At 38.7% G+C, this 121896-nt stretch overlaps 1 protein-coding gene across 2 annotated transcripts; it reads right to left on the bottom strand.

The window, feature by feature from the left end:
- Nucleotides 1–519: 519 nt before the first annotated feature.
- On the bottom strand, nucleotides 520–108382 carry PGR (progesterone receptor). 2 transcript variants are annotated; one of them, XM_055547580.1, is made up of 8 exons: nucleotides 106674–108382; nucleotides 105339–105490; nucleotides 52444–52560; nucleotides 23372–23677; nucleotides 13503–13647; nucleotides 11816–11946; nucleotides 4391–4548; nucleotides 520–1631 (listed from the first exon to the last, which is right to left on the bottom strand). In XM_055547580.1, exons 1-8 carry the CDS (start codon nucleotides 108239–108241, stop codon nucleotides 1476–1478), a joined length of 2733 nt encoding a protein of 910 aa, XP_055403555.1. In that variant the 5' UTR covers nucleotides 108242–108382; the 3' UTR covers nucleotides 520–1475. The 2 variants fall into 2 exon arrangements, with proteins under 2 accessions (XP_055403555.1, XP_055403556.1); XM_055547581.1 differs by lacking the exon at nucleotides 106674–108382 and adding an exon at nucleotides 106268–106486.
- Nucleotides 108383–121896: the final 13514 nt, after the last annotated feature.

The following is a 121896-nucleotide window of genomic DNA, read 5'->3' as shown; positions in this document are numbered from 1 at the left end:
TTTAAAGAAATTTCAAAAAAGAATTAGGTCTACTAGTTTCTCTGAACTGTTAAAAATTATATATATGCCTAAAATTGGTACAAATTATTTTATTTAGAAGAAAAAATGATTGGTTTTTGTTTTTACCAGTGTTTCTTCCTGTTTTATATGTGTGTGTGTGTATTAAAAAAAAAATAGGTCTATTTAAAAAAACAGTGACACCTATTTTTTTTTTTTACATAGACCTGTTTAAAATAGTGACATCTAGGTGTCCAGTGATACCTCAGAAAAAAACTCGTGTGTCTCCTAAGGGATATTTTCAGCTCATATAACAATGTGAATTGTGTGTTTTCTAGCTATTGGTTATATTATTTTAAGCCAGTATTTAATGTTTCCTAAAATATCTCTTAGACTGTATCAGAGACACTGAAAACATTTTAACTGTGATTTGTCCACTATGCCCACTCAGTAGAGAGAGTAATACTTATCTCTTTTTTCCCCTCCCTTCTTCCCCCCCTCCCCCACCTACCCTCTATCCCTTTCTTCTTTGATGTGAAAAGTGAATAACAAGCTCTGACCAAAAGGAACATTCTACAGGAAAGTTATTATTACAGGAAAGTTATTATTAAAGATGAGGAAATATAATAGAGACTTGGTAAGGATAAGTGACTGTCCACATGCCCTAGATGTAGCTGGTGGAGTTAGACCACAGACTTTCTGGCTTCCTATTTCAATTCAGAATGCCTTGTTAAAGGACAATTCCCCCCGCAAAAGGCTAGTAGAAAACTGCAAAACTCGTGATATACTTGTCATAACACTATGGCTCTCCTTCCTTAATAACCTCCTTAGAGATCTGTGTTTCAGATCTGGGAAACAGTCTTAACATATAAGCTGGTTTTCTTAGTTTGAGGAGCATCAATCTATTTCAAGAATTTTAAACTCTTTTTCTATATATATTTTTGCATTAAAAACCCTTTGGAAAATATGGTTAAGGTTATAAATTACCTTCTCACAAAAAAGTATATACACTCATATAGCTACAATTTTGCATACCAATTTGTTTCATTTTTGTAAATATAATCGGGGAGACAAAAGGAGCTATATAGAAAGAACATAGAACAGCTTTTTGTTTTTACGTGTAAGATTCTTCTTTTCTCTAAAGTAGCTTTGTTATATGTGAAAGATAAAAATATCACCTGAATGATATGAAATGATACGGATAAGATTAACATTAACAATCACTTTAGTACTATTTCAACCTTGCAAACTCTTAAGGAAAATATGGGTTCACAAAAACACTAAAAATCTGAATTATGCTTTATAAAGGAAAACAATTAAACCTCACAACTTTTCTTTGAAATTTACCCAGTATGACACGTTATAAATGTAAGGCTTTGAGAAAAACAGTAAAAACTCGTGACCTCATAATCATGACCCCCCCCCCAAAAAAAACAGACATAGCACAAAATTTAATGTTTTAAAGATAAAAATGGCATTCACTTTTTATGAAAGAGAAGAGGTTTCACCATCCCTGCCAAGATCTTGGGTAATTGTGCAGCAATAACCTCAGACATCATTTCTGGAAATTCAACACTCAGTGCCCGGGACTGGATAAATGTATTCAAGCAGTACAGATGAAGTTGTTTGACAAGCTGTTGGTTTAACAAATGGATAAGAAACATGTAAGGAAAATAATAAATTTCTAAACTATGTAAACATCAAAGCTTATTTTTCTAATAATAGAAATGCTCAGATGTTGTTTTTTACCAAAATGAAAAAACTCCCTCCATTTCCAGAATAATATATAAAATATTACATACATATGATGAAACATTCTAATATATAGAAAGATTTAAAGAAATGAAAGTATTCTGTAATCCTATTGGATAAGCAGTGTGAACATTTGGTATATTTCAAGTTTTTCTGTTTACACATACTCAAGTATGTGCGTAATATATATATATGCATAATAATAATGTATATATGCATATATATTTCCATAAATGAAATTACTTTATAGTCTATTTCTTAATCCAGCTTTTCCCACATAACAATAGGCAAACTCTTCTATGTCAATACAAACAACCCAACCTGATTCATGTTAATCTAACTTTTTTTTGGCCACACCATACTGCATGCGGGATCTTAGTTCCCCAACCAGGGATCAATCCCACACCCTCTGCACTGGCAGCAGAGTCTTAACCACTGTGCTGCCAGGAAAGCATCATTTTAATTTAATTTTAATTCTGTCAAAATAATATTTTGCACATATTTTTGAAAGTCAGATAGTACTGCAAGACCTACAGGAGCAAAAACACAGATGCAACCACTTTGAATTACTTTAGTTTGGGTCATTTGATATTTACCTCTGTATTTCTAATAAATTATATTTCCCAAAGTTTACATTATTAAGATCCTATTAAATAAGGATTTAGCTTTCTTGTATTATACACCCACCTCCTCAACTACACATACTTTCTCTTCTTCCTATTCTCTATATAGATATATCTCAATGTTTGAATCAATATCTAGCATTTATATTATAAAAATTTTTATTGTTTCTTGCTGGATTACATTTCCTTTCCTATATGAGTTACTTTAATTTTGCTAGTGCTAATCACCTCATGTTTGTCTGCTTTTTTTGTTTGTTTTTTCTATATTTATCACAAAGCCATAGTCAAATTCTCTGACAGAATTGTAAAAACTTACTTCAGTATGTTCATACAATTAGTAATATCTCAAATCTAACTTTTTTTTTTCCTTGGTGCTAGTACCCTGAAACCCTGTGCATTAATTACTGTGCTGGGACACCCCTTTGCGTCTCTCCTGGGTTGAATCTCATACTCCTTTGGCTTACGCCAGGGTTCTGTTGTAAGAAATCCTGCAGATGCCCTTGAGAAAGGCTGTATTTGAGGTAAGGTCTAGGAGACCTTGAAAGTCTGAAAATACTTTCATGATGCCATCATATTTGTTTGATGGTTTGGCTGGTACAAAATTTTTGAAGATTTTTCTTTCCTTCAAAATTCTCCATTATTTTCTGGGTTCCAGTATTTTTGTTGAGAAGTTCTACAACATTCCGAATCCTGATGATTTGATGTGACTTGCTTCTTTTTTCACCGGTATATTTTAGGATACCCTCTTTATTCTGGGTATGCTGAAATTTTACAATAGTGTGCCTTGGTTCAATTGGATTGAGTCTGTATACTGGGCTCTTGTGCTCAGAAAATTCATATCCTTCAGTTCTAGCAACCTTTCTTTTAAGATTACTTATGCAATTTCCTCTCCTTGATTTTTTCCACTCTTTCTTTTGGAGATTACTACGAACTAGAAAATGAAGCCCTGTGGATTAATCCCCTAAATTTGCTATCTCTCTATGTTTTCATATCTTTTTCTTTTTTGTTACTTGTATCTGAGTTTTCCTGAGATTTATATTTTCTGAGTTTTATATTTATATTGAATTTTTAATTTATGCCCTCCTTTAATTATCCAAAAGTATTTTCTCACTAAATGTTCTTTTTAAAATGTTTTCTAGTCTTTTTTCATGGATGCAACATCATTCTTACTTCTGTGAGTATTTTAATTTTTGATGCTTTCTTCTGTTATCTGCACTGGAGCTTTTTCCTTCAAGTTACATTTTTTTTTTCTGTTTATTTTGTTCTCTGCCTTACATTTGAGAGACTTTATCTAAATGGCTAATAATTCTTGGCTGTTCACATTTAGTAGTGAGGCTTCATATTTGATCTAGTGAGCAGAGAGCTTTTTATGCCTTGATTATTATTTTAGTGTTTCTGAACACAGTAATGATAAAAGTTTGTATGCAATACATCTTGATTAACCCTATATATTTATCCAGTTTGGTGTTAGGCATTTCTAAGGTGCTTTTTTTTCCTTCTTGCATAAGCAGTGAGGCATACGTATCTTAAATACTTGCCTAATTATTTAAGGTAAACCCTAAAAAGTGGGAATTTGAAAGTATGCAACCTTTAACTATTGCCACACACTGCTAGATTGTCCATTAGCATTGTTGCTGACTTATAACTCCATCCAAAATGGTATGAGAGTCTTATTCTCCACGTCCATATCTTTGCTTTTCCAGTTTACATAAAATATTTTCTAACTTAAGACAAAAACATTTTGGAGCATTTTCAGGAATATGTACCACAATTCCTATCAACCATTACATTACTCTCAAATTTCACAAATACTAGTAAAAGGATATTTCAGTGATCTATACTGAAAATGAAAAAAGCACAATATAAATTGTGAGCAGTAGGATGCAAGTACTGTTCTAAAGTGTAAATACAAACATAAATTTGACGAACACACATGAAGTAAAACTTGCACTTCACACTAAAGTAATAGATAGAATTCAGAAAATAATCACTGATATTCTAAAAACCAAAATACTTACATCATGCAAGTTATCAAGAAGTTTTGTAAGCTGATAGAAACGCTGTGAGCTAGGGACCACTCCTTTTTGCCTCAAACCAATTGCCTTGATGAGCTCTCTAATGTAACTTGATCTCATCTCTTCAAACTGGTTTTGACTTCTTAGTCCTTCTAAAGGAACTGTAAGAAGATAATTATAAATGGCAGTTATGTTTAAAAAGATGACACTAGCACTTTATAATATAACTTTCTGAACTGTACAGTGGTCTCTTGTGATACGCAACTCTAGAAACAAATATCTAAATAGAAAAGAGTGCTACTAACAATTTTAGGACATGTAAAACTCTAGTTCTTTTGAAGAATATGGTAACAACAACTAGGTAAGTTAAAGAACATCTCAGCTTATTTTAGAGCCATATTAATGGATTATGCATCTGACTTAGCATCTGCTCAAAAGAGCATCTGACATTATTGTACATTCCTGCCTCAAATATTAAGTTTAAGTTTACTACTACACGTATGCTGCATCTTTTTTATTTTTTGTCTCCTGACTATTGATACAAGAGAAAGTCAGTGATGTTTGAATTTTCTCTTATATTCAGCCACTTGGCTATACTCTATTTTATTTATGTATTCATTTATTAATATTGTTAAATCTAACAGTTTGTGTTGGATTATCTTTTTTTTTTTTTTGGTATACGACAATACCATACTCAGATAATATCCTTATTTTCTCCTTTCCAACAGCTGTAGCTGTCATTTCTCCTTCATGGTTCAATACATTGGTTAAGTCTTCCAGCACAATATTAAATAATAACAGTAATGGTAAATACTTAAATTTTGTTGCTGATTTTATTGCTAAATGCCTCTCATTTCCATTATGATGTTAACTGGTAATTCACACTTCTACCTCAGAAACCTTTAATTCATACATCCAAATCTTAGGCACAACATCCTATTATAGCCCATTCTCTTGTTTCCACTATATAGTCAATAAACCTACAGCCTTTCTCCTAAGTCTTTCCGGTTCTTCTGTTGTGACTTGTCTGAGATGTCCTGGTTGGTTTCTTTAGCAACTCTATTACCAGAACTCCCAGCTCCCTTATTTCCTTTTACTTCGGTCGCAACTGTCCCACAAACAAATCTTCAACCATAAGTGAAGTTTCTGCAACTATATCCAGATTACTGAAAGAAAAATCACATAATCTATGGATTTATGCATTTAGATATTTATGATCTTCACCTTTAGCAATATTTCTAGAGAGAAGTGTACTTCATTTGAGCAAAGTCAACTCTATGTCTCCAGCAAAGGTAGATAAATAAAGCTTTTAAAAAACCTCTTTCTTTATTCCCTGTATCCCAACAGACCTTGACTTCTACTTCCCTTGGAAAAAGAAGGCCAGAGATAATAAGCCAATAGAAACTAAGAGTTAACTCTGGTTTAGAGTCTTCAAGAGCTCAGATCCTCAGTATAAAAGGGACTTATGTAATTTGGGCAATAGAACACTTTTGTGCCAACTGAAATCTTAACTGTATGTATATCATGTTGAAGCCTGTCTTGACTTGCTTGACTGAAAACTTAACTGTATGTATATCATGTTGAAGCCTGTCTTGACATCAATGACTTTCTCTTGTATCAATAGTCAGGAGACAAAAAACAAAAAAGATGCAGCATATGTATCGTTGTAAACTTAAACTAAATATTTGAGACAGGAATGTACAATAATGTCAGATGCTCTTCTGAGCAGATGCTAAGTCAGATGCATAATCCATTAATATGGCTCTAAAATAAGCTGAGATGTTCTTTAACTTACCTAGTAAACTTAACTGTATGTGTATCATAACATATAGTGTTATAACATATAGTATCATAACCTATTCCCTTTACTTCATATAGCAACTATTTTAAACACCCATAACTCTTTTTAACAATCCCAACCAATTTTCACATCTCCCTCACTCTTCACCATGACTATAAAATTATTTTTTCTTCTGATTACTGAAGTATTGTTTTCTCATTGGGCTTTAAAGAGCTGGAAAACTAGTAACCCAAAGCCTTCGACACTATCCATCTACCTGTTGAGGACCAGACTTGAAGCAATTATCCTTACTTCAGGAAAATCAGGCCTAATCTCATCCTGCCTCATCCTATTAGTATCAACCACTAACAACATGCTCCCAGGATATGATAATCTAGTCACTAGGCTCTCATCCTATGCTCCTAGGATATCTCTGAAAATTATTCTCCTTTCCACTCTCTTCCTTAGATTTCAGATCTATGATGAACCAGCTATAAAAAAGTTATTTCTATTTTATTTGAGCTCTTTATATTAATTCATTGTTTTCTTAATTATTACACTCAGCATTACATGACTGGAGAATTTTCTCTGAGATTCTTATTGATTCCATATGTGGGTTTTCAGCATTTCTTGTAAATATATTAGTGGCAAGTGGGAGAGAGTGAGTCAAGGGCAGTTAGCAATATGCTTGCTATTTTAGGTGAGAATACTTTAAAAAACACTTATTTTTGGTTTAGTTATTTAAAAATAGCATGTATCAATTAGAAAAATTTTGAAAAATACTGAAAATACAAAGAAAATTATAAGTCACCTGAGATCCTACAATTCAACAATTTGGGATATTTAATAATATTATATTGAGAATATTTACGTAATTAAATCATTCAAAATTCTTCACATATGAATGTTTTACTTCTCACATAAAATTTAATATCACAGAAATGTGTAGTAAATGCAAGTTATTTAATTATCATTCAACACTTGCATCATGCAACATCATGCAATATTTTACTAATATAAACAATACTTGCACTCATCTCACACGCTAGTAAAATAATGCTCAAAATTCTCCAAGACAGGCTTCAACAGTACGTGAACTGTGAACTTCCAGATGTTTGAGCTGGATTTAGAAAATGCAGAGAAACCAGAGATCAAATTGCCAACCTCTGCTGGATCATCAAAAAAGCAAGCGAGTTCCAGAAAAACATCTACTTCTGCTTTATGGACTATGCCAAAGCCTTTGACTATGTGGACCACAAGAAACTGGAAAATTCTTGAAGAGATGGGAATACCAGACCACCTGACCTGCCTCTTGAGAAACTGTATGCAGGTCAGGAAGCAACAGTTAGAACTGGACATGGAACAACAGACTGGTTCCATGAAAAGGAGTACGTCAAGGCTATATATTGTCACCCTGTTTATTTAACTTATATGCAGAGTACATCATGAGAAACGCTAGGCTGGAGGAAGCATAAGTTGGAATCAAGATTTCCAGGAGAAATATCAATAACCTCAGATATGCTGATGAAACCACTGTTATGGCAGAAAGCGAAGAAGAACTAAAGAGCCTTCTGAGAAAAGTGAAAGAGGAGAATGAAAAAGTTGGCTTAAAGCTCAACATTCAGGAAACAAAGATCATGGCATTTGGTCCCATCACTTTATGGCAAATAGATGGGGAAACAGTGGAAACAATGACAAACTTTATTTTGGGGAGCTCCAAAATCACTGCAGATGGTGACTGCAACCATGAAATTAAAAGACGCTTGCCCCTTGGAAGACAAGCTATGACCAACCTAGACAGCATATTAAAAAGCAGAGACATTATTTTGCCAACAAAGGTCCATCTAGTCAAAGCTATGGTTTTTCCAGTAGTCATGTATGGATGTGAGAATTGGACTATAAAGAAAGCTGAGTGCTGAAGAATTGATGCTTTTGAACTGTGGTGTTGGAGAAGACTCTTGAGAGTCCCTTGGACTGCAAGGAGATCCAACCAGTCCATCCTAAAGGAAATCAGTCCTGAATATTCATTGGAAGGACTGATGCTGAAGATGAAACTCCAATATTTTGGCCACTTGATGCGAAGACCTGACTCACTGAAAAAGACCCTCATGCTGGGAAAGATTGAAGGCAGGAGGAGAGGAGGACGACAGAGGATGAGATGGTTGGATGGCATCACTGACTCAATGGACATGAGTTTGAACAAGCTCTGGGAGATGGTGAAGGACAGGGAAGCCTGGCGTGCTGCAGTCCATGGGGTAGCAAAGAGCCGGACATGACTGGGTGACTCAACAACAACAAAGGATAGCTTTTAAATTTCTCCATGGTCTCTTTTTCCTCTAAATTATTTTTCTATTTTGTCTTTATGTTTGATATCAAAAACCTTCCTCAGATGCCCTTGTTGTTTATTTATATTCAAGCGTGGAAACTAAAAAGCTGATTGCTAGTTCTGTTTGAATAGTAGCTATTATTGACTGTAAGCTTTAGTGGAGGGCATTCTGGCTGAGCTATTTCAAAGAGAAAGCCTTGCTATTGGCATATTTAGTTCTTTTTTTTTCTAGCTTAATAAATTCTTTATAAAAGAATCTTTCATTTTCCTATCTGGAGAATATAAACCTGGATAACAGTGTTCTGATAACAGGACTGGTGATTTTGGAGGGTGTTGTCTCAACATTTGGTGTATAATCTTAATCTGTTTACACTATCCCCCTTCACCCTCATCAGTGCCTGCAATCCACCAACCCAACTGCCTTCTGTTACATCCTCTTCAGGGAATAAACCTACAATCTCTGCCTTAGTTGCAGAACAACTGCAACATTGGTGGATATTTAGAAACACATTTCCAAGAGAACTTGGTGTTTTTAATTCTACTTTCACTCTCATAAAAAAAAAAGATCACGGTTGTCACTAACTGCAAAACATGTTAGAGGTTCAGTGATACAAATCAAGGTACTTGCTTTTTGACTTTTATTACTTCTGGCTTAGAAACCACTTTCTCATTCAGTCACATCTGACTCTTTGAGACCACGTGAACTGTGGCCTGCCAGGCTCCTCTGTCCATGGGTTCTGCCAGGCAAGAATACTGGAGCGGGTTGCCATTTCCTCCTCCAGAGGATCTTCTTGACCCAAAGACAGAACCTTGCATCTTCTGTGTCTCCTGGCAGGCAGGTTCTTTACCACTGAACCACCCGGGAAGCCCTCCACTTTCTCAGGTACACTAAATTAGTTTCTGCTTGCTGGCTTGTGGGATTTTATTGCTACTGATATTGCTTTCATTTTATTTACTTTATTTTATTTTTAAAGAAATCCCTTGACTAATAGTTTTATGTAGTTTAAAAGGAACAATGATTAAAGTGTGTATTCAACCTGCCATATTTTCCTGGATATCTGTATTTTAATTTTTAATGGCAAATGGGTGGTTTAAATTCTTATCAAGTCATTGAGCTTTTCTTTGGCCAACTTTTCTATTGCATATATTTTTTAAAAGTATTCTTTGAGATTTCTCATTTTTATTCCTTTTAGCTTATTTTTTACAAGCTAAAGTGTTTACAACTATGAGCCACTTATTTTAGGATACAATTTGAGCTAAATATTCAAACTAAGTTTTCCTCAAACATAAAGCTTCTTTTCTCAACAATATTTATTTGTTCCATACTCAAAGACTTCTAGTGTTTCCATTATAGAATATAAAGTTCTAGTATATATAGTCTGATTTGACTAAGAATTCAGAGTATGTATTTTCCACATTATTAATTATTCTAACTTTCTAATTCTCTCCCTATCCCCATATTTTTGTAATACTTACCTATTTTTTAAGATTTAAAGATGAATTTCAATAGCTGTGCCAAGTGTCTCCTCAAAATCCCATTAAAATTTGTGTAGATTTTATTACACAAATTATTACATATAATACTAAATAATTTATATATGTTTATATACATAGTACTATTCACTAAGTACATGATTTTCCCTTTTCTTAAAGTTGCAAATGGCTGAAAACCTTGCCTTCCATGGTATGTGAGTGGAAGTCATGTGTATCTCCCTTCCTTTCCTTACAACTGTCTTCCCTTAGCACTGCTCTAGTGATTATGGAGGCAGGTGTCAAGGTGCTGCCTCCATCTGCCTGAACAGCTGAGTGATAACAATGAGTCTCCCTGTAGATCTGCAGTGAAAATATAGTCAGAAGAATAAGTACTTAAAATTCTTGAAAGCTACTGAGGTTTAGGGCTTGTTTGGTTCCCTGCATAATGTAGCCTACCCATAAAGACAGTATTATGTTAATGCTATCAACTAATTTGGGAGACCTAGGACCATCTATGATATATCTACTATTGAATTCATTACGACCAAGAAAGGAATTGACAGGCGTTAACTGCTGTATTATTAAAGTTCTTTCAGTTGATTGTTGGCCAGTCCCATATCAATTCCGTTGTCTACTTTGTGCTTTTTTTAATCAAATTATGCTTGAAGGTCTGTGTTCCCAATAGAGTTTCCAAGGGTTGGGTAAAGGGCTATGGTTCCCTAGATCCTGTATTAATCTGTGTCTGGGCACAGACTTCATGAGGTAAACTGCCTTCTTAAGAGTTCAGCTTTTCTGCCTTTCCTCTTGATATGCTCCCCTGGCCCTACCATGTAAGATTCATGCCTCTAGAAGGAAATCCTTGCAGAAATCTTTTCTGATAAAGACTGCTGTCTCACTTTCTACCCTCAGTTCTTAGCTCTCTGTGGTTTCCTTTCAAATCACAATGACTGAAGGAGGAACCAATTCAAACAGTCAAGGTTGAGTCTACCCGTGTGTGGGAAGGGCACAGGAAAGGGTAAAAGGTGGAAGCAATTTAAAAAGTGTTCCACTCAGACCCTGGGAGATCCATGGAGGCAGGGGGGCACATGTTCTTTGTGTGTGAGAACGAATGAATGGACGTCTGCCCACTCTCGTGGTGACCAGCGCTATTTCTTCTGGGTACACAGCTAAGCGGCGTTCCCAAGCTCTCCCACAATTAGGGTGGACCATAGAACGTGGGTGGAAGATAGTTCCAGATCTAGTCTTCAAACCTTCTCTTACTCAGTGCTCATCTTCTAGTCAGATAAAATGGAAGACTCCAAGCTGATACAAAGGGTAGAGCCTCTGGATGAAAGGAGCCTGGGTTTTCTTGGCCAACCCACTGGACTGACTGTGAGTGGTCCATAAACTGTTATTATATTATGCTACTGATTCTTGCAGTTATGTGTTATAACTGTTAGATTATCCTGACATAAAGTGAACAGTTACAAATAAAACTGTGTGTTTTATAGAGTAAATCCTTTGTAGGATGGGGGTGAAGGGAAGCACAGTCTGTGTTTATGCAGTATTAATTAGTTTATAATAGTTAATTGGATGAATAAGAAAAAGTTATTTAATCATGTTTTACCCAAAAAAAGAATAGAAACTGGCTTACTTGATGGGCTATTTTAGTATTAGGTGATAGATAAAATCTGAGAAATATGAGGTAACTTTATTATAGTCTATAGATGCTTCTCTTTTGCAGTTTCCAACTCATTAAGATTCATAACTCATCTATAATCATACAATAGTACTGTTGTTTGAGATTTCCTTAATGAATTAAAAATTAAAAAAGTAAATCTCTTGCATTCAGTTACTTATACTCACTCACTTGTATTAAGAAGTAGCAATACTTTCATACAGAGGAACTCTTCTTGGGTGACTTGAAGCTTCACAAACTCCTGTGGGATCTGCCACATGGTTAGGCATAATGAATAGAATGATGACTCCTTCATCCGCTGTCTTGCACCACACACAACACACAAAAGAAAAACCAACAGTGGAAAAAAAAATAAACACACACGGTCTTAGCTAGTTTAAGTAATTTATGAACGGTTATGAGTTTTATTTATTACCTGATTTATTGAACATGGCTTTTTATAAACAAACTCAATATTTGGAATTTTAAACGTCTTCTAAATTTACTCACACTAATGGATTTTGAGGTTAAAAATTTTTGAAGTTGGAAGTTTATTTTAAATACACATTAACTAAGATTAATGTTGCTATTCACTTTTACTATCACATGTTAAAAACCTAACCCAAGAAAGGAGAGCAAAGTTGTAGCAGTTAAAAATGTGGTGCTGAGAAACACTCAGAAAATATTTATTTACTGATTTTTTTTCCTTGTGGATAAAATATGTAAAATTTTGTGTGCAATCCAATGGGAGAGTGAATTCACAGAAATTGAATAGTGTAGAATACTTCGGTGCATTCAGTTTAGAATATTCGTGTACAATGGCTACACTGTGAATGATTTTAGAGGAAATATATGGTGATATAGAAAAGAGAACACTAGCGGCATTAAATAACTGACAAGACAAACATGAATTCTGAAATACTGAGGGCATTTACTTAAGGTATTTTCTCAGCCATGTACTGTTTTGTAGTATCTGCACTGGTCAAAGAAGTGATCAGGAATGGTGGGAAAAACAAGACAAAACTAGATTTGACTCAGGACAGATAAAATTAATCCCAACCATCACTTGGATTCTTTGGCAAAGTACGAAGTCTCCTTTGCCTTAGTTTTCTGAACCCTTTAGGGTGCTGATTCCTTACAAATTTCAAGGGGCTGTGGGATAAAATAGAATAACATATATGAAAGTTACCTGCAATCTCTAAAGTTTAGTAAAGTTTGGTAAGTTTAGTAAGTTTAGTGAAGTTTAGTATAACTTATCATTTTATATAATTCTGAGTCAACAGACTCAATTAGGACAGTACAAATACTTTCAAGAAAAGATTCTTATTCAGTTTAAAGTTATATGTAGAAAGTTAATTATAGTAATTCCAATATAATCAAGCAAATTGGATTCGATTTTATTATCTTTCAATGTTTTAAATAAATTACCAGTCTAATTTGTCTTCTAGGAAGACAAATAATATTTTTACTTTTTGACAGTAAGTCAATACTTTTAAGCAAAATTATTCCTTGTTTACTTCATTATCTTCATTACTGTCAATGTAAAAATTTTAACTTGATAAACTAAACATTTATTTGGTCTTTAAGAAGACCAAATGTATTTCTTGATACATTTCTGAAGTTTAAGAAATTTTTATTTGTGACAACTACTATATATTGAAATAAAAGAGAAAGCTCTAAACAGCAAATCACGGATAATACATTTTTACTAATATTGTCAGTTCCAGTTATATTTTGAGGTAGTTCCAAGAAACATTTCAGGAAATTTTTATTATTTAGGACACTGGGTGTATGATCATCTACTGAAATGTAGTTTTCAAGATTATCCTACATATACACTTTTGATAATAATAACAACAAAAGTCAAGTTACTACTTACTCATTTAGTATTAGATCAGGCGCAAAATATAGCATCTGTCCACTGACATGCTTATAAGATCTCCATCCTAGTCCAAATACCATTAAACTCATCCAAGAATACTGGATGAGAGTTATTTGGTCATCAATATGTAAGTTACGAAAACCTACAAAACAAATTTAAAAATAGAATGATCCCTGTGTCAACAATCACTATGTCAAAACCTGAAAAATAAACATTTGAAAACAGATGTAAGTAGGCTATGCTCCAATACCTTGGCCACCTGATACAAAGAGCTGACTCACTGGAAAAGACCCTGATGCTGGGAAAGATTGAGAGCAGGAGGAGAAGAGGGTGACAGAGGATGAGATGGTTGGATGGCATCATCGACTCAATGGACACGAGTCTGAGCAAAACTCTGGGAGATAGTGAAGGACAGGGAAGCATGGTGTGCTACAGTCCATGGGGTTGCAACGGGTTGGACACGACTTAGCAGTGGAACAACAAAACAAGGGTAATGTTTTCAGTCAAAATATTTATATACAAAAAAAAATCAGGAAATAATAATAATAAAGTTAGAAAAAATTAAAGAGGATAAGAGATTGGAATTCATTAAAATTAGTCATTGTGATTTAGTATTTCTGGGAACTCGCTAATTAAATCAAACGTATCATTTATTCATGTAACATTTATATATGGAGAGTCAATTATGGACCAGGCACTGTGTTAAAATGCTGCATTACAAAGATGAGTAAGACAAAACCCTTGCCCTAAAAAGAATCTTAAAAGATAGAGAAGGTAAGAAGGAATCCACCAGGCAGTAGAGAGAATAGGAAAACTGCCCCAGACAGAGATAATGCCTGAGCAGAAGAAAGTCAGACTGCTGAGGAATCTCAACTCTTTGGGATTTAAACATAAATTGATTTATTTTGTAAAACCCCTGTTTTGTTTTGCTACCTCTAATTTTTCTTTAACAACTCTTAATTAAAATTTGAGTGGATTCCACAGGTTTCTGATCACTTTTGCTTTCTGAAACTTAATCCAGTTTCATTTTAAACTCCCCTATGGCTTAAAGTCTGTATGTATATGGGTGTGTGTGTGGGTGTGTGTGTGTGGTGTGAGTGTCCTGGTCTTTCACACCTTCACAACCTCTCCCTTTTAGATCTTTCTCTGGTTTTGGTGGCAGAGGAAGAATGGCAGGAAAAGGGCAAATGCATCGTGACTTAAGATAGTCAGCTTTTTTTCCCAGCTCTTTCCAATTCTCTTTTTGCCTGCTTGGGGAAAGATAACCAGTTTAGCACTGATAACGTAAAGAAGGGTAAGGCAAAGAGGTGTTTGGAGGCGTGGGCTGGTGTTGGATCATAGGTGGTCTTGCATGCCTATGAAGCAGCAAGGGGAGTAATATAGCATGATTTACACTATGCAGGGCTCACTGGCAGCCATGTGGAGGATGTGTTCAAGGGAAAAGGTCTGAAGTTAGGGAGAGAAATTGGGAGCTATTGCCAAAGGCCAGGAGAGAGATGATAAAAGCTCGAAATAAGTCAACAGGTAGGAGTAGAGAAGATAGAACACATAGGAGAAAGTTTTAAAGAGTAAAATTAAAGAAATTGGCAACTGAATATATACAGATTGGAAAAAGAGGAAGTCAAATAGATGTTTCAGTTTTTACTTGAATGGTGCATGATGATGATAACAGCATTACTGAGACAAAATAAAGGAGAAAAAACAGGCGAGAGAGAAAATAAGAAAGCTTTGGACCTATTTGAGGGACCAATGGAAGATCTGTTTCCATAGGAATTAGAGGTATGGGGACATATGGAGCAAAAGATATAAAACTCTAAATTAAATTGTACTTGAGTACTTGAAACAGTAAAAGTGGGTGAAATATTTCATTAAAGGTATAAAGAAAACAAACATTTTGGTAGGATCATCAACCATGTTCTATAAAACCTTTTAAATAACATCTATTCCTTCTAAGACTCTGCTGAAGTCCACTTACAAAGGACCTATTTCAAGAGTCAAACTAAATTCTTTAGATCTCAAGTGTAAAAGAACTTTATTTCCTGATTTGGTTAATTATCTCAAAGTAAACAGAAAAGGCTATCTTTCCTTCATGTACTTCCTGCTATTCCCATCTTCATATGAATAGCAGGAAGACTACTCTTTTCTTCCTGGAAATTCTTAATCTCAGAGAGACTGAAAACAACCTTAGCACATATTCATAATCAGCGGTACCACAGCAGGTATTTGCCCCTTTAGAGGCAGCGGGACTTCCCTCCCACTCCCCCTCTCTTTTTCCCTCTATGCGAATAGCTTCCCATCGTTTGCAGTTTGGTCAACCAAACTACAAAAGCAAGTACCCTACATTCCCACAAGGAAGCTGGCTAAGGTCTCTGGTTCCCTGGGTTTGAGATCTAGGTTTGATCTGTAGAATACCTACTATCTGGACTTTGAAGCAAAAAATAGTAAAACAAAGATCAAGATATGGGTAGGCTTTACTTATGATGGTGGTGGTGCCTAACGACGGTGGGATCCAATGGGGTCATTTGTGATGCTTGTCTTGGCCCTCCAGAGAGGCCTTGGTTTCTGTCTCCTCTTCAGACTTGTCCTTCTATTCAGTGAAGCCCTGACGTCTTTTCAGAAAATTATGCTTTTCTTTTTTGTTTGGTTTTTGATAGCAGGATGTTTTTGGTTTTTAAAACTTAGTAGAGTTGGTGTTTATTGCTTACTTCCTGACTGACTCAGGTACAGAAAGACTCTCTAAAAATAACTAGCCAAGAAAAACTTGGCATGCAATTTTCATAATTCTCTCTTTATTTTCATGTCATCTTGAAGTTCATGTTTATATATTACCTGTTTTTTTTTAATTATGAGTCACTCAATACATCTAGTACAGAAATGCCACTTGTAAACTACATACTTTATAGGCTTTAAAAAATGGGTAATTACTTCTTCCATTAAGTTTAGGATCATTTGATAAGAGATAAATAATAAAGTTTCCTAATTCCTGAAAAGCAAGAGTCCCTCAAGGGAGGCACATATAGACTTGGCTTATTTTGGGTATGTTATAATATAAAAGGCAAATCTTGGTGAAATAAAATATAAACTTACCAATATTTATAGCAGAAAGTATATTCTTTCTATATAACAGAATGAAAAAAAATCAGAAAAATAGCTTTATTTACTCCCCCTTTGAGTGAGTTTATCTGAGATAAGTGTACAATGTTAAATTGACTTTAACATGCTTAGTACAGAAGTGCAATTTTTTGAAGCCATTAACTGTAATATCATTCATTACTTTATACTGAAACAAAGACGGGAACACTGAGATCAAATTCCCATTGATGATAATGATCAGGTAAACTCAGTACTTTTGAGATGAGGATCAAAATGAAAACCTCCACACAGAGAAGTGATGGATGACCTGTAATTGTGTTCAACAAGTAGTAAAGAAAAATGCTCTTTCCTTTTAAGTGACTTGACCTGATAATTTCTGTCACAAACTGTCCAAGCCTTAATGCCTAAAACAAATTGGAAAGAAAGTGTACGGTAACACCTGGCCTACATGACCTTCTAGGTTTTCCTGGCTTAATCCCAAAGATTTGATAAAATATACCGGTTGTGCTCCTGTAACGGAGAAGGCAATGGCACCCCACTCCAGTACTCTTGCCTGGAAAATCCCATGGATGGAGGAGCCTGGTGGGCTGCAGTCCATGGGGTCGCTAAGAGTCGGACACGACTGAGCGACTTCCCTTTCACTTTTCACTTTCATGCATTGGAGAAGGAAATGGCAACCCACTCCAGTGTTCTTGCCTGGAGAATCCCAGGGACGGGGGAGCCAGGTAGGCTGCCATCTATGGGGTCGCACAGAGTCAGACACGACTGAAGCGACTTAGCAGCAGCAGCAGCAGCAGTGCTCCTGTAAAAACTGTCATGTACTGAAACAGTTAATCTATAACAAGGGAAGAGCATCGACTGTCTCAGCACCTTCCCACACAAGCACAAAGAAGCCTCAGCACAGCAAGTGTAATCACCACCATATGTTTGATGAACTTATGCATAAATGTGAACTTGAGTGTAAAGATTTAAGGCAGCATAGTTCTCAAAAAGCTAAGGGGCCTTTGACTCAATCTGGGGAGGCTTGGGGAAATCTTCCTAGGGCAAGCTGATTAGCATCCTGAAGACTAGTTAGGGACTAACTAAGGGAAAATGTGGGAGAAGCGAAGGGCCACCAGGTAGGGAAAACAAAGTGGATGAAGAAAGGCTGGAAATTGAGCAAAGAGTTTTGTGGGAACCAAGCCTCAGAGGTGCTTGGAGTGGGAGAGTGAGGGAGAATGTAAATTCAGCAGCCAGAAGGACCTGAAATAGTAAGGCTAAGAAGTTTGATGTTGTTCTGGAAAGGGATGGGAATAATATAACAGATGATAATTGCTTTTGAAAAGATGATCCTAGTGGCAGAATTGAGGACTATCTGCGGGCAGTGTGAAACTGTGATAATAGTATCAGTCGGGGGCTGTGACTGAAACCTAGGGGAAAATGATAAGGACTTAAAATAGCTCAAGGTAGTAGCAGTGTAAACAGCATGTATAATGAATCATACATATAATAAGCAGAGTTGACAGAGGTGAAGGAGAAAAGTGAGCAAAGGATTATAACCAAGATTCTGTCTGCAGTGCCATTTCAAGATACAGAGAAAGGTCTTAGGCTTATGGAGTAGAAGGTCATGCTGGCTTGGAAGCTCATGTAGGTAGAAATGTGTAATAAGCACAATAAATATATGGTCCAATACTTTTGTAGAGGATCTAGGTTGTCCCCATGTAAGTAGGAATCATGAGAATATAATGGGAGCTGAAGACAAGGCCGTAAGTGAGCAAATCCAGCCCTGCAGACTGAGAAACTACTGGAATAGAAGATGAAAGCAGAAAATGCCAAATTCATGGGAGAACAAGTCCACAAAGGAAACAGATGTGTAAATCGAGAGAAACATATCTGCCTGGAAGGGAATGAATGCTACAGGAAGAGTTTCAGCAAGACACGGCTCATCCGTCATGGCTTCAGAGGTACATGAAACATGGTAAGGGCTGAAAGTACTCATTTGATTTGACAAAAGATTTTGGTGACATTGACAATAGTAGTTTCAGTGGAATAGAATATTAGAAAATCATTTTTTAGTGTCTTCATAAAAATACTATCAAACCCTGACTTTACACCAAGAGGGCTAATCTTATTTCTTTTCCATCACTTTTTTTTGGGAGAAGTAGTTTAATTTATTCATTTGATTTGGGGAGAGAGACAAAAATATTTTGTCATGCATGCAATGGCTATTACTGACTCAAAAGATATTTTGGCATGCTTCAAAGGCAAAAAAAAAAAAACAGGCAAAGGACTATTCTAGTCTTCTGATACTGATGAATGCAAGTAGTCTGGCTGAAAAGTAAAATATGTTTACAAATGTCAAAGCATTGGCCTGAATATTTTTTTCCAGCAAATAAATAGAAGAATCAAGGCAAAATTTATGCAAAGGAAATATTTCTCCTGAACCTCTCTCTCACATCAATTCTGCTACGATGTATTCTGCTATAATACACAGAATAAAGAATAAGGATGAAGTTGGACTGGGAATGAGTACTTAAACATTTAATATCCAAAGTCTACCCTGACTCAGCCCACAATGTACACCTCTAAATTTACTTTCTGTGATTCTCTCCAATATAATTTTCTCAGTGATTTCTTAATTCTTGGATGAGGAAACCCCCAGAACGCCAGTGGTGTTTGAGAAACCATATGCAAGTTGTATTCTCTCAATCAGCAGCTATTAAGAATTTTAACTACTATACTGTGGGAGGAAGGTATGATAACATTTTTATGTTACTAAGGGAACTTCACTCTTCTAGAACCATTCTTATGCTGGTCTAATTCATTATTCACCAAACACACCTCATGATTCCCTTATTTTACACCATCAGCCACACTATTCCTTCTATCCAGAATGCTTTCTCTTCTTAACACTATTTATCAAAGTTTCACTTCTCCTTCATGGTGTACTTTAACTGATACCTTGTCTCTGAATCCTTCTCTTGTCCCTAAAGACAAAAATGTTCTTCTGTCTCCATTTTTTAAAATCTGTACCTTATGTTACTTTCACATACTACTACAGTTGATCTTTGAATAACACAGATTTGAACATGGGTCCACTCACCCAAGATTTTTTTCAATGCTATAGTACTACATGATCCATGGTTGGTTGAATCTGTGGGTACAGAACTGGTCTAATTTATTACTCACCAAACATACCTCTTGATTTCCTCATTTTACAGTATTAACCACACTATTCTTTCTATTCAGAATGCTTTCTCTTACCTATATGTGGATTCTGGGCTGCTTGGACAGTCAGTGCCCCTAACTCCCTCGCTGTACTAGGGTCAATTGTATAGCTGTTTGAGGATTCCCTGGTGGCTCAGATAGTAAAGAACCTTCCTGCAATGCAGGAAACCTGGGTTCAATCCCTGGGTCAGGAAGATCCCTTGGATAAGGGACTGCTACCCACCCGAGTATTCTTGCCTGGAGAATTCCATGGACAGAGGAGACTTGTGGGCTATAGCCCATGGGGTCGCAAAGAGTCAGACACGACTGATCGACACTTTTTTGAGTATCTTTCATTACACTGTTTTGAATGTTCCTTAACAGAGGGAATACATCTTGCTCATTTTTTAAATTTTGCAAATATTATGCTACTTCAAGTTTCAAAAAGGAAAACATTACCCACTGAAGTTGGAGCTAAGTGTCGATGTAAAATCATTCATATATAGATACAACATGTCAGAGACAATGTAACCTCAGAGATCACTTGTAAATGTACTGTCATGAGGCATATTTTGTGAGTCTCCATTAAATAGAAAAAGAAAGGTATTTCTGAAATAGTATGGTAAAGATGTCAGATATGCTGTGATCACTGTGACCCGTCAAAGACAAAGGAGAGCACATACAAAGATGCAACGGGAGTCCCTGAGCAGGCAGCACAAGTCCTCTCGGGGGCTTGCAGCCACGCGCCCTGTGGCTCTCATGCGTGCTGACACCTTGGTGATGATCATCAGCCTGCATCTGATCTTTTTCTCTCCCAGAGAAGTGTTTAAAATTATCTTTTTATTCTTTGCAAAGTTAAAGGGCATTGGTTTCTTTGGATAAACATATATACCCAAGGAATTTTAGGTCTGAACAAACACTTATTATATACGGTGTTTTCACTTCAAATCCCTACAGGTCTACTATTCAAACGAGCCTAACCAGACAACGCAGGATATTATGAATAAGTGCTGTCCTGTTTAGTTTAGGGCCATGATTCCTTTCCCCAGAGCTTTGGGGCAGATTTCTCTTCTCTGATGCCTCAGAAGGCCTGAAATCGTATCTTAAGCTAACTCCCAAAATACACTTACTGTTTGTGAAAGAACTGCCTGATCTACCTACATGTTTTCCGAGCAATATCTTTTTTTTTTCCCACTTTAAATAAGTAAACTATCAATAAGCTTCATTTAACTAAGTCTATCTTTCACAGACCAATAACCCTGTGAGTGGATAGATAAAAGAAGTTTCCCTTATGGACAAAACTGATGACCAGGAGCGAGGATGCGCTGCACGACAATGCAGTGCCATCACGAGCCCAGCCTGCTGGCTCCTCTACCACCACCGAGTAAGGGTTGCGTCTTGCACAAAGGAAACGTGCAATAGACATTTCTTGAGTGACTCGCGTGAACAAAGTTGGAGGCTTTTGAGCAGCTAGGAGTTGTGAGAGCAAATTGTTATACTCGTGTCCTTCTGAGTCCTCCCACAGAGGTCAGTATGGTCACTCTGCTTCACTGACTGCTTTCATCATTCATTCAAGTTACTCTCAGCATTCAGACCATGAAAATATGGTTTGAAAGACCATGGGCCGCTCAGTACTTTGATAATTTTAATGCTTCCCTTATTATACAGTTAATGAAAACAACATGTGTAATACTGGTGATGCCATCATTCTTCTTTACTTATACACAAATTACATTTTGCAACATTAAAAAAGTCGCCACCAAATGCAATGTGAAAATTTTCTCTCACTCTTTTGGAGGGTGTGTGGGGATCAAAAATCTAGACAGATAGTTGTATTTCAACTTAGGGGACTCAATTAGTTTTTTTCCAAAATGAATAAATTATCTTTGTAATTATAATTGGTTGTTTTCTAACTTTGCCAAATGATAATAGAGTCTTTTTTTAACAGTAGAGAATCTACAAAATGAAAACCAGAGAAATATGAGCTATGTCAAAAAAAAACAAAGAAAGAACCTTTCCAAATAATAGAAAAACATAAATGTTTAAACACATAAACACTCGTATTTTAAAACCGAAAAAGTTTGCCAATGTTATTGTAATATTTTAATAAAAACCTATTAAGTTTGATAAGCACTTTACAGTAAACTTTAAAAAAAATTCAGAACTTTTCTAATAAAAAATTACCTGTCCAAAGCCTTTCAACAGGAATGAAGCTAATAAGAATCTGGGCATTTTGATTTTTGATGTTACTTTATCTTCACTAGAATAGTGAGTTTAATTAACTTTCTCAACATGTATTTTTTTAAAGAGTCAACAAATAGGAATCTATTTTTCTTTCTGTCTCATGTAAACTTGACTTTTCAGTAACAATTCATCTATTATATTTCAAACCTTTCAGGTAGAATAACTGAGAAACAGTATTAAGGCAAATTGGGAAATGAATTCTTTTTATAAAAAAAGGCTATTAAATTTACTTGGAGACTAAAATGTATAATATGTTTAATTCTTGATCAGATATTGGAAAAATAAGTTAGTCTAAAGGAGTATAAGGTTACTATCGGTGTGAAGAGAAAATAACTTTAAAAAAGGTTTTATTTCTAATTATGGGATTAATGCCTCCACAAGTAACTGTGTACATGCGTGTGAAATTGCTTCAGTCATGTCTGACTCTTTGTGACTCTAAGGACCGTAGCTTGTCCAGCTCTTCTGTCCACGGGATTATCCAGGCAATAAACTGGAGTGGGTTGCCATACCCTCCTCCAGGGGATCTTCCCAACCCAGGGATCAAAGCAGTGTCTCTTATATCTCCTGCTTGGCAGGCAGGTTCTTTACCACTAGCACCATTTGACAAGTAATTACTACCCATGTATTATTCTCTTAGCTCTGCAGTCCAAGGTTTAACAGGTGAGAATTACATCCCTGTAATTCTTTCAGTCTCTTGGCTTCCAAGGAACTGTGCTGAGAGAGCAGAAGTAACTAATAAAGTGACTAAAATCCTTTCATGATGACATAATTCAAATTCTCACTGTCTGGGTATAAATTCACAAAAATAGTGACTGGAGGTTTCTCTGTGTCCAAATTATTTGTTTTAGGTTTAGCAATTTTATTTCTTAATTGACTTTAGATACTCTGCTACGCTCTGAATACTGTTTTGACTTGTTATATGAATAGATACATTCAGTCTTATTTTCAACCACATGAACTTGGTTAAATTTGGATTTGGAATGAACTAGACATTTCTGAGAAGATGGTCAATTTGTCTTTCTGTGAACTATAATACTATCTAGTAGATAATACAGAGTTATGCTATTCCTTAACTGCTTCATATATGTAATTCTTGATTCATCAACAAGACTCAAAATGTTATCTATGTCTTTTTTATTTCCATAGCACACAGTAGGGTCCTAGACAAACAGTATATAATATAGGGGCCTAGATAAATATTTTGAACTGCTGAAACACACCCGACAACCCCCTGTTTATACTCCATTTAATTTATTGCATGGCCTGTTTTATTTAGCCACCCACTAGTATGAAGCCATAGTAAACATTTTTATTACATGCTATTATATACAAATTATTATTACCTGGCAGTGACTTAGACCACTTGACCACTGAAAGAAGCTGTCTCTCGCCAAGCTGATTCAGACTTGTCAGCAGAGAGCTGGAGGTATCAGGTTTGCTGTTGTCATGTCCTGCATAGACCACATCTGGTTCAATGCTCATGAGCAAGTTGATCAGTGGGGGGATCAACTGCAAGTCTTGACTTGGTGAAAAAGTGATTCTCTGGCTTAGGGCTTGGCTTTCGTTTGGAATACCCACCGGCTGTGGGAGGGCAACAGCATCTAGTGTTCTCATAACTCTAACTTTATTGAACTTTTTAAACTTTCGGCCTACAGAGAAGAAAAAAAAAAAAGAAGAAGAAGAAGAAAGGAAGATCATGTAAATACACAGAAACTATTCCAGCAGAAAATTATTTCTAATGTCTTAAAATTACAGCATTATAGCGTTATAGGTTTTGGTTATCAGTCTAATACAATGAGACCTAGTAAATAAAAAGGTTAGGTCTCAGACATGGATTAAAGAATTAATTATAGCAGCATTCACTAGATAGGCTTGGGTAATTACACCAGTATCCAAGGCAAGGTTATGGAGCTTTGCAGTAAAAAAAAAAAAAAAAAAAAAACATGTAGAAAAGACAAATGGCTCTTAGTAGAGACTAAGCTCAGTTTTGGGGGCTTCCCAGGTGGCGCTAGTGGTTAAGACTCCATTTGCCAATACAGGAAACATAAGAGATGCAATCCCTGGGTCTGGAAAATCCCCTGGAGGAGGGTACGGCAACCCACTCCAGTATCCTTGCCTGGAGAATGTCATGGACAGAAGAGCCTGGTGGGGTACAGTCCACAGGGTTGCAAAGAGTCGGACACGACTGAAGTGAATTTAGCACATACGCACGCAAGTTCAGTGTTGGTCAGTATTGTGATAGGAGTATTAGAATAGTTATTACTATTCTGACCAAATTGTCCCAAAATTATTGCTGCTGCTGCTGCTGCTAAGTCACTTCAGTCGTGTCCGACTCTGTGTGACCCCATAGACGTCAGCCCACCAGGCTCTCCTGCCCCTGGGATTCTCCAGGCAAGAACACTGGAGTGGGTTGCCATTTCCTTCTCCAATGCATGAAGGTGAAAAGGTGAATTATTGCTAAAAACTACATTAATTAAAATACAACCTTTAGTAGATGTTGAATCTTATTTTGAATTTTATTCTTTTAAGAATCTGTTAAAGGATATGCATATACACATGCAAACCCCACAAAATCTTGTACACAATTTCAGTGAGTTCACGATCAGTTGAAGTTCCCTGAAATCAATACATGGAGTAGTATGAGATCTAAGGACCCAAAATAAAGAACCTCATTTCTAAATTAAGTGGGGAGAGAGTCAACATCTTGTGCTGGTCAGACCACATTTGTATTTCTAGACCATTTGTAGAATTTCTATTTCTAGAATTCTTTCCACTGCTGAATTGTGATGTGTTAGGAAGAAAAACAGGCTGACAGGAAGATGAGTAGAAAATCCGCCACGTGAGGAGTGGTTGAAGGGGACCAAGATATACAACTGGGCCACTGCTAGTTCCCAGAGGCCCTGGAGTGATCAGAGGGCAGGCCGGACTCCAGCCCCTGCAGACTCTATGCCAGGCATGGGCTGCTTAATGGTATCAAGTGTCTGTGGTGTTCTGCCTGGAAAAAAAAAAAGGCTAAGGGAGGCTTGATAATGCTTTGCAATCATCTAAGCAGAGGTTGCAGTCGGCTGTCTTCAAACACCTGTTCTGGCTCACAGACGTGTTTTCTTTGGCTCACACAATTCTTCCCAGAGTTATGAAAACATTTCTGAATTAGCTGGGTGGCAACAATCTGTTAAAGCCACGCTGCAGCTGCTGCTTTGGACGGGGCACAGACAGCCCGCAAACTGGTGGTAGGCCTTTGGTCAGGTTTCTTAAACTGGATCACTCTGCCCACTTAAATGACCTGCCTGGACTCGGCAAGCACTTGCCCTGGTGATTTCTCAGCTCAGGTATTGTTATTAAGAAAAAGGATTTTATTTATTCTATGGAGTCCCCCCAAACTATGTTAAAACCTGCAGGGGACAGATAAGCAAATGCCAGTCAAAATGCAGAAAGGATCCAGACGTGTGTAAAGAGATGAAGCAGGTTTCTTTGCGAAGGAATGAGTTCTTTGAGGGGAAGGAATTAATGTTTGTGGAGTATCTGCTTTATATATGTACCATGTTGCCTCACAGTAAGTGGGAATTATTAATTCCATTTATAAATTAGGAAGAAGAAGAGTAGAGAAGATGGCATGCCCAATATTAGAGTGATAGAACTTGGATGATGTGGACTCTGAGTTCAAACTCTTTCTCACACAATCTCCCTGGGTTTTCAGGCAAGGACTTCATGGTCATCTGGGGGGATTCTGAAAAAGAAGTTTAGGTGAGAGATGCTAGAAAAAAGCACAAAGGTTTGATTCCTTCCAATCCTAAAATATTGTGATCAACAGAAAATAAGACTTACACCCTTACCAGACTCTTCTCTCCCCAACAACTCCAACATGGTTTTCTTTTTAATTTGCATTAACCGCCTTTCTCTTTTTTTATTTAAAAAATTAATTAATTTTAATTGGAGGATAATTACTTTATAATATTGTGATGGCTTTTGGCATACATTGACATGAAACAGCCACAGGTGCACATGTGTCCCCCATCCTGAACCCCCTCCGACCTCCTTCCCCACCCCATCCCTCTGGGTTGTCCCAGAGCACCAGCTTAGAGTGCCCTGCTTCATGCATCAAACTTGCACTGGTCATCTGTTTTACACATGGTAATATACATGCTTCAGTGCTATTCTCTCAATCATCCCACCCTCACCTTCTCCCACATAGTCCAAAAATCTGTTCTTCACATCTGTGTCTCTTTGCTGCCTCGCATATAGGATCATCATTACCATCTTTCTAAATTCCATATATATGGGTTAATATACTGTATTGGTGTTGCACTCTATAACTTACTTCACTCTGTATAACAGGCTCCAGTTTCATCCACCTCATTAGAACTTTTCACAGCTGAGTTCAATTCTGGTTTTATCAGGATTTGATTACACTATGGAACTATATAATTTTACTGAAAACCAAAGCAAATATTTTACACTTTGATTAGTGTAACAAGTCTTATTCACAAAATAAATTCCAAGACAATTTCCTAACATGTTGATTATACAAAGTGCAATTTGAATTAATATAGAAATGTTCACATTTCTGTTTGTGATCCAGTCTTTTCATGAATCCCAATGAAAAAGAATGGGGGACATGCAATAAAAGCAAAATTGAAAGGTGAACTAACATTAAACTAGATTATTTACATATCTATCTTATATAATTTAACTTGATGCTCAACCATTTGAAATAAACACTAGCATTTCCATTTTTTAAGATGAGGAATAGGTTTACAGAGGCTAAGTAATTGGCTAAGTTTATAGAGATAATAAATGCCAGAGCAGAGATATTAATCAAGGGTTAATTTCTTTTAGTCTTTCTTTTACTTACTCATAAAACATTTATTGAGTGGTTTTATGTGCTAGGCATCATTTAAGGTTCTGAAACTGCAGCACTGAATAATCAAAGTATCTGCTTTCATGGGGCTTATATTCTGAGGGGAAGATGGAGAGGACCTGTAAACAAATAAAGAGCAAGATAATACCAAACAATAGCGTGCACTATGAGTGAAATGGGTAACGGTAATAGAAAATAACCTGATGGAACAGGACAGAATTAAAAATGGTCAGGGAAAGACTACAGTCTTTCTACCAGACCACACTGCTGCCCCTTCTTATACCCTTTATTTCTCTAAATCTGTAGGCTAATGACTCAGAGCAGATCAAACAGTATATGTTAAAGGAGAACTTTGCGCACCAGGAGAATTAACAAGAATTGAATAAATGTACAGTATTATTAAAAGATGCTTTCCTGAAGCACTCAGTTCAGTTCAGCTCAGTCACTCAGTCGTGTCTGACTCTTTGCAACCCCATGGACTGCAACACACTAGGCCTCCTTGTCCATCACCAACTCCCAGAGCTTGCTCAAACTCATGTCCATCAAGTCAGTGATGCCATCCAACCATTTCATCCTCTGTCATCCCCTTCTGCTCCTGCCTTCAATCTTTCCCAGCAACAGGGTCTTTCCCAATGAGTCAGTTCTTTGCATCAGCTGGCCAAAGTACTGGAGCTTCAGCTTTATCATCAGTGCTTCCAATGACTATTCACGACTGATTTCCTTTAGGATTGACTGGTTGGATCTCCTTGCAGTCCAAGGGACTCTCAAGAGTCTCCTCCAACACCACAGTTCAAAAGCATCAATTCTTTGGTGCTCAGCTATCTTTAAAGTCCAACTCTCACATCCATACATGACTACTAGAAAAACCATAGCTTTGACTAGATGGACCTTTGTTGGTAAAGTAATGTTTATGCTTTTTAATATGCTGTCTAGGTTGGTCATAGCTTTTCTTTCAAGAAGCAAGTGCCTTTTAATTTAATGGCTGCGGTCATCATCTGCAGTGATTTTGGAGCCTAAAAATATAAAGTCTGTCATTGTTTCCCTTGTTTCCCCCATGTATTTGCCATGAAGTGATGGGACCAGATGACATGATCTTAGTTTTCTCACTGTTGAGTTTTAAGTCCACTTTTCCACTCTCCTTTTTCACTTTCATCAAGAGGCTTCTTTAGTTCTTCTTCATTTTCTGCCATAAGGGTGGTATCATCTGCATATTTGAGATTACTGATATTTCTCTTGGCAATCTTGATTCCAGCTTGTTTCATCCTGCCCAGCATTTTGCATGATGTACTCTGCATAGAAGTTAAATAAGCAGGGTGACAATATACAGCCTTGACAGACTCCTTTCCCAATCTGGAACCAGTCTGCTGTTCCATGTCCAGCTCTAACTGTTGCTTCTTGACCTGCATACAGATTTCTCAGGAGGCAGGTCAGGTGGCATGGTATTCCCATCTCTTTAAGAATTTTCCACAGTTTGTTGTGATCCGTGCAGTCAAAGGCTTTGGCGTAGTCAATAAAGTAGAAGTAGATGTTTTTCTGGAACTCTCTTGCGTTTTTTTTGATCCAACAGATGTTGGCAATTTGATCTCTGGTTCCTCTGGCTTTTCTTTAAGCACTTTTCCTGAAGCTCTACATTGTTACAATCTTGCCACCTCTATACTCCACCCCCTACAAGACATGTTTCTTCTTCCCAAAACACATCTTGCCTCTGCTAAGTTGCTTCAGTCGTGTCCGACTCTGTGCGACCCCATAGACGGCAGCCCACTAGGCTCCTCTGTCCCTGGGATTCTCCAGGCAAGAATACTGGAGTGGGTTGCCATTTCCAAGAGATGTAATAACTCATCTATCTACAGCTCATGAACATGTGGCATGTGGGAAAAATGGACCTTGGGTTGGCCATATCTGTGTATGAATCCTATCATTTAAGAGCATTATATGGGGGGTAGATTATTTTATTTATCCAAGTATCAGTTTATTCAGCTTTTAAATAGGGAATTTATCTCTCAATACTGTCATCAGTCTAGATAAGATAATGTGTAAGGTATGTGGTCAAGTGCCTGGCATATAGCAGACACTCACTAACATTAGCTCTGACTTTTGAAACATGATTAGAAAGAATTGAGAGGAAGTGAAACTATAACTTTGTTTGTTTGAATTTTCTGATATTAAAACATGTTCCTAATCACGTATATTCCTCTCCCTCCAAAACCCAAGGAAACAAACAAACAACACAGGCTTCTATGGGCATATATGTTTAAGCAATGCTGTGTTAATAAAGTTAAAGTGATATCCTTACCTTACTTAGTCCTGTATCTGAGAACCTTCAATACATTGTTTGGATTATGGATCTCTAAGAGAAAAATGTTAATGTACCATGTTTTCCAAGTCTATCTGGCCTTTTTACTTGATGAAAGATCTGTTAGTATCTCAGGGAATTAACAGTTTGGAAAACACTACTTCAGAATATTTTTCTCTATGAGGTTTGCACTTGAAATCAAGCCTATAGCTCATATGGTAAAGAATCAGCTTGCAAACGTGGGAGACCTGGGTTCAATCCCTGGATTGGGAAGATCCTCTGGAGAAGGGAATGGCTACCCACTCCAGTATTCTTGCCTGGAGAATCCCATGGACAGAGGAGCCTGGTGTGCTACAGTCCATGGAGTCACTAAGAGTCAGATATGACTGAGTGACTAACACTTTTACTTTTTCACTATGAGTTGGACCTCATTAGTTCCATTGTCCAGCATCCAGTCTCTGACTTTTCTCTTAGCAAGTTAAATAAAACAATCAGCTGTTATGAAAAATGCAGTTAACCTTAACTCCTCTTGACATTATATAAAATGTGAACTGTAAAAACACAGGTACATCTGTACCAAACTTTTAAATTGCCTTTGTTTCAGCATAGAGCAAAATATAGAAGGGAATGGTGTTCTTTATTTCTGCCACAAATGGCAATTTTAAGCTAAGGTCCAGAGCCCCACAGAGGACATTAGATTAAAATTTGGATAGATATTTAAATTTAGATATACAATTATTGTAACCACATACAGAGTTGTAGAGACAAATCAGAGTCCCCAAGGGAAGATAATGTTAAGAGAAGAAAAGGGTTAAAGAGAAAGTCCCCTTATTCTTTACAGTGATCTTCAAAGAAGAGATCGCCTCTTTGTCAGCTTTGTATATTCACTCAGTGTCTGGTACTGCCTCAATAAACCTCTGCTGAATGGACGAAAGAATATATGATTATGTCTTTCTGTAGTTCTTCTCCATTGCTCTATCTGCTTCCTTCTGAGTACACAGCCGCCACCTCCACCAGGCCCCATGAGGACAAGGGCCAGGTCTCCTGCAGTTACCAACGCAGACCTGAAGTCTTCCAAACCGCCTACCGCACAGTGGGCCACCAGGGAATGTTTCCTGAGCTACTGAAGTTATTATTTTGGCTTAACATAGAGCTTGAAAAAGGAATATCCCAGCCAGAATACAAAGAAGAGAATGGGAACAGCAATGTGATTTTTTTTCTGATTTGCTGAATTTCATATAAGGTGGTCTTTCAAAGAAGTGATTCCTAACCTTCATGTACAAAAATCACTGTTAATATAATGAACAAATCTATATAATTTCATATGACTATTATTGACTGAGAAAAAAGATAATGGTAAAAATACCCAGAATTCAGTAAAAATACAGAATAACTCTGTATGCTGCTGCTAAGTCGCTTCAGTCGTGTCCAACTCTGTGCGACCCCACAGACGGAAGCCCACCAGGCTCCCCCGCCCCTGGGATTCTCCAGGCAAGAACACTGGAGTGGGTTGCCATTTCCTTCTCCAATGCATGAAAGTGAAAAGTGAAAAGGAAGTCGCTCAGTCGTGTCAGACTCTTAGCAACCCCATGGACTACAGCCTACCAGGCTTCTCCATCCATGGGATTTTCCAGGCAAGAGTACTGGAGTGGGGTGCCATTGCCTTCTCTGTAACTCTGTATAATCTGTAACATTATTTATGTACTTCTGAAAAACAACAGTACCTGGGGGTTTGGTAACCTAAGTAGAGACTAGGTGTGTGAGCCCAGTAGCCACCTTCGACTCACCCCCCGGCATCTATCTTCAGGAGTTTTCAATGTTTTGCTGGAAGGAGGGAAGATGGGCTCAGATGCTAAGGGATGGGCGTGGAGGTGTTAGAAATAATGTGGAGAGAAAGACTTGATAGCTATCCCTCATTCCACCTAATGGACATCATTTTGAGGATGGAAGCAGAAGCAGAGCAGCCAATTTTTTGAGGCTTAGGGAAAGAGGAGATCCATCTGGAGAGTGTTTTCTTTGTAATCAGTGTGCACTACTGGTAGCCCGATACTCTGCCTCCTTCCTGTTGCAATGCATGGACTGCCTGTGCCCCTATCACTTCAGCACTAAATCTTAGTTTTCTTCATCTACTCAAGGACTTTTCTCTGCAACTGTCTGCCCTTGTGCCTGCATCCTCTAATCCTCTCATGCACAATCCATCCACTGAAGTGAGATTACTCTCTCTCCTCCCATTCTCCCTGGAACCCATTCCAGTCAGATTTTTCTCCCTACTCCAATAGAACTGCTCTTGGCAAGCACACCAGTGATTTCCACCAGTCAAAAAACAATGGTCACTGCTCACTACTTATCTTAATCAAGCCATCAATGGGTGCTCGGCACAGTTGATCATTTCCTTCTACTTGTAACACTCTAGTTTCTTGGCTTCCACATACCTCTTGTGGCCACTCCTTTAGTCTCTCTGGCTTGTTTTTTACATCTTCCCAACTTCTAAATCGTGGAGTTCCAAACTCAGTCCTCAGACTTCTCCTACACAGCTATACTCTCTTTATACGTGTCTGCATCTACTCATATCTTTATGCCATGTATTTATGGAACAGTTGCAAATGTATAACTCCTGCTTCAACTTTCTCAGGGAATTCGAGACTCAACTATCTTACTTACTATTCAGCATTTTTGCTTGTAAAACTAATAACACCCTCCCCAAGACTTAATGTTTTTAAAGCAAACTTTGATACACCTGTCCCCGAATTGAAGCTTCCATTTTTCAATTCCATTTACATTCTTGCTCTGGAAAAACTCTGGTGTCATCCTTGCTACCTCACTTCTTCTCTCACTTCATATCCAATTCATCAGTAGATCCTGGTGCATTACTATGAAATAATAATCCGAATCCAATCATTTCTCCCCATTTCCACTTCTTCCACCATCGTTTAAGCCACCGTCATCAGAGCTATACTACTGCAACATGTGCTGGCTGATTTCCCAGCTTTCATCCTTGTACCTCCACAGTCTATTCTCTACTCAGCTGAATGGGCCTTTCAAAACTTCAATCATGTACACACTGCTATAATTAAAATAAAATGGTTTTCCATGGGGGGAGAAAAAAAACTTCATACGGATTATTTCACTCCTTGCTCAATACGCTCAGTGACTACTCATCCTACTTAGAATGAAATCCAAATTCTTTATCAAACTCTACAAAGCCCAATATCATTCTGCAAAGAGAGGGTCTCTTACAGTGTCCCCAGCTCCATCCACCTGATGCCCATGTTCTTGGAACTCGCTGAGTTCTGAGAAACTTGCTTCTGTTCCTGCCTCAGGCCTTTATTCTATTTCCCTTACCTGAAATGGTCTTTCACCTAAATATATACAAGATTCACTTCTCATTTCATTTAGATTTATGCCCAACTACCACTTGACCAAAATTCCTTGGTGGCTCAGTGGTAAAGAATCCATTTACCAATGCAAGAGATGCAGGTTCGATACCGGATTCAAAAGTGCCCCTGGAGAAGCAAATGGCAACCCACTCTAGTTTTCTTGGCTGGGAAATCTCATGGACAGAGGAGCCTGGAGCACTACAGTCCATGGGGTTGCAAAGAGTAGACATGACTCAGTGACTAAACAACAACCAGAACCACTTTATCAGATAGGCTATTCTTTCTCATTCTATAATTAGATATTTGTAACATATATATCTACAGTATGCAAAAGTGTCAGTAGCTCAGTCACATCTGACTCTTTGCAACCCCATGGATTGCTCCTCTGTCCATGGAATTCTCCAGGCAAGAATACTGGAGTGGGTTGCCATTTCCTTCTCCAGGCAGTATACAAAGAACCCCTTAAATCAGAGAGAAAGCCATAAACAGACATTTTCCAGAGGAAGAAAAAATAAAAACAGGGAACAAAAATACAATTGATCTCATTAGTAACTACAGCAATGCAAATTACAGTCACCATGAAATACAACCTATCCAGCATGGCGAAGACACAAAAATAAGAACTTTCATACAGAGCTGATATGGGATGTGAATTGGTATAACTATTTTGAAAACAGTTTGGCACTATCTAATAAAACCAAGATGAACATATATTATAATCAGGTGCATACCTTACCTATAGAAACTTGCATATGAGCACTAGAAGACTCAAGAATGTTCACAGCTGCACTGTATGCAATAGCCTTCAAAGTTAAAACACACATAAGAATATATTGTTAAGGGACACATAGATAATCAGAAAGCCTACAGAATTATAAAACAGAACGAAAAACCTAAAATTCAAGCTTGAAGTTTCCTGGAAAAACTGAAAGGACCAGGAGGAAATATACAATCAGTTTCAAGAGCATTGGTAATAAACTTTCCTAAGCCAGATGAATTCATATGTGGATTTTCATTACATTGTTTCATATAGGTCATATGCATTATATGCATGTTGTTGTATATCAATAATATATTTTATAGTAAAATTATGACATTCAAACAGCATGCAAAGAAAGGATAAAGTCAGTTCAGTTCAGTTCAGTCGTTAAGTCATGTCCGACTCTTTGTGACCCCATGGACTGCAGCATGCCAGGCTTGCTTGTCGATCACCAACTCCCGGAGCTTGCTCAAACTCATATCCATCAAGTCAGTGAGGCCATCCAACCCTCTCATCTTCTGTCATCCCCTTCTCCTCCCACCTTCAATCTTTCCCAGCATCAGGGTCTTTTCAAATGAGTGGGCTCTTCACATCAGGTGGCTAACGTATTGGAGTTTCAGCTTTAGCATCAGTCCTTCCAAGGAATGTTCAGGACTGATTTTCTTTAGGATGGACTGGTTGGATCTCCCTGCAGTCCAAGGGATTCTCAAGAGTCTTCTCCAACACCACAGTTCAAAAGCATTGATTCTTCGGTGCTCAGCTTTCTTTATAGTCCTACTCTCACATCCATATATGACCACTGGAAAAACCATAGCCTTGACTAGACAGACCTTTGTTGGCAAAGTAATATCTCTGCTTTTTAATATGCTAAGTTGGTCATAACTTTCCTTCCAAGGAGCAACCATCTTTTAATTTCATGGTTGCAGTCACCATCTGCAGTGATTTTGGAGCCCAAGAAAATAAAGTCTGGCACTGTTTCCATTGTTTCCTCATCTATTTGCCATGAAGTGATGGGACCAGATGCCATGATCTTAGTTTTCTGAATGTTGAGTTAAGGATACAATACTGTAAAATTATTCTTGAAGTATACATAACTGAATCTGAATAGATGCTATTACCAGGAGTAGGAATTTATAAGTTAAGTATTAAGAAAGGTTCTTGAGAGAGAAAAGATATATAAGAGTGGGGGAGGAGAAGGAACAAAAGATTATGAACTTGTCTAGTATATGTTAATAAAACAATTGGTTAAATGATCAGTCACAGTTGCTGTTTAATTGTTATATAATAACAGAGGAATATAGATTTCATTATATTTCATTATATTCATTCATTCATCATATATTCATTAGATTTCATTATAGACATCAGGATGGGATGTAAGCATTAGCAAAATGGTAAAGCAGAGTAAAACTTACAATTTAACAAGGAGGATTGAATAGGGAAAATAAAATGAAGAGAAATGTGACCAAGCCAGCAAAGTTTTCATAAGAAATGCAAAAAAATATAGAAAAATAAGCTGAAAATTAAAAGATGAGAAAAGATGCACCAGGAAAATACAAAACATGGCAAGTAGAAGTAACAATATTAATAATGAAAAACTTAACTTCTACATAAAAGGACTATAGAAAACTGAAAGGACTACTAATAATCTATCAACGCATTGAGATAGTTAAGTTACATGGCTAGAAAGAACATTTATAAAGATCACTAGATTTATTGCTTTCAATAATTGCCACTTGAAAAATAGAAAATATTCTATCACAAGGGTTGAAGTTTACAAAATACTCTAGAATATATTGAAGAAAAGCATAGGACCTGTATTAAAATTGTAAAATTGTGTCATAGGACACACAAAAAAATGTGAATTAATGAAAAGACATCTGTACCCGAATTGGAAACCTTAAAGTATCAATATGTCCAAATTAGTACATACATTTTATACTGCTTTAATCAAAATCTAATAATTTGTAGAATTAGGAATGATGGTTTTACTGTTCACTTAGAAGAATAAATCAGTAGTCATGTACGGCTATGAGACCTGGACCATAAAGAAGGGTGAATACTGAAGAATTGGTGCTTTCAAACTGTGGTGCTGGAGAAGACTCTTGAGAGTCTCTTGGACTGCAAGGAGATCCAACCAGTACATCCTAAGGGAAATCAGCCCTGAGTATTTGGAAGGACTAATGCTGAAGCTGAAGCTCCAATATTTTGGCTACCTGATGGGGTTGCAAAGAGTCAGACTCAACTGAGTGAATGAACAATAACAACTAGAAGAATAAATGTGTGTGATAGTAGACAAGAGAATTTCATTAAAAGAGCAACTGTGATTGTAATATATGCCATGCTATATATTAAAATTTACAATAATACTATCATAACCAAAACTATTAAATTATTAATAGTTTCATGGAATAGACATATAGATCATCAGAATAGAATGCAGAACCCAGGAACACTTAGGAAATTCATGCAGTACACCTTAATATGTTAGAAGTAGTGAGTGAGAGGACCTCCACTTGGGCACAGGACGACTACAGGGAAAGCAGAGAACATAAGTCCTTTAGTCCATTTTCATAACAGAATGGCAACAGATAACTGAATCAGGACTATGTGGTCATATCAATTACTTAACCCCATGACTTAGTCTTCTAAATCTGAGGGGCAAACCAGACAAGAGGTAGAGAGAGAAGCAACGGAAAACTGAGAATTACTTTTGGAGTTACTGGTCATATTTGATTGAGCAGAAGCAAATGAACAGTAACCTTTTATGCCTTCAAACCTGCTTCCCTGTTTTTTTTTTTCTTAATATTTATCATCTTCTATCAGGATATAATATTTTATCTTATGTGATTATTTTGATAATCATCTCTGCCTCAACTAAAACATAAGCTCCTTACTGAAAGCATAGCACTTGCATATAGTACTACACAATCATTTTACTGAACAAATTAACAGCTGCACAGCAACAAACCAATTTGCTTCCACAAGGGCTTGAACAATAATCTGGCTTCCTGCCATATTACTTCCACTTCTTGAATAATAGGAAGAAATCTAAGTGGAATTTCCCTTTAGTAAAAGATACAATCTAGGCAGAAAATGTAGTATATTTTATAGTAGAATGTTTGGGTTCACATATGCCTGCAAACCAGCTGTTGACAATCTTTCTAAAATAGCTGCATTTATGTCCCTAAATACTGTTTCTCTCTTTCCATATCAAACCAGACAGTTGAGACTTCATATCTTATAGCTCAAATTATAAATGGATAGTCAAACAAGGAAGGAAAACAAGGAGAACCAGCTAGCAATTACTAAGTCCAATAGCAGGTCAAGTTAGAATTATGTAGACTTAAATGTGAAGTAAATAGCAAGCATATTTGGAATTTAAGCAAAAATATTTTCAGAAATGATAAAAAGGGAATGTAAAATCAAAAATCAGATGATTACAAAGTAGAGTAAGAATTGTTGTAGGAAATGGCCTTATGCAATCCTTTCACTGTATTTCAAAGATAAAGTGGCATCTAAGTTTCATGAAATCAAAGAGTAGAAACAAAAACATTAAATAAAAGATGAAATTAATTACAAAAAAGAGTGAGATAAAATGGGAGATGACAGAGAAAAAGCTTTAAAAAATAAAGAAAAATTAATTTATAAAAACAATTTCTACACATTAACAACAAACTATCAGAAATAGAAATTAAGGAAACAATCTCATTTTGTGGCATCTATTTGTAAATGATATGATGGATATGGGGTTAATATCCAATGTATACAAACAGCTCCAACTCAACATTTTAAAAAGGATAAACAAGCAAACAACTCCATTAAAAAATGGGCGTGTCTGACTCTTTGCAACCCCATGGACTATACAGTCCATGGAGTTCTTTAGGCCAGAATACTGGAGTGGGTAGTCTTTCCCTTCTCCAGGGGATCTTTCCAACCCAGAGATCAAACCCAGGTCTCCCGCATTGCAGGAGGATTCTTTACCAGTTGAGCCACAATGGAAGCCCAAAAATGGAGAAAAGAAATAAACAGACATATTTCCAAAGAGGAAATGTAGATGTTCAACAGGCAATGGCACCCCACTCCAGTACCCTTGCCTGGAAAATCCCATGGATGGAGGAGCCTGGTGGGCTGCAATCCATGGGGTTGCTAAGAGTCAGACGTGACTGAGAGACTTCACTTTCACTTTTCACTTTTATGCATTGGAGAAGGAAATGGCAACCCACTCCAGTGTTCTTGCCTGGAGAATCTCAGGGATGGGGGAGCCTGGTGGGCTGCCGTCTATGGGGTCACACAGAGTTGGACACGATTGAAGCGACTTAGCAGCGGCAACAGGCATATAAGAAGATGCTCAGCATCATTAATCATTGTAGAAATGCAACTCAAAACCACAGTGAGGTATTATCTTAAACCTGTCAAAATGGCGATCGTCAAAAAAAAAAAAAAACAAAAAACCCCACAAATAAATGTTGGCAAGGATATGGAGAAAATGGAATACTCAGACACTGTTGGTGGGGATGTAAACTGGTGCAGTCACTGTGGAAAATAGCGTGAAGTTGTTTCAACAACTAAAAATAGAACTATCAAATAACCCAGCAATTCTACTCTTGAGTATATATATCTGAAAAAACCCAAATACACTAATTCAAGAAGTTACATGTACCCAATGTTCATAGCAGAATTATTTACAATTGCTAAGATATGTGTCCATCAACAGATGAATGGATAAAGAAGACGTAGTACATATATATAATGGAATACTGCTGCTGCTGCTGCTAAGTCGCTTCAGTCGTGTCCGACTCTGTGCGACCCCATAGACGGCAGCCCACCAGGCCCTGCCATCCCTGGGATTCTCCAGGCAAGAACACTGGAGTGGGTTGCCATTTCCTCCTCCAATGCATGAAAGTGAAAAGTGAAAGTGAAGCCGCTCAGTCGTGTCTGACTCTTAACGACCCCATGGTCTGCAGCCTACCAGGCTCCTCCGTCCATGGGATTTTCCAGGCAAGAGTACTGGAGTGGGGTGCCATTGTACCCAGCCATAAAAAATAAACAAATATTGACATTTGCAGCAACATGGATGGACTTGGAGGGTATTATGCTAAGTGAAATAAGTCAGAGAGAGAAAGACAAACACTGGATGATATCACTTAAGTGTGAAATCTAAAAAGTACAACAAACCAGTGAAAACAACAAAAAAGAAACTTAATCCCAGATATGAAGAATAAACTAGTGGTTACTAGTGGGAAGAGAGAAGGCAAAAGGAGAAACATAGGGTAGGAGATTAAGTGGTACAAATTAGTATGTATAAAATAAACTATGAGGATACATTACAAAGGCTACATTGCAAAACAGGGGTAGTATAGCCAATTTCATAATAACTATAAATGGAATATAATCTTTAAAAATTGTGAATCATTACACTGTACACCAGTAACTGACGTAGTATTGTACATTAACTATACTTAGATAAAAAATAAATTAAAAATATAAATAAAATCATTGTAAATTTTAAAACCTGTCATAAGAATAAGAAAGGAGAACTGCCAGTGTAAAAACTAAACCACAGACATGAAGATTTTGAGAAAAATTGTCAAATGAAGTTTCAAAGGATTAAAATATTAATAGAGAAAAGAAGGTAGATATAAAAGACATATAAATAGGAAATCAACATATAGATTATTCTTGGGGATCATGAAAAAGAGAAAGAAAACATGAAACAGAAAAAAAGATTCAAAGGTAATATTAAGAGAATACTTTGCTAATATCTAAGAAAACTCGAATTTTCAGACCCAGAGGAGCTTACTTTGTTTTAAGAAAATTAATAGATTAAGCTAGAGCAAAATCTTGATGAAATTACTGAAAATCGAGGATTAAGAAACACACAGTCAGGAAAAATAAGCAGATGATCAATAAAGAAAAATAAATTAGAATATCAGATTTATTTTCAGTTAAATTAGAAGCCTATGGACAATGGCATTGTATGCCCAGGAATGGGATTGCTGGAGCCCATAAGTAGGTCTATTTTTAGTTTTTATTTTTCCTTTAAAAAAAAAACCTCCATATTGTTTTACACAGTGATTACACCAATTTACATCCCCACCAACAGTGAATGAGGGTTCCCTTACCTTCACACTCTCTCCAGCATTTATTTTTGTAGACTTTTTGATGATGGTCTTCTGACCAATGTGAGGTGGTACCTCTTTGTGGCTTTGACTGCATTTCTCTAATAATTAGTGATGTTGAGCATCTTTTTATGTGCCTGTTGGCCATTGGTGGAGAAGTATCTATTTAGGTCTTCTGTGCACTTTTTGATTGGATTTTTTAATATTGAGTTATATAAACTGCTTGTATATTTTGGATATTAAGCCCTTGTCAGAAGACAAAAACTCTAATTTGAAAAAAATGCAAATGTTCATAGCAGTATTATTTACAATATCCAAGACATGGATGCAACCTTAATGTCCTTCAACAGATGAATGTATAAAGAAGATGTGATACACACACACACACACACACACACACACACGCACACTTTCACACAGTGGAATACTACTCAGTCATAAAAAGAATGAAATATTATCATTTGTAGCAACATGGATGGACCTAGGGAATATTATACTAAGTGAGGTAAGTCAGAGGAAGACAAATATATGATAGATATCACTTATACGTGGAATCTAAAAAATAATATAATCAATCTAAATATACAATAGACACAAATTATAGACACAGAAAACAAACTTATGGTTATAAAAAGGAGGGAGGGATAAATTAGGAGTATGAGATTAACAGACACAAACAACTGTACCTAAAATAAATAAGTAACAAGGATTTACTGTATAGCACAGGGAACTATATTCAATATGTTATAATAACCTATAATGGAAAATACTCTAAAAAATATGCTATGTCACCTGAAACGAACATAATACTCTAAATCAACTACACTTCAATAAAAAAGACAATGGCATTATATACAGATTTCACAGGAAGGGCCACATACACATTTCCCATGCTTTAATAGAATCTTAGTGAAGATTTGGAAGGCCATGGGAAGTGGTACACGCAGTAGGCATCTCACTTTCACCTTCCCTTTTCACCTCACTTCTCCTGTGTCCTTCTCTTCATCCTAAACCACACAAATTCTCCTCGTTGCCTTTGATGGATAAAATTAGCAAATATCTTTCATAACCCAGCATGCTCCTGGGGTCACAGGAAGAATCAATATGAATAGGACATTCTCCTCTAAAAGAAAAAAATCAAAACTCCCAAATCTTCAACTAAAGAATATTTTCAATCATTTAGAAAAATTTTTTGCCATGTAAAATATATATCATTCCTTTCAGCTCATGTTCCCATGGGAAACAAGGCTTGAAAACATAAGTATATACAATGACTATTTAATAACTATTATGTTAAGTAAATACCTCTATTAGCTATGACTGTGTAAATTAATTTCAATTCCAAGATATCTGCATTGATTTTTCAAAGGTTCCTACAATGAAATAATGAAAAACTAAAAGAAATAATAGCTTTTGCATTAAAGTTAAACCCTTAGTCTGCCAGTGATAGAGTTTGCACTAAATGATGTTAAGAATAAAGGCTGTTTTAAGCTACCACTCAGAAATCTTTGCAAGCCAGCCATTGTGCTGTATGCTTTAGATGCATCATTTCATTTACCTTCATAGTAACTCTCACTATGTGGTCACAATAGAAATAAAAATAGAGATGTGTAAAGCAGTGTAGGTGCCTGAGGTCCAGCAGCTGTTAGCGGAGAAATTGAAATCAAACCCTTCTGTTCTGATGCTATACTCTAACTTCTACCTGCAAGGTATGGGGAACACAGAGGCAAAAAGTAAATGTGAAAAGTGGTCCTTTGCTGGTGAAATCCCTATTGTAACTGGAAGAAGAAAATGAAAATTCTCTCTGAGAGAAACTCCTTCAATTAAGGTCACACAGAATTTTACAAAAAATTAAAACTCATTGAGAAACCATATCCATAATCAAGGATATATTTTTAACCACCACACCAGAAGAGCACAACTATATGATGAGCTATGGGGCTCTGAAATTACTGAATACAAATATTTGCAATAGATATTTTATAATTATTAAAGATATATGATAAGTAATGAAAACACCAGAAATGGAAATGCTAGTTAAAAAGAAATAGGTAAATTTATAAATGAACCATGTAGAATGTTTAAAAAAAAATACCACTAAAATGAAAGAATGGTGAACTGGAAGCCAGAACTGATGAAATTACACAGAATATAGCACAGAAAGACAACGAAACAGGAAAAGTGAGATATGGAAGACACATGCACTAACTTAATATATGTCTAAGAGGTAGTCTGGAGGGAGAAAGTGGCAATGAAAAGGAAGGAAATATTTGAAGAATACTGGGATGGTTTCAACGCTTCTGGTAGTTATAGAAGACATAAATTCCCAGATTTAGAAGTTACAATGATTTCCAGTAGAACAAATAAAACTAAATTTATTTTTTTTTAATTTTATTTTATTTTTAAACTTTACAAAATTGTATTAGTTTTGCCAAATATCAAAATGAATCCGCCACAGGTATACATGTGTTCCCCATCCTGAACCCTCCTCCCTCCTCCCTCCCCATACCATCCCTCTGGGTCGTCCCTAAAACTAGTTATGTTAGAGTGAAATTGGAGAACCAAGTATAAAAAGTATTGTCTACAAATTCAGAGAAATTATTACCTCACAGAAACAACTATTAGATACATGGGAGAATTCTCAGAAAAAATTATACAAGCAAAGAGAGCAGACTACGCTTGCCTGGAAAATCCCATGGATGGAGGAGCCTGGTAGGCTGCAGTCCATGGGGTCGCGAAGAGTCAGACATGACTGAGCGACTTCACTTTCACTTTTCACTTTCATGCATTGGAGAAGGAAATGGCAACCCACTCCAGTGTTCTTGCCTGGAGAATCCCAGGGATGGGGAAGCCTGGTGGGCTGCTGTCTATGGGGTCGCACAGAGTCAGACATGACTGAAGTGACTTAGCAGCAGCAGCAACATTAGTTAGGGGTGATATGGATACTCACTTAGTTATGTCTGACTTTTTGTGTCTCTGTCGAGTGTAGCCTGCCAGGCTCCTCTGTCCATGGAATTCTCTAGGCAAGAATACTGGAGCGGGTTGCATTTCCTTTCCATTAGTAAGGAGTAGAGGGAAAAAAAATTCAACCCTCAGTTTTATAACCAGCAAAATTATTAATTAAAAGTGCAACAGAGATATTTTCTGAAATGTAGTGAATGAGTATCACAAATTCTTACAGAAGGAACTTATAAAGTTTATTTCAAAAATAAACTGGATGACTTTGTGCATTAGAAAAAAAATCAAGCAAATAGGTAAATATGTAAGTAATCTACCAGACTGAATAAAATAATACTGAGTATTATTTCTAGATCATGTTTGAAAATGAGTGCTGTTTACTTTGCTGGGCCTTTCTTTCTTATATTTGTCTTACTTCTGGCAAAAATATTTTATATTGAATGGAGATATAAAATCTCACAAGGTAATGCTGGACCTGCTAAGTAGAAGTAAGTGAAGAATATTATGTAGGATACTGAAATGGAAATTTTATGACAGCCAGAATGCTTTCTGAGAATCAAATGGGGAAATAGAGGGTAAAGATTAGTAGACAAGTAATGGTGCAAATCCTTTGACATTATGAGGATTATAATAAGCATCACTGTTGTTGTTGTTCAGCCACTAAGTTGTATCTGACTCTTTGGGACCCCATGAACTGCAGCACACTAGGCTTCCCTGTTCACTATCTCCCAAAGTTTGCTCTAACTCATGTCCATTGAATTGGTGATGCCATCCAACCATCTTATCCTCTGTTGCCACCTTCTCCTTCTGCCCTCAATCTTTCCCAACATTAGGGTCTTTCCCAATGCATTGGCTCTTTGCATCAGGCGGCCAAAGTATTGGAGTTTCAGCTTCAGCGTCTGTCCCTCCAGTGAATATTCAGGGTTGATTTCCTTTAGGATGGACTGTTTTGATCTCCTTGCAGTCCGAGGGACTCTCAAGAGTCTTCTCCAACACTACAGTTCAAAAGCATCAATTCTTTGGCACTCAGCCTTCTTTATGGTCGAACTCTCACATCCATACTTGATGCTGTAGTTTGGGTGAATTCACCAGCAACTACCCCTACAGTAGATTATGTCTAGATATATGCAGTTACTTTGGATTAGCAAAAGGATGATGTTTCTGGGATCAGTTCACTGGGACTATGCTCTCACAATCCCTTGCAGCACTGACTTAGCTTGTTTTTCCTCCTTCAGGATCTAATTCTACTTCCCATATCAAAATACTTCAAAAATGCTAGAGAATAGGAAGTATAAGATTTAAATAGGTACTTGCCAAACAAGTATATTAGAGTTGAGTTTTTAAAAGAGTAAATGTCTCCATCTTTCAAACAAGCCAGACTGCAAATAGAAGGGAATCCTTGTACCCTTCAACCCTAAGTTTTTACTGTGTCTAGAGAATAGGAGATACTGATAGACACAGCTGAACTGTCCAGGCTGGCAGCCACAAAAGCAGCCCTTCCAAACTCCCATAAAACTTGAAGCAAAGAAGTGAGAATGAATACTCTAAGGAATATCCTTACCAAGTGTGTATGGGATGAAGTTTAGGGTGAACAATAAGGCGGCGACCAAAATACATTATTTAGCTACAGGCTTCAATACGCCAACGTGGGGAAGCAGTGTGAGTACTGTCTCTGCAGGGGTTGGTGATGCAAAGACTAGGGTTTGGGTGGAAAAGGAGGTGCTCATCAGAGGAAGACCACGAGAGTTCTAAAGAGGTAGGTGGCAGGCATCACCCACAGCAACTCCTGCATTAGAGAGGATAGATTTCATTTTTTAAATAGTAATCAAAAGCATAGAGGAGGCATCTGAACTTCCAGAAAAGGTACTTTTCAGCATCCCAAAGTCAAGAATTTTGGAATTCTTCAGAAAAGAAATTGAGGCTCTGTTGTCTTCAAGTGTAGAAGGAGGAAAAAAGAGAACACTTCACCACACAATCTTGCAGCCCAGAAAGTTGCAGCTCTTTGCCAAGAGAATGAAGCCAATCTAGGTGTAGGAGGAGGTAAGAGAGAAACTGCTTTCAAACATAACCTTTTAAAATTTGAGGATAAGCCTCTCTACCAACAAAACAAAACAAAAACAAACCTATAAAAATAGTCTCCAGCTTTTAAAAATCAGCAATATAACCATGCATTTAATCATTCTTTTATGTAGAAGGCTACTTATTTTTGAAAGAGCTAAGTATGTTTATAATAGTTTAACATTTTTACAATAAATACAAAATACAGAGCTATATTCATTTCAGAGAAAAAATTTATGAGTTGTTACACAAAATATTTTCTAAAGGAAATAAGTTAGAAGTAGAACACTTAAACTAGAAGATATATTACCGTCCTTCAGAGTATAACTATCTTTCCTACTCAGTACTGTACAGCAATGAACAAAATGCAAAAGTTCACTGTGACCTAGTGAAGGTAAGGGAAGTGAGTCATTAAAAACAAGAATCATATGCAACTTAGAGGCCAAGTAACTCAAACATAATTCTCATAACCAGACCATAGCTGCTGAAGCAAACCTGCAAATCTACGTCATGACATGAAAGAAACACTAATATTTCTGACCTTTGATACTCTATCATAAGATTTTGCTAACTCTTTTAAATATTTTCATGTTCTCTCTTTTTCACTGAGGCAAAATTGATATATTCGTTTTAGATGTATCACAGAATGATTTATTATTTGTGTATATTGCAAAATGATCACAACAATAAAGTCTAGTTAACATCCATCTCATACATAGCTACTAATCATTTTATTCTTGTGATAAGAATTTTAAAACCTACCCACTTAGCATCTTTAAAATATACAATACAGTATACCATACAATATCGAGTATTAGCCTTAGTCACCAAGTTGTACATGACATTGTTGGTTAGTTGCTGAGTTGTATCCAACTCTTTTGTGACCCCAAGAACTGTAGCTCACTAGTGTCTTCTGTCCATGAGATTTCCCAGGCAAGGATATTTGAGGGGGTTGCCATTTACTTCTCCAGGGGATCTTCCTGACCCGGGGACTGAACCGGCATCTCATGCATTGGAAGGTGGATTCTTTACCACCAAGCCACAAGGAAAGCCCTGACTTATTAATTTCATAACTGATCTGTACCTTTTGGTCATTTTCACTCATTTCACCAACCCCCATTGCCTGCCTCTGGGAACCAACAATTTGTCCTCTATCTCTGAGCTCATTTTTTATGGTCCACATATAAGTGAGATAATACAGTATTTATCTTTCTCTGATTTATTTCACTTAGAATAATGCCCTTAAGGTCCAACCAATCCATGTTGCCAAAAATGACATTTTTTATTGCTGAATAATATTTCACTGTGTGTGTATACATACATACAAATATATACATATATATAAAAAATATACCTCATATTTTCTTTATCTACTCACCCATCAATAGACACTTGGGTTGTTTCCATGTCATAGCTATTGTCAATAATGTTGCATTGAAAAGGTTAAGTTCTAAATGGGAGAAAATACTTGCAAATCATATATCTAATTGGAAAATAGGTAAAGGATCTAAATAGGCATTGTTCCAAAGAAGACACAGAGATGGCCAAGAACAGGTGCTCAATATCACTAATATCAGGGTAGTGCAAATTAAAACCACACTGAGACATTACCTCACACCTGTCACGATGCCTATTATCAAAAAGACAAGAAATAACAAGTTTTGATGAGGATGTGGAGAAAAGGGAACTCTCATGCACTGTTGGTGGGAATTTAAATTGGAAAAACAGCATGGAAGTTTTCAAATAAAAACTAAAAGTAGTGGTGCACTGGGATGACCCAGAGGGATGGAATGGGGAGGGAGGAGGGAGGAGGGTTCAGGATGGGGAACACATGTATACCTGTGGCGGATTCATTTTGATATTTGGCAAAACTAATACAATTATGTAAAGTTTAAAAATAAAATAAAATTAAAAAAAAAACAAAACTAAAAGTAGAACTACCATATAATCCAGTAATGTCATTTCTAGGTATGTATCTGAAGGAAAAAAAAAAAAAACTAACTAGAAAATACATGTTCATTGCAGCATTGTTTACAATAGTCAATGTTCTCTTCTGTTTCATCTATTGTTATTCAAATGACTCTATATTAGCATCTGGTCCCATCACTTCATGGCAAATAGATGGGGAAACAATGAAAACAATGTCAGACTTTATTTTCTTGGGCTCCAAAATCACTACAGATGGTGACTGCAGCCATGAAATTAAAAGATGCTTGCTCCTTGGAAGAAAAGCTGTGACATAGACGGTGTTTTAAAAAGCAGAGACATCACTTTTCTGACAAATGTCTGTCTTGTCAAGGCTATGGTTTTTCCAGTAGTCATGTACTAGAACTGGATAATAAAAAAGGCTGAGAGCTGAAGAATTGATGCTTTTGAACTGTGGTGTTGGAGAAGACCCTTGAGAGTCCCTTGGACTGCAAGGAGATCCAACCAGTCCATCCTAAAAGAAATCAGTCCTGAATATTCATTGGAAGGACTGATGCTGAGGCTGAAACTCCAACACTTTGGCCACCTGATGAGAAGAGCTGACTCGTTTGAAAAGACCCTGATGCTGGGAAAGATTGAAGGTGGGAGGAGAAGGGGATGACAGAGGATGAGATGGTTGGATGGCATCACTGACTCAATGGACATGAGTTTGAGCAAGCTCAGGGAGACGGTGAAGGACAGAGAAGCCTGGCGTGCTGCAGTCCATGGGGTCACAAAGAGCTGGACATGACTAAGCGACTGAACAACAATTACATTAGGAATGTAAAACCTCAGAAAAGTGACAAACATGAAGAGAAAAGAAGAAAAGAAGGAAGGATGCATGGAAAGAAGGGAGGGGGAGAACACAGGCTCTATCTTCAGTAATGTCGAGGCAATTATTACTTCAGTGAAACTCTTCTAATTATTGAAGAATTGAACTTTGAGCAATTCTCATCATCATGAAAAAGAAGTTCTCATTCTCAAAAGACCACAAGTACATCCTCCCTTACTCCAAAATTTTAACACAGGGCTAGCAATTAGAATCTGATCCAGTGAATTTACTACCTTCTTCCTGGTTTCCAGCAGTTAGATTACTGACTCCCAGACCCTTGCCAATGACTCTCCCAGGAAGAACAACATCAGGACAGACATAAAAGAGTGTGCTGCCAGCTTCTTTCTAATAAACCTCTGTGAAGAGCCACTTATGAAATAATTAAATGGTATTTCCCAGTTTGTGATGATGACCACAGGATTTAAAGATTATTTGATGGGAAAAAAAGAGGCAAAGAATTTTGATATATAACTAAGACCGGGGGGCTAGAACTCATGTTTTTAAGTGTTAGATACCATTGTGAATAAACCTTTTAAGATCAGACTTTTAAAAGTACAATTCAGAGGGCCAAGAAAAGCCAATAATTTGGAAAAAGTGTAATTTAGGGAGACTTATTCTACCAGATATTGAAACACAGTTTGAGAGCTATACCACTTCAGAGTGTGTGGTAGTGGTTCAGGTATAAATAATGCAACAGATCAGAGAAACCAGGAAGAGAAGTAAATACATATGGAAATTTGATATACATCAGATATAGCACTACAAGTTCCAGTGGAATTTGTAACTGGAATACTAGAAAAATATTTATATTTTAGTAAGGGAATAAAAAGAAATAAGAATCATTAATATATAATTTGATAGTAGTACATATGTATAATTTACTTGTGAATAGATCTGAGGCAGTGTGGAGGCTCAGAACATGTTTACTTCTATAGAACTGCAGCATCAAAAACTACTGAAAACCATTTATCAGTAAATGTGCTCTGGCAACTGGTTATCCATATAGAAAATAAAGTTTCATTCCTGTCTCCCTACATAAAAAAAAAATACTTGTAGGGAAGTTAAGGGCTTGAATATAAAAATAAACTTTTAAGAGTTTAGATGATTTTCAGTAAATTATCTATACAATTTCAGGGCTAAGAAACATAAAGGGAGAATACTGACACATGTGATCATATAAAAATTAGAAAAAAGATATTATAAACAAGGTAAAAAGTCAAGACATAAATTGTATGTAGCTAATAAAGAATTAGGAGAGTACAGAGGTAAGTTGTATCAATCAGTAACAAAAAAGACAATACTGTTGAAAAATGGCCAATAACTATGGATAGCTAAATCACAGAACAGGAAGTACAAGCGGCCAATAAATATAGCAATATTTGCTCTCACCATAATCTAGGACACACAAATTAAAACAAAATTAGATATCAATTTTAGGACCATCAAATGAGAAGAGTTTAAAAGGCTGAAAATACAGGTAAGGATACATAACATCATAACCACAAGAGCTCTCAAACATCGGCAGAAGCAAAGACGCTGGAGGGTAATTTGGTGATTAGGTAACAGTAAGTTTACAGGTACACAATATCTCAGTGAACCAGAAATTGATTAGCCTTCTAGATATACAGCCTAGAGGACTTCTCAGTCGGTACACACAAAGTCACAGGTACAAGGATGTTTGTTGCTGCTGACCCTGCTCTGATGCTGCTTTACGCTCTGTCCCTAGACTCGAACCCTCCCCCTGCATCCTGGTTCCGAGTCTTCTCTGAAGTTCTCTTCTCCTCATCACTCTGTTTCTTACTGAGCATCTATTTTGTCGCTGGTTGGAACCCCCAAATCTCTCTTCTGAACAAACTCAAGTTTCTCAGTGGCTAGGTGTCTCATCATTTTTACACTGGTGTATCTTAAATCACTTTTCCATTATAACAGTTAAGACCAGTAAAATAAATTCAGTCATGGAATGGAAGACTGCTTAAGGGCTAGCACCTTTCCTCAAAATGAAAAACACTACATGAAACCACATCCCTCTTGCGTCCTCCAAACACTCTTTCTTGTGTTCCAGTAATGGCTACATTGGACCTTATATTCAAGAATGCATGCAAGTACGTTGTGTGCGAAGTCAAGTCCAACTCTCTGCAGCCCCATGGACTGTAGCCTGCCAGGCTCCTCTGTCCATGTGACCTTTCAGGCAAGAATACCAGAGTGATATTTCATCGTAGTTTCGATTTGCATTTCTCTAATAATGAGTTGAGGTTTGACAGAAAACAGCAAAATTCTGTAAAGCAATTACCCTTCAATAAAATATGAATTAAAAAAAAAAAAAAAGACTACCCGAGTGGGTTGCCATTTCCTTCTCCAGGGGATCTTCCTGACTCATGGATCAAACCAGTATCTCGTATGTCTTCTGCATTGGCAGGCAGATTCTGGCTTTAAAATAATCATCACAGATATTTAGTGAGCACTTCTTAAACAAGTACTTTGCTGCTGAAACACTAAAATGAAATTCCTGTTTGTAAACAACTCAAACTTGGATTAGGAGAAATCGTTGATTGGGATACAAGTAAATAGTTATAAAACAAGGAAGGAAGTACAAAGAAGAATGTAAATACAAGAAACTGTGGGAGGAGAGAGAGAAAGTGAATTTCCAGTCCCTTGTGTGGGCTGGGATGAGCGGGAACTGCTGGGTCTCATCATTCCTAATTGGGTCAGTCTCCCCTTGGAAGGGCAGGAATGCAGAAGTAAGTATCGGTAGTGCAAGGTCCAATCCAGGCTGACTCAAGGACGCTCAGCCTCCCCAGACATGAAAAGCACTACATTTAACTGTCCCCACCCCTATCTCTCAGTGACTAGGGAGACGGGAAGATTTCACAAAAAATATGATGCTTGAACTTAATGTGAAGGAAATACAACAATTCACAAGGAGTTTAAGAACAGCGCAGGCAAAAGTCAAAAGTGTGCAAAGACAGGTGAGTGTTGGTGACTGGAGGGTAGGGTTCCCCCAGGACTGGTGGGAGAAGGGCTTAGAGAAAGAGAGGGCAGTTACTCGGTGCGGAAAGGACTGGTGTGCTGCACTTAGAAATGTGGGCTCTATTCCATGGATGGTCCACAGTTTGTTAGAAAGATCACTGGTTCTACTGCATACAGAACAGAGTTCAACCTCCAGAACCCAGCTAGGCCAAGGTAACTTTCAAGCTTCATTTCTTGTTGTTCCCACTAAACAACTGACTTTCCAGAAAAATCATCACCAATGCATCATGTTTTTCATTGTAAATACTTTTCTCCTTTTCCATTGATAATGTTTGTATTCATTCTTTGAAAGCCTCCTCTCGGAAGCTTTTGCCAGCTCCCTCAGATAGAATTAATTCATTCCTTTGTTTTATCTGCATAATAATGTTTGACACCACTCTTAAATCACTCACTCTTCTGTTTGACAATTATTTATTAGGGATTAGACTGTACATGTTCACAGGCTGTAGAGACAGAACTAAGCAGGGTGCTTAACACAGTGAGCAGTCAAAAAATGTTGGTCTCATACACTCCTTCTCAGAAGGTAACAGATACCATTTATGGTATATGAACTGTGGCCGGTGGTTTATTAGATACATATTCAATAAATTATGAATTTTTAAAGCTCGTTGTAGAAAAATTAGAACTACTACATCAAGTTCAGGATTTTAGAGATATTACTGCTTAGGAAATGACTAAAATGAAAATTTTAATCAGAGTAAAGGGTTCAGGAGTGAAGCCCCTCTCTGAGATTCCCATTAATGAACCCTGCTTAATACACTGCATAGCATTTATCATCACTTGATATATATACATCAGTTCAGTTCAGTTCAGTCAATCATTCATGTCCGACTCTTTGCGACCTCATGAATCGCAGTACGCCAGGCCTCCCTGTCCATCACCAACTCCCGGAGTTCACTCAAACTCACATCCATTGAGTTGGTGACGCCATCCAGCCATCTCATCCTCTATCATCCCCTTCTCCTCCTGACCCTAATCCCTCCCAGCATCAGAGTCTTTTCCAATGAGTCAACTCTTCTCATGAGGTGGCCAAAGTACTGGAGTTTCAGCTTTAGCATCATTCCTTCCAAAGAAATCCCAGGGCTGATCTCCTTCAGAATGGACTGGTTGGATCTCCTTGCAGTCCAAGGGACTCTCAAGAATCTTCAACACCACAGTTTAAAAGCATCCGTTCTTCCATGCTCAGCTTTCTTCACAGTCCAACTCTCACATCCATACATGACCACTGGAAAAACCATAGCCTTGACTAGACGGACCTTTGTTGGCAAAGTAATGTCTCTGCTTTTATGTGTGTGTGTGTGTGTGTGTGTGTGTGTGTGTATATGTATATGTGTTGCTCTCCTCTGCCTAGAGTGTAAGCTCCATGAAGGCCGAGATTTGGTCCATTTTGCTCACTGTAGAACTCCCAGAACTTAAAATAGTACCTGGTAAGTGTAAGGGCTCAATATTCAGTTATTTAAAGAGAATGAGGAAGGGTCATCAAAAGGGAGGGGTTGATGGAGGCAGGAAGAGATGGAGATTAATGTACTTATCCAGTTCACAGAATCAGTATTTGAGCTGGAAGCGACTTCACTGTGCTCATTTTGCAGACAGAGACTGGTGCCCAGAAAGGGCTGGTGATGTACTCAAGCCTACATGGTGGGGAGCAGCAGAGCCTACACTTCAACCCGTGTCACTTAACGAGAGGCTGGTGAACTTCCCATGCTGTGCTCAGTCACATCCAGCTCTCTGTGACCCTGTGGACTGTAACCTGCCAGGCTCCTCTGTCCATGGAATTTTCCAGGCAAGCATACTGGGGCAGGTTGCTATTTCCTACTCCAGGGGATCTTCCTGACCCAGGGATCTAACCCGTGTCTCTTGCATCTCCTGCACTGGCAGGCGGATTCTTTACCACTACACCACCTGGAAAGCCTGGCCGTCCCATAACATCTACTTACAAGCAATATAGACAAAATGAAGTTTACTACGTATCTATAACAAACTTCAATCTGCTGGAAATCCACAGTGTTAATAAAATGATATCAGCTGCTTCATCCAGACACCAATAATCAAGATAGAAATAAGAAAACTAAGATTTTCTGACCCATGGTTTTATAATACAAACATCAGACAGAATTTAGTTAATATAAATATCAGACAGTTATTGATGAAAACATCATCATTACCTCCAAGAACCATGCCAGCCTGACAGCACTTTCTAAGGCGACATGCTGGGCAGTTTTTTCTGCGGATTTTATCAACAATGCAATCGTTTCTTCCAGCACATAAGTAGTTATGCTGTCCTAAAAAACAAACAAAAAATAGGGAACAATTATTCAAAATATCTAAAGACTGCTGGAAAGCTTATGCAGTGACAACTAAAAGAGGAGAGGTGCACATTAGCAAGAGCATGACTGTCTCAGCTGGCCTCTTGCTTGGCATAGCTGAATGCTTGTAATGCTCTAACCTTGTGCAATAAACCTGTGCCTTCAGGAGCCTAAATGAGGGGAACACATCTTAGAAACTAATTCCAGAACTCCTTTAAACATCTTTTGTAAAATATTTCTGTGCATCTTATTAATGGTGTCAGCAGATCACCATGTCTTTAGATCACCATTATTTCAAGATTAGGTACATGTTGCTGATAAGCATTAGTGTGTTAAGATAGTCAAGTTCTAGTAAAACCTTTTCTTTTTAACATATAAACCTTCAAGAGAACAGATATAGACAAAGAAGTCTCTGTGATAGACTTTTTAATAAAACCTATGTGCTTAATTCTTTTGGAGAATCTTGGAGCAAATTCACTCTTAAAGAATCTCATGAACTTGAATAGCATGTAAAACTATCACTGATTGTATTGGCTTTACTGTCTGGTTTATCTTGGCTAAAATTAGAAAACAGGATGGAGAGAAATAATGATAAAGGGAGAGCAATTTAAAACAATGAGAAAAACTCAATGAAGGACAGGAGAGAATTACAGAAGAAATGAGGGTAAAACATGATCCTGTGCTCATTTTGTGATGGGTTTTTGTATAAGTGGTTACTTATACCCTTCAAAAAGTCTGGGAAAAAAGTTTAATATTCAACAATGATGATTATTTAAACCAAAATATGTTATATTTAATAAGGCCTGGAGCAATCTAATTTATTTAGGTTAAATAAAAATGAAAAAAATTGTCAGCTTAGATATATAAATATTAACTAGAATATTTACTGCTTTGGCACTTCTTATTTTCCATTGAATTCCTATGAAATAGACTGTGAGACTTTTAACATCATCAGATTGCTTAAAAATAATTTTAAAAGTTGAAATTTTCAATTTTAAAATACCATGGAATTTTCCTATACTATTTTATATTGTTGTTTACTTGCTAAGTCATATCTGACTCTTTTGCAACCCCAAGGACTGCAGCCCAGCAGGCTCCTCTGCCCATGGGATTCTCCAGGCAAGAATACTGGAGGGTGTTGCCATTCCCTTTTCCAGAGGATCTTCCTGACCCAGGGAGTGAACCCACTTCTCCTGCTTGGCAAGTAGATTCTTTACCACTGAAGAACCTGGGAAGCCCAGTATTTTGTATTAGTTGACATTAAAATCAGATCCATTTTTTTAACCAAAGTTTGTAGTAAAGGAACACAGAGGTCCCTTAAATGTGTATTTAACTGAGCAAGAAAAGGCTATGCTGCAACGATAAATGGCACAAAGGCCACGTTTTACGAGATAGCTAATAACAAAATGATTCTTGACCTGGGATGTTTTAGAAAATCAGATGGTCTTTGCTCCAAAATGGATTCCTCCACAAACTTCTATTCATGTACTCTCACATACTGGGCTTCCCTGGGGGCTCAGATGATAAAGAATCCCCCTGCAATGCAGGAGACCTGGGTTTCATCCCTGGGTCAGGAAGATCCCCTGGAGAAGGGAATGGCTACCCACTCCAGTATTCTGGCCTAGAGAATTGCATGGACAAAGGAGGCCGGTGGGTTACAGTGCATGGGGTTGCAAGAGTCAGACATCACTAGTGACTAAACCACCAACACCACTCTCACACACTAGTGCTCATTCTCTTGCCTCTCTCCAAAGAGCAGTTATGAAGCTCCACAGCTATGCCCACTAGATTAGTGGAATGCACTGCATGCTACTTTCTAACTGGACTCCGGTTTAATTTATATATATATATATATATATATTTTTTTTTTTTCAGGCTACAGGAATGACTGTGGGAGTAAAAGTGTTTGTGTTGTGCTGTGTTTAGTCGCTCAATTGTGTTCGACTCTTTGCGACCCCATGGAATATAGCCCACCAGGCTCCTCTGTCCATGAGGATTATCCAGGCAAGAATACTGGAGGGGGTTGCCATATCCTCCCCCAGAGGATCTTCCCGACCCAGAGATTGAACCTAAGTGTCCCACATCGCAGGCTGATTCTTTACTGTTTGAGCCACCAGAGAAGCCCAAAAGTGTATGTAAGTTTATCTATTTATCTATGATAATTTATCTTGACCTCTGCACTGATTTCTCATGAGAGAACAGAAAGCAAGATTTTTCCATCCTCTCTAGAGAACACACTTAAACGGTGCTCAGAGATGTAACTGCCCTTGTTTAAGGGCAGGCTGTTCTTCTCTATACTCCTCTGTCAAAAACATCCAGGAAAAAAGCCTGAACCATCTGTAGCTGGAATGCTTCTAAGCGGTCTCTTTTCCATTTCTAAATGATTTACAATAGCACCTCCTTCTTCAGTGTCTCAGAGAAGATGTCCCCATTAGAGGGTACTCACTGCATGTTGCTAAAACCATTCTTTTCTACCTGCTTTCAAACCTTCCCAATCAGTTTCCTCCTAAAATCTTCAGTTGCTCCCCTTTCAAGGATGTCTTCTTTTCTCCTCAAGCTTTTCCATTTCAAAAATTCCAGAATCAAGAAAAAAAAAAAAAAGGAACTGTGTGTCTCACTCTTAATTCTCCTTGACTTCATCCCTTTCTTTGTCATCTAAGTTGGTGAAAAAGTCATCTGCACTTGCAGCCTTTAATCAGTTTCCTTTACTCTTCAGTTCAGTTCAGTTCAGTCACTCAGTCATGTCTGACTCTTTGCGACCCCATGGACTGCAGCACACCAGGCCTCCCTGTCCATCACCAACTCCCGGAGTTTGCTCAAACTCACGTCCATCGGGTCGGTGATGCCATCCAACCATCTCAACCTTCACTCCTCAGCTTATTGGAACTGGGCTTATATGTCCACTGTGCTTATAAAGCAGAGTAATGCCATCAATGATGTCTTCATTCTTAACTGCAGTGACTCTTTCTTGACTTTCTGTACAATCTGCCATGGGTAATTCTCTCTCCACCGGTCCCCCTGCCCCTGCTTTTTCTATTTGAAGCACATCTCTTCTGACTCTTCATCTTCTTTCCAACCATTCAAGTTCCCACTGTCCATACCTTTGCCTTTGCCTTATATGTTGTATGCTGTGTGCTCAGTCGTGGCCAATTCTGCAATCCCATGGACTGTAGTCCACCAGGCTCCCCTGTCCATGGAATTCTCCAGGCAAGAATACTGGAGTGGGTTGCCATTTCCTTCTCCACCTTATATGTTGTATTCCATTGTAAGCACCATGTGGGTAATCTCATCATCTGTGCATGGCTCCAAAATCTCATCCTAAGATCTGACCTTCCAACCACCTCATGGTAGGTATCTCGAACTCAACATATGAAAAAGAATTCAGTAATTATCTGGTCAAGTTGTTTCATAAACTGTGTCATTCAAGAATTTTTTAACAGATTGCATAAATTCGAAAAAAGGAAATTATCTACAATCTCATGACTATGCAACTACTTTCATTTTTGGGTTTCCTTCCAGCCTATCTATACAGATCTAGAAGGTATCTAACATCTATTTGTTAAGTGAATATATACACACTTTTAGAAAATTCTCATTAATTTGACAAGTATTGATTGAGTGTCTATTATGTTCCAATACTGCTTTTTGAGTAATCCCTTTTCCTTAACTGAAATGCATCTTAATTATTGATACTGTAGCGCAGAAGAGCATTTACTGAAATCAGATTGCTTGTTCATAGCTCATATCTGAAGATTACAGTCTCTAAGATGATAATAACAGCAACAATTACTAAGCACTTACTATGTGCTGGCCACTGTTACAAGCTATTGCATGTATTAACTCAATCTTGGAGGCACTATTGATCCCATTTTATAGAGTTAACTGAGGCACAGGGAAGTTAAGTAACATGTTTAATGTCACACAGGCAGAAATTTTAGCTTAATTCACCCAAAAGGTTGAATAAGAAATTAAGGGTATGAACTTTGGAGCAATACTGCATCAGTTCACATTTCAGCCTCACTACCTGCTAGCTGGTGACCAATGGCAAGTAAAAGGAGGACACTGTTAGTATTTTGGGTCACATTTAAGAACTAAACGAGCTCACATAAGAGCTTGGAATAGTTAATCATACAGCAAGTACTTAGGGAATGTCTACTACAACTATGATTTACTGACACGTCCCTAAATCCCAAATACAGATAGATCTGTTTTAGAGGTGACCAAAGAAATGTAAAACTGGCCAATTTATTCACGTTTAAAGTCAACAGAAAGACATTCTCAAATATGCATAAAATCAGGAAATAAGGCCCCGATATGCTGTTAGTTTGACTAACAGCAGGTAAGTTGCAACAAAGGATGCATGAGGGAGGCAGTCTGGTGTGAAGGATAGCAAGTACTAAACACATTGAAAGATAATATTTAAGTAAAATATATAAATTATAGTTACCAAATAGAATGCAATTCTTATAACTCTTGGGGGAAAAACAGCTGAGCATTTTAAAATTTGATGTTTGATGGGAAGGAGAATCTCTGGTAATTAAGACTACTGGCATGAAGTCACTACTGTGAGGAACTGGCATGCCTCATATCATCACAGATTTCTATAAAGAATGGAAGATATCTGGAAGATCCGTGCATTCTAAGCTATAGTCATCTTCAACACGAATATTAGGCTGTCAAAACTGCAAAGCAGATATAGCATCATGCAAGCAAAATATAGGACATATATAGTTAGAGGTTAATCTTCTCTACGAGATCTTTTGACCTAAGAAATGTTGCGGCCCGTCAATTCCAACTAGAGGTGACTAAGATAATTTGGTATGGGGCCCAGACCTGACTCTGTATCACAACACTTGCCCAATACTCAGAGCCACCAAAAAAGGCAAGAATGCAGAAAGGACAACTCCATTATATGTATTAATCCATCAAATACCTGGCTGTACATGCAGATGAGGAAAATTCACGCCTAAAAGCACTAGCTCTGTTACAGCATTATCTGGGAAGTCTGCAAAAGATTAAACTGTGATGGTAGCAAATTCAGCATGATGTCTGCTGCCACCACTTTTCTTCAGACAAATTTATATCCTCGATTCAAAAAACACATTTATGTCCAGATCCAGCCACTGATTTCTCATAAATCATAGACTGATGGTCAAATTGCATACTGTCAAATTTATACACACTGTGGTTATATAACAAGTCTATAAAAGTCTCTCTATTAAACCACCCTGCAGTCTACATTCTAACTTCCTTGCTGTTTACCCACTCTTTCATTACCAGGAATTACAAGACATTCAGAAGTATTTATAAGCTATCAATTCAGTTCAGTTCAGTCATTCAGTCATGTCCGACTCTTTGAGAACCCATGGACTGCAGCACGCCAGGCCTCCTTGTCCATTACCAACTCCCGGAGCTTGCTCAAGCTCATGTCCATTGAGTTGGTGATGCCATCCAACCATCTCATCCTCTGTCATCCCCTTTTCCTCCCGCCTTCAATCTTTCCCAGCATCAGGATCTTTTAATGAGTCAGCTCTTTGCATCAGGTAGCCAAAGTATTGGAGTTTCAGCTTCAACATCAGTCCTTCCAATGAACATTCAGGGCTGATTTCCTTTAGGATGGACTGGCTGGATCTCCTTGCTGTCCAAGGGACTCTCAAGAGTCTTCTCCAACACCACAGTTCAAAAGCATCAATTCTTTGGCATTCAGATATCTTTATAGTCCAACTCTCACATCCATATATGACTACTGGAAAAACCATAGCCTTGACTAGATGGACCTTTGTTGGCAAAGTAAGGTTTCTGCTTTTTAATATGCTATCTAGGTTGGTCATAACTTTCCTTCCAAGGAGTAAGTGTCTTTGAATTTCATGGTTGCAGTCACCATCTGCAGTGATTTTGGAGCCCCCCAAAATAAAGTCTGACACTGTTTCCACTGTTTCCCCATCTATTTGCCATGAAGAGACTGGATGCCATGATCTTAATTTTCTGAATGTTGAGCTTTAAGCTGGCCTTTTCACTTTCTACTTTCACTTTCATCAAGAGGCTCTTTAGTTCCTCTTTGCTTTCTGCCATAAGGGTGGTGTCATCTGCATATCTGAGGTTATTGATATTTCTCCCGGCAAGCTTGATTCCAGCTTGTGCTTAATCCAGACTCGTGTTTCTCGTGCTGTACTCTGCAAATAAGTTAAATAAGCAGGGCGACAATCTACAGCCTTGACATACTCCTTTTCCTACTTGGAATCAGTCTGTTGTTCCATGCCCAGTTCTAACTGTTGCTTCCTGACCTGCATACAAATTTTTCAAGAGGCAGGTCAGGTGGTCTGGCATTCCCATCTCTTTCCGAATTTTCCACAGTTTATTGTGATCCACACAGTCAAAGGCTTTGGCATAGTCAATAAATCAAAAATTTATTCTGGAACTCTCTTGCTTTATCTATGATACAGCAGATATTGATAATTTAATCTCTGGTTCCTGTGACTTTTCTAAAACCAGCTTGAACATCTGGAAGTTCATGGTTCACGTATTGTTGAATCCTGGCTCAGAGAATTTTGAGCATTACTTTACTAGTGTGTGAGATGAGTGCACTTGTGCAGTAGTTTGAGTGTTCTTTGGCATTGCCTCTCTTTAGGATTGGAATGAAAACTGACCTTTTCCAGTCCTGCGGCCACTGCTGAGTTTTCCAAATTTGCTGGCATATTGAGTGCAGCACTTTTACAGCATCATCTTTCAGGATTTGAAATAGCTCAACTGGAATTCCATCACCTCCACTAGTTTTGTTCATAGTGATGCTTCCTAAGGCCTATTTGACTTCACATTCCAGGATGTCTGGCTCTAGGTGAGTGATCACACCATCGTGATTATCTGGGTTGTAAAGATCTTTTTTGTACAGTTCTTCTGTGTATTCTTGCCACCTCTTCTTAATATCTTCTTCTTCTGTTAGGTCCATACCATTTCTGTGCTTTATTGTGCCCATCTTTGCATGAAATGTAAAGACAGTATCTCTAATTTTCTTGAAGAGATCTCTAGTCTTTCCCATTCTATTGTTTTCCTCTATTTCTTTTCATTGATTGCTGAGGAAGGCTTTTTTATCTCTCTTTGCTATTCTTTGGAACTCTGCATTCAAATGGGTCTGTCTTTCCTTTTCGCCTTTGCTTTTCACTTCTCTTTTTTTGACAGCTATTTCTAAGGCCTCCTCAGACAGCTATTTTGCTTTTGCATTTCTTTTCCATGGGGATGGTCTTGATCCCTGTCTCCTGTACAATGTCACGAACCTCCATCTTTAGTTCATCAGGCACTCTGTCTATCAGATCTAGCCCCTTAAATCTATTTCTCACTTCCACTGTATAATTGTAGGGGATTTGATTTAGGTCATACCTGAATGGTCTAGTGGTTTTCCCCACTTCATCAATTTATAAGCTATCAGTTCAGTACAGTTCAGTTGCTCAGTCATGTCCGACTCTTTGCAACCCCAAGAATCACAGCACGCCAGGCCTCCCTGTCCATCACCAACTCCTGGAGTTCACTCAAACTCTTGTCCATCGAGTTGGTGATGCCATCCATCCATCTTGTCCTCTGTCGTCCCCTTCTCATAGGCCACCACAAACAGGATAAGTGGCATGTGATCAACAATAGGAGAGTTTACCCAAGTAGGAGATACCATCTCCATCTCCACTTTCACATATGCATCATTGACCCCTCTCGAAACCTGAGGAACTATTACCTGAAGTCTACAATAGAGAACCTTGCTTTCTTTCTCCTTGGAAAGTCTCTTACCTCCTTTATGGTGGGAAAAGCAAAAGATGAGTGCTAACTACCAAGATTTCTTCTAAATTACATACTCCCTTTTATTTTCTTTATGCTCCAGTTGTACTGACATCACTGTCTTTTCCTAAACTCTTGAAATATGAGTTTAGGAAACATGTCTCTATGACTCTCCTCCCTTTTCAAATTTATCTGCTTGGCAAATTCTTACTCATCTTTCAAGTCTGGTCTTACCTGACTGATGATAGAAAGATCTGGCCATTTCTTCTTTGTGCAATTGCATATTCAAGGTATTCCTCTTGTAAATGCTATGTGCCTGTTTCTCCCTACATTTTGTGAGAGTAAAAACTAGGTCTTTAGAGTCTTGTGTCTAATAACAGTTTGATAAATATTGTTGGAAACATGTTTATCTAATTACATGCACTGTTTTACTGTCATATATATATTCAACAATAATAGTCATAAAGATACTCAACAATAAAAGGTTTATAATAATGTTTCACTTAATGTCATATAAAAATCCCTTGGTCCAGACTTTTCTTACCACCTTTCAATATTTACTATTACAGAATGCCTTTTATTTCAGTAAATTCCTTGCCTGTTTATACTAGTAAACCATGAGGCACATGCAGCACCTTCACCAAGCTTATTTTTTTAACAGATATCTTTGGAAAACTGGAGAACTTTTATTATTTTAGAAAAATTTGTTTAATGACATGCAAAAAAGGGACTATTGAATGATTATATTTATATATTATTTCTAATTGGTCTCTATATTTACCATTTTAATATAACTTCCAAGCACTACTATTATTAAAAAAATCACATTCTGTGAATATAAAAGTACTATTAAAATATGACCATTTTACTTGCCTAGTGACATACAAAAATTTTAGGTACCTGAAAAATAAAAGTCCTTTTAAAATTTCTCTTAATACAGGCTTAAAATTCCATTTTAATTGAGTCTTTTTATTATAAGCTCCAACCAGTCCATTCTGAGGGAGATCAACCCTGGGATTTCCTTGGAAGGAATGATGCTAAAGCTGAAACTCCAGTACTTTGGCCACCTCATGAGAAGAGTTGACTCATTGGAAAAGACTCTGATGCTGGGAGGGATTAGGGGCAGGAGGAGAAGGGGACGACAGAGGATGAGATGGCTGGATGGCATCACTGACTCGATGGACCTGAGTCTCAGTGAACTCCGGGAGTTGGTGATGGATGGGGAGGCCTGGCATGCTGCGATTCATGGGGTGGCAAAGAGTCGGACACGACTGAGCGACTGATCTGATCTGATCTGATCTGATTATAAGCTAGAAAGAGATTTACCTTTAAAATAAGAAATCTGTATTATTTGTGTTGCCTCTCAGAGCACAAGTGAGCACATTTCACTTTGGTTTAAGTCAAGTCACAATTTTTCATGTCTTTTTATGATAAGAAGAGGGAAATATGTAGCAAAATGATAAGAGAAATGAGTATATGTTCAACAGATAAAGGACCAAAGGAAAAAAAATGTACAATATAACCTACAAAAATTTAGGCTTGAGGTAACATGAGCTGATGTTTATGAGGACACTCTTTCCACCATAAACACACAAATGCTGGGTAAATTATGACAGAGGCATGTCAACAAATTATAGTCAAGGAAGAAAGGAGGAGAGAAGGAAGGAGAAAGAGAGGAAGAGAGGGAAGAAAGAAACAGGAAAAAAAAAGAAAATCTCATAAGTCAGAAGAAAAGAAAGATATGAAAGCCAGAGGGATAAATCCGAGTGAACTTTGCAGTAGTCCAAAAATAGTTGCAGATACAGATAAGGGACCCAGGAGCTGAAAGCTAGCATTTTAAGCTCATGAGGGTTTGGAGTACGTGACATTAGGCCATCTGGAAGACAGAGACAGGAACTGAAGTCTCCGTAGGATGGAGACGCTCAAAAGGCTGTCTTATTCATGAAAATAATACCAAGAATACAATACCAAGAATATACCATTTAAGCCAGAAATGTGTCCAAAACTTTGACTTTGGAGAGGAATTATTCATGACTAAAAATAAAACAAATAAACAAAAATCTTGGCCTTTTTCAGAGGTGATTTTCACTACCATGTTATATAAACCTGCACCACAGAACAAATAGTCTAGGACCAGTGAAATTCCCAGGGTCCTGGGAGAGGTAAATGAAAAAACTTATATTGTAAGGATAGGTATACATATATATATAAAAAATCTGTATAAGAATTTTTATAGAAACTGTTCATAAATAGCCCCAAATTGAAAGCAATCGAAATGATCATCTATAGCATAATTTATAAACAAACTGTACTTTATTCATTTAATACATCATACCATAATGAGAATGAATGTCTAGCCCATGTAAAAATGTGAATGGACTCCGTAAGTATAATGTTATGGGAAAGAAGCAGACACAGGAAAACACTGTATAATTTCAGGCATAAAAATTTACAAAACAGTTAAAACCATCTATGATGTTAGAAGCTGCGATGATAGCTACTTTTAAGGAGTGATTGGACGGGATGCAAGGGGACTTTTAGAAAGCGAATGATTTAAAACATTTTTTGAGGGTGATGGTAACAAAGTTTCTGCGATTTGCTGTCCATGGGGTCACAAAGAGTCGGACATGACTGAGTGACTGACAACAATTCATTAACATTTACATCTTTAACTAAAGCACTTTTTCTGAAGATATTTATGTCAATAAAAACTTTCCTCTTTCTTTGTAAAAATGTCCACCTATGAGGACAGCGCGGAAGGCAGTGTGATCCAACAGAGAGAGTCTGTGTAGGGCTGACCACCAGAAATCCAGAGCTGAGGAGTCCAGAAAAGAACAGAAACATCACCTGCATTACAGGATACAACTGGGGCTTCCCAGCGGCGTATCCCCCAGAGTCCCACCAAAGTATCCTGCCAGAGAAACAGTCAACTATGATCTTCCACCAAAAACAGAGAACTCTAGGGACAGTCACGTGTGTACATGCCATGTACACCTGTTCCTCTCCCTCCAACCCCTCTTCCCATACCTTAGCCCTAAAAAGGTCAAAAGTAGCTCTAATGGTTCTTCCGAGAGAGAGCAGGGTGAGAAGGAGGTGACCTTGTTCTTTCTTCCCTGCAGGCTTCAGGCCCCAAGCAGTGCTGAGCAAGGGCAGAGGAGAGACCCCAACTTAGATTAGAGTTTGCAGTTTTTACTGTATTGCTGGCCAGTACATTTTGATTCGGAAATAAGATTGTTCTTCTGATTAAAAACTGTATGATTGGACTAAGATTTCATGCAAACTATGGAAGAATAAAGTCATCCTGATAGTGGCATTTTGAAGGAAAAAATGGTGTGCATGGGTGTGAGTATAAAACAATTATGGAGTTATTTAAACCTTGCTAGAAAAATAAGTGTAAACTAGTAATTCTCAACTAGAGGAAATTTTGCCTCTTTTCCCCACCTCCACTCTGGGACATTATACAGTGCCCGGGGACGCTGCTGTTTTACACAAATGAGGGGTTAGGTGCTGAGGAGAAACTGGGGTGTGGCTAAAGATCCTACAATGCACAGGACATTCCCTACAGTAAAGAATTAACTGGTCCAAAATGGAAATAGTGCCACGCTTGAGGAAATCTTGGTGCTAACTCATGATTGCCCCGTTTTTTTCAGAGAGATGTATTTTCTAGGTCTGTCCACTGAAAATGCCCAGAAGCAAAGACAACCACAGCAGCAATAAATGCTAGGATGCAGACTGATCGCCGAGTCTAATATCATTTTCATCTGAAAGCAATCAGAGCTCTGTGGAGAAATGGCTGACGCAGCACCGGGATGCGAAATGTACAAGTTGAGAGTGGGATGTTCTACTGTGACTGAGTTTCATGTTACTGAGAGTTAATGAAGTGTGTTCATGTCATCCTGACCAAAGATAAGACAATTTCTACATCAAAAATAATTTAGTTTAAGTGATTAAAACACTAGCCTGCCGGCTAAGTTGCCTCATTTGTGATCACTCTTTGCGACCCCATGGACTGTAGCCCACCAGGCTCCTCTGTCCATGGGATTCTCCAGGTAAGAATACTGGAGCAGGTTGTCATGCCTCCTACAGGGGATCTTCCCAACCCAGGTATTGAACCCCCGTCTCTTACCTTGCAGGCAGATTCTTTAATGCTGAGTCACTGGGGAAGCCCCATTAAAGCACAGTGACTAAATAAAAAGCCATGAACACAAAATGAACTCAACGTAAACTACTGGAGGTTTCCAGGGTATAAACTTATTACTTTGAAAATTGATAATTAAAAAGAAATAACTGAGCAACAAATACGTCTAAATTGCCTTTTGGAAGAGAGAATGAACTCTAAAAAATATTTTAAAGCTGATAAAATCAGAAGGAATAACAGAAGTAGAATATCACCCTTTCGCAATCTCTAAAGAAATGACCACCACCTGTGAAGGATGAAAAGACTATTAAAAAACTCCTCCTTTTTCCAATTACGTATCTGTGTGATGCTGCATTTTCTTCATATGCTTCAAGCAAAACAACATATTGCAACAGATTAAATGCAGACAAAGTTATGAGACACAGCTGCATTCAATTAAGGCAGACATTAAAATGACTTAAAAATTTAAAACAATGTCACTGTTGCCATTAAATTTTTCTGGATTGGAAAATTAACATCTCATGGGTTTGCTGCCTTTTAAGTGAGTTAATAAAAATGTTTTAAAAATTATCAGTTTTGATTCTAATATAACAAATATTGATAGATATAATCCATACAAACAAAAATTCTTTGGACTCCCCATAATTTTAAGCATGTAACAAGATCAGGAGACCAGAGTATTTAATAACTACTTTTTTGTATATTATTCTTGTTAAAATATTTAACCTGAATCTAATCACATAGGAAAAAAAAAAATCAGACAAATCCAGACTGAGAATTTCTACAACAGCTTGCCTGGACTCCTTAAAAATGTCAATGTGATGAAAGACAGAAAAAAAAGCTGGGTGATCCTTTTATATGAAAAACTATAGAAACTTTTTACCCAAATGAAATACATAGTTCTTGATTGGACCTTGCATGGAAAAAATTTTTTTTATATGGGACATTTTAGGAACAACTGGGAAAATTTGAATAATGGCTATATACCAGATAAAATCATTATATCAATGTTAAATTTTGGGGTGTAATAAAAATATTGTGATTACTTTGTAATTGTCCTTAGGAACACATTTGAAATCTTGAGAGGTAAAGTACTATGTCTGCAACTTATTTTCAAATAGTTGAGTACAGACATTCATTTACCAGTATTCTTCTGATTTTTTTAGAAGCACAGTGTTCTGCAGACCAGAGAAGGCAATGGCAACCCACTCCAGTACTCTCGCCTGGAAAATCCCATGGATGAAAGGGCCTGGTGGGCTGCAGTCCATGGTGTTGCTAGGAGTCGGACACGACTGAGCGACTTCACTTTAACTTTTCACTTTCCTGCATTGGAGAAGGCAATCGCAACCCACTCCAGTGTTCTTGCCTGGAGAATCCCATGGACGGGGGAGCCTGGTGGGCTGCCGTCTCTGGGGTCGCACAGAGTCAGACACGACTGAAGCGACTTAGCAGCAGCAGCATTCTGCAGACACATATACAATGAGATAAAAGTTTGAACCAGTTTTTCATATTAGCCAAACTGGGCTGGTCGTATAAAACCAGAGTGAAGAGAGTGGGAAAGAGTAAATTTCTGGCAGAGTGTGAAAAAGAGCTGGACAATAACAGAAGTTTTAAAGTATCTTAAGGTAAGATTCCAGGATTTTTAGTTAAAGTGAAGAAAAAAGGTGTTGGGGGAAGAAGGAAGAAGATAAAATTTTATAGACTCACATCATGGGTGAGTATATTAAGAACTTAACTGGTTTATTTCATGTAATCCTCATAAACAAAAATACATGTCGTGTTGTTGTTCAACTGCTAAGTTGTGTCCCACTTTTTGCAACCCCCATAGACTGCAGCAAGCCAGGCTTCCCTATCCTTCACAATCCCCTGCAGTTCGCTCAAGTTCATGTCTATGAGTCAGTGATGCTATCCAACCATCTCATCCTCTGCCACTCACTTCTCCTGACCTCAGTCTTTCCCAGCAGCAGGGTCTTTCCAATGAGTTGGCTCTTCACATCACATAGCCAAAGTACTGGAGCTGGAGCATCAGTCCTGCCAACGAATATTCAGGGGTGATTTCCTTTGGGATCGACTGGTTTGATTTCCTTGCAGTGCAAAGAGATCTCAAAAAGGCTTCTCCAGCACCACAATTTGAAAGCAACAATTTTTCAGTGCTCAGCCTTCTATATGATCCAATTCTCACATCAGTACATGACTACTGGGAAAAACACAGCTTTGACTATATGGACCTTTCTTGCAAAATGATGTCTGCTTTTTAATATGTTATCTAGGTTTGTCATAGCTTTTCTTCCAAGGAGAAAACATCTTTTAATATCATGGCTGCAGTCACCATTTGCAGTGATTTTGGAGCCCAAGAAAATAAAGTCTGTTGTTTCTTTCACTTTTTCTTCTTCCATTTCTGATGAAGTGATGAAACTGGATGCCATGATCTTAGTTTTTTGAATGTTGAGTTTCAAGCCAGTTTTTTTTACTGCTTTTCACCTCTTTCACCCTCATCAAGAGGCTCTTTATTTCCTCTTCACTTTCTACCATTAGAGCAGTATCATCTGCATATCTGAAGTTGTTGATATTTTTCCCAGCAATCTTGATTCCAGCTTTTGATTCATCTAGCCTGGTATATCACATGATGTACTCTACATAGAAGTTAAATAAGCAGGGTGACAACATACAGCCTTGTCAAACCCGTTTCCCAATCTGGAACCAGTCTGTGTATGGTTTTAACTGTTGCTTCTTGACCTGCACACAGGTTTCTTAGGAGACAGGCAAGGTGGTCCGGTATTCCCATGTCTTTAAGAATTTTCCATAGTTTGTTGTGATCCACACAGTCAAAGGCTTTAGCATAGTCAATGAAGACGAAGTAGATGCTTTACCAGTATTCCCTTGCTTTCTCTATGATCCAGCAAATGTTGGCAATTTGATCTCTGGTTCCTTAGCCTTTTCTAAATCCAGCTTGTACAGCTGGAAATTCTCAGTTCACATACTGTTGTATACTAGCTCGAAGAATTTTGAGTATAAATTTGCTAGCATGTGAAAGTGACTGCAACTGTATATTAGTTTGAACATTCTTTGGCACTGATTTTTTGGGATTGGTATGAAAACTGATTATTCCAGTCCTGTGGCCAATGCTGAGTTTTTTTAAATTTGCTGGCACATTGAGTGCAGCACTTTAACAGCAACATCTTTTAGGATTTGAAATAGCTTAGCTGGAATTCCATCACCTTGACTAGCTTTGTTCATAGCAGTGCTTCCTGAGGCCCACTTGACTTTGGATTCCAGGATGCCTGCCTGTAGATGAGTGATCACATCATCATGGTTATCTGGGTCATTAAGACCTTTTCTGTATAGTTCTTCTGTGTATTCTTGCCACTTTTTCTTAAAACCTTTTCTGTTAAGTCCTTATCATTTCTGTCCTTTATGGTACCAATCCTTGCATGAAATGTTCCCTTGAAACCTCCAATTTTCTTGAAGAGATCTCTAGTCTTTCCCATTCTATTGTTTTCCTCTATTGCTTTGTATTGTTCATTGAAGAAGGCCTTCTTATCTCTCCTTGCTGTTCTCTGGAACTCTACATTCAGCTGAGTATATCTTTCTCTTTCTCAATTGCTTTTGCTTTTCTTCTTCCCTCAGCTATTTGTAAAGCCTCCTAAGACAACAAGCCTGCCTTCTTGCATTTATTCTTCTTTGGGATGGTTTTGGTCACTACCTCCTGTACAATGTTATGAATCTCCACCCAGAGTTCTTCAGATACTCCATCAGATCTAATCCCTTACATCTATTTGCTCTTTCACTGTATAATCACAAGGGATTTAAGTCACAACTGAAAGCTCTAGTGCTTTCCCTACTTTCTTCTATTTGAGCCTGAATTTTGCAGTAAGGGGCTCATGATCTGAGCCACAGTCAGCTCCAGGTCTTGTTTATGCTGACTGTATACAGATTGAACCCAAGTACTGCATTTTGCAATCTCAAAAAATGACCGAATGATCTCTGTTCATTTCCAAGGCAAACCACTCAAAATCACAGTAATCCATGTCTATGCCCCAACCACTCATTTGAAGAAGCTGAAGTTGAACGGTTTTATGATGACTTACAAGACCTTCTGGAACTAACACCAAAAAAAGACAGCCTTTTCATCATAGGGGACTGGAATGCAAAAGTAGAAAGTCAAGAGATACCTGGAGTAACAGACAAGTTTGGCCTTGAAGTTCAAAGTGAAACAGGGCAAAGGCTAACAGAGTTTTGCCAAGAGAACACACTGGTCATAGCAAACACTCCCTTCCAACAACATAAGAGACGGGATTGAGATTGCACCCAAGTACTCCATTTTAAAGGCTTCCCTGGTAGCTCAGACAGTAAAGAGTCTGCCTGCAGTGCAGGTTTGATCCCTGGGTCAGGAAAATCCCCTGGAGAAGGAAATGGCAACTCACACCAGTATCCTTGCCTGGAAAATCCCATGGACGGAGGAGCCTGGCAGGCTACAGTCCATGGGGTTGCAAAGAGTCTGACGTGACCAAGTGACATCACTTTCTTTCTTTCACTACATTTTGGACTCTTTTGTTGACTTGAGGGCTACTTCTTATTGAAAAATTCAGACTTAAATTAAGAAAGTAGGGAAAACCACTGGACCATTAACATATGACTTAAATCAAATCCCTTATGATCATACAGTGACAAATAGATTCAAGGGATTAGATCTGCTAGACAGAGTGCCGAAAAGAACTATGGATGAAGGTTCATGACATTGTACGGAAGGAAGTGATCAAGACCATCCCCAAGGAAAATAAATGCAAAAAGGCAAAAGGTTGTCTGAGGAGGCCTTACAAATAGTTACGAAAAGAAGAGAAGCAAAAGGAAAAGGACATAAGGAAAGGTATACCCATTTCAATGCAGAGTTCCAAAGCAAAAAAAAAAAAAAAAAAAGGAGTGATAAGACAGCCTTCCTCAGTAACCAATGCAAAGAAATAAAGGAAAACAATTGAATACAAAATATTGGAGATCTCTTTCATGCAAAGATGGGGACAATAAAGGACAGAAATGGTATGGACCTAACAGAAGCAGAAGGTAGTAAGAAGAGGGGGCAAGAATACACAGAACTATACAAATATGATCCTAATGACCCAGAACAGAGAACTTTCAGATGTTCAAGCTGGATTCAGAAAATACAGAGGAAGCAGAGATCAAATTGCCAAAATCCTTTGGATCATCAGAAAAGCAAGAGAGTTCCAGAAAAACATCTACTTCTGCTTTATTGACCATACCAAAACCTTTGACTGTGTGGATTACAACAAACTGTGGAAAATTTTGAAAGGGATGGGAATACCAGACCACCTGACCTGCTCCTGAGAAATCTGTATGCAGGTTAAGAAGAAACAGAACTGGACATAGAACAATGGTCTGGTTCCAAACTGGGAAAGGAGTACATCAATGCTGTATACTGTCACCCTGCTTATTTACCTTATATGCAGAGTACATCATGCGAAATGCTGAGTAGGATGAAGCACAAGCTGGAATCAAGACTGCAGGGAGAAATATCAATAACTTCAGATATGCAGATGACACCACCCTTATGGCAGCAAGTGAAGAAGAACTAAAGAGCCTCTCGATGAAATTGAAAGAGGAGAGTAACAAAGCTGGCTTAAAACTCAACATTCAGAAAACTAAGATCACGGCATCTGGTTGCAACACTTCATGGCAAATAGATGAGGAAACAACAGAAAGAGTGACAGACTTTATTTTCTTGGGCTCCAAAATCACGGCAGATGGTGGCTGTAGCCATGAAATTAAAAGATGCTTGCTCCTTGGAAGAAAAGCTATGATGACCAACCTAGACCGTATCTTAAAAAGCAGAGACATCTCTTTGCCAACAAAGGTCTATGGTTTTTTTCCAATAGTCATGTATGGATGTGAGAGTTGGACTATAAAGAAAGATCAGCATGGAAGAATTGATCCTTTTGAACTGTGGTGTTGAAGAAGACTCTTGCAAGTCCCTTGGACTGCAAGGAGATTCATCCAGTCCATCCTAAAGGAAATCAATCCTGAATATTCATTGGAAGGACTGATGATGAAGCTGAAGCTATAATACTTTGGCCACCTGATGCAAAGAACTGACTCATTGGAAAAGACCCTGATGCTTGGAAAAACTGAAAGCAGGAGGAGAAGGTGGGGGTGGTAACAGAGGATGAGATGGTTGGATGGTATCACTGACTCAATGGATGTAAGTCTGAGAAAGCTCTGGAAATTAGTGATGGACAGGAAAACCTGGTATGCTGCAGTCCAAAGTGAAAGTGAAAGTCACTCAGTTGTGCCCGACTCTCTGTGACCCCATGGACTATACAGTCCATGGAATTCTCCAGGCCAGAATACTGGAGTGGTTAGCCTTTCCCTTCTCCAGGGGATCTTCCTAACCCAGGGATTGAACCCAGGTCTCCTGCATGGCAGGCAGATTCTTTATCAGCTGAGACAGCAAGGAAGCATGCTGCAGTCCATTGGGTTGCAAAGTGTTGGACACGACTGAGGGACTGAACTGAACTGAACTCAAAGCAGATTATTACCCAATTTTTTCTTCTGTTTCTTTTAGCAAGTCAATTCATGTACACTTTTTCCTAAAATTAAATCTATGTATTATTGATAGAGGTGTTAAACAACTAGAAACATTCTAGTGGAGGAATGTGACTGTTAAATGAGAGGTTGGAAGTCACCAAAGTTTGTTCAGGACATTCATTGAAACTGCAAGTTAGAATGAGTTGGATGAGTACAGTGAGTCAAGAAGTGAAATTAAAACAGAAAGAGCCAGTGGCCAACACCCTGGGAGCTGACCTGGATTGTCTGAGCAAACTAATAATGTGAGAGCTGCCCTAGTCAAGTGGGAATCGTGGTAGAGAGGAAGGTCAGAGTGTAAAGGGCCTCAGATCCTGAAGAGTCTTGGGGACCACTGTAAGAACTTCGATTTTTCTCTGAAAGAAAATAGTGCCACTGCAGGGTTTTGATCAGAGGACTGACATGATGTAGCTTAAATTTTAACAGTATCACTTTAGCTTCTAGGTTGAGTATAAAATCTAGGAGGACAAGGAAAGAAATGAGACCAGTTAAGAGGTTGTTTCAATAGATCTAAAGGAGAATAATTGTGACTTGAAACCAAGTGGTCAGTGGAGATGGTGATAAGAGATCAGATTCTGGATATAATCCAAAAAAGGAACTAAGTAGTTTATAGAATCTAACCAGTGACATTCCAATGTTTCATTTTTTAAAGGCCTCGATGCTACTATTCAAAATTGCTTCTTCTTTTTTCTCTTCATCTCTTTTGAATTAAAATTCTTTCTGATAGTGGATCAGCTTTCATTTATTCTTCTCGAGGCTAGTTCTATGCTCTCTTTATAAACAAAATGATGCCTCTGGATCTGTTCTGAAGTCTCTCCTAACTATCCACATTTCTTTTAAGTTTTAAAACACTAAATTTTATGCAGCATTCAACTAGCAACACCTGGTACTTCTAATTATCTATTTAGAAACCCATATGCATTTAGAGGTGGTAAGGGACTACATGGCTTCCCTGGTGGCTCAAATGGTAAAGAATCTACTTGCAATGCAAGAGACACAGGCCTAGATCCCTGGGTCTGGAAGATCCCCTGGAGAAGGGAAAGGCTACCCACTCCAATACTCTTGCCTGGAAAATCCCATGGACGGAGGAGCCTGGCAGGCTGCAGTCCATGGGGTTGTGAAGAGTCGGACATGACTGAGCGACTTCACTTTCACTTTTCACTTTCATGCACTGGAGAAGGAAATGGCATCAGGATATGGATGATTTATCTAAAGTCATGAGCCCAGACAGCTCTAAGGAATTAGTTTAAAAACAGAAAGGAAAGTGAAACTCACTCAGTTGTGTCTGAGGACTCTTTGAGGCCTTTGACTCTTTGAGGCCCCATGGACTGTAGCCCACCAGACTCCTCTGTCCATGGGATTCTCCAGGCAAGAATACTGGAGTGGGTTGCCATGCACTTTCCCAGAGGATCTTCCTGACCCAGGGATCAAACCTGCATCTTCTGTATTGCAGGCAGATTCTTTATCGTCTGAGCCAAGTTTAAAAACAGAAAGGAAGGGGTCCAAATACAGAGCACTGAGCTCTCCAATTTTAAAAGCTAAAGAGGAAGTGGAGACTAACAGGAGCTAGTGAAGAAAATCAAGAGTGTCTTGTCCTGAAAGCCAAGTGAAGAAAGCATTTCCAGGAAGGTGGGGTGATCAACTGTCAAATGCCACCAACAGATCAAGTAAGATGGGACTAAGAATTGTTGGCCAGATTTTGCAATGTGGTTATTTTTTCCAGTGGTCATGTATGGATGTGAGAGTTGGACTGTGAAGAAAGCTGAGTGCCAAAGAATTGATGCTTTTGAACTGTGGTGTTGGAGAAGACTCTTGAGAGTCCCTTGGACTGCAAGGAGATCCAACCAGTCCATTCTAAAGGAGATCAGCTTTGGGTGTTCTTTGGAAGGAATGATGCTAAAGCTGAAACTCCAGTACTTTGGCCACCTCATACTCCAGTACTTTGGTTGACTCATTGGAAAAGACTCTGATGCTGGGAGGGATTGGGGGCAGGAGGAGAAGGGGACGACAGAGGATGAGATGGCTGGATGGCATCACTGACTCAATGGATATGAGTTTGAGTGAACTCCAGGAGCTGGTGATGGACAGGGAGGCCTGGTGTGCTGCGATTCATGGGGTCGCAAAGAGTCGGACACGAATGAGTGACTGAACTGAACTGAACTGAACTCAATTTTGACAAGGGCTTCCCAGGTAGCTCAAATGGTAAAGAATCTGCCTTCAATGCCAGATACCCGGGTTTGATACCTGGGTCAGGAAGATCCCCCTGGAGAAGGGAATGGCAACCCACTCCAGTACTCTCGTCTGAAGAATTCCACAGACAGAGGAGTCTGGCAGGCTACAATCCACAGGGTTGTAAAGAGTCGGATATGTCTGAGTGACTAACAGTTTCACTTTCATTTTCAATCTTGACAAGAGAAGTTCTGGTGAAGTGAGTGGAAGAGACAAAGACCGACTGGATTAGGCTTAAGAAACAAAGGGATAAAAAATTTATTGGAGGAGTTGGCTGCAAAATTAGTAGAGAAATGGTTGTTACCTGAAGGATTAGAAAATCAACAGAAATATCTTGGTTTTATTTTTAGGATGGGAGAAATAATAGCATGTTTACATGCCGAGAATAAGGATCAGAGAGAAAAATAATAATTCAGGGAGGGGAAAAATTTCTGGAGCCTGCCCATGAGTCAATAGAAGATGGGACCTAGTGCACAAGGGCCATAGGCTGTCTTGTGGAGGACCACAGATTCCCAGTAACAGGAGGAAAATTCAATTATGAGTTAGATGCCATGGGGGTACATGTGGTGGTAGCATTTTCTGGAAGTGTTTTCAGAAAGTTAGGAAGCACAGCTGAAAGTGAGGATGGGAGAGTGTTGGAAGGTTGAGAAGGAGGAGGAAGAGAGTCATCCAGAAACCATGGACAATGAAAGGACTATTTGCAGGACAGATTATTTAGTCATAATATTCAGTTTCCAATTCCACCTATCAATTATGCAAAGTCTCCCCTCGCCCTACCTGAAATTTAGCTAGTGAAGTTTTACCCTCCCTGATGTAAATTAGTTTTCATTACAAACAATTAAGACAAAGAGACACTATATAATGGATAAGAAGAGATGTAATGGATAAGATAGAAGGTTCTCTGGGTTCTAGTCTCAGTTTTGACATTTATTCATTATTGGCCTGTGCAAGTGATTTAACCACTTTGTGCTTCATGTAATACATGCAGTCAAGTTCTTGGCATGTAATAAGTGTTACATAAATGCCTCATTGTTGTTTAGTCATTAAGTCACATCAGACTCTTTTGTGATCCCATGGACTGAGCCCGCCAAGTTCCTCTGTTCATGGGATTTCCAAAGCAAGAATACTGGAGTGGGTTGCCATTTCCTTCTCCAGAGGATCTTCCTGGAGAAGATTCCTCCCAGGGATCGAACCCACGTCTCGCACTGGGAGGCAGGTTCTTTACCACTGAACCATCAGGGAAGCCCACAAATGCCTTTTACTACTACATATAATAACCATCGACACTCGGGGAAAATTTTTTAATAAGTAGAAAATTCTATTTTAAAGTGTATATAGTTATGAAACCTTATATCTATAATGTACTCATAATGCCTTCACAATAAAATCATATAAGAGAATCATCTACAGACAAATGTTTTTCAAAATGCTCTTTAGATCGCAGCAGTCTTGCAAAAGGGAGACACTTCCATTCTTCTATCAAAACACTGTCTTTAAGTTGAAGGGGTAGACTAAGTGCCCCTTCTGCTAAGTAGCATACTACTGAGACACCTGTCATCATAGGAAAGATCAGCACTTTAGGATACATATACTTTTATACAGGAAAATATGTAGCTTGTTTTTAAATCCTACCATTTCTTTAAAATAATGTGCAATGAGAAAACCATTGTGTGGTAAAAGATTTTTGTTGTCATGCCTCATTAGATTGCAAAGTACCATTATGACTCCTCTGTATCTTAAGGGTCTTCTGTTAAAAATCAGTCACAGTAATGACACCTTGCAGAGCTTTGTTCACTTAAAATTTCCACTTGTTTGTTTGCTGCAATGTCTAGCTTGCCTATGAAGGAAGTAGTAAGTCAGTTTCCTATATGAGGCTACCTGTAACCTTAACCTGGATTTGTTTTTTAATATCACAGTAAAAATCCTATCAGGAGTTTATGCAGTCTTTCCATAAAACATTCTTTTAGTAAAAAAGGCAATTACTATTGAGACTACATCTTTGCTTTACTGACTCATCAAAAACACTTTTTTTCTGTATATTTCATTACTGAAATAGAACCTAACAATCAGTAAAATCCCATCATAAAGCAACTGATGATCATGAGATAATGTTAACTCAGATAAATTCTCTCAAACAGCTTCAGTCCTCCACCAGCTCCTATTCTGAAAATCAAGAGGAGAGTAAGGCTGGGCAGAGAAGGGGCAGGCACCCACATCAACCTTTGTATGTGCTAGTGCCCCTGGGTAGATCAACAAAATGGGTAGTAACCACCAGGAGATTTCCTGCACTCTCTGCACATGAGATCCAGAATCTCTTCCACTCGTGTAAAGCCACTGGTTTTAAACCACTGGTTTAAGCACGGTGTAAAATGACAACTCGGAGAAAGCAATGGCACCCCACTCTGGTACACTTGCCTGGAAAATCCCTTGGATGGAGGACCCTGGTGGGCTGTAGTCCATGGGGTCGCTAAGAGTTGGGCATGACTGAGCGACTTCACTTTCACTTTTCACTTTCCTGCATTGGAGGAGGAAATGGCAACCCACTCCAGTGTTCTTGCCTGGAGAATCCCAGGGACGGGGGAGCCTGGTGGGCTGCCGTCTATGGGGTCGCGCAGAGTGGGACACGACTGAAGCGACTTAGCAGCAGCAGCAGGAGCAGCAAAATGACAACTGAGACTCCATGGGTCTGGACTACTTGAGAGTCAAGTCGCCAAGTTGTGCAAGCCTGCCCCAGTCATTTCATCAGCCTCGAGTAACACAACCACAAATTCTACTGAATTGAATGTTTTGGTGACTACGTTTTGGCAGTAACTCACTGTAATACAAACCAAGATGTGAAACTCTGTGTTCTTTCACTTGTCTGATGAAGCCTGGCATGCTGCAGTCCATGGGGTCACAGAGTTGAACACGATAATAACCTCCAAAACTATATTTTTCTAATATTTATTTATTTAGATCTTGAGCAGTGTTTTCTATCTATCTTTCAAAAGTATTTGCTGAATGCATTTTATCTGGCCATCCAGTTATTTTACATTTATTTTTTGTTTTGTTTCAGAGGTAGTATTTCATAGGAAGAATAGCAAAAACTTGTGGTTTTTCCTTAGAAACCCTCAAAGGAGGTTTCTAAACATTTTTCATTAGGTTAAATGCAATTTGTGAATGATGAAATTGCGTATCACATGACCTTAATTTAAACCTTTGTTTAAAAATTGTACAGGTTTCTCCTCAGTTTCAGAGTACTAAACTTTAAATGTTTAATTTACAATAATGGTTTCACATAGTTATTAGCCAACATCTCTAGTGAAACATATTCCTAAAGCAAGGTTCATTTCTTATGATAATGTATATAAATTCACATTTCAAACTGTTATCTTGGTTAATTATAATTGTTTTGATGGCCTTACATGCCTGACTACACTGTCTAGAGCTCTGTATCAGAGGAACTATTACTAGAGAGGTAGGAGGAATTCCCGGAGAAGGCAATGGCACCCCACTCCAGTACTCTTGCCTGGAAAATCCCATGGATGGAGGAGCCTAGTAGGCTGCAGTCCAAGGGGTCGCTGAGAGTTGGACACGACCAAGTGACTTCCTACTTTCACTTTCCACTTTCATGCATTGGAGAAGGAAATGGGAACCCACTCCAGTGCTCTTGCCTGGAAAATCCCAGGGACAGGGGAGCCTGGTGGGCTGCCATCTGTGGGGTTGCACAGAGTCAGACACGACTGAAGAGACTTAGCAGCAGGAGGAGGAATTCCAGCCCTGCCATTTTTATTGTTCACTATGCTTAATTAATTGGGATTATCTTTAATCTGCAGATCCAACTAAGCTGCAATACTTCGCTATATCCTAAACCCGAATTAAGGGGGGAGTTTTCATTCACCAACATGTCTGTAACATGGACCTTAGGCACTTCCATTAGGAGGTCTTGTGCTTCCAAAGCCTCTGATGTATACTTTGAAAGAGTGTGCTAGGACAGATACCATTGATATAATTCATTTCTTATTTTTGTATAATAATAGATATAAATTATAATAATTCTTTCACTCATGTCAATGCACAGGCCCTGGGGTGGGTACACCATGTCAGAAAATGAGAGGTATAGTATGTTTGGGGAGAAATGGCTTTCTCCAGCCGTAGAAAGTGCTCATGGCTCATTATGCTACAGTCCTTTCTTTCTGGGTTTCTTGCCACCTATACTGACATCACCAGCTTCCTTCATTTCCCCAAAGCAACAGGAAGGCACAGTGATTATGTAAAGTGAAAGTTCACTTAAGGTTTCAGGGGAGCTGGAGGTAATGAAAACACAAGGCAGTGAATAACGCCAAATTTGTTGCCAGACGTCTCCATTCCTAAGGATTTAGCAAATATCCCCATGTAACAGGAAATTTCTCACAGGCATGCATTTCTCTTTGTATCCTAGATCTTTATTTTGCCATTGCTGCTACTGCTAAGTCGCTTCAGTCGTGTCCAACTCTGTGCGAGAGAGTTACTCGCACATTACTCCTTTCATTGCTCCTTTCTCTAGATCAAAGTTCCTCTATCTACATTTTTTTCTCCCAAATTTCTCCTGAAACTTTGGTTACCCTACTAATCTTGGCTCCTATCTACCCAGTGAACACATTTTTCTGGGCCACCATCCTGGCCCAGATCCTCAATGCATCATTTCCAGTCTGTTCTCATGGGTTTGGAGCTTCCTGCCTCAATCCTCCCTGCTGCTGCTGCTGCTGCCAAGTAGCTTCAGTCGTGTCTGACCCTGTGCGACCCCACACACGGCAGCCCACCAGGCTCCCCCGTCCCTGGGATTCTCCTGGCAAGAACACTGGAGTGGGCTGCCATTTCCTTCTCCAATGCATGAAAGTGAAAAGTGAAAGTGAAGTCGCTCAGTCGTGTCCGACTCTTAGCGACCCCATGGACTCCAGTCCATCAGGCTCCTCCATCCATGGGAATTCCCAGGCATGAGTACTGGAGTGGGGTGCCATTGCCTTCTCCACAATCCTCCCTAGATACTGTGAACATATTACATTTCCTAAGCAACATACTGGAATACGTCACCACAGTGCACAAAAAATTTTAAGGGCATCTCATTCTCCCCGCAATTAACTGTCCAGCATCACATTTTGTCATCCCATGTATTTTCAACCTTCCATTTAATAATACATTTCACCATTTCTCTATGGCAGTGGCGCCTAACTTTTGGGAGGAGTCACTTATCCCTCTGAAAATCTCCCTTTGAAAATCGCATGAGAGCAATACCCCAGGAAAAAAACCATCAAGTTATATATATAAGGATAAAAGATCTGTGGATCCCTGACTACGTTCCATGCTTTAGCCAAACTGTGCTTCTGCTCCTACTTTTTGTTTATAAAGGCCATTATGAAAACTCCTGCTATCAAAAGCCTGCATTCTTAGCAGTCTACCTAAAGTGCTATCTTCCCCACAAAAATACATTTTGGTATCCCTAATTACATATGAAGTGAAGTGAAGTGCAGTGAAGTCGCTCAGTCGTGTCTGACTCTTTGCGTCCCTGTGGACTGTTGCCTACCAGGCTCCTCCATCTGTGGGATTCTCCAGGGAAGAATACTGGAGTGGGTTGCCATTTCCTTCTCCAGGGGATCTTCCTGACCCAGGGATCAAACCCAGGTCTCCTACATTGCAGGCAGATGCTTTAACCTCTGAGCCACCAGGGAAGCTCTAATTACATATGACACAACCCTTATGGCAAAAAATGAAGAGGAACTCAAAAGCCTCTTGATGAAAGTGAAAGAGGAAAGTGAAAAAGTTGGCTTAAAGCTTAACATTCAGAAAACTAAGATCATGGCATCTGGTCCCATCACTTCATGGGAAATAGATGGGGAAACAGTGGAAACAGTGGCAGACTTTTTTGAGGGGGGCTCCAAAATCACTGCAGATGGTGACTGCAGCCATGAAATTAAAAGACGCTTACTCCTTGGAAGGAAAGTTATGACCAACCTAGATAGCATAGTCAAAAGCAGAAACATTACTTTGCCAACAAAGGTCCATCTATTCAAGGCTATGGTTTTTCCAGTAGTCATGTATGGATATGAGAGTTGGACTGTGAAGAAAGCTGAGCACCGAAGAATTGATGCTTTTGAACTATGGTATTGGAGAAGACTCTTGAGAGTCCCTTGGACTGCAAGGAGATCCAACCAGTCCATTCCAAAGGAGATCAGTCCTGGGTGTTCTTTGGAAGGACTGATACTAAAGCTGAAACTCCAGTACTCTGGCCACCTCATGTGAAGAGCTGACTCATTGGAAAAGACTCTGATGCTGGGAGGGATTGGGGGCAGGAGGAGAAGGGGATGACAGAAGATGAGATGTCTGGATGGCATCACCGACTCGATGGACGTGAGTTTGAACTCCGGGAGTTGGTGATGGACAGGGAGGCCTGGTGTGCTGGGATTCATGGGGTTGCAAAGAGTTGGACACAACTGAGTGACTGAACTGAACTGAACTGAATTACATATGACCTTTTTTCCCTTTGAAATCCCAACCACATTCTATATTATACTTAGTTATAAGGTTGTCATCTCCCTGATGAAATTAAAAACTCTATGAGGTTAGGTATTATGGCTCATTTATCTGTTGTGGCCTTCTGTAAAATCCAGCATGGTAGTAAAAGTATAGTGTTAATTGCTCAGTCGTGTCCGACTCTTTGTGGACCCCATGGACTGTAGCCTACCAGGCTACCCTGTCCATGGGATTCTCCAGGCAAGAACACTGGGGTGGGTATAAGAAGAATATCAATAATTGTCCAGTAAATATTCATTATAATTTTCAGGACTGTGTCAGATGTTCAGTCATGTCTGACTCTTTGTGTACCCATGGACTAGCCCACCAGGCTCCTCTGTCCATGAAATTCTCCAAGCAAGAAGACTGGAACAGGTTCCTATTCCAGGGGATCTTCCTGACCCAGGGATCAAACCCGAGTCTCTTGCATCTCCTGTACTCGCAGGTGGATTCTCTACCACTGTGCCACCTGGGAAGCCCTCCATACTACACTTAGCTCAACCAAAAGGCTGAGCAGTGATTTTCAGGGCTGCTATACTGCAAAACTGTGGACACTGTGTTCAACAAATTTATGAATCTGTTTCTTCGTACAAATCCAAATCTATTCACCAAAACCTTCTGAGGATATATTTTAGAATTCAGAATTATTTAGATTTTACATAGTTGATATAGAGCAAAACTTTGTAATAAAACACAGTAATATTTATGCAGGAAAAATGTATGAATATTCACATAGCCTATAAAACATGAGTGTGGGTTAGGTTCTGCTGTCAAGTGAATTCAGGTCAGGTCAAATCAGGTATTACTGACAAGGGACTACAATGAAACTTTTGTTTGCATGTCTTTCTGAATACTGACATTGTGATGAGGAGTTGTGGACCTCTGTCAGTTCTTGGCTCTGTAGTCAGGCTCCATTCCTTAATTCATACTGCAGGGTGACCTCTGGCTTTTCTCCTGAGTATTTCTGCCGTGTCACCTTTTGTTAGTTTCATTCAACTTCCTTGGGTGCCTGAAGGTGAAAAGTGGTGCACACTGCCATTAGCTACAGTTCACACTAGGTAGAGCTAGTGTGGAGGAAGTCAGACACGTGGTGGATGTGCAACAGTGGCGTCTTCAGGGAATTTTTGCTTAAAGAACAAAACATATTATCATATCATAACCCAGCAGTAAACAGCTTGGTGTATTTTTTCTCAGATAGTTTTCTATACACAGTAATATCAAATGGGTGAAATTATTTTTACCCCAAATGATATTGTTACTTTTTCTTCACAATATATTTAAGATGCTTTTTCATACTTGAAATATAGACAGCTAGCTCACTCTTTTAAAATGCCACAGTGTATTTTATTGCAAGGGTGTGTCATAATTTCTTAACCTATAAACAGACATTCGAACTGTTTTCATTTTCTCAGTATTGCAAATAATGTAGTACTCAACATCTACCTGGAGGTATTTTTACACATTTTTAGAGTTCTTTTAAGGATGAGTTTCTAGAAGTAGAATTGTTGGGCCAAAGTAATGAATACTTTTAATAAATAATATCAAATTGCTCTCCAACTTTCAAAAGGTTATTATTCATTGTTTTATCAATATGATTTTTGGCATGCCCATTATTTTAATCAGTAATAATTATTAGTACATTGAGCATTTTTCATACATCTAGACTATGTTTTATAAATTGCTTTCGTATCTATTGCTTGTTTTTCTTTTTAGCTTTTCATCTTTTTTCCTTTGTAACAACAGTTAGAAAGAATATTCTGTACCTTAGCAATAACATCCTTCTGACTTATACATGTGTTACAAATAGCTTTCCAATCTGTCCTTTGACATTTTTTTCCTTATAGAAAAAGTTTCAAATTCATTTATGTAGCAAAATTGACCATGTTTGATTTTGAATTCTGAACTTCATGTAATAAAAGAAAGCTTTGCCATTCCAATATTAAAAATACATGCTTCCATCTTTTCTATGTTTTTTAATCCTTTTTTCCTAAAAAAAAAAAAAAAAACCCAAAACTCAAAACTGTTGGCCCACCTGAAATTTTTCTTTGTCACCGTGAGCCGGTAGTTCCAAGACTATTTACTGAATAACCCAGCTAAAATTGAAGCCTCTTAATTCCTACTCTTTATTCTACTGTGAATAAATCCTACTATTTCCCATAAGTCACCTTTTCTAACTATTACAGGACAAAATAAACAAGCTCTTCCACCATTACCTAGTAGTTTTGGTAATCTTCTTAACTTGTGAGTCTCTGCTTAGACACTAAAGAGTGGGGATAAGAAGAGAGAGAATGAATACACAGCATTTAGCATGGTTCCTGTCCCATAGGCAGTCAGTAATGACAGATACTGGTAGCTTCTCCCCTGATGTACTTCAGCACTTGTCTGCATCACAGAATGCAGTCAGGCACTAAACTATCAGCTACCTGCAAGTTCCTTGAAATCAAGGACTGTACCTTCTACTGGAGGGGTCCCCAACCACTGGGCCTTGTATCAGTAGTGGTCAGTGGCCTGTTAGGAACCAGGCTGCACCGCAGGAGGTGAGCAGTGGATGACAGAGCGAAGCTTCATCTGTATTTACGGTTGCTCTCCATCTCTCACATTTCTGCCTGAACTCCATCTCCTGTCAGATCAGCAGAGGCGATAGATTCTGATAGGAGCACAAACCCTACTGAACTTGAATCATCCTGAAACTATCCTCCCATCCCGCGTCCAGTCCATGGAAAAACTGTCTTGCATGAAACTGTTCCCTGGTACCAAAAGGGGTTGGAGACTGCTGTTCTACTGTACAGGCCACAGGATCCAGGAAAGGGTTACAGCATGAACTCCAGGAACTGAGCTCTGCCCTACTTCTCACCAACTGGATGAACCTTATCTGTAAAATGAAGAAAGCAGAACCTGCCTGAGAGGATTGTTCTGAGGGTTAAATAAGCTAGCACATGTAGCTTATGATCAGTGCCTAAATTTAATAAACACTAAATAAATAATAACCACTATTTTTTACACTTTAATTTTTATTTGTTGTTGTTGTTTAGCTGCTAAGGCATGTCCAACTCTTTGCCATGTAGCCTGCCAGGCTCCTCAATCCATGAGATTTCCCAGGCAAGAATATTGGAGTGGGTTACCATATCTTTCTCTAGGTGGGGTCTTCGTGACCCAGGGATCGAATGCACATCTCCTGCTTGACAGGCAGATTCTTTACCACTGAAGCCCTACAAATGTTATAGCACAATGTTGAGCTCATGGTCCATATTCACTACTTGCTTATTCTATTTCATAAATAATTCATTATATTATAGAAGAGAAAATAACATAGAAAGTATTTTTCCCTTAAGAAATAATGATTATTATCGAGTACTATGCTTCAAAAAAAAATTATATAATTTCTTAAAATGTTACATAAAGTACATAAGACCAACACTGTAGCAGCAGTTGAGAATGAAACCAGAAATCTAAGTTAATTACATTTAAAAAATTGAACATGGAAAGTTACTTCTTTGCTTTGTAGAAGTCAAAGTAAAAAGAAAAACACAATAATAGATGATATGAAGTGTGCATTATGTAGTTCACTATACGAAGGTCATCCAGCAACAAGGAGAACATGTTCATCTCCTTCCTACAAATCAGGTGGATAGAGAAGATTACAGGGGCTTCCCCTGTGGTTCACTGGTAAAGAATCTGACTACAATGCAGGAGACGTGGGTTCAATCCCTGGGTCAGGAAGATCCCTTGGAGAAGGGCATAGCAACCCACTCCTTTATTCTTGTCTGGAGAATCCCATGGACAGAGGATCCTTATGGGCTACAGTCCGTGGGGTCGCAAAAAGTTGGACACAACTGAGATGACTAAGCAGCAACAGATTACAGAGGATGTGACTTTTTGACGTTTCAAATAAGGAAAAGTTGAAAAATCTAGGGAAGTAAAAAATTTGTGTGCCTGTTTTGAGGTCTCTGTCTTAAGAATGAACTATTTCAACCAGACCCTTAAAGAATTTATTAATGAGACATTTCCTGCAGTTACTTTGTTTTGCTGACAAAAGATAGAGCTCCATAACTCAGATGTAATTTTCAGGTGACAATGTTGATACTCTCTTAAAATATTGAAGCATTAGATTTGAAATCTTGACCAAACGTTCATCCTATCTTTGTACCGATGCCAAAAAGTTTTCAGCAAACAGTCAAGAAACTGTGTAGGATTGACTCAAGTACCTGAATAAACACTTGACTGAGGCTAACAGTTTCCTGTCATAATGCAGTGGTGTTCAACAAAAATGCGGGCAGAGAATTCCTTGTTCAAATAAAATGTTAAGCAGAAGAGTCAAACAAATAAACAAATAAAAGTAGGGTTGTTCTGGGCTAAGAAGGAATGGGACTAAGTTAAGAAGCACAACTTGAAAACCATTTCCCCATGAAATACGTTTTGTCTGAAAAATTATAAAGTAATTAGTATATATTCAAGTACAGAACAATCTGGAGAGACAGTACAGAAGCACACAAAGCACAGAAGCTGGAGTCAGATGCCCTGTGCTTGGCCCTTGGCCCCTACACTGTGTAGTAACCTTTCTGTATTCTCACTGGTAAAATACAAATAGTGAGAGTACCTTCACCTCATGGGACTCTTAGAGGAATTAACTGACTTAATACCAAAAGCACTCAGAATAGCACCTGATCACAGTCAAGTGTAGTAAGGTATTTGTTAAATGAATAAGGTTCTTATACAACAATAGGATATATTAGTGGAAAAAACTGCAATCCTTCTAGATTTATCTAACTGAACCCTAGAGGGAATCATTCATTGCTTTGGCATAACATATCAATGTATTCTTGTGTTCAGTAATTTATCATCAGGGTTTCTGTTTGTGTTTTCCTCTTCTTGGTTTTGTGCATGTCAAAGACATGGACTGCATACACATTGATTCACTTGTATTCCCAGCACAAGTAACATTTAAATGCAGTTAAGTATCAATATATGCATCTGGAGTGAAAAATTAATGAATTAAATTGTTTTAGCAGCAAGAAGCAAGCTAATATTTAATTTATACAGATTTATCTTAGAGTATAAAAATACTTAATTATGGACCTCTCTGGTAGTCCAGTGTTTCAAGAATCTGCCTGCCAATGCAGGGGACATGGGTTCAATCCCTAGTCCGGGAAGATTCCACATGCCTCGAGGCAACAAAGCCCGTTGTTAACTACTTAGACTGCACTCTAGAGCCTGTGCTCCTCAACAAAAGAAGCCACTGCAATGAGAAGCCCATGCACTGCAACGAAGAGTAGCCCTCACTTGCCACAACGAGAGAAAACCCTCACACAGCAAAGAAGACCCCGCACAGCCAAAAAAAGAAAATAATTATATTCCAGAAAGAAGAGCAAGGCACATACCCAAGTAGTCAACTGCCAAAATGCTTACTCAACAGCAATGTCTTCATAAGAGGCTTTTCATCTTATAAAGTATTAATGTAATAGTTAAAAGGACTGCAAGGAGATCCAACCAGTCCATTCTAAATGAAATCGGTCCTGGGTGTTCTTTGGAAGGAATGATGCTAAAGCTGAAACTGGTACTTTGGCCACTTGATGCGAAGAGTTGACTCATTGGAAAAAACTCTGATGCTGGGAGAGATTGGGGACAGGAAGAAGGGGACGACAGAGGATGAGATGGCTGGATGGCATCACCGACTCTATGGACGTGAGTTTGGGTGAACTCTGGGAGTTGGTGATGGACAGGGAGGCCTGGCGTGCTGTGATTCATGGGGTCACAAAGAGTTGGACACGACGGAGTGACTGAACTGAACTGAACTGAATAGTTAAAAGAATGTTAGGATTACATATAAACATACCAAGCTTCCAGTCATTGTTTTATGAAACAAATAAGATGAGAAGTGATACACAAATTATGATATATGATATCATTTGTGTATCAACATATCTAAAACAACATATTACAGACACACATACACAAAAATGTAAAAAACTAAGATAGAAGTGTAGAAGAATGGTAGGCAAGAACAGATAAGAGGTAGTTATAAAGAGAACTTAAGTCTCATTGGCAATGTCTTGATACTTTTTAAGGAGACTGTACTGTCGCATACTTGAGTACTTAAAGTAAAACAATCTAAAGTCTGGAGGAAAAGCACTACCTGTTAGCATTAGCATGCACGTCTTCACACCAATACCTACCCTTGTGTTTCTGCAGTAGGGTTAAGATGCAGGTTCTGAAGGAGAATAATAATTTGAGAATGCTACATAACCATATACTGAGCATGTCACCAAATTCCATCATTCTCACTATTTCTTTTTCAGTAAAGCAGAGGCTTACATCAATGGGTCATAGCACAAAACTGTGCCTGAAACCAGCTTACTCCTCATGCTAAATATTAACCTGAGGGACATGCAGTTTAAGAATAAATTATCCAATTTATTATCTTTAATAATAGGATGTATTATTATTTACAGAATTTAGAAGTAAATTCCAGGGAATTACATGTTTACTTTTAGGGAAACAGGAAAACTGCCACAGTTTTCTTTGGAGAGAATATTAAATAAGATTATTGGCAAACTGTCTTCTTAAAAGCCCAGATATAAGTCAAAGAAACTATCGTGGAAGGGAAGGTTGGATAATTTTGTGGACTAAAATAGGTGTAAAAAGCACCATAGAGCTCCAAATGCAGGGAAAAAAGTTCATGAGTCTGTCAAAAAAAAAAAAAATTAACAAACAAAGCAGACTTCAAAGCAAGGAAAATTATTAGGAATAAAGAGGAGCATTACATAATGCTAAAGAGGCCAATTTTCCAAGAAGACATAACAATTATTAATGCATATGCATCTGACATCAGATCATCAAAATCTGGTAAGGTAAAAATGACAGAAATGAGAAATGGACTCATGAGAAATACACGAGTCCACTATTTGTCAGCCACTTCAACACCTCTCTTGCAGAAATAGAGAGATCTAGCAAGAAGAAAATCAGTAAGGACAGAGTTGAAATCAACAATATCATCAATTAGACATAACTGACACCAATAGACTACTTCATTTAACAGCAGCAGAATATACCTTCTTCTCAAGCTCACATGAAATATCCATCAAGGTAAACCACATTCTATGCCATAAGACACACCTTAACAAATTCATAGAACAGAAATCATTCAATGTCTGTTCTTACACCACAAAGAAACTAAGCTAAAAATCATAACAAAAAGACAACTGGAAAATGTCAAAGTACATGGATATTTAACAACACACTTTTAAATAAAACATGATTTAAAGAAGAAATATCAAGAGAAATTTAAACATATTTTGAACTAAATGAAAACACAAATATCAAAACCTGTGTGATACATCAAAATAGTGCTTAGAGGGAATTTTTTTAGCATTAAATATATTAGAAAATAAAATAGCATTAAATATTACATCAGAAAAGAAAAAATATCTAAAGTTAATCTTCTAAACTTTCACTTTATGAAACTAGAAAAAAGAGTAAATTAAGCTAAATAAGTAGAAGAAAAATAATAAATTAGATCAGAAATCAATGAAATTGAAAAGAAGAAATGAATAAAGAAAATAAACAAAACCAAAAACTGGTTCTTTGAAAAGATCAATAAAATTAGTAAGCCTCTAGCCAGGATAGCTAACAAAAAAGAAGAGAAAGGATACAAATTACTAATATCTGAAATGAAAGAGGAGACATCATTATAGATCCTGTGGACATGAGATGAATAATAAAGAATACTATGAACAACTCTATGCTTAAAAACTTGATAACTCAGATGAAAAGGGATCAATGCTTTGAGAGACACAATCTGCCAAATCTCACATATGAAGAAACAAACAATCTGAACAGAACTTTATTAAGGAATCTGAATCAATAATTAGCAACTGACCAAAACAGAAAGCACCATGCCCAGAGGGTTCAATGATGAATTTTACCAAACATTTAAGGAAGAAATGATACCAACTCTCTACATTTTCTTTCAGAGATGAAAACAGAAAGAATGCTTCCTAATCATTCCATGAGGCCAGCATTATCTCAATACAAAACTAGACAAAAACATCACAAAAAAAGAGAATTATATACTAATATCTCTCATGAATGTAGATGTGGAAAATCTCATCAAAATCTTAGCAAATCAAATCCAAAAAAAGTATAAAAGTAACTGTACATCACAACCAAATGGGGTTTAATTCACCTATGCAATACTGGTTCAACATTTGAAAATTAATGTGTTCCATTACATTAACAAGCTAAAAAAGAAAAATCACTTGATCACATCAACAGATGCAGAAAAAGTATTCAACAAAATTTAACACTCATTCGTGAAAAAAATCTCTTAGTGAACGAGGAATAGAGAGGCACTTTCTCAACTTGATTAAAAAAAAAATCTACAAAAAATCTATATCTAAGGTCATACTTAGTGGTGAGATACTAGAAGATTTTCCATCAAGTCAGGAAAAATCAGAGATATCTAATCTCACCATTTATTTTCAGCACTGTAGTAGAAGTCCTACAAATCCAATAGGACGAAAAAAAAAAAAGAAAGAAAGAAAATAAGAGATACACTCACTGGAAAGGAAGAGATAACACTCATTGTTTGCAGATGATATATTCTTCTATGTAGAAAATCCAAAAAGGACTGGCAGAACAACTCCTGGAACTAATAATTATAGCAAGGTCACAAGATACAAGATTAGTATACAAAAGTCAGTTGCTTTCCTATGTACCAGAAATGAGCAAGTGGAATTTTAGATTAAAAATACAATACCATTTAATTAGCATCCCCAAATATGAAGTACTTATGTATAAATATAACTATATATATATAATTTATATGAGGAAAATCACAGAACTCTAATAAATGAAATAAAAGAACTAAATAAATGGGGAGATAGTCCATGTTCATGGATAGGAAGATTCAGTACTGTCAAGATGTCAGTTCTTCCCAAAACAATCCACAGGTATAAGCCCAATCAAAATCCCAGAAGGGTTTTATGGATTTTAACACAATGATTCTGAAGTTTATATGGAGAGGCAAATGACTCATGATAGGCAACACAATATGCAAGTTGGTGGATTGGCACTACTTGACTTCAAGACTTACACCAAAGCTACAATAATCAAGACATTGTGAAAGAACAGACAAATATATCAATTGAACAGAATAGAAAGCCTAAAAACAGAACCAACTTAACTGTCAACTTATCTCTAATAAAAGAGAAATGGGGAGGGGGTGGTCCTAAGATAGCAGAGGAATAGGACAGGAAGACCACTTTCTTCCCCACAAATTCATCAAAAGTTCATTTGAATGCTGAGCAACTTCCACAGAACTTCTGAATGCTGGCAGATGACACCAGGCACCCAGAAAGGCAGCCCATTAGCTTCGAAAGGAGGTAGGACAAAATATAAATGACAAAAAGAGAAACAAAAGAATTAGGGACAGAGACCCATCCTGGGGAGGGAGTCATGAAGGTGAACTTTCCAAGCACCAGGAAACCCTCTCACAGGCAGGTCTTTGAGGAGTTTTGGAATCTCAGAGAGAAACATAACTTGGAGGGAAAAAAAATAAAAATAAAAAAAAATAAAACCCACAGAATACATGCCTAACTGCAACTGCCAGTGGAGAAATAGCCCAGATGCTTGTGGCCACCACCAGCCAGCGAGGGCTGGACAGGGAGGCACAAGTTGCATGCTTAGGGTAAGGACCAGGCCTGAGTGCCCTGAGGACAATCTGAGGGAGCTAACATGAGATAGCAACCCAAACTGGAATAGCCAGGGAGAGAGAAAAGAAAAAGGGAGAGAGAACTTTCCCACGAAAAGTTCTAACCAAGGCACAGCTTGGCCTGCTCACAGAACAAAGGATTGAGTGACACCAAAGGAGAGCTAGCCAGCTGTGGACTGGCCCTCCCCTTCTAGAGGCAGAGAGGCAGGCGGGTGGCAGCCAAAGCCACAAGGCAAGGGGCAATCTCAGCCTCAGAAACACATCCTCCACCAAACTGTTAGCACGCTCCCAGTTGCTAACCAAGTCTTCCTGGGATACTGGACGGTTGACATCTGCCAGGAGGGTTACAGCCAGAGATCAGTTCCTCAGAGGAGACACACAGAACACCTGGAACTGGGAAGGTGATTAAGATGCACTGCCCACCTAGGATAGTGTGCTTGCCAACCACCTGGTCACCTGAGCTGCTCAGACCTTGAAAGGGCACAAAATGCGTGCCCAACCATGTCTGTGCCCTTATGGAGTATCCAAGAATCTGAACCTGAGCAGCTTAGACCTGGGAAGAGCATGAAATGTAGAGCCCACTCTGGACAGTGCCCCTGCAGAGCACCCTGGGCCTGATCAGTATAGATTGGGAAAGCACAGACGCTGTGAGTGGAGCAAACCCAGTGTGGTCCATACCCTGCAAGCACCCCCCACACATGCCAGCAATATTTGTTTGCAGTGTTCCTCCCTCCCCCCAGCACAACTGAACAAGAGAGCCTAAATAAGTGACCACCTTAACCCCTTTGTGTAAGGGTGGATATTAGACACTGAAGTGACTTGCAAACAGAGGAAGTCAAAATAAACAAAGAAGAGGGAACCGCTTTGGAAGTGACAGGTGCAACAGATTAAAATCCTGCAGCTAACACCAACTAAGCATTGGAGGGGGCCTATAGACCTTGAGCAGAGATGGCAATGGCACCCCACTCCAGTACTCTTGCCTGGAAAATCCCATGGATGGAGGAGCCTGGTAGGCTGCAGTCCATGGGGTCGCTAAGAGTCAGACATGACTGAGAAACTTCACTTTCACTTTTCACTTTCATGTATTGGAGAAGGAAATGGAAACTCACTCCAGTGTTCTTGCCAGGAGAATCCCAGGGATGGGGGAGCCTGGTGAGCTGCCGTCTATGGGGTCGCACAGAGTCAGACACGACTGAAATGACTTAGTGGCAGCAGCAGCATAGACCTTGAGAACAAGTGAAAGCTGGAACAAGGAACTATCTGAAACTGAACTGACCGCCACTACCCACAACAGCTCCAGAGAAATTCCTAGATATATTTTTACTATTATCATTTTTTATTTTTACATTCTTTATTACTCCTTTAATTTTCATTTTTGTAACCTGTTACCTTGCACAAAAAAAGATGAAAACCTATTTTTAAAGCAAGTTTCATGTACATATTTTTTATAATTTTTGTGATTGATTTTGTTTTGTATTTCTAATATTTATTTATGAGAGTCTAACCTCTACTCTAGACTTTTAATTTTGCATTTAGGTATTTGTTGTCAATTTTGTACCTTTAAGAATCTAATCTTCACTATCCATTTTCACTTAGGGGTGTGATTACTGGCTTTATTGTTCTCTCCCCTTTTGACTCTCCCTTTTCTCCCCCAGGTCACCTCTATTTCCTCCCTCCACCTTATCTTTTCTACTTAACTCTGTGAATCTCTCTGGGTATTCTGGGCTGTGGAGAACACTTAGGGAACTGATTACTGGCTAGATTGGTCTCTCCCCTTTTGACTCCCCCTCTTCACCTCCTGGTCACCTCTATCTCCCTCCTCCATCTTCTCTTCTCCATGTAACTCTGTGAACCTCTCTGGGTGTCCTTCAGTGTAGAGAATATCTTCACCATTAACCTAGATGTTTTATCATTTGTGCTGTATGGATGGAGAAGTCTTGAGGCTACTGTAAAAATAAGGCTGAAAGCCAGAGGCAGAAGGCTTAACTCCAAAACTTGAAAACAACAAAAAAGTCCTGACTCCAGGGAACATTAATTGACAAGAGCTCATCCAAAAGCCTCCATACCTACACTGAAACCAAGCTCCACCCAAGAGCCAACAAGTTCCAGAGCAAGACATAGCACACTAGCACACTAATTCTCCAGCAAAGCAGGAACACAGCCCTGAGCATTAAAATACAGGCTGCCCAAAGTCACACCAAACCCACAGATATTCCAAAACTTCCTATGGGACACTTCATTGCACTCCAGACAGAAGAGATCCAGCTCCACCCACCAGAACACCAACGCAAGGTTCCCTAACCAGGAAACCTTGAAAAACCACTAGTCTAATCCCACCCAGGGAGCAACCTCCACAATAAAGGGGAACCACAAACTTCCAGCCTACAGAAAGGCCACCCCAAACACAGTAATCTAAAAAAATGAAAAGGCAGAGAAAGATTCAGCAGGTAAAGGACCAGGACAAATGCCCACCAAACCAAACAAAAGAGGGGGAGATAGGGAGTCTACCTGAAAAAGAATTCAGAATAATAATAGTAAAGATGATACAAAATCTTGAGAACAAAATGGAGTTACAGATAAAGAGACTAGAGACAAGGATTGAAAAGATGCAAAAAATGTTTAACAAGGACCTAGAAGAAATAAAAAAGAGTCAATCGATAATGAATAATAACTGAGATCAAAAGCACTTTGGAGGGAGCCAACAGTAGAATAACTGAGGAAGAAGATAGGATAAATGCGGTGGAAGATAGAATGGTGGAAATAAATGAAGCACAGAGGAAAAAAGAAAAAATTAAAAGAAGTGAGGACAACCTCAGAGACCTTTGGGACAATGTTAAATGCCCCAACATTTGAATTATAGGAGTCCCAGAAGAAGATGACAAAAAGAAAAGGCATGAGAAAATATTTGAGGAGATAATAGTTGAAAACTTCCCTAAAATGGGGAAGGAAATAGCCACCCAAGATCATGAAACCCAGAGAGTCCCAAACAGGATAAACCCAAGGCAAAACACATATTAATCAAGTTAACAAGGATCAAACACAAAGAGCAAATATTAAAAACAGCAAGGGAAAAGCAACAAATAACACACAAGGGGATTCCCATAAAGATAGCAGCTGATCTTTCAATAGAAATTCTTCAGGCCAGAAGGGAATGGCAGGACATACTTAAAGTGATGAAAGAGGAAAATCTACAACCAAGATTATCATTCCCAGCAAGTATCTCATTCAAATATGAAGGAGAAATCAAAAGCTTTATAGACAAGCAAAAGCTGAGACAATTCAGCACCACCAAACCAGCTCTTCAACAAATGCTAAATGATCTTCTCTAGACAGCAAACACAGAAAAGGCTTATAAACTCGAACCCAAAACAATAAAGTAAGTGGCAACAGGATCATATTTATCAATAATTACCTTAAAAGTAAATGGGTTGAATGCTCCAACCAAAAGACAAAGACTGACTGAATGGAAAGAAAAATAAGACCCTTATACATGCTGTCTACAAGAGACCCACCTCAAAACAAGGGACACATACAGGCTGAAAGTGAAGGGCTGGAAAAAGATATTTCATGCAAATGCAGAACAAAAGAAAGCAGAAGTAGCAGCAATACTCATATCAGATAAAATAGACTTTGAAACAAACACCATGAAAAGAGATAAAGAAGGACACTACATAATGATCAAAGGATCAATCCAAGAAGAAGATATAACAATTATAAATATATATGCACCCAACATAGAAGCACCACAATATGTAAGGCAAACGCTAACAAGTATTAAAGGGGAAATTAAAAATAACATAATTATACTGGGAGACTTTAATACCCCACTCACACCTATGGATAAATCAACCAAACAGAAAATTAGCAAGGAAACACAAACTTTAAATGATACAATGGACCAGTTAGACCTAATTGATATCTATAGGACATTTCACCCCAAAACAATGAATTTCACTTTTTTCTCAAGTACACATGGAACATTCTCCAGGATAGATCACATCCTGGGCCATAAATATAGCCTTGGTAAATTCAAAACAACTGAAATCATTCCAAGCATCTTTTCTGATCACAATGCAGTAAGATTAGATATTAACTGCATGGGGGAAAAAAAAAAACAATTAAAAATACAAACATATGGAGGCTAAACAATATTCTTATAAATAACCAACAAATCACAGAAGAAGTCAAAAAAGAAATCAAAATATGCATAGAAACAAATGAAAATGAAAACACAACAGCCCAAACCCTATGGGATTCAATAAAAGCAGTGCTAAGAGGAAGGTTCATAGGAATACAGACTTACCTCAGGAAACAAGAGAAAAATCAACTAAATAACCTAACTTTACACCTAAAGCAAGGAAGAAATTAAGAACCCCAGGGTTAGTAGAAGGAAAGAAATCATAAAAATTAGGGCAGAAATAAATGAAAAAGAAACAAAGGAGACTATAGCAAAAATAAACAAAACTAACAGCTGGTTCTTAGAGGAGATAAATAAAATAGACAAACCATTAGCCAGACTCATCAAGAAAAAAAGGGAGAAGAATCAAATCAACAAAATTAGAAATGAAAATGGAGAAATCACAACAGACAACACAGAAATACAAAGGATCACAAAAGACTATTATCAGTAACTATATGCCAATAAGATGGACAACTTGGAAGAAATGGACGAATTCTTATATAAGTATAACTTTACGAAACTGAACCAGGAAGAAATAGAAAATATTAACAGACCCATCAGAAGCACAGAAATCGAACTGTAATAAAAAATCTTCCAACAAACAAAAGCACAGAATTGGATGGCTTCACAGGTGAATTCTACCAAAAATTTAGAGAAGAGCTAACAACTATCCTCAAACTGTTCCAGAAAATTGCAGAGGAAGGTAAACTACAAAACTCATTCTATGTGGCCACCATCACCCTAATACCAAAACCAAAGAATCCACAAAAAAAGAAAACTACAGGCCAGTATCACTGATACACATACATGCAAAAATCCTCAACAAAATTCTAGCAAACAGAATCCAACAACATATTAAACAGATTATACATCATGACCAAGTGGGCTTTACCTCAGAGATGCAAGGATTCTTCAATATTCACAAATCAATCAATGTGATATACCACATTAACAAGTTGAAAGATAAAAATTATGATTATCTCAATAAATGCAGAGAAAGCCTTTGACAAAATTCAACAACTGTTTATGACAAAAACCCTCCAGAAAGCAGGCATATAAGGAACATACATCAACATAATAAAAGCCATACATGATAAACCCAGAGTAAACTTTATCCTCAATGGTGAAAAATTAAAAGCATTTCCCCTAAAGTCAGGAATAAGACAAGGGTGCCCACTCTCACCACTACTATTTAACATAGTTTCGGAAGTTTTAGCCACAGCAATCAGAGAAGAAAAATAAATAAAAGGAATCCAAACTGGAAAAGAAGAAGTAAAATTCTCACTGTTTGCAGACGACATGATCCTCTACATAGAAAACCCTAAAGACACCACTAGAAAATTACTAGAGCTAATTAGTGAATATAGTAAAGCTGCAGGATATAAAATTAATACACAGAAATCCCTTGCATTCCTATACACTAACAATGAGGAAATAGAAAGAGAAATTAAGGAAACAATCCCATTCACCATTGTAATGAAAAGAATAAAATACTTAGGAATAAATCTACCTAAAGAAACAAAAGACCTATATATAGAAAACTATAAAACACTGGTGAAAGAAATCAAGGAGGATACAAATAGAGGAAGAAATATACCATGTTCATGGATTGGAAGAATCAATATAGTGAAAATCAATATACTATCCAAAGCAATCTATAGATTCAATGAAATCCCTATCAAGCTACCAACAGTATTTTTCAGAGAACTAGAACAAATAATTTCACAATTTGTATGGAAAAACAACAACAAAAAAACTCAAATAGCCAAAGAAATCTTGAGAAAGAAGAATGGAACTGGAGGAATCAACCTGCCTGACTTCAGACTGTACAAGAAAGCTACAGTCATCAAGAGAGCATGGTACTGGCAAGAAACAGAAGTATAGATCAATGGAACAAAATAGAAAGCCCAGAGATAAATCCATGCACCTATGGGACAGAGGATGAGATGGCTGGATGGCATCACTGACTCAATGGACATGAGTCTCAGTGAACTCTGGGAGATGGTGATGGACAGGGAGGCCTGGCGTGCTGCGATTCATGGGGTTGCAAACAGTCAGACATGACTGAGCGACTGATCTGATCTGATGGACACCTTATCTTTGACAAAGGAGGCAAGAATATACAATGGAGAAAAGACAAACTCTTTAACAAGTGGTGCTGGGAAAACTGGTCAACCACTTGTAAAAGAATGAAACTAGAACACTTTCTAACACCATACACAAAAATAAACTCAAAATGGATTAAAGATCTAAATGTAAGACCAGAAACTATAAAACTCCTAGAGGAGAGCATAGGTAAACACTCTCCAACATAAACCACAGGAGGATCCTCTATGACCCAGAATATTGGACATAGAAACAAAAATAAACAAATGGGACCTAATTAAATTTAAAAGCTTTTGCACAATGAAGGAAACTATAAGCAAAGTGAAAAGACAGCCTTCAGAATGGGAGAAAATAATAGCAAATGAAGCAACTGACAAAGAATTAATCTCAAAAATATACAAGCAGCTCATGCAGCTCAATACTAGAAAAATAAACAACCCAGTCAAAAATGGGCCAAAGAACTAAACAGACATTTCTCCAAAGAAGACATATAGATGGTAGCAAACACATGAAAAGATGCTCAACATCACTCATCATTAGAGAAATGCAAATCAAAACCATAATGAGGTACCATCAAACGCCAGTCAGAATGGCTGCTATCCAAAAGTCTACAAACAATAAATGCTGGAGAGGCTGTGGAGAAAAGGGAACCCTCTTACACTGTTGGTGGCAAGGCAAACTAGTACAGCCACTATGGAGAACAGTGTGGAGATTCTTTAAAAAACTGGAAACAAAACTGCCATACGGCCCAGCAATCCCACTGCTGGGCATACACACTGAGGAAACCAGAATTGAAAGAGGCATGTGTACCCCAATGTTCATTACAGCACTGTTTATAATAGCCAGGACATGGAAGCAACCTAGATGTCCATCAGCAGATGAATGGATAAGAAAGCTGTGGTACGTATACACAATGGAGTATTACTCAGCTATTAAAAAGATTGTATTTGAATCAGTTTTAATGAGGTGGATGAAACTGGAGCCTAATATACAGAGTGAAGTAAGTCAGAAAGAAAACACCAATACAGTATGCTACTGCTAAGTTACTTCATTCGTGTCCGACTCTGTGCGACCCCATAGACGGCAGCCCACCAGGCTTCCCCATCCCTGGGATTCTCCAGGCAAGAACACTGGAGTGGGTTGCCATTTCCTTCTCCAATGGATGAAAGTGAAAGTGAAGTCGCTTAGTCGTGTCCGACTCTAGTGACCCCATGGACTGCAGCCTACCAGGCTCCTCCGTCCATGGGATTTTCTAGGCAAAAGTACTGGAGTGGGGTGCCATTGCCTTCTCCGCCAATACAGTATACTAACACATATATATGGAATTTAGAAAGATGGTAATGATGACCCTGTATGTGAGACAGCAAAAGAGACAGAGATGTATAGAACAGACTTTTGGACTCTGGGAGAAGGCGAGGGTGGGATGGTTTGAGAGAATAGCATTGAAACATGTATATTACCATATGTGAAATAGATCACCAGTCCAGGTTCGATGCATGAGACTGGGTGCTTGGGGCTGGTGCACTGGGATGATCCTGAGGGATGGGATGGGGAGGCAGGTGGGAGGAGGGGTTCAAGATGGGGAACACATGTACACCCATGGCTGATTCAGTTTAATGTATTGCAAAAACCAGTACAGTATTGTAGACTAATTAGCCTCCAATTAAAATAAATAAATCAATTAAAAAAATAAAAGAGAAATTGTACTACAATAGAAAAAAGACAGTCTCTTCACAAATAATACTAGAACAACCCTGGACATCCATATGCAAAAAAATCTATCTTGACAAAGACATTACACCCTTCACAAATCTACTCAAAATGGATCAGAGAACTAAACATAAAATTCAAAACTATAAAACTACTAAAAGATAACCTAGGAGAAAATCCACATGACCTTGAGTTTGATGACATTTTTCAGATATAATACTAAAGTCATAATCCATGAAAGAAAGAATTGAGAAACAATATTTCATTAAAAATGAATCTGTCTACTATGTAAAATACACTATCAAAACAACAAAAAGACAGAGTGGGAGAAAATATTTGCAAAATACCTAGGATAAAGGTCTGTTATTCAGCCATTAAAAAGAATACATTTGAATCAGTTCTAATGAGGTGGATGAAACTGGAGCCTATTATACAGAGTGAAGTAAGCCAGAAAGAAAAACACCAATACAGTATACTAACGCATATATATGGAATTTAGAAAGATGGTAACAATAACCCTGTGTACGAGACAGCAAAAGAGACACTGATGTATAGAACAGTCTTATGGACTCTGTGAGAGAGGGAGAGGGTGGGAAGATTTGGGAGAATGGCATTGAAACATGTAAAATATCATGTATGAAATGAGTTGCCAGTCCAGATTCGATGCACGATACTGGATGCTTGGGGCTGGTGCACTGGGATGACCCAGAGGGATGGAATGGGGAGGGAGGAGGGAGGAGGGTTCAGGATGGGGAACACATGTATACCTGTGGCGGATTCATTTTGATATTTGGCAAAACTAATACAGTTATGTAAAGTTTAAAAATAAAATAAAATTTAAAAACAAACAAACAAACAAACAAAAATAATCCACAAAAAACATTTTAAAACTCAACAGAAAAAAAAATGGGCCAAAATTGTAATAAACACATCACCAAGGAAGATATATAGATGTCAAATAAGCATATGAAAATATACTTCACATAATATGTCATCAGAGAAATTTAAGTCAAAACAACAATGAGCTAGCACTACATTCCTGTTAGAATGGAGAAAATCTAAAGCACTAGAAACACAAATGCTGGCAAGGACATGGAATAAGACAAACTCTCAATTATTGCCAGTGGGAATGTAAAATGATACAGCTACTTTGGAAGACAATTTGGTGGTTTCTTCTAAAACTAAACATACACTTACCATACAACCAAGCCACCGCACTCCTTGGTATTTGCCGTGCTGCTGTTGTTTAATTGCTAAGTCATGTCCAAGTCTTTCACGACCCCTTGGACTGCAGCCTGCCAGACTCCCCCGACCATTTCCTTCTCCAGGGGATCTTTCTGACTCAGGGATGGAACCCACAACTTCTGCTTTGGTAGGCGAGTTCTATACCACTGAGCCACCAGGAAAGCCTGGTATTTGCCCTGAGGAGTTGAAAACTGATGTTCACACAAATACTTGCAGACAAATCTTTAGAGCAGCTTTATTCATAACTGCCAAAACCTGGAAGCAACCAAGGTGTCCTTCAGTAGATCAATGACTAAATAAACTGTGGTATATTCAGACAATGGAATGTTAATCAGCACTAAAAAGAAATGAGCCTTTCACATGGAGGAAGCTTCAATGAATATTGCTAAGGGAAAACGCTAATCTGAAAAGGCTTCCTACTGTATGATTCCAACTATATGACATTCTGGAAAAGGCAAAACTATGGGGACAATATAAATATTAGTGGTTGACAGGAAGTTGGGGATGATGAAGGGATGAACAGAAGAGCACAGAGGATTTGGGGAGGCAGTGAAAATACTCTGTATAAAACTCTAACCATGGATACATGTCATCATACATTTGTCCAGATCCACTCAATGGTACAAAACCAAGAGTGAGCCCTAATGTAAACTATGGATTTTCAGTGATAAGCATGTGTTGACGTAGATTCATCAGTTGCAACAAACATACTACTCTGGTGGAGGATTTTGATAATAAGAGAAGCTATGCATGTGCAATCACAGGAGGTACATGGGAAATCTCTATACCGTCCTCTCAATTTTGCTATAAACCTAAAATTGGTCTTAAAAATAATCTTTCACAAATTTGAATGTTCATCATTTCTGCTTTAGAAGTCATACCACGGAGAACGATGCTACTACATCAGTTTTCATTTTTAGACTATGACACCAGCTCCACTCAACTTCAGAAAGAAATATGCTATTAAAAATACTTCATTTCTGTTCTGTTTCCTCTGTGGTCTGCTTATGATGTGCTCAGACGCTCAGCTGTGTCTGACTTTTTGTGACCCCATGGATTGCAGTCTGCAAGGCTTCTCTATCCATGGGATTCTCCTGGCAAGAATACTGGAGTGGGTTGCCGTTTCCTCCTCCCGGGGATCTTCCCAACCAAGAGATGGAACCCATGTCTCTTATGTCTCCTGCATTGGCAGGTGAATTCTTTACCACTAGGACTACCTCGGAGAAGGCAATGGCACCCCACTCCAGTACTCTTGCCTGGAAAATCCCATGGACGGAGGAGCCTGGTAGGCTGCAGCCCATGGGGTCGCTAAGAGTCGGACGTGACTGAGCGACTTCACTTTCACTTTTCACTTTCATCCATTGGAGAAGGAAATGGCAACCCACTCCAGCATTCTTGCCTGGAGAATCCCAGGGATGGGGGAGCCTGGTGGGCTGCCGTCTATGGGGTCGCACAGAGTCGGACACGACTGAAGCGACTTAGCAGCAGCAGTAGCAGGACTACCTGGGAAGACTGCTTATGAGGGTGTCTTTCTAATTCTAAAGACTTCTCCACCACCCCCAGCATCTGTCAGATGGGTCAAGTGACTAGTTAGTTGTCCAGGAATAACTCATTAATATATAATAACTTGTTAAACGCATGCTAACTGAGAATGTCCCTTTCCTCCACTATACTAAAAACTCCACTAGTGCTGTAGCCAGTTAGGTCTGTCCTGTTTTACTTTTCAACCAGCACCTAGTATAGTCCCTGGCATACAGCAGGTGCTCAAAAAACATTTGGTTAATTAATGCAAAAACAAAAACTAGCTGAACATAGAGCATATTATGCTAAATGAAATAAGCCAGACAGAGATAAATACCACAGATATCATTACATGTGGAATTTAAAAAATAAGTTGAATTTCTAGAAACACAGAAGAGAAGTGGTTACCAGGGGCTGGAGGGTGGGGGGAAATAGGGAGAGATTGGTAAAAGGATACAAACCTTCAGGTATAAGGTGAATAAGGTCTGAGGATCTAATGTGTAATACTGTGACTACAGTTAATAACATTGTATAACATTATATAACTGAAATTTGCCAAGAGAGTAGAACTTAAATGTCCTTGCCAAAAAGAAAGGCAAATACCTGAGGTATGTTAAAAAACTTGATGGGGAGGAATTCTTTCACCATGAACCTATAATATCAAATCATTACAGGGTATACTTTAAATATCTCACAATTTTATTTGTCACTTATACCTCAATTAAGATAGAAAAATGAGGCATAATGTAATATAATTAAAAATCCATCAATATCTACTTAGCTTCCTATCTTCTAAACACTATGTTTCAACTATATTAACAATATTTCCCAACCCTATTCCATCAAATATATTCACTACAAATGCTGTCACAGTATAAAATATGCAAAGAATAAAAGCTTGGCATCATTTGTTATGACTGGTTCATTTAGCAAACAATTACACACTGACTGTTTGGTATTCCTAGCATTGAGCGAGTCACAGTGCCTACTGAGGTAAGGCAGTGAGAAATTATCTTTTCCTTCTTAATACAAGGCCTGCGTTTATAGGACTGGCAGGTCATTATGACTTCTCCTTGAAAGGCATTAAGGCAATTTCTGACCACTTCCTGGTTCACTCCAAGTATTAGTAAAGGAATGCAATGGGCTATTCAAGCAACTATTTTTTGGCTAATATTTTCTTTCTTTCTTTCTTTTTTTTTTTTTTTCAGCTTAAGAGGTCATTTCTGTCCTCTGCATTCTCCTACTTCCTGAGGGATGTCTTTTTTCTCTGCCTCTTCTCTTTTCTGTTTCATACCATGAGAAATCCAGTTTTCCTGAGTAACTTCTGCATACACATTATGGTCTCCCACTTCTAACTTGGAGCAGGGGTGGGGAAACTGGCTCTTGGCTCCTGAATGTGTCTTTTCACTGCAGCCCTAAATGTGGTGTTAGTATCATCCATCCATTTACATTACACACTTTCAATCACCCTTGATATTGCATTCTCCGTTAGGATTCCCTTCTACCTTCTTAGATGTTTTCTCACTTGGCTCATATTTTTTCTTCCAACCCTCTATTGTTTCTTTGTGAAGCTGAAACTGAATTTCCTATTATGAGAAAGAAAGTGTAGTGGTGGAAAGCATAGATTCTGGGGTCAAACACCTTGGATTTGAATCCTATTCCACTGCTTCTTGTGATTTAAGGCAATTTACAAAGGCAGTTTCCTCATTTATAAACTGAAAATGATGATAATGTCTACACCATATGGCTTAAAAGGGTCAAGACCAATACAACATTAAAATAGTCACAGGCACATACAAAGCACTCCTGAAGGCCATTATCATCATTATCTTTGGTATTTAATATTCATATTGTTGACTATGACATTCAATTTCTGGACATATGGCATCCACATATAGTTATACCCTGAAGTTGTTCATTACACAGCCCTATTTTACTCTAAGATTTCAAACTGGGTATTTCTCTTCAATTACAAATATTCTTCTACTCATCTTTCTCACTCTTGAAAACTCAAAGAACCTTCTATTTTCTTGCCTTAAGTGACTGATTCAAGCAAACACTGGCAATCAAACTTCTTAACCTTTAATAATTTCCTAATATGGATCTTCAAGTCTTAGTTTAATCTTAATCTCATCAGTTTTCCTTGAATATATACACTTTACAAGCTCTTCTCAATGTCCAGAGGTCACTAATTTTACTCGTCATTTAACAGCCAAATGATTTATCAACTTTTATCTTGAGCTCCTCTTCGTAAACGATGTTGAATAAAGGTACTTCATTTCTATTACTCAAAATTAAAACAGAACCATGCCAACAGTAGTGATCCAAAAAATGCTTTGTCATTGCAAATTTGGGAAGACATCTTTTATGTTTAGGATGCTATTCTGATAATAATGATGTGAAAACATTTATATTTTAATTAGAGTATTCTTGGTCCTATATGCACTTTTGAAGTAATTTTCAAGAATTAAGTAGCATTTGTCATATGCCTACTTTTGCATACCATCTCTGATTTATAAGCATGAAAGAAAATCTAACCTATGTTGACTAACAGTCAGCTACCAACTAACTGTATGCTCTTTAGAAATTTAGATGTATGTCTTTAGGACTTGTGTATCTGTAGAAAGAGAGAGCTGGGCTAGAATAAACTGGCTTTGGGGAGACTCCAACAGGGTCATTCATTTAAGAATTAGACTAATAAAACTGTAAGTATAAAGAAAATCACATTAATGCAGAGGGGAATGTTCACTAAACCAGGATCAAAGTCAGATAGGAACAGTAACTTCAATTACCCACTGGAGAATCAACTCTTCCACACACACAAAGGGCCTCAAACTGCAACTATGACTAAATGATGTCAGTGGAAAGTTAAGACTACCTTCAGTTGTCCCATTTTCTCACATTTTCTCTTGTCACAGCACCTCAACTAATTTAAAATGCAATTAAAGTCCCCTTAATTTAATACATACACTCAATATCAGTTAAATACATCCATCCTTCATGAGAAACAATCATATTTTAAAAATGCACAAGAGCAATTACTTTTTTTGAAACATTAATTTCAGTAGGAGGAGTACATATACCATTAATAGATGAGAATCATTTTCACTAAAAGGGCATAATAGTTATGAAGAATTATATGTTAGCAATCTATAGGGATAGTGAATTTTTTTGTTAAACATCTTTTGGATTAATCTTTTTGGTACTCTTTCTACCCCCTTCTGATGTCTATGTCAGAAGCTTTCTCTATCTCTATACTTTAATAAAACTTCATTACACAAAAGCTCTGAGCGATCAAGCCTTGTCTCTGGCCCCGGATTGAATTCTTCTCCTCCGGGTGTCAAGAATCCCGGTGTCTTAGTGTGATTCAACAACAACCTTTCATCCTGGGGGCTCGTCCAGGATCCTTCAGGACAAGGTAAGGATGCTTGGAGCTCTAGTTCTTTGTCCTCTTAGCAAACGCCTTTTCTGCTGTGCTTTATTACCTCTACCGTGTGCTTGTGTGAATGAATGACATGCCTTGCATGAAGCAAGTAAGGAGCCCTGCTCTGCGGTTCCATGGTGATCTCATACGGCTTATGGCAGAAACCTGTTGGGGGTTTATACCGACATGCCAATGCCAAGAGGCACCCAATGTCTCCTTTGGGAACTGACCAGAAATGGGCAAAGTGTGTGGACCGAACTCTCCTTTCTTGGTCAAACTTTTCGGTTTCTTTGACCATTTCTTAACTCCTTGAGAATTAGAAGTACTAACCTACAATGGCACCCCACTCCAGTACTCTTGCCTGGAAAATCCCATGGATGGAGGAGCCTGGAAGGCTGCAGTCCATGGGGTCGCGGAGAGTCAGACACGACTGAGCAACTTCACTTTCACTTTTCACTTTCACACATTGGAGAGGGAAATGGCAACCCACTCCAGTGTTCTTGCCTGGAGAATCCCAGGGACGGGGAGCCTCATGGGCTGCTGTCTATGGGGTCGCACAGAGTCGGACACGACTGAAGTGACTTCACTTAGGGGAAATGTGTATTAAATATGCATGTCAACTCCTTTGAATGCTCCCTTAAGGTAAAAATTCCCCACTCCCTCCTTTCCTACTTATATGTAGAGGACTCTTGAAATCAGAAAACTCACAAACAGGAAGCAAAAAAGCAGACATTCAGATCTTTGGTTCCTTGTCTAGGTGTGATCTCAGAACTCCAGAGACAACCATAAATTCATGTCCGCTTGTTATAAAATACAGTTATCGCTAGAATTCAAATGTGAAATGATGTCTAAGTGTATTTCTATCTTCAAATATAAATGTGCTTGGCCGCTTAGAGTTTAGTGTAGATAGAAAGGATGAAATTAAAACATATGTTTTATAAAAGTTCAAATATGAAATACATTATGCAAATCAATCTAAAATTATTAGGTAAATATGTAATTTGGATGATTTTAAAAATATGAAAGACTTACTTAAAGCAAAATATTTCTGCAGAAATTAAATTACTGTGGAGTCCAAATTTTTCTTTTGATTTAAATTGTTTGCACTAAACAAAAAGGGAACTTTAACCATTTTTTTCTGTAATTACCATTATATAATTATTACATAAACATCATACAGGGAAAGGACATAATTATGAAGAAAACTTGTAACTGCATCATATATATGTACATATATAATTTTGATGACTTCTACCATTTTACTTTTGGAAGAAAATTTTAATTTAGTGTTATCTTACATAGATGTGATAGAAATATAAAAATTCAATTAGAATAAAGTTGTTTCTCTAAAGTTAATGAACAATGTTAGCATGTTGCAAGATTCATATGCTTTGTCTAATATTAAAAGTGTTAGTCAAATATTATACAATTATAATATCCAACCACATTCAAGACATTATTATAAATAAAAATATATTGTTAAAATATCATCATATATTTTTAGTTGTATGGAAATACCATCATTTCTTAGAAGAAGCAAGGGCTAATTAAGATCTGTAAAATATTAGATGGTGTCATTTATAATTAAACCAACAAGAAAGGAGCCTACCTTCCATTGCCCTTTTAAAGAAGACCTTACAGCTTCCACAGGTGAGGACACCATAATGACAGCCTGATGCTTCATCCCCACAGATTAAACAAATCTTCTGAGGTAATGACTCAAAGCTGTACTGTGGGCTCTGGCTGGCTTCTGAATCCGGCCTTGAAATGCAAAACAAAGTACTCAATTTATTTTTAAGTGCACCACTATCTAATACTAAAGTTTCCTTAACCCAGAATAGACAGAGTGACAAGGTTTTTAAAAATTACAGCCATATATAAATACAGATCTGAAAAACATAACAAACTGAACTTGATATACTACCTGTTACTGGATTCATCAGACTTGCAAGTTATTAGCCTCTCATCAGGAGTACCAACAAAAGTAATAAATAATTAATATTTAATTTTATGTTCAGAAAAAAAAAAAACTTCCTGCAAAACTCATTACAGAGAATCAACTTAGTCTTTTGACAAATGTTATAACCTTGTTGCACGGTGGGAAACAATAAACGTGGTTTTGCTCTAAAAGTACAATCATTTTAAAAAGTCATCTCTGTAATTAAACAAGTACCCGTGTTTGTCTTTTTAAAGCATTGTTCAATATATTGACACTGTTTTGACTATTCACAACACAAGATTCCAAATCCAGAGCACTTTCTTTTTTCTTTAAAATTCTGTAACTCTCGTATGTAAATTAAAATGTTTTTCAAAACTTGTATGCTAAAAGTAGTAGAGAACTTGAAACAATACTAGCCTACAGTGCACTGAAGTGATTGATATTTAAAGCCATACTGTAAATATATTACACATAAATTAATTTCAATCTAGAGATTCGGGTGAAAATGAAGCGCCAAGTGTCCAGACCCCTAAGATGGTTCTGCTTTGGGTTCTGGCCGGGCACCCAGCGCCACCCCGCCCGGGAGAACGATGCATTACCGTTTCTTCTCCGGAACGCACGTTCTCGGTAACTGTCCTTCTAGGAAGAAAAGCATTTTATAAAACCCCAGAGTCGCCGCACCCTTTCGGCTCCGCGGGCCTACGGCGGACCCAGAGTGACGCTGCACTTTTAGAACTCGAGGCTGGTTCGCCTTGGGACTGCGCAGATCTGGAAAGTTTAGAAACATATTGTCGGGGACGCCTGCTCCAGAAACAGCATAATCTGGGCCCCCGCGGTGTCCCCTCCCCCCCCCAAAATGAGGAGAAGAGGTGAGGAAAAGGAAGCCAAGCTGCGCTGCGCTGCGCCCCGCCCCGACCACCCACCCCTGGCGGCCACTCTGGGGAGCCGGGCGCCGGGGGCCGGGGGCGGCCGGACAGGTCCTTGCGCGCCGCGCCGGGCCCTCACCTCAGATAGTTGAGATAGGGCTGGTAGACCTGCGGCAGGCCCTCCTTGAGCACCGCGGCCTGGTAGCCGAGCTGGGGGAGCCCGTTGAGGCCGAGCGGCTGGTAGAGTGCAGGTGTGGCCCCGGCGGCGGCGGCCGAGGTGGACGGCAGGTCCCGCGGCAGCAGGCAGGCGCCCGCGGCCGGAGCCTTGCAGGGCGGCGGCGCGAACAGGCCCGGCTGGGGCGGCGCGCCCTCCGCCTTGTACAGGACGCACTCCAGGGCTGACCCCGACGCGGCCGCGGACGAGCCGGGGGCCCCTGTGGCGGCCGCGGGCACCGCCACCTCCCCCGGCCTGGACGGCGGCCCCAGCGGGAAGTCGGCGAAGACGGCGGGGCTGGCCCCCGCCAGCAGGTACGGCCGCGGGGAGCGCGCGGCTGCCTCGGCGCTCCCCTCCTCCTCCTCCTTGATCTTCAGGGCGGGCGGCTGCGGGTCCCCGTAGAGCGAGAACGCGTCGTCCTTGGGCTCGGAGTCAGGCTGGTACGCGCAGTCGGGGAAGTCTCCGGGCGCGCCCAGGGCGGCCGAGGCGGAGGGCGAGCCCCGCGGCGGGGCGAAGGCGCCGGCGGCCCCGCCGTCATAGCTGTCACCCTCCAGCAGCTGCCGGGTGCGGGCGGCCAGGAAGGCCGAGTTCAGCGGCAGGATGGGCACGTGGATGAAGTCCATCACCGCGGTGGCCACTGAGGCGCGCCCGGGCGCGGCGGGCGCGTCATGCTCCGCCGGGGCGGCCCTGGGCGCCGAGAAGCGGGCATCTTCTTTGGGCACCGGGGCGACGCCTCCCGCGGCCGTCCCAGGAGCGCTGATCGCGTCTCCTCCCGCGGGCCGGGATTTGCCCTTCAGGGGCGGCCCCGAGGAGCCCTCGGGATCCGAGTCGTCCTCCTCCAGCTCCACCACCGCGGGCTGAGGAGACGGCCTCGGCGCGGGCGCGGGCCAGGGGTGGCTCGAGGCCGTCGGGGCCAGCAGCTGCCGGCATGGCGCCAGGCCTCGGGGCAGCACCTTCTGGCCGGCGGCGGCCCCGGGGGTGTCGCCAGCCTTGCTCTCCGGGCGGCTCATGAGTGGGAGTAGGACCCCCTGGGCGGCGGGCGCAGCCCGGGCGTCTTGGCCAAGCTCGGGGCCAAAGAGGCACCAAGGGCTGGGGCCCTCGCAGACGGCGGGGCTGGCGGGGCTCCGCTCAGGGCCCGGGGGCGCTAGCAGGGTGTCCAGGACGCTGTCCAGCAACCCGCCGTCCTTTTCTGGGGGTCTCGCAGCAGCGCCCTCTGCGGCTTCCCCTCTGGAATACGCCCCCTCCACGTCTGCCAGCGACTCTGGGTCCGGCGTCTTCCCGTCCAGGTCCTGAGCCTGGCAGGGCCGAGGGAAGACCAGTCCGTCCAGGGAGAGGGGGAGGCCCGAGGCGGTGGGCGTCGGGCCCGAGGCCTCGCCCGCCTGGAAGGGGCCCGCGTCTGGGCGTCCCCGCAGAGGGGCTCCGACCTGGGTGGGCGAGGGCGCTGTGCCCGCCACGTGGGGAGTGCGGGGACCCTTCGCCTTCAGCTCAGTCATGACGCCCTGGGCTCCTCTTTTCTCCTCCCCTGTCTCTGGGGAGGGGGGATAGCGGGAGGACCAGGGGGCGTCAGGAGGCTCGGGGCCGCAGGAGGAGAGAACCGGAGTTGAATTTGGCTGGAGCGGACGGCGGAGAGGTGGGTGAACTCTCCACCTCCTGGGTGTGAAGGGGGCGGCCCCGATGGGCCTCCGCCCTTGCCCCGGGTCCGCAGGTGGGGGGGGGGGGAGGTGGCAGTCACTCTGTCCCTGAGGTAGGCGGGGAGACCAGGCGACGGCGGTTGTGGGGATCCCGTAGAGCTCTCCAGGGGTGTTCCCCGGCTTCCGTCTGCGGACAGGCGACGCAAAGTACTCACAAACCGCGGGGCGCACCCCAGGGGAGGCGGCTTCGCAGGCACTGGACAGAGGCTGTGGCTCTTGACTTTCCCGCCCGCTCCAGCACCGGGATGCTCCCGGTCCCGGGCTGCGGTCCTCGTCCCTTCCCCCGGACACCCCGGGGCTGTATCGGTCTCTCGGCGCAGCCCATCCTCAGGAGCAGCGCCGTCTCTGCCGGCTCCCGGTCGCTCGCCACGAGCATCTCCACGGTGCTCACATCTCTTGGCAGTCCGCTAGCACGGAGCGCCCGGAGCTGCGGGGTCCACTGCGAAGCCACGTGAAGCGAAGCCTTACGGAGCACGCTGCTCGCGCCGCGGACCCTCGCAAGCTCAGATACTACGAGGCTTCACTAGCAGACCCGCCCCCCGGCTTTCCCAGCACCCCGCCTCCCCCGCGGCAGGCCCCGCCCACGGCTCCGCCCAGCTCCGCGGAGGGACCAGATCTGAAATTCCAAGTGCCAGCCCGAATTAACAGGTACTGGGATGAGCTGCATAAGCACATTCGATTTTGTACTGCCAACTCAGTACCACTACCAGTCTAACTGGAAAAGTGAATGGATTTTATCAGAAGCTGAATTCTCAGCATTTCAGATTTGTAAAGATTTTACACAGAGAACGGTATTTGGCTATGTGTATTATTTTTTTTAGAATAAATATATTGAGGATGATTCTAAATAACATGATAGATTTTTCTCTCTTATGACTTCCATAAAAGTGAGTGCTTTCAAATGTCTCTCTCTGCAACCAACATATCCTCTAGTCCTCTTGAACCGTCCTCAATGTGGCAGAGAAATCTGGGGGCAGGAGATAGCTGAGAACACTAATTTACCTGTACAAGAAGTTTGGATGTTATGTGTTTACACTTTGAATTGTCCTAAGAAGTGTGTTCCATTTTTTAATAAGTAGTCCTGTAAGGAAAGTTTCCTTTAACTTCAGCTTCCATCCTGTGCTACATCATAAATTCCTCAGCAGAGATGTTGAATACTACTTTTTCTCCCCTCAGCATTCTTATTCTTAAAAATAATCTTTGAATTTTTAAAGCAAATCACCTCTTCCTGAAGATGTAGAGAGAAGGGGAGTAATGCAATGCATTTGAGATATAGGGTTATAAGCTAATAAATAGTCTCTGTGCTGAACCCAAGACCGCTGGGTATCCTGACATCTCTTAAAGATACCATGTTCAAAAATGACTTAATCATTTGGAAAATTCCTCGAGTTCTATCTGTGCTGATGCCCCACTGGTTTTCTCAGCCTGGTATAGAGAATACAGTGAAAGACTCCTGGGTGGGCAGAGCTGATGGAGGTAAGGAGCCTGGATCCCTGAACACCTGGGGAGTGTCTACATGAGAGAGAAGTAAATTTTATCATATTAGGTCACTGGGAATCAATCTTTTGGGCCATTAGCTTACTCTGATTGACTAGTTTTAAATATGAAGGAGTTAGGCAGGCAGAAGAGGGCTGAAGAGAACTCCAGGAAGCAGATATAATATGTTCACAGGACATCAAATAGGAAGACATAATATGGGAATTGCAAGGAGGCCATTATGGATAGAGCATGGGGTAAATTGGGGAATGGAAGAGGATAAAGCCAGAGAAGTGAACTAATTTATTATTATTAATACTGTTGTTGTTTTTAGCTTTCCTTTTTCCAGTTTATTTTAAACTACTTAACGTGCTTTATTGGCTATAATTCACTATATGGTTCACCTGTCTTAAAGTGTACAGTTCAGTGGTTCTAAGCTTATACACAGTTGTGTAACTATCACCACTATTAATTTTAGAAAATTTACATCACCCCTAAAAGAAACTCCATATTCATTAGCAGTCACTCCTCTTTTTCCCTTAAAACCTTTTCAACAGTGCACTGAATCTACTTTCCTTCTCTGCATTTCATATAAATAGAATCATACCATATGTGGTCTTTTACACTGGGTTCTTTCACATATGAAAGAAGGTTTCAATCACATGGTAGCATGTATCAGCACTTCACTCTTTTTTATTGCCGAGTAATATTTCATTCTATGAATATACTTTGATTTACTATACTATGATTTGTGAATATGCTATGATTTTGATTATCTGTTTAGAAGTCGTTGGACATTTGGGCTCTTTCTGTTTGGAGGCCATTATGAATAAGGCTACTATTAACATTCATGTATGAGTTTTCATGTGAACATGTATTTCCATTTCTCTGGGTTATATACCAAGGATTAGAATTGCTAGGTCATATAGTAACTCTAGGTTTAACCTTTTGAAGAATTGCACACTGCTTTGCAAAGTGACTAGACATATTGTATTTCCACTGACAGTGTATAAAGGTTCCAATTTCTTCACTTTCTTGGAAATGTTTGTTACTGTCTTTTATTATAGCTCTCATAGTGTGTGAGATGAAGAGGTATCTCACTGTGGTTTTGAGTTACACTTGCCTGATGGTTAATGCCATAGAATCTGTAGATTTTGTAGAATCTGGATAGCACTGCCAGGTAGTCTTCTAAGACCTTTACATGTGTTAACTTGTGTAACCTTTCAACAGTTTCACAAAGTAGGTACTGTTATTTGCATTACATGGTTGAGAAAACTGAAGCTCTCAGTTTCCCAATGTTATAAAGATGATAAGTAGCATAGCCATATTCGGCCCCAGGTGACCAAATGCCAGTATTCCTAGGAGTGTGATTTTTAAATAGCAGATGGCTCAGAATGGGGGTTCCAGGCTGCTATAGCCATAATGTTGGCACAAAGTCTCATTTTAAATGACACACTATATTTGGCTTAATTTTGATTGACTATAAAAATTCCCTCAAACCATACACGTCTGACTAAAATATTTCCACAAGATTGAAATTCCTGAAGTAAGAAAACAATAATAAAATTCTCAACATGTCCTAAATCACCATTAGGTCATGAAATTTGATGCAGCATGATTAGCATTGTTGACAAAAATAATTCCTAAATATATTAATCTTTAAGTGAAACAAGCTCACTATTTAAATACACTGGTTAAAAGTGTTCCAAATGATCTTCCAAATGATCAAGCAGTTCTGCTACTGGGTATTTATTTAAAAAATCAACACAAACAATAATTATAAAAGATGTATATATCTGTATGTTCACTGCAACACTATTTACAGTAGCCAATATATGGAAGCAATCTAAGTGCCCATTAATAGATGTGATATAGGTGTGATAAAGAAGATGTGATATATATGTAATATATAATGGAATATCACTCAACTGTAGAAAAGAATGGAATCTTGCCATCTGCAACAACAAGGATGAACTGTGAGGGCATTATGTTACCTGAAATAAGTCAGACAAAGAAAGACAAATATTGTATGATTTCACTTATATGTGTGGAACCTAGAAAACTAATAAGCAAACATAACAAAATAGAAACAGAGTTATAGATACAGAGGTCAAACAGGTGGTTGCCAGAGGGGGGGGATATTAGGGGTGGGGTGTGAAAGAAATAGATGAGAGAGATTAGGTGAAAGAAACTACCAGTTGCAAAATAAATGAATCAGGGATATGAAATGCACAGTGTGGGAAATATAGTCACTAACTATGTAATATCTTTGTATGGTGACATATCATAACTGGACTTATCACGATGGTCATTTTGAAATGTATAGAAATATTGAATCATCATGTTGTGTAACAGGAATTAACATAGTGTTGTAAGTCAATTATACTTTTAAAACAAAGAAACTCATATAAAAAGAGATCAGATTTGTGGTACCAGAGGCAAGGGGAGGGGTTTAATTTAAAAATGCAGTAAAAAGGTTCAAACTCCCAGTTATAAATAACCACTAAATGTACAACGTGATAAGTTTAATTAACAGTGCTTGTGTTATGTATGAAAGTTGTTAAGAGAGTAAATCCTAAGAGTTCTCATCACAGGGAAAATTTTCTATTTCTTTAAAATTATATCTATAAGATGGATATTCGCTGAACTTACTGTGATAATTATTTCATGATGGCTGTAACTCAAAGCATTATACTGTACACCTTAAACTTAATATAGTCCTGTATGTCAATTATATCTGAATAAAACTGGAAGAAAAAAGCTCAGTGGTTAAATTCAGGTGTGATGGGGCTAACTCCAAATATTACTGCAGACTATTTTTTAAAATACAATTACTTAGTTCAAGTCTGGAAGTTTTAAAATTTTTTAAGCAAGAAAAAGCCTTATTAAAATAAAATTGTCATATAATAAGCTGCTTTTATTTAAAGTGTACATTTTGTTAAGCTTTACCATAAGTATATACTTTTGAAGCCATCACCACAGAAAAAGATGATAATTATACCATCTTCCTCTAGAAGTTTCCTTATACCACTTTTTAATCCCTTCCTTTTTTCTATCTGCTCCAATCTCTGTCACTCCTCGTGAATCTCTAGGCAACCAATAATCTGCTTTTTGTCACTATACATTAGTTTTAAAAAATTTATAATTGATTTATTAAATGTATTAAATTATATACACACAGTTTTTTTCAGGACTAAGTATCTGATTTAATTTTTTAATTGACAGCCTTTTTAGAATAGCTTTACATTTACAGAGAAATTAAACAGATCGTACAGAGTTTCCCTACATCCTCTGTGTAGTTTTTCTTATTGCCATATTAATTTGGTATATTTGTTAATTAATGAACTAATATTGCTATTAGGCTGGTGCAGAAGTCATTGCGATTTTGCATTGTTGAACTTTGCCATTTGATATTGGAATACATTCTTAAATGTGGTTATACTCTGCATCATTTTAATGTGGTGCATTTCTCACTTTTTGTTTTTTTGCTAATGACTTATTACTTGCTATTTATGTCATGTTTATTTTAGACTAGGGAAATGATGTTAGGCTTCCCTTGTGGTTCAGCTGTAAAGAATCCACCTGCAATACAGGAGACCTGGGTTTGATCCCTGGGTTGGGAAGATCCCCTGGAGAAGGGAAAGGCTACCCAATCCAGTATTCTGGCCTGGAGAATTCCATGGACTGAATAGTCCATGGGGTTTCAAAGAGTCGGACATGACTGAGCGACTTTCACTATCCCTAATGATGTTAGACAAAAAGCAAATTCGAGCAGTTTTCTTATTCAAGTTCAAATGGGTCATAAAGCAGCAAAGACGACTCACAACATCAATAGCACATCAACCAGGAACTGCTAATGAACGTACAGTGCAGTGGTGGTTCAAGAAGATTTGCAAAGGAGACAGAGCCTTGAAGAAGAGGAGCACAGTGACCAGTCATTGGAAGTTGACAGTGACCAATGAAAGGATCATTGACACCGATCCTCTTATAGTTACACAGAAATTGCTAACCTTTCAATGGTCATTTGGCATTTGAAACAAATTGGAAAGGTGAAAAGCCCGATGAGTGGTTACCTCATGAACTGACTACAAATCAAAAAATGTCATCATTTTGAAGTGTCTGTTGACTTCTCTTATTCTACATAACAACAAACCATCTCTCCATATTTAACAGTCAGGGACTACTGTTGGACTGAGCTCAGTGGTTGGACTGAGAAAAAGCTCCAAAGCACTTCCCAAAGCCAAACTTGCACCAAACGAATCCTGATCACTGTTTGGTGGTCTGCTGCCAGTCTGGTACAGTACAGCTTTCTGAATCCCAGCAGAACCGTTACCTCTGAGGAGTATGCTCAGCACATCGATGAGGTGCACCAAAAGCTGCAGCGCCTGCGGCTGGCGTTGGTCAACAGAAGGGGCCCAATTCGGGTTTCCCTGGCGGCTCAGTAGTAAACAACCTGCCTGCAATTCAGGAGACCTGGGTTCCATCCCTGGGTCGGGAAGATCCCCTGGAGGAGGGCATAGCAACACACTCCAGTATTCTTGCCTGGACAGAGGAGCCTGGCAGCCTATATCCATGGGGTCGCAAAGAGTCAGACCGACTGAGCGACTAAGGACAGCACAGCACACACGGAGTTTTGCCTCATCCACCATATTCACCTGACATCTTGCTAACTGACTACCCCTTCTTCAAGCATCTTGATAACTTTTTGCAGGGAAAATGTTTCCCAAGAGTTCCATGAATACCAAAGCGAGGATTTTTATGCTACAGGAATAAACAGGTTTTTCTCTCTCATTGGCAAAAATGTGTTGAGTGTAATGGTTCCTATGTTGATTAATAAAGATGTTATATTGATTTAAAATTCACAATACAAAATCGCAATTACATTTTCACCAATCTAGTACTAGTTCCCTCCTTTAGGGTGGAGTATCTGTATAACTTACTTGGAATTCTTCTGCATGGGAGATTTACCTCTTCTCTCCCATTTACCAATTTATTCAGTGTTTTATTTATATCAGTATGAACTCATGGGTATTTATTTTATACTTGGACTTATGATCTATTTTATTTTTATGCTCAAGTTGTTCCATCTTTGGACATTGGAAACTCATGTATGTATTTGTTCATGTGTGTGTCTGAGCAATTTCTTAATTTCTGGCATTTCAAACTGCGCTTAGACTCAGCTCGTCTGTTTACTGCCCCAGTCCTAGAATCACCCATGTATTGGAAAATGATATTAGAAATTAGTATCTGAGTGCTAAGCGTGTTCTGCATTTATTTTTGTTTCTTAGACTCTTATAGCATATGCTTTTTTCATCTAGCTTCTTTTACTCAGGATATTTAAGATTCACTTATACTGTTCAGTTCAGTTCAGTCGCTCAGTCATGTCCGACTTTTTGAGACCCCATGAAACGCAGCATGCCAGGCCTCCCTGTCCAAAACCAACTCCTGGAGTTCACTGAGACTCACGTCCATCGAGTCAGTGATGCCATCCAGCCATCTCATCCTCTGTCGTCCCCTTCTCCTCCTGCCCCCAATCCCTCCCAGCATCAGAGTCTTTTCCAATGAGTCAACTCTTTGCATGAGGTGGCCAAAGTACTGGAGTTGCAGCTTTAGCATCATTCCTTCCAAAGAAATCCCAGGGCTGATCTTCAGAATGGACCAGTTGGATCTCCTTGCAGTCCAAGGGACTCTCAAGAGTCTTCTCCAACACCACAGTTCAAAAGCATCAATTCTTTGGCATTCAGCCTTCTTCACAGTCCAACTCTCACATCCATACATGACCACAAGAAAAACCATAGCTTTGACTAGATAAACCTAAAAGCTCATTTTTTTTTTTAAATTGCTGAGTAATACTCCATTGTATGGATATACTGTATTTGTTTTTCAATTTATATGTTGATAAACATTTCATTTTTTTTTCCAGTTTTTAAGTATCACAGGCAAAGCTACTATGAAAATGTGTCTACAGATTTTTGTGTGAACATGTGTTTTACTTTCTCAAGGGTAGATATGCAGAAATGAAATGGCCAGATAAATTAATAGGTGTATGTTTAACTACCATACAATTTCCAAAGTTGCCATACCATTTTACATTCCCACCAGTAGTATATTACAGTTCTAATTCTTCTATACCCCAGATAACAATTAGTATGGTCAATTTTAATTTTGACAATTCTAATAGATAACATAGTGGTATCTCATTGTGGTTTTAACTGCATTTCCCTAATGACTAATGATGTTTATCATCTTTTAATGTGCTTATTTGCCATCTGTGTATCTTCTTTACAGTGTCTTTAACAATATTTGTTTGCTTTTTAAGAACCATTTCCTTATTGTTGAAATTTATGAGGACTTTATGAATTCTGATGTAAGTCCACTGTTATATATGTGATTTGAAAATATTTTCTCCTAACCTGTACCTTATCTTTAAGTTCTCTTAAGAGTGTCATAGTTAAAAATCTTCGCCATAGTGTCATAGTTAAAAATCTTCGCCAAACTCAAGGTCACAAAAGTTTATTCCTGTATTTTCTTTTGGTTTTATAGATTTTGGTTTTGCATTTACATCTATGAATCATTTTAAGTTACTTTTTAGTGTGGATTGATGTGTAGATCAAAGTTTTAGTTTTTGTTTTGTATAGGAGTATAGAGTTGTTCCAGCATCATTTGCCTAAAAGAATATTCTCTCCCCACTTAATTGCCTTTATAATTTTGTTGTAAATTAGTTAGTGGGGGGTCTCTTTCCAGGTTCTGCATTTTTGTTTTGTTCTTCTGTCTGACAATCTTTATGTCAGTGATACACTGTCTTGATTGCTGTAGTTGTGTGATAGGTCTTAGACACTTTAAGTATTATACTGTTCCAGCTTTATTTCTTTTTCAAAATTATTTTAGTTTTTCTGGTTCCTTTGCATTTTCATCTAAATTTTAGAATCAGTTTAACAAATTCTACAAACAAGTCTGCTGCAATATTGATTGGGATTGAATTGAAATAGATCATTTTGGAGAGGAATTGATATCTCATTAACATTAAATTATCCATTTTCCAATGAAGATGGTGTGTATCTCCATTTCTTTAGGCCTAATTTCTCTCAGCAATATTTTGAAGATTTTGCCATACAGATCTTTCACATTTTTGTCAGTTTTATCTCCAGTTGTTACATAGTTTTAATGTTATTATGAATGGTATCTATATAAATTTTCTAATGCTGAGAAATAAATGACCATAATTTACATAATTAATAATAATAATAAGCCAAGTTAGTGTCTTAAGTATCACCCAGTGACTATCTGTTTCCACAGGTCAGGAATCTGGGCATGGGTTGGTTGAATCCGCTGCTCAGGGCTCACATGGCTAACCAGTGAGTCAGCCACAATTGCATCATCATGAGAGTCTCAGCCTGCTCTTCCAGGTTCATTCAGGTAATGACAGAGTTTAGTTCCTTACAGCTTTCAGGCTCAGTGTGGCTTCTGTCTTCTTTGAGGTTGGCAGAAGATTGTATTCAAGCTTTAAAAAAATATATTTATTTATTTATTTAGCAGGGTCTAGTTGCAGCATGGGTGGACTCTCTAATTGTGGCACTTGGGTTTAGTTGCCTGACCAAGGATCAAACCCACATCTCCTGTATTAAAAGACATATTCTTAACCACTGCATCCCTTTGTTCATGCTTTTAAAGGTCTTCTGCCTGACAAAGTCAGACCCACTGGATACTCTCCATTTTGATCAACTCGAAACAAAATGACTTGGGAATCTTAATTACATCAACAGATTTCCTTTTGCCAGAAATGTAACATAATCATGGGAGTAAATCCATCATTTTGACAAGTCTTACTCACATTCAATGGGACTAATTATACAAATCATGTACACTATGGGGAGAGAATTTTGGAGTTCATTTTATAACTATACTTAACTATTGTTTTATATTTCTCATTTCTAGTATTTAGAAATACAGTTGATTTTTAAATTTAAGTGATGGATGGTGAATGTCCCTGGTTGTTTCCTGATTATATTTGGAAAAATATTCAGTCTTTAACCATTAAGCATGATGTTAGCTGCAGATTTTTTTTATAGATTTCCCTTTATCAGATTCAGGATGTAGGCTTCCATTCCTCACTTTGCTGAGAGATAATTAGGAGTAGATGTGCTTTCTTTTTGTCAGATAATCTATCTATTGAGATGATCCTTAAGGCTTTTCTTTATTAGTTTGTTAATATGGTGAATTACATAAATTGATTTTTGATTGTTAAGCCAACCTTGTATACCTGGGATAAACCTTAGTTAGTCATGATGTGATCTATCTATATTACATTTCATTTGTTAAAAGCTTGGTAGAATTTTTATATCTTGAGGGATATTGGTTGCTCTCTTAAAATGAAGAAAGTAGAGAAAACCACTAGGCCATTCAGGTATGACCTAAATCAAATCCTTTATGATTATACGGTGGAAGTGACAAATAGATTCAAGGGATTAGATCTGATAGACAGAGTGCCTGAAGAACTATGGACAGAGGTTGGTAACATTGTACAGGAGGTGGTGATCAAAACCATCCCCAAGAAAAAGAAATACAAAAAGGCAAAATAGTTGTCTGAGGAAGCCTTACAAATAGCTTATAAAAGAAGAGAAGTGAATGGCAAAGGAGAAAAGGAAAGATATACCTATCTGAAGGCAGAATTTCAAAGAATAGCATGGAGAGACAAGAAAGCCTTCCTAAGTGATCATTGCAAAAAAAAAAAAAAAATAGAGGAAAACAATAGAATGGGAAAGAATAGAGATATCTTCAAGAAAAGAGATACCAAGGGAACATTTCATGCAAAGATGGGCACAATAAAGGACATAAATGGTATGGACCTATAAGAAGCAGAAGATATCAAGAAGAGTTGGCAAGAACACAGAAGAACGATACAAAAGAGATCTTAATAAGATAACCACGATGGTGTGATCACTCTTCTATAGCCAGACATCCTGGAGTGCAAAGTCAAGTGGGCCTTAGGAAGCATCACTGAACAAAGCTAGTGGAGGTGATGGAATTTCAGTTGAGCTATTTCAAATCCTAAAATATGGTGCTGTGAAAGTTCTGTACTCAATACTCTAGGAAATTTTGAAAACTCAGCAGTGGCCACAGGACTGGAAAAGATCAATTTTAATTCCAATCCCAAATAAAGGCAATGGCAAGGAATGTTCAAACTACTATACAATTGCGCTCATTTGACATGCTAGCAAAGTAATGCTCAGAATTCTCCAAGTGAGGCTTCAGTAGCAGGTGAACTGAGAACTTCCAGATGTTGAAGCTGGATTTAGAAAAGGCAGAGGAACCAGAGATCAAATTGCCAACATCCATTGGATCATAGAAAAAGCAAGAGAATTTCAGGAAATCATCTACTTCTGCTTCAGTGACTCTGTTAAACCTTTGATTGTGTGGATTACGACAGACTGTGGAAAATTCTTCAAGAGATGGGAATATCAGACCACCTTACCTGCCTCCTGAGAAATATGTATGCAGGTTAAGGAGCAGGAGTTAGAAGCAGACATGGAAAATGGCCTGGTTCCAAATTGGAAAAGGAGTACATCAAGGCCGTATATTGTGACCCTGCTTATTTAACTTATACATAATATATATGTATAACATATATATATGTATAACATATATAACTTATATATAACAGAATACATCAGGCAAAATGCCAGGCTGGATGAAGCACAAGCTGGAATCAAGATTTCCGGGAGAAATATCAATACCCTCAGATTTTCAGATGACACGACTCTTATGGTAGAAAGTGAAGAAGAACTAAAGAGCCTCTTGATGAAAGTTAAAGAGGAGAGTGAAAAAGTTGGCTTAAGCTCAACATTCAGAAAACTAAGATCATGGCATCCGGTCCCATCACTTCATGAGAAATAGATGGGGAAACAGTGGAAACAGTGGCTGACTTTATTTTGGGGGGCTCCAAAATCACTGCAGATGGTTTCTGCAGCCATGAAATTAAAAGATGCTTACTCCTTGGAAGGAAAGTTATGACCAACCTAGACAGCATATTAAAAAGCAGAGACATTACTTTGTCAACAGAGGTCCATCTAGTCAAGGCTATGGTTTTTCCAGTGGTCATGTATAGATGAGAGAGTTGGACTGTGAAGAAAGCTGAGCGCTGAAGAATTGATGCTTTGGAACTGTGGTGTTGGAGAAGACTCTTGAGAGTCCCTTGGACTGCAAGGAGATCCAACCAGTCCATCCTAAAGGTGATCAGTCCTGGGTGTTCATTGGAAGGACTGATGTTGAAGCTGAAAGTCCAATACTTTGGCCGCCTGATGCGAAGAGCTGACTCATTTGAAAAGACCCTGATGTTGGAAAAGATTGAAGGTAAGAGGAGAAGGGGACGACAGAGGATGAGATGGTTGGATGGCATCACCGACTCGATGGACATGGGTTTGGGTGGACTCTGGGAGTTGGTGATGGACAGGGAGGCCTGGTGTGCTGTGATTCATGGTCTCAAAGAGTTGGACACGACTGAGCAACTGAACTGAAAGAGAAACTAAAGAGCCTCTTGAGGAAGGTGAAAGAGGAGAGTAAAAAAGTTGGCTTAAAACTCAACATTCCCATCACTTAATGGCAAATAGATGGGGAAACAATGGAAGCAGTGAGAGACTTTATTTCTGGGGCTCCAAAATCACTTCAGATGGTGACAGCAGCTGTGAAATTAAAAGAAGCTTGCTCCTTGGAAGAAAAGTTATGACCAGGCTAGACAGCATTTTAAAAACAAGAGACATTACTTTGCCAACAAAGGTCCATTTAGTCAAGGCTGTGGTTTTTCCAGTAGTCATGTATGAATGTGAGAGTTGGACCATAAAACAGGCTGAATGCTGAAGAATTGATGCTTTTGAACTGTGGTGCTGGAGAAGACTCTTGATAGTCCCTTGGGCTGGGAGGAGATCAAACCAGTCAATCCTAAACAAAATCAGACCTCAATATTCATTGGAAGGACTGATGCTGAAGCTTAAGCTCCAATACTTTGGCCACCTGATGCGAAGAGCTGAAAGTGAAAGTGCAAATTGCTCAGTCGTGTCCAACTCTTTGCAACCCAATAGACTATACAGTCCATGGAATTCTCCGGGCCAGAATACTATAGTGGGTAGCCTTTCCCTTCCCCAGGGGATCTTCCCAACCCAGGGATCGAACCAAGGTCTTCTGCATTGCAGGCGGATTTTTTTTACCAGCTAAGCCACAAGGGATGTGAAGAGCTAACTATTAGAAAAGACCCATAAGCTGGGAAAGATTGAAGGCAGAAGGAGGAGGGGATGACAGAGGACAAGATGGTTGAATGTCATCACTGATTCAATGGACATGAGTCTGAGCAAGCTCCAGGAGTTGATGAAGGACAGGGAAGCCTGACATGCTGCAGCCCATGGCGTCACAAAGAGTCGGACATGACTGAGCAACTTTTTGTGTAATGACTTTGGTTTTTGTATTATGGATTTCAATAAATAAATGACATATTTTCATATTTTGAGAATAAAGCAAAAGATACAGCAAAATTTATGGTCTCCACAAAAACATGTATTTTGACACCAGCTGTTCTTTGCTGTTGTCTTTTCCCTATGACAGTGGAGATAGCATGCAAAGAAAGCCATGAAGCTTTTGTAAACTTGGAAAGGTTATTGACTTTTGACAAGTTTAATACACTTTTTATAGTCAACAAAGGAATTGTTAATTCCTTTTACAAACATCAGCCTTCACATTTTCTACACTGTCACATATAAGACTCTGATAACTTTGTAATAAAAACATTATCTCAACTTTAGGGCTTCCCTCATAGCTCAGTCGTGAAAGAGTCTGCAATGCAAGAGACCCAGGTTCGATTCCTGGGTGGGGAAGATCCCCTGGAGAAGGAAATGGCAACCCACTCCAGTATTCTTGCCTGGAGAATCTCATGGATGGAGGAGCCTGGCCAGCTACGGTCTATGGGGTTGCAAGAGTTGGACACAACTGAGTGA

This window comes from Bubalus kerabau, chromosome 15 (genome assembly GCF_029407905.1).
Source record: "Bubalus kerabau isolate K-KA32 ecotype Philippines breed swamp buffalo chromosome 15, PCC_UOA_SB_1v2, whole genome shotgun sequence".
Taxonomy (NCBI): Eukaryota; Metazoa; Chordata; class Mammalia; order Artiodactyla; family Bovidae; genus Bubalus; species Bubalus kerabau.
The sequence above is the reverse complement of the archived record's forward strand: the minus strand, read 5'-3'. Positions and strand labels throughout refer to the sequence as shown.

Coding starts and splice junctions, on each gene's coding strand:
- PGR (XM_055547580.1), bottom strand. CDS start 108,241: ATGACTGAGCTGAAGGCGAAGGGTCCCCGCACTCCCCACGTGGCGGGC. Junction 105,491..106,673: donor CCCTATCTCAACTATCTGAG/GTGAGGGCCCGG, acceptor TTGCATTTCAAG/GCCGGATTCAGAAGCCAGCC. Junction 13,648..23,371: donor GTGGTCTAAGTCACTGCCAG/GTAATAATAATT, acceptor TTTGTTTTGTAG/GTTTTCGTAACTTACATATT.